This window comes from Lissotriton vulgaris, unplaced genomic scaffold (genome assembly GCF_964263255.1).
Source record: "Lissotriton vulgaris unplaced genomic scaffold, aLisVul1.2 SCAFFOLD_377, whole genome shotgun sequence".
In the NCBI taxonomy this organism is placed as follows: domain Eukaryota; kingdom Metazoa; phylum Chordata; class Amphibia; order Caudata; family Salamandridae; genus Lissotriton; species Lissotriton vulgaris.
The window spans coordinates 246,837-391,015 of NW_028254531.1; positions in this window are offsets into that span (position 1 = coordinate 246,837).

The window sequence follows — 144,179 nt, forward strand, 5'->3', positions numbered from 1 at the left end:
TTCAGTTTCCTTGGGTATATATCAAATAATCACAGGGAAAGGATCACTTGTCCAGGGTGTGCAGGAAAAAACGTGGGGTGTCTCAAGATAAAAGACCCTCATGCACGTGAAGGTATGATCGTATAAGCGGTATATGTTGATTCTCCGCTCTTTATTCACGTGTGTGCATAATCATTGGGTCAGTATGGTTATGCAGCCTCCACCCGGAGGATCTTACCCATGGTTAAAAACAGTAGTAATCAAGTGATGTGGATAGTGCTAAGGTAAGAAATTAAAATACCCGGACACCCAGATAACAATTTTATTAGGACATACCTCAAGTGTTCAAATTGGACACTTCATCAGATATTGGGGAAGTGGAGGGGGCTGTAACTAAAAGAGTAACAGACAAGTTGAGTCGGCATATACTTGCGGTTCCGTAAACTTGGATACGAGGTGTGTTTCTCTTGGCTACCTGCAGCTCCTGGCCTCTTGCGCTACTTGTGCTGTCGCTTCCACTCAATACCTGGAATCTGGCGCGGGATTAGCTATCCGCACCTCACATTACTTTTTTTGAATAGTGGAACTTATTTCCCTTTGAAAAACTGACTGAGTCTATCTTCAGTCCCTTTGACTGACAGCTCCTCAATAGACCCGGCAACTCTCCCGCGCCAGATTCCGGGTATTGAGTGGAAGCGACAGCACACGTAGCGCAAGAGGCCAGGAGCGCAGGTAGCCAAGAGAAACACACCCCGTATCCAAGTTTACGGAACCGCAAGTATATGCCGACTCAACTTGTCCGTTACTCATTTAGTTACAGGCCCCTCCACCTCCCCAATAGCTGATGAAGTGTCCAATTTGAACACGTGAGGTATGTTTCTATGAAGGCCGGCATTTAAGATAAGTTCCTCGATGAAAGCCGCATGCACCACGGGCATAATAAGCGGGGCATTACATGTTGATAGCAAGAGTGATTCGAATGGATGTTCTTGATCTTCCACTATTTCACTTAACTGTACGAGTGAGTGTTCAAATTTCACATTCTTTATAAAAACGAGATGGGTATTCTTAATGAAACGATCTAAATATCACTAAGACACATGGAAACACCCACATGAGTCACACGCATGCGAGGAGCTGCTGCTAAAAACACGATTATAGCGACTATATTCTCACAGCATGCTGAATAGAATCACTGGTGAGATGGATGATCGTATTACATCACCAGCATGTATCACAAATAGACGGATTATGAGAGAGTTGACACTGCCATGGACTGTGAGGTCCAAAAAGTATTGCCATTTTAAAGTTGCGTCAAAATCAAACAGAGATTTTGAAATACAATGAATGTACTGTATCGTTTTGTGTGTCTCCATTCCCTCTACCCCTACATTGTGTGCACATTGTTGTCTTTATTTTACAGGTTCAGTGTGACCTTCCATAACAAGAAACAGGTTGAATTTTTCCTTTTCTTATCTTGTTTATAACGGAAAAGTATTCTTTATAAACACTCACCATCACTTTTGCACCTTTTGGTTCTGAAGAAAACCCTGTAAGACCTAACCAGGCAGACTGGGCTGAAACATGTCGGCAATATTTTAGTTCACTATCTTGAGTGCGTTTAGAACCCCTTACACATTCACAGAAAGGCACAACTTTAATTCTTCCCTTACGGGCTACCCGAATCCAGACCTAATAAAATTGTTATCTGGGTGTCTGGGTATTTTAATTTCTTACCTTAGCACTATCCACATCACTTGATCACTACTGTTTTTAACCATGGGTAAGATCCTCCGGGTGGAGGCTGCATAACCATACTGACCCAATGATTATGCACACACGTGAATGAAGAGCGGAGAATCAACATATACCGCTATTACGATCATACCATCACGTGCATGAGGGTCTTTTATCTTGAGACACCCCACGTTTTTTCCTGCATGCCCTGGTTATGCAGGACAAGTGATCCTTTCCCTGTGATTATTTGATATAGATGAAAGACATCATAGCTTAAAACCTGTGGTTAAAATACCTGCAAACATTAGCGGGATCCAAGAAACGCTGGGCCTCATTTATGAGGGCGTGCGTCACTTTTACGCCGCCGGTGCGTCACTTTTTGTGACGCACCTGTGGCGTAAAAAATGCGCTTTGTTGCGCCATATTTACATGCGTCACTTTGTAAACCCCTGCGCCACACTATACCTGCGCCAGGTATAATGTATGCAAAGGGTGGCATATGGACGCAAGAAATGGTCATGGAAGTGACGCAGTGATATCTATGAGATTTCACTGCACCACTTCTAGGACTCAAATGCACCAAAATCTTACGCCTGCCTCACAGCAGGTGTAAGCCTGATGCAAACCCTTTCACATGGGGCTTGCCCTATGTGAAAGGACACATTGCTGGAGTTGCGTCTCTTTTGTGAATCACTTCAGCAATGCTGCGTCACTTTTGCGCCTACAGATACGTCAGAAGTACTGACATATCTGTAACTCTTTGCGCCGTGATGTGTCAAATTAAAAATATGACGCCTCAATCATGTAGCAAGGAGGTCGCACTGAGAAGTGAAGCATTGCTGCTTTCACGCAGCGATGCATCACTTCTCATAAATGTGGCCCAAAGTTCTCCAGCTGTTCCACTTTGATGTCCTTAATGTTTGCATTTGCATCTCTCAAAAGTTCAAGCAGGTCATCCTAGGCATACTCAGCACAACTGAGCATCAGGAACCAAGTATGTGGTACCTAGGTTTCTCAACATACATTTCAGCTCACAATGAAAACTATACCAGTACTCGTTGGTGCCACGTTGACACGCCATCAAATTACTCAAGCTGTATTCCAACTTTTCATCCTTTCTGTGAATTTTGTAGAAAAACTCTTTTGCAGAAAAGTTTTGAAGATTTACTCCTGTCTGTAGCATATGGTTTACAGCATATGAATGTCCAGACAAGTCACTTTCAAACAGAAAATGGAATATTTGTGGAATAAACTGGAAAAAATCTAGGATCCTCTGAATATAATCTGCGTAACTGGTATTCAGCTGCTGGTATCTGTACGGGGCAGTCATCCTAGCGTCCACCTTTTCCAGTGAAAACAGTTGTGTAAAACAGCGAGCCTCTAAACTTTTCTGCCACACACTCATAGGAACTTCTTTTGCTTGCTTCATTTGTAACATATCAATAGCCTCACCAATAAAGTTTTTTAAATGCAGAGGATGGATGTTATAATTTTCATAAATTCCTTCTGATCTCAATTGATCCACCTTTTCAATCTGGCCACTTGACGGTAATGTGTTATATCTTGAATAACATCAGCATTTCTATACAATCCACAAAATCTTTCAATTGTTTTTGCTCTTTGTGGTAGCACCATTTACTAGAATGATAGAATGATGAGTGAATCATCGAAGTCTCTCTGTATTCCTATAGTTTAAATATTCTTTTTGACATCTAATGGCAAAGACACAATTCTACCTTTGAGGTCTTTCTGTAGCTTTATTGGAGGTACTTTCACAGTTATTGGTTCCATACAAACTTGGAAACGATGTACACAATGTATAAGAATTGATTTGTAGACATTAAAATCTTAAAGTTATTCTGGAATTGAAACAAATTCTAACTTGTTATGTACTGCCCTAGCTTGCATTGTATTATCCTTTAACTTATCATAGCAGTACTTACATATCATTTGCTATCTGGCCAAATTAAACCATTCCTCTACAAATAAACAAGCAACCAATTATTGCCACTTATCTCAGTTCTCTTCCTCAGTTTCTGTATACACACCAAAATTAAGAGTTTAAATTTTGTAGGGAGTGCATCAACAATGTACACAAACACACTTCCATTTCTCTGAAACTGTGTTAAACTACCTAATCTCTTCTGTAAAGTTATCCACGCTAATACATGTGTCCTGTTCCTCTACACCTGCACATACCAACTCAGCATTTTGTCTACACTCCTCTTCAGGACTCAAGAAATTAAACTGAACTTCTTTGCAAACCTTTTCTACCTATGCTTTGGTTCCATGCAAAAGAGCTCTATTTATTTCTTATAAACATCGGGCAGGAGCTTTGACATAGTAAAGCCTCCTAACTAAATTTTGCATTTTAGAGTGGCAAACAGTAACATTCTAAAGTAACGAAAGGTGGTTTGGCACACTTTATTTGATAGACATGCTAGTTAATGTCCCTGTACATTTGTATACTTCCTTACTTTGCATGGTTGTAATCCTTGCAAAATCTAAATTTTCTGCTTCAGACTTTTGGAGGCAAATATAAGGAAAGCCATTATTATATCATTTGATTTCTGCTGAATAGTTCAAATACTGCTAGAGTTATATTTGTACACAGGGGGGCGGTCTAAGCCTTCCCTGTACCTCTTCAGCTGTGACTTCTTCAACATTCCTAGGTACGAGCTCCCCTTTTACAATTGGAGTGCCATTCTTCATTTCATAACATTGTCCTGTTACTTCAACAGCTTGCACTAATGTGTTCTCTTGGGAGTAGCTTTCTTCATTAAAGAGAGGCTCAGTACTGGAAGTATGCTTCCATTTGCCACTGAGAATTTTGCCAAAGATACTTCTATTTCTTTTCTTTTGGCTGCTTTTGCTCGTAGGCAACAATTTTCATTCTGTGTTTCCACTCTGCTCAGATTCAAAATAAATAGCTTACTCTTCACGGCAAATGCCCTCTCAACTAAAGCCCAAACATTTTCCTTTTGTTTCACTGCTCTTCTTCCCATTTTATGCTCCTTCATAGTTTGTTCAAGATTTCAAATTACTCTGCTACGAAACATTCTGACACTAATTTCTTTAAACTGCTCCGTCTTCTTGTTAAACTATGTGCTTTCTTATACGATTTCTCACACTCAGTGTTACTCACATTTTGTCCTTTCTTAGCAGATATGAAAATTTGCTCTCTGATTGCATGCTTTTGCTCACTTTACAGTCCTCTACATACTATTTTAAGAAGTATTTTACTTTTCTTACCAGCAGCTCCTTTGTCTTTCAACACTTTCTCTGCATTTTCCCCTTTTATTTCTTACTTGTAAGGAGATAGTATCCTTTTCTCAGTTTCTTTTTTTCTTTCAGTTTTTGATGACATTGTAATTAACTATTTTTAAGTGGTAGTTAATGTTTGCAAAGAGAAAATACAAATTAGTACATTGATGCTGTCTTTGCATAGTATTAAATGACATTTTAAAGCATTAGTATAGCCACTCTAACTCTATTGTTTTTCATGTTTACATCTGTGTGTCTCTGTCTGTGTTAGCGTATCCATCAGTGTGTGTGTGTGTGTGTGTGGGTATAATACTATATGTATCTCTGTAATCCTGGGTGTCTAAGCATATTTGTCAGAGTCTCACTGTATGCACAAATGACTGGGTGTTATACTGTACAGAGAAGTGTATGAGAAAGTCTCTCAGTGTATGTATAAGTGTTAGTGTCTGTATTTGTGACAAACTTCACTCCGCTGGTGGAGTTTGCAGAGTTTTATACACAAAAGGAGAGACAAGGGCGTTTAGTAGGTCCAGCATATATGACCAAAAACCTAGAAGTCAAAACAAGAGGTATGCAGGTCCTATGGAGGGGATCTGGAAGGTCAATGGGTGAGGAGATTTCAAGTGAAAGAAGGAAGGTAGAAGGGGAATCACTCCAATAAAGGGCAAGGGCCTTCACCCACCCGAGAGGTGTTATGCTTCATCATAGGGCAGCTCCTCGTTGGGCCAGCGCCACAATGTCCAACTGGCTCCGCATGGGGGCTCTTTGCCAGAGGTCCTCAATGTTGTTTGCCGACAGGCGCTAGAAGATGGGGTGTTGGAGTGGATGTATTGTTAGTAGAGCGGGAGTGAAAGTGAGTCTAAAAATAGCCTGAAGATACTTTATTCGCTGGATACTAATTCTATGATTGAAACTGACTTGGAGAGTCATAGCTGGTGAGGGAAATTAAACCCGCTGCAGCTCAAAGTGAAAGTGAAAGTGGTCAATTTTGCAGAGTTTTGCCATTCCGTGCTCTGCTACAACCTGCTATCATGCTTTCGGAGTTTACTGGTGTGCTCATCAAAATACGAAATGCATGAAATTTCCGTTGGTTCACAGGCTTTTCCACTAGCAATGTTTGTACTCTATGCACACCTCCACACACCCCTCAGTGACCCTCTCACGTGTATTCCCTCCCGAATCTCCACCCACCTTTCCCCACCAAATAATGTCAGAAGAACACTTCATTATCACCACCAGAGGCATGAATGCTGCCAATGCAAGCAGCCCAAATGTATTAAATAAATACAGATTATCCCTGTTCCTAGTTCTTCCCCAATCTACGAATCCCCTTCCATTAGCCCAAAGTATTTTCTTGTTTACTGCCATCTCCCTCCCACGCATGCCTCATTTGCTATTTCCATTCCCTCCTTTTCTCGATCCTCTGTTCTAACACTTTGCTCATCCACTGATGCTCCCCACCTATCTCTGTCTCTTCTTGTACCTGCCCTTCCTCCCCTCCACCTTCTTATTGAAGCTATCTGCTTACAGAAGCAAAAAGCAAGCAAGCATGCCCCAGCCAGCCATGGGGATTGGATGACCTGATCCCTGTCCCAGCCATGGAAGTACTCTGCCGACTGCGCCCTGGTCAAAGGAGCTGGTGCCAACAATGGCTTTCTCGTTATTGGGTTTAAGTCCCTGTGAGCCTGGGGTGGCATGAACTCTAGAGGGGCCCAACACACATAAGAGCCTGTGCTCCAAGCAGGCCAGTCAGGCCTGTCCCAGAGATACTCAGGTTATCAGTACCAGGAAGATCCAGGCCGTGGCATAGCCACAACAAAAGCTCAGTGCCCTGGGGCAGGTAAGCGCTATCTTTCTCTTCATGAATAAACTAATTTGTTAGCCTCTGCAAAGCACCCCAGTTACACAAACTTTGTAAATCACTTTTTAACTCGCCCCATTGATGTACATAAACTAGTGTTTGAAATCTGCCTCATAGAACTACATGTATGATTTAAACTGATTCGTTTTATGTGCCCCAATAAGCTGATATTATGAATCAGTGTTTTCTTACCAGTGGCCCTCATTAGACTGTAAATCCATGTGACTCAACTAAGCATAGGATTACATTCAGATTTTTTCTTGCGGTATATTCTCAATCTGGGGGTGTCATCAGGTGACTGTGTCTGTTGTTCGGTGAATGTGGCTTATTGTGAACATTGTGTTAAGGTGCCGCATAGCATTACATATCAAAAGTTAGGTTTTTCTTGAAATAATAGATAGAATGACACTGTACACAACTATTTTTCATTGGCCTCATCTTATTCATGAATCAGTGTTTTGTTTAATCTCCCTTAAATTTACTTTATAAATCTGCACTGTAATGTTTTATGTGAGACTGCAGTTTAAATGGCAGACTCTTTCATGTAACTCACTTTGCACATTATATTGTCCTCACGAATGTGGAGGGACTAGATGTCAACAATTGTACAACATGGATACATTGTTGGCTCAATCCACTTTAGAATAAGACCAACAGTATCATTTTGCTCCTGCGCCACCCAGCATTTTCCTCTTTCTCCTTTTCCGCTGGTTCTGCAGTAGAGCCTCAAGACCCCCACGGTCCCAGCCAGCTCCCGACTCCCGCAGGAGCCCGAATTGCTCCGGCAAGCAGGGAGTCGCTAGAAATAGCAGCTTTCTGCTTGCTGCAACAAAGTTTTCATCTGTTTCCCTGCATGAATATTTGTGTCTAAGTATATTCTGCTTCCTGCAAGCTGGAGCAGTTTGACTGCTCCGGCTTGCAAAAAGTAAAGTTATGTCTGCTTTTGCTTGGTAGGAGCTGCCAACTCCCACCAAGCAAAAGCAAACAGCTACCTCTTGAGGGTGGGCACCTCAGTAGGTAGCAGGAGCGGTGCCTAGGGCAATAAATGGCTCCACAAGGGGGGCCATGTAGACCCTTTCCATTGTGAAATGTTGCCCCGGAGAGGTGGTGGTCCCCAGGGTCAGGGTCTGCAACAGACCCCCTCCATTAATTTATTTAAACTCCAAGGAGGTGGCGGTTGCCAGGCCGGGGGGTCCACAACTGAACCCCTACATTAATTTATCACATGCAGCAGCTGCACAGGCCCCTCACATAAATTCAACTTCATTTGTTTCGAGGAGTTTGTGGTGCCTGGGGTGCAGGCGGTGCCCAAAGCACAGGCAGGCCCAGTGGGCTCACCGGCATACATATTTTGAGGAGCCCCGGGGATGTCACATTTCCAGGGGCTTTTATAAGCCAAAGGAAGGGGGCCTGCTGCATCTACCTCCTTTATATATTTGTTCATGCCCCAAGGGACCTGGCTAAAGATTACAGAAGCGATGGAGCCCATGCTGCTTTAATTTTTATTTTTTGCTGTTTAGAATTACTTTTTGCCCCAGGTGGGGTCCCTTTTGGACCCCCTAAGAGGTTTAAGGGTCAGGGTATTCCTATCCTGCCAACTTCTTTTTTTAAAAAAAAGTTTCTTTTGGGAACTTAGCTCAAGCCAAGTCCCAAGATTGCTGCCAACACTTCCTCATTGAAGTTTTGGCAGTCAATCAGATTTGAGCACAGGGACTGTTGGATCATTATACCTAGTTATACAAATTAGTTTTTTTATTTCTCCAAACCTACCAATCAAATTTACACCAATTAACCAAAAGCACTGTTTCTGGACCAAGAGTTAGCTTTCTGCCTGGTTTGGTGTAATTCCATCCAGCGGTTCCGGCTGTAGTCGTGTTTAAAATTCCCTACGGAAATTAACGTTGGATAAACACTTTTTATGACCCCACTTTTTCTAGGCCCCTGTTTGGCAGATCACCCTGAAACTTTCCAAGCACAACAAGAATTACTAGGACACTTTTGTTGGAAATTGTTGTGAAGATTCTTCACACGACACCAAAGATATAGGCAAGTCAAAAAATGTTTTTTCAATGAAAATATGGTCCTAACTATAACTACCTAATGGCGACTGCCAGTAGGTAATATATATTACCTACTGGCGGTTACCAGTAGGTAATATATATTACCTACTGGCGGACACCAGTAAGTAGGTATAGTTAGGACCTAGTTTTCATAGGACAAGTGGTATTTGTTTTGCTAATAACTATGGCACCATTTGACGGATCTTCATAACATTTTCAAAATTTATTTGCCACTCACGTCTGCTGCTGTCTGGAAAGTGTCAGGGTGATTTGTCAAGGGGGACATTTTTCCCATGCAATTTCCTATAGGAATTTTAGATACAACTACAATCCAAACCGCTGAATGGAGTTACACCAAATTTGGCAGAAAGATAGATCTTGATCAAGAAAGAGTGCTTTTTGTATTTTGGTGTATATCCATTCAGTATTTTCTGAGATAATAAAGAAAAAAAGATGTATGTATATCAAAAGATGCAGATCGGATCCATGTGCCAACAGCAATTCTGTGATTGGCTGCAACCTGAAATGAATGTTGAGGCCAACATTTTGTGAATTGGCACTGGGCTCCTGGGGGGGGAGGGGATAAAATGGAAAAAAGGATAGAAGGGATTAAGGTAGAGGTACCCTGACAACTCTGTCCCAAATTCTTTTTTGCACGTGCAAGGATCTATGGATCCACTGCAGTGCTCAGCACAATCAATCACACACCCACTCGCTCATCCATACACCCACTCACACACCCATACAGTCACATACCCACTCACATACCCATTCAGTGACTGATTCATCCACTCAGAGTGCCAGAGGAACTCTCACATACCCACTCACAGATCCTTACATGCACTCGCACAGCTATGTACAGAACCATGCAGCTACCTATACACCAACACGGCTAGTCACACACCCCCTCACAGACTCACAGAACCACTTACACATCCACACAACTACTCACGCACTAATCCATACCACCATACAGCCACTTACACACACACTCACTGATCTAGAAAACCACTCACACACTTTTTACATGCACTAGACAGCTACTGACAAACCCACACGGGTCAATCTCACACCCAGTTACACACCCACACAGCCACTTATATAAATACTCACACACCCATATAGCTCTTCACACACCCACACAATTACTTACACATATGTTTGATTTAAATCTGTTGTTGTTTTGTATTGAATGTATGCATTTGGTTGGGAAACGGCTCAACAGATTTGTCTTGGATCCACCTCCAACAAAGCAGGCAGACCCCTTATTTGGCTGTGGATCCACGGCAGATCCAAGTGAGGAATTAGAAAAAGGATTTAAAAACAAATAGAAACAGTGTTTGGAAAAAGGGTTGGCTCTGAAAAGAGCCTTTTTGTTTATGGTGTGTTGATTATAATTATGTATAGAACTGGATGCAGTCTTTTTAATTGCTGTTGCCTGTGAAATGGATTACGTATTTTTGATATAGTCGTTTCATGTTGAAGCGTAAGTTGTAATGGTATTTAGAGTCTGTGTTGTGGTTTAGGAGAAATGCAAAAACAGCTTTATTGACATGTTCCTGGTTTGCCCTATCTGCAGACAAAATTGGGTTTACCACTGCCACACTTTGTCTTTGGCAAATGTTGGACAACACTAAGGAAAAGTGACATTAATTTACCAAAGGTATCTTTCACTAGGATTTCAAGTCCTATCCTAGTAATTGTGCCTAGTTTATTGACATTCAAAGTGCAAAATCGTGAGGTCGGATGTTTTCAATCTGCAATGCTTTCATGAAAAGGCAGAAACTTATGTCATATTAACCCTCTCTTGCCAACCAAAATCTTCAGTAGGTAAATAGGTCCCCGTCAGTGCCACTCTTTGTTACACTCTTACTGGCCCAAAACACAAACTATGACCCAAAAGCCATAATCTGCCAATTTTGGAGACAGGTAGGAGTAGCACACAGGTAAAGGCTGCAGCAAAATGAGGCAATTTTGAAGATGAAAGGCAGTTACAATGGAGGACTGAAAGTAAAATATAAGAAGACCATGTTTGATTGGATGGTGAGAATGTGCAGGGAACTAACATTAGGCAATGACTTTAATTTAAAAAGTATCTAACTCTATGATTGGCATTAGGAAAAAATATGTTTTGCGATATTTTTGGAATTGCAAACAGTCAACCGCTCCCGCTAAAGTTAATATGCTGTCAAGAGAAAGTCTTGCGAACTTTTGAACTACTGGCAGGCAGAGACCATTGGTAACATGGTTCTATGGAAACAGAGCTAAACGATTGTGGGGGTGAAGAGAACAAAACAGACTGCAGTGTGAAACTGAAAAGCAGACTAGTGTATAACAATTGCTCAGTAGGGAGTGTTTGTCTTGTAAGTGACAACATTTTACTCAATAAAATATAAATGAAAAGCATCAACAGCAGTTTGTTTAATGCTTTTCAGAGCTTTCATGTTAATCCAGGATAAACCGCAGAGCACATGGTAAGTCGTGCTGAGCCCCGTGGTGGATCCGTGAAAAACCTACCAAATTGAGATTCTTTACATGAAACATGGAAAGGGTTAAAAATAGTGATCATTTAGAAGTGGTATATCAAAAAATAAAAGATGAAAGGAAGTCTGTGAATTGCTAAGTACAGGTGTTTGAGTGAGAGCATAGTGGGAAGGTTAGCTATTATTGTTACTTTTGTATTGTGGAGGATGGTGCCATATTTCTGACTTGAGATTTGCAGTGGAAAAGAAAAGATATTAAAATAAGTGTTGGGCAACAGCAAATAGATTTTATAGGTATGTTAATTAAGATGTACTATAGAAAAATATGTTTTTAAAAATACTATGAGTGTGTATAAGTTAAAAGAAAATATGCAGCTGCTAGACACTACAGTAACATGCAAGTTAGAAAGGAGGTTATATGAGAACATTAAAAAGTACATTGAGCAGGGAAGGAGAAAGATGAATTGCTACACTGAAAATATAGTTGTTTTATTAAGCCAGTGTGAAAGAATGTTTTTGAAATTAGATGTGGATAGTTGCTTATAGTATATAATTTAATAGTATGTAATTTGCACCCAAATAGTGAAAACTGGATCTGAGAAATCGGGTATCAGAGAGCTTTACTTCAGCACAAGTTTTGTTACAGATTGACAGATTAATTTTTTTTAGGCTCTGGAAGATTAAGTGTTGCTCAGAATCACAGGATGTTGAGCGTCGTTGCCGAGACTTGAACCTGGTTCTTTAGCTTTGAGGTTTTTTTTGTGTTTTTTAATTTCTTTTTTGATTTTCACAATAATACAAATACATAGCATAAAAAGGATACACAAAGAAAGTACCAAAAAAAGAAAAGGAAACAGTGCATTGACCATACAGAAAAAGGAAAAATACCAGGAGCACACGACAAAGCAGGAGCCAAGAGCATTTCCGTCCTCAGCATTCTAAACATCAATGAAGAGACAACACATGCACTGACAAGTAGATACAAGGCCATCGCCCAATGAACCTACAGTTTATAATTGCTATCACATAGTACTTACAAAAAATCAAACCATAACACAATAACATTAACATTGACCTCGGCTAACCTTTAACCCTCAAGCGACCCAGCATTGTTCACTGGATCAGTGTCACCGCTAGATGCACCTGACCTGTCCCGAGCCCAGTCAAAAAAGGGCCCCCATATGTCGTTAGGCCTAGAAGCAGGTGGCATAAGCTCCCAAAAAGTAGCCAACTGCGTTGGACCATAGGTGATCTCGCTGATCCAATTCACAGTGGTGGGTTTCCTCTTCCTGCCCCACATCTGGGCTAATTGGCGCTTGGCAAAGAGCAATAGTAGCACATGCAGTTTTCACTTTTTAACATGCGTGTCTTTCACATAGCTCAACAGGGCCAGTAGCGGAGATGGAGATAGTGGCAGCTCTAAAATTTGGTTTATGGCCTCAAATACCGCATACCAGTATTCAGTAATACATTGACAGGCCCATCCCATGTGTAAATAAGTGGCAGCATCTTCCCCACAGTGCCAGCAACAGTCATCCTCCCTCAATCCCATCCTGTGGAGGCTAATGGGTGTCCTGTAGTAGTGGTTCAAAAATTTGAAATGAATTAATCTGAGTTTATAATAGGGTGGCAGGTCAGTCATCTGGGCACAACAATATGACCACTGGTCTTCAGTCAAGGGGAAGGCAACTCAGCAGACCATTTATGATGGGCGCTGGGAGTAGTCACAGGGGCATCTTTTTGCATGGATGTATATAGTCTGGTAATAAGTTTACGTGTAGATGGTGATCGCAAGAGGTTTTCCAGAGCATTTATCGGGGCTGGCTGGGAGGGGAAGTCACCATGTAGGGCCATGCAGGTGGCCCGAAGTTTGTGATACAAAAAGGCTTCCCCAAAGGGCACTGACTGGCCCTCCTCTGCGACCGGGGGTCCCCTGAACAGACCCTCAGGTTATAAATCAGCAAATGTATGCAAAGTCAACGTTTGTGCGACCCTATCACTTAACTCATCTGTTACATTGGACAACATAGGATTTTGCGCAAGTGGAATAGAGGGGGCGTACAAAACCCTTGCGCCCTCCCTCCTCCGTAGGCCATCCCAAGCCATTCGCAGGGTGTCAGATGTGTCAATGCCATCTCTAGGCCGCTTATATAATTGATAGATGGCGACCCCAAGAGGGACAGGTGTCACCGCGTCCCCCTCCACCGCCACATGAGGCTGAAATGGCGTTGGATGCACCGAGTAATGCAGGAATTGCGCCTGCGCACATAATGCGTACAATTTCATATCTGGCGCGCCCATCTCCCCTGAGCCGCTGGCAGCAACAAAAGGGCCCAAGACACCTTAGCTTGACCATTCCCCCAAACCAAAGAGACAAATAGAGACTGCAGTGATTTAAAAAATGGGCTAGTGAGTATCAGTGGCAGGTTTACAAAAAGGTATAAAAATGTAGGCAAGAATATAATTTTGACTAGTGCAACTTTACCCGCCAGTGAGAGCAGAAGTTTAGACCATAGTGCTACCTTTTCCTCCAGCCAGATCATAACCCTCCCAAAATGTAAATTCAAGAGGTCTTGTAGGTTGCGACTAATCCAGAAGCCCAGATACTTCACTTGATCTTGCTCCCATTTTACCAGGAATTACGGGGTCATCGCTTTGGTGTTGTCAGTTAAGGGAAATATTACTGATTTTGCCCATTTTATGTTCACCCCAGATAGCCCACCAAATTTGATGAACTCATGCAACACAATGTCAAGGTTACGCTTGGGTTTATGAATATATAGTGTTATGTCATCCGCATAGAGCGAAATCAACAAGCTGTGTGCACCAAAACCTATCCCCCTATCAGTGTAGTGTTGCCAGATGTGTGTAGCCAGCGGCTCCATCGCTATGGCAAATAGCAAGGGTGAACGTGGGCAGCCCTGCCTTGTGCCCAGCGTAATCTGGAAGGGGTCAGACACAACATTGTTCACCCGTACCCTGGCCATCGGTTCAGTATATAATAACTTAATCCATTGGAGAAACAAAAGACCGAAACCCATCCGCTCCAGGACTTTGAATAAGAACGGCCACTCAAGCGAATCGAAAGCCTTCGTCGCATCAAGGAACACCATCGCCGCCTGTACATCGGGGTGTAAATAATTCAAAGCGGAAAACACTGCCCTAAGATTATGCGAAGTAGACCTCCCGGGAATAAATCCCGATTGATCCGGCAAGGCGATGATGGAAAGCAAAGGTTGAAGCCTGTTCGCTATCAACTTAGCCAGAATTTTAACATCAACAGTTTTGAGTGATAGGGGCCTATGGTAGTTCAGATCAGTGTCCATCTTATCTGGTTTTAGCAAGGTGACAATAATTGCCTCGTGCATGGAGCTTGGTAACATACCAGCCTCATGCGCTTCCCCATATACTGCCAAAAGTCTGGGAGCAAGCTCTTCCACGTACGTCTTATAGAAGGTGGTAGTCAGACCGTCAGATCCAGGGGCCTTGTCAAGGGGAAGGCTATTGATGACATTGGTGACATCCTCAACCATGAAAGGTAAGTGCATGTATTCTCTATGGTGATCATTGAACCATACAAGGGCCAGGGAGTCCAAGAACTCCTGCATGCCTTCTGGGCAGTCAGACTGCGTGGCTGTGTATAAATGAGCATAATAAGAAGAGAACTCCTGTAGAATATCTAGGGAACCCCTAAACGTGTTCCCACCCTCGCCCACTAATTCAGGCACATAGGCCATAGAGCGCGGGGCACGAAGTATAGTTGAGAGGGTGCGACCAGGTCTGTCGCCTTTCACACACCGGCGAGCCTCCGTATATTTCCCCAAGAATTTCACTTCCCTCTGGGCCTCTTCTTTGTATTCTAACAGCTTAACCTTAAGGTCCGCTAAGAGATTTGAATCGCAGTCAATATTGATACTCTCCTCGGGGAAACATGGCGGCCGCCGGCTAGGGCGGGTCGCGCCTCTCAAATGGAGCTCCCTGTAAATCCCAGCAAAAGCATACCAGAACCGGCAGGTTCACGATTCCCTTTATCGCTGTGACCTACCTGGCCGTGCTGGATGTGTTCGCAGCTTTCTCGGCCCTGCCGAGTGCCTTTGCTTGCTTTGCGTGAACCTGGTGAGGAGCTGGGTTTCGTGAGCGGTGGACGCCGGGCGCTGTTGTGCGGCGCAGGTCGGCTTTGTCAGCCCTGAAGTCCCGCTGTTTAGCCGCTGTTTTGCCGCTGGTGCACATTCAGACTTTGACATCTGCTGGTCTCCTCGCGGACGCGAGGTGGTGGTGCGGTGCGGTGGGTCAGCGGCTCCAGCTTTGGTTTCTGCGGGAGTGCTCGGGGTCGGTGTAGGGAAGGAACGCCTACCTCAGTGGATGTGTGGCTTCAGGGTCCCGCCTTCCACCTCTCTTCCCCGGTGGGCGGAGGCAGCCGTGGAGCTGCGACGGAGCCGCAGAGCGGCGGCTCGAGGGATATTGGGAGGCACTAGTAGCCTGCAATCATCCCAAAAGTGCCCAGCTACATTAAAGGTAACGCGACTGGGTGCTGAAATCCCCCCTCGCACTGACAAAATAAAACAGCGGATACGTCGCCTTCAAATCAAAACCAAGGCTAAGGCAGCAGCAGAGGAGGAAGGAGCAGAAAAAGCAGCGGATCAAGAATTAACCTCAAGTAAGGTGACCGGGCAGGGATGCGGGGGGCTAAGGATACCAAAAACCCAGCAGATGGGCTAGGTGAGACAAGGGCTCTAGCTATTGATGACACCCACATAGGCTCAACTATTGAGCAGGGGCCTGGTTCTACCGAAGTGAAGGAGGGAGCAAATGATGTAGAATGTGGTGCTAATGAGATTACCCTAGGGTCTTCTATTTTTGTCTTCACGGGGAAACATACTGCCACTACTGCTACAACTGCTACTACCCCCCGAGTACCTGACTTAAAAGATTTAAAGTTAGGCACCAAACTAAAAACCAGAAACATTAAAAGTAGCACTGTCAGGCTTACTCCCTCGCTTAGGTCATATTTCAAGGTACTGCCACAGGTCTTAGAAGTCTCTTGTAGAGCAGGGGAGAATAGACCGCAAGGAGAAATAATAAAGATGAGTGGTATAGACAATACCCATGGGGTTGCCTCTTTAAATTTGCCAGTCACAGACTCTGGTGTCCCTGTTGATAAGGTCTCGGAGGAGATTAGACCTTCAATTCCGCAGGCCGAAGGAAATAATAATGAATTTAGCCCCCCAGGGGGTGGAACCCGGGTAACGCAGGAAACACAGGAAAGGATATCAATGGAAGATCTTCTACATGAGATCAAAAGCGGATTCGCTGAATCTAAGCGTAACCAGCAAGAGATAAAAGCGGGGTTTGATGCCCTTGATAAAAGAGTAGACCTGCTTACTGAAAGGACAGAAACTCTCGAAAGCACAGTAGGCGAACTAAAAGCCAAATTGGAATATGCACAAGAAAATATAGTTTACTTAAGACGTGATGGAAATGCGACAAAAGAAAGAGTGGAATCTTTGGAGAATTATTCACGGAGGAATAATATCAGACTTCTGAAGGTTCCGGAAGGAAAAGAGGGGGGGGGGAATGAAAAAATGTATCGCCTCCTTGCTTAAAGAGTCCCTGAACTTAGAGGAATCTGTAGAAGACTTGGAAAGGGATATTCAACGAGCCCATAGAGACCCTTTCCGTTTGAAGCAGGGGAGATCAAAACCGAGGAAGATCCTAGTCAACTTTCTAACTTATTCCATCAAGGAGAAGATATTGAACTTAGCGCTTAAATCTACAGCTGTAAAAGCCTCAGATTTCTCCTATGTAATTAGATCTGACTTGTCGAAAACAACCCTTGATAGACAATGGGAATTAGGCCAGAGAATGGAGAAGTTCAGGGCTCTGGGAGCTACTGTCCAGATGAGGTTTCCTGCCGTCCCGAGGGTTATGTATAATAACAAGATGCACAACATCCATTCCCCTTTGGAGGCAGATGAACTCCTGGCCTCCATTAGTGACCATCAACAGGGTGCCGTTTAAATATCAGAATCTTATAGACAGGAAGATAAGAAGATACAGAGATAAAGAGATAAAAAAAATTAGGTTTCTATATTACCCTATATCTCCCTCCTCATGGGGACAACCTCATCCTTTAACTCTACTGATAGATTAGCATGCCAGAAACACATTTAAGGATATGGGAAAATATATATATATAAATAAAATAAAAAGGGGAAAGGGGAATGTACACAGAGGGTGTTTAAAAAAAAAAATAATAAGGGAAAAATAAGTAATAACACGGATAGGGGGTGGTGGTTGAAGTTCATAAAAAAAAAGGGAGAAACTGAGAAAACCTCTAAGAGTTTACCACCTCTAAGATTATTACTCTCTGTATCTTTTCACTCATGACGTCTTCCCCTTAAGGATATCAATCTTGATACTGCCGGATTACTTTTAATAATAACAACATGTAACAGGGCTGGGTGAGGGGGGACTCCTCAGAGAGACAAATCTGGCATTTATGGCCAGGCTAAGTAAGGGGGGGATTTCCAGGGAGGGGTGGGGGGGGTAAAACTGCAAAATATCCTCATTTGTCAGACACCGATTTAGACTTACAAACCTTATCAAACACATCCCAGTTTTGTTTATCCTGCCTTGGGAGTTGTTTTCCTTATATTGACTCAATGAGTAGGTGTAGGAATAAGGATATCAGAAGATGGGAATAAAATTCATGTCCTGGAATGTCAATGGCCTGCGTGTCAAGAGTAGGAGGTATAGAATACCACAATATTTGAGGGACTCTCCAGCGCAGGTCATTGTCATTCAGGAAACACATCTTCAACAAGAAGTGAGGGAAATGTTGAGGAAAATTAGATGGGTAGACTGTTTTATTTGTACTAATCATAATGCGAATATCCGGGGTATCCTTATCATCTTCAAAAGGCAAGTTAGAGCACAAATTCTAGCCTATGAAGAAGACTTCAGTGGTAGGTGGTTATATGTCAAAGTAAGTCTAGAGGGCAGACCATATAATTTGGTAGGCTATAATGGACCTAATCAGGACGATCCCACATATTTGAACAAAATTCAGAACCACCTCTTAATAACTCACGATCCAATAATTTGGATGGGAGATTTTAATTTAGTACTTAATCCAAAATTGGACAAATCCCCCAATTCTAGGGCATTAACCTATAATACATCCAGGCAGGCGCTTGGGGCTGTCATGTCAACGCTTGGATTGGCGGATCCATGGAGGGAGAGAGCTGGCGATGCACTCGGCGTATCATATCACAATCATAAATACAATCATAAGTCGAGAATTGATTACGCTCTTTTTAGTTATTCATTAAGAGACCCCCTGAAGGATTTAGTGTACTTGCCTTCACACTTATCAGATCATTCTGCCATATCTTTTTCCTTACAAATAGCTCAGCAATCCTCTCATACCTCCTGGTCATTTGACCGTACGATTCTTTTAGAGAAAGAGGAAACTGACCTTCTCATCCAAGAAACAAAATTCTTTATGGACACCAATATAAATACTACTCAGCTAGGTGTAGTATGGGAGGCTTATAAAGCAAATTTGTGAGGCCATATACCAACAGGGCCTCTTATCGAGGGAAACTATACAGGGCAAAGATCGCTAACATTGAAAAGGAAATCGCCCTCCTTGACCAACGTATTGGCTCCGGAAACGGGACTAATACAGAACAGGAACAACGTAATGAATTAAAGGAGAAGTTAGATAGTATTCTTCAAGAGAGGGTTGCATTGAGATGGGCAGCAAGTAAGCTCTCAAACTTTGAATATGGTGAATCCGCGGGTAAGGTCCTCGCATGGAAAATTAAATCTGACCAGGCCAAAAAATACATAAAGCACATTAGCGTAGAGGGGGAGACTCACAAAAGATCTTCTATGAGAGACATCGGAGAAGCATTTCTGGAGTTTTTTCAGCAAATTTATAAGGAGGAGATCTCGGATGACCCGATTTCTAAGCTTAGATGGTTAGAGAAGATTTCTCTTCCCGCTCTTACCTTGGAACAAAGTGACCGGCTTGATAGACCTATTTCAGAGGAAGAAGTGAGTGACACTATTAAAAAGGTGAAGCGGGGCAAGGCAGCAGGCCCTGACGGTCTTCCCGGGGAACTACTTCGGGTCTTGGCACCCGAAATAGTCTCAGTGCTTACAAGATTCTTTAATGACATCTTAGCCAATGGTGCTATCCCACCTAAATCATGGGGGGAGGCAACTATCATCTTGATCCCGAAACCCGGGAAAGATCCGGCCAAATGTGGCTCTTACAGGCCAATTTCGCTTTTAAAGAGCGATTATAAGCTCTTTGCGGCTGTGTTGGCGAATAGGTTGGGACGCGAGGTTGGCTCAATAATACACACTGACCAGAAGGGCTTTATATGGGATAGACAGCTCTCAGACCTTACGTATGATCTAATTGGGGCAGTGGATATCGCCTCAACGTTCTCCCTTCCTTTGGCCATCATGACCCTCGACGCTAAAAAAGCGTTTGATCGAGTAAATTGGGCATATTTAGCTGAGGTCATGAAGAAATTTGCAATTGGGCCAAACTTTCGGAGATCAATTGGTCTGCTGTATGCCAATCCCAGTGCAAGCATTTTGGTCAACGGTTCATGTACCCAGCCCTTTCAGATCAGCAGGGGAACAAGACAGGGGTGCCCCCTGTCCCCTATACTTTTCAACATGTATATTGAACCACTTGCACAATCCTTCAGGGATGATCCAAGAATGTCCTCATTCGAATTCGGTGGTTGGGAAAGAAGGGTAGGGCTTTGCGCCGACGATATAGTAATATACACCAGTGATCCAGCAAATGCCTTCCCCATTGTGGTTGAAAAGGCCAAAGAATTTGGAAATATATCGGGCTATGATATCAACGCCGAGAAAACTGAGCTCATGACGTGGAATATTGCTAATCCGGGCGTTGGGGTGGCACCCTCAATCCGCTACCTCGGAGTTAAAATTACGCAAGACATTGACACCCTAGAAAAAGTTAATTTAGATCTGGTCTTCCGAGAATGTAGGGCCTTATTGAAATCCTGGGCGGGTCTTCGATTATCAATTTTTGGGAAAGTCAACATAGTAAAAATGTCTATCCTTCCGAAACTGACTTTTATTTTCAACTCTATTCCCTTGGCTTTTGACTCCAAACAACTTCTTAAGTGCCAGCAAGAAATTAATTCTTTCATTTGGGGTAATAAAGCTACTGGGTTGGCCTGGAAAAAATTAAGGAGGAGGAGGGAAAAAGGTGGGCTGGCCCTCCCAGACTTGCAATATTACTCTTGGGCATTCCAGCTCTCCCACTCAAGAATGCTCCTGAAGTCACCAGATCTCTCTTCAAATGGGAGACTGTTTAAGGTAATGCTGGTAGGGGCAAACCTCCCGCTAGACGGGTTCCTATTTAAATTTGGAGACCGAAAGTTCTTCAAAAAGGTGAGGCTCAAGACTCTTTTAACACTATTGAAGACATGGGTGCAAATTAAACGCAGAGTGGGGCTGGCATACTTTTCTAATTATGCTCAAATATGGGACTCTCCTGGGCTCCCAGTGTGCCTGCAAGGCTCTCTGGCAACTCCCCTAATTACAGCTGGGCTCTCAAGATGGGGTGAATTGATATCTGGAAGCATCTTGATAGAGTGGGAGGAGCTTAGGGCAAAAGTAGGGCCGACTCTGTCAAGATTTAAGTATATGCAAATCAGTAGTTGGGCCAAAGAATTAATCAGGAAAGATCCTAATATTGGGAGACTTAGCCCCCTAGAACAACACCTAGTAGAAAAACAGACAGGAGGTAAGGAGGTGGCTTTTTGGTATTGGTCCATATTGAAAGAGATAGACGGGGATTTCAATCTCCCAATGGAGCTATGGGGAAAAGAAATTGTGCCATTAGATGAGGACTTGTGGATAAAATCATTTTCCCTTTTATATAAAGTAGTTAAACCCGCCTGGCTTAGACGAAATCATCTGTTTACCCTACATCGGGCGTATCTCTCCCCTTTACGTCTATCTAAATATCAGGACGGGAAATGCTGTAATAAATGCCAACTACCAGCAGCCTCAGATACACATATGTTCTGGTAATGCCCCCACATATCTGTTTTTTGAAAGGAGATTAAAGTCACCTTAGATTCAATTCTCAAGACCAACATTCCTTTAACCCTACCACTTGTCATTTTCGGGTTTGATCAGAATATCACTGGGGTAGTGCGGTCCTTTCTATTCTATACTATCCTGTTGGCAAGACGGCAGATATGCATGCACTGGGCGGATACCATCCCTCCCACACACTCCGCTTGGCTAACTTCACTCTATGAAACATCTAAGGTAGATTTGAAAAGAACTTGTAGAGTCCAGAGCCTCGCATTTTGGAAACTCTTGATAGATTGGAAGTGAAGCTTTCTTCGCCTTTTTTTTTTTTTTTTTCCCCAAAGATCCAATGATTATGCCCATTTACTCCATGGCTCAGTTTCGTGGTTTGCCCCAACTCCGTTGTCACATACTGACCTTACAGGTATGAAGTTGCCTAGAGGAGCGTTAAAAGGGTTCATTGTATATCCTACCAACTCGTAATAACTTCTGCCTAGCTTGTGTAGCGGCTCAATTTCCAGGGCCTTGCTCCCAATGGCAGTGAGCTGGTTGGGTTGATTTTTTTGCATCTAAGGAACGTGTGTCGGGCAGATGAGGATTAAAAAAATATATATTACCTACTGGCGGTCACCAGTAGGTATATATAGTTAGGATTTTTTCTCTATGGAACTTTTGAAAATTCTATGTCTAATAACTTTGGCGTTTGTGGACAGAATCGGCTGAAATTTTCAGGAAAATGGCACATTTTGTTTCCGAGCAGCCCCTGAAAATTTAGGGGGGTTTCGTCAAGGGGGGGCCGAGAAAAAAGGGGGGTCCCAAAACGCATTTTTCCCATTCATTTTTCCATAGGGCGTTTGGCCTCACTTTTAGCTCGAACGGCTGAATGGATTTACACGAAACTTGGCAAAATTGTAGGGACTGTTAGCCCGATGTGCCTTTGCTGGGTCTCAATATATGTGCTCCAGTGGATTTTGAGAAATTAACGTTTAAAAAAACAGATATATCTGTGACAGCGTCCCGGATAGCGCTCCAGATCGCGTACTTTTCGCGTAACGAAGCTTTGCGAAGCGAAGCTGATTGGCTCTCCGGTGTCTGTCAACATTCTAAACAGTCCGTAGCGGCCGCCATCTTGTCTCTCGGTAGGATCGAGAGACTAGAGGAGGCCAAAATGATGGGGGAAATGAAGGAAAGGGGGCAAGGTAGACCCCTTCTGACCCCCTAGGATTGATGAGGGGGATATTAAAGTGCCCCGCGGGGCCAAAAAAAACAAAAAAAAAATTGTGTTTCGTTTTAATTAAATTACAAGATGGAGGAAAAACAATGTGGGAAATGGGTATAAGGGGGTACGGGAGACGTATCCTGACCCCCTTATTTTGGCAGCCGCTCCCCACCGGAAGCCTGCGGGAGTCGGGGCCCCCAAGACTTTTGTAGAATCTTCAAGGCTCAGGGGACGCTTTCGAGAATGGGGCCCAAGCCCTAGCAGACAAGCGTCCGAGTTCCAAGGTGTCCCAGGGCCATTTTAGTGGACCACGCCCAAATCTGAAGAGCCAGCCGCCATTTTGAGAGTCCTGTGGCAGCCGCCTATCGCTGCACCGCAAGAGTGGGCGCAACTCAACTACATGGTGAGCGAGACGCTGTAGTTGCAAGAGCGGGCGGTAAACAGCTGAATGGCGGAAGAGGTACAGTGTAGCAAAAGCGGGCGGAATGGCAACTGAAACGGTAAAGGGGCGCCCCACTACAGCGTGTCTTCAGGTCATACGGATTGTGGGACAAGGTCCAGAATGGAAGAGTCATCAAAAGGCAAAAAGTTCCGCTGGACCCCGGGAGCCGGCCGCCTATGTCGGGGGCGATCTTAGGCCACACCAGGGCAACACGACTTGGGGAGGGGGCAGGAGCCAAGCGCCCCCTCCCAGTCCGCGCCACCACACCGTATGTTGAAAATCTGAAGCCATCGTTCTACAAACTCTCAACCAGCCTTGGATGGAAAAATCTTGAAGAATGTACAAACTGAAAACCAGTTTTTGTCTGCATAGCATCAGCAGCAACGCTTGCTATCAGAGTGCATGAGTTTCATGCTCGATCGATTGAGCTAGCCGGATCAGGCAACAAAAAGTATAAAATAGTTATGTAAATAGTTATTTAATAAAATGTTTTACCCTGTTACTTTGCTGGTGTGTTGTATATATTTATAATATTTGCATAGAGTTTATCGTTATTTTGGGCGGGGTGGGTGGCGGAGCCGAGCTGTCTTGCAGCCATCATGGTGTGGAGCACAGTTCATCTCACTAGTTTCGTATTTCTCATGAAGGGTTGTTCCTAATGTTTCTATTTTAGCGAGATCAAAAAGAGATCCCATTAGTGGCCTACTGTTTTTGCTCGATTACATGTGTTTTTTTACACGATTTTTCACTATCTGCAAAGACTAAACAGAGTATTGCGACTCTGTGCTTGTTTGTAAATAGGGAATGAACCAAAGAGAATCAATTCTAAAACAGTAAATGCTTGGATAACAATCAATCAAATGGAGAGACAAGCAGGCACGACGGATTACAACGGGGGCAAAGGCCTGCGTTAACTACCCTTCACTATCTGCAAAGAGAGAGTACTACTAAGAGAAAAGAGGGGGGGGGCAGCGTTCAAAGCACATCAGCGTGCATAAACATGAAAATGTTTTTACCTATCACGTACTTGACATTTGACAGCTTTTGATATTTGCTATTAAAAAACCATTGAAATTCACTGAAAAAAACCATAGGTTATAGACCATATATAGTTAGGAATTAGCATTTACAAAACCTTATTTTACTCGCACAAAACCATAGAAATTCGCATATATAGTTAGTTGCAATAACTATATATCGCGCACCCGCAATCCACTGCTGATGATGTCACATATTACATCATTCATGACATGGTCAGTGACATCACTGATGACATCACTGATGACATCTCAAATGACATCACTGATGACATCACTGATGACATCTCAAATGACATCACTGATGACATCACTGATGATATCTCAAATGACATTACTGATGACATCACTGATGACATCTCAATTGACAGCACTGATCACATCACTGATGACATCTCATTTGACATCAATAATCACGTCACTGATGATATAATTGATGTGATAATACAATGCACCTCCTCACACTCTAAAATAACCACCCAGTGTTAAATACAGAGTTTCATTTTTTGAACCATTGACACACCAATCCCAGTTACTACATACGCACTCACTGATTCCTACGTCTACACACACATTCACTCATTCACCCATACAATCACTCATACATACAGTCACTCATTATTACAACACTATCATATGCACTCATACACCTATGCAGACACTCAAACACTGCCACTCATCCATATTGTTACTCACACACCTAGTCAGTCCTGTAAATAATCAATCACACTTCGATTTCCTCATCTATACAGTTAAACACAGAACACCTTATTTATTCAAACATATACTAACACATACTTACTCTCTTATACAATTACTGATACAAGTACACATTGGTGTGCACAGAGTCACACACCTCCCAGCCAGCCACACACACACTCAGTCTTCCATACAAATACTTGGGCAACCAATCAATAACCCATATAGTCACTCATATAGCTTCTGGTCAAACCATGCAGCAGTTTGCACAACAACAGACATATTGATGCACACTTTCAGACAGTTTAGTCACTAATCCATGCATTCAGTAAGACACATTTATTCACTCACTCAGTCAGTCACGCACCTACTAAATCCTTCATCCAGACACTTATACATCCACTCATTCTTCAATATGTAAGACATATTTTAATATTACAGAAACATACAGTTACTGGATGTTGTCATCAGTGATGTCATCAGTGATGTCATTTGAGATGTCATCAGTGATGTCATCAGTGATGTCACTGACCATGTCATGAATGATGTAATATGTGACATCATCAGCAGTGGATTGCGGGTGCGCGATATAGAGTTATTGCAACTAACTATATATGCGAATTTCTATGGTTTTGTGCGAGTAAAATAAGGTTTTGTAAATGCTAATTCCTAACTATATATGGTCTATAACCTATGGTTTTTTCATTGAATTTTCAAGGTTTTGTAAATGCTAATTCCTAACTATATGTGGTCTATAACCTATGGTTTTTTCAGTGAATATATATATATATATATATATATATTGATCCTCTCCTCTAGTTCCTTAATCTGTGCCGCCAAGGTGGAAAGAGTGTTCCTAATAGCTTTAAGTACACCAGCTTGTCTGGATATACACTGCCCCTGATGACCACCTTACACGCCTCCCAGAGCGAGGCTTCAGTATCGACAGAGCTCGTGTTAAGGTCAAGGTAATCTACAATGTCAGAGCGTATCTCCTTCTTAAATACCTGATCGAGAAGCGCGTGCTGAGAGAGTCTCCAGGAGAATTGTCCACATCTGGTGCCAGGAAGAGACAATGTCAACAGACAGGGCGAATGGTCAGAGATAGTCCTCGACAAGTGTCTAATATGCACCACCCAGCTAGCCACATCCCGAGATATTAGCCAATAATCAAGACGGGATCAGGCACGATAATGTCCAGTGAAACACATGCCTTCTTTGACTAGGGGATTGCAGAGGCGCCAGATGTGGACCATGTCACCATCATTAAGAAAAGTGTTCAGCACCTTGCTAGATGCAGGGTGGTGCGTTCTCGCCGAGCCCTGTCTTTCCAAATTATCGTCAAGGATGGCATTAAAGTCACCCCGCCCCCCACAAATCCGTAGTGCAGCCTTTGGCTTGAACCTTGGCCCAAAGGTCATTAAAAAAATCGGGGGAGTCAGTGTTCGGTCCTTATACCACAAAAATGGTTAGCCAAATACCCCCCAATTGACCCAGCCTAATAATGTAGCAGCCATCTGGATCAGTGTGAATTTCCCTTTCCCTCCAATACAGACCCCTTTTTACCAGCACTGCCACCCATCGAGAGTAATTCAAGTATGCGGATGCATACGTTGCTCCCCATCGTCTATGGCGGAGTTTGGCAGAAGATTGGGACCAAAGGTGTGTTTCCTGTAATAAACAGAGATCAATATTGTGTCTAATGAGATAAGCTTGCACAAGCCTAGCCTTTCTACTGTCATTCAGACCGCATATGTTTCATGTCAGGCAATTCACTTGCGTCTCGTGAGTGACAGCAAATCCATATATAGAACAATGTTACAACTGGACCAGCGTGTGTGTGGCTCCGGCATAATGACAAATAATATTTCCTTACCTGGCAATGCCCAAAAAACATAAAAACCTTTTCCCCTTCCCCGCCCACATCAACTCCCCAATCAGGTTGAAGCATGACCCCCCTCTAATGGAACACAACACAACATCTGAAAGGGAAATTTCCCATGGGGACGAGAGAGAGCTGGCCAACTTCCCTACCACAGCAGGGTGGCCAAGAAACTGCAAGAGGCAAGGCCTGCATCATGGCAAATGTGGAGAATAGGGTAGCGTACAAACCAGGGACAAGAGCATCCTAACTTGGCCCGCCATTGCAATCAAATGTAGCACGGCCTCCTCCCCCCACCCGACCCCACACTATAGCAACAGAACCTGACAAATATACAACAACGAAACAGATTGCGACTGGAGACATATGTGGGCATTTCACAGCGCTGATTGCAGACCGGTAAGTGTGAGCCAAGTCAGCAGATGCCTGCAACATCATATCTAACCATTTAACAGAAGACTTGTATGAGCATAATATATCCAACTGTACACAAACTGCGAACAAGTAAAGACAACAGTGCTTGGTTGGAATAGAAGCATCAATAATTTCTCAATAGTACAAAGCAACAAGCACTAGATTATCAGTCATTATCACTTAGCTGTAGCGAAGAGACAGCATTAGGTCTGGGACTGGATTTGCTGCGTCTGCCACCGACATGCTTAGCAAACTTTAGGGCAGACTTGGCGTCTGTGAAGAAGTGAGCGAGCTCTAATAGGAGACCTTGAGTTTGCAGGGTAGAGGAGAGAATACGGGACCTGCGCCTTGAGAATGATCTTCTTCGCTGGTAAGAATTCACATCTGGCCGCCTGGACCGCAGGGGTGAAGTCCGGATAGAAGGCCACCTGGTTGCCTTGATGTGTTATCTGCCCGGTGGTACGAGCCTGGCATAAGATCACATCTCAATCTTGGTAATTCAATAATCTGGCCAATATCGGCCATGGAGCGGCGTGGACAGGCGGCTTGGCTCCCAGAGTATGATGGGCCCTCTCCACTGCGAACACTGGCAAAAGGTGAGCAGTAAACAGATTCTGCAACAAGTCCGTTACAAACACCTCCATCTTCGTGATCGCTGTCGTCTCCGGGATGCCAATGATGCGTAGATTGTTCCGACGCGATCTAGCTTCTAAATTCCTGTTCTTGGCTCTGATCAAGGGTAAGAGATGATCCATCTGTGACAATTGGCTTTTAGTTTCTGCCTGGAAGTCATGGAGGACGGACTGTTTATTTTCCAGGACATCCAGCCGATGTTCATGGACTCCCACCTGAGTCTTCACCGACTCCATGTGGGCAGTCAAGTTATCCAGCTTAGCGTCAATGGTACACAGGCTTAAACGCATTTCCAGCATTAACGAGCGTATGTCCTTACCTTGATCTTCTTGGTGCCCCCTAGTTGCCCCTCCTGTGGACGACTCTGAGTCCAATTCCATATGCCTAGTGGACCAGCGCTGCTCAAAGCTGATTTTGGGCTGCTTGGCGTCTGGCTTTTCCAAGACCAAAGGACACTGTTACTATGTCTGCAGGCACACAAGGAGGCATGTCAGGACCAGCACTCCAGAGGGCAAACAGTTCTAGGCATATTCAAGGGCAGAGTCCACCCTTCCACGCTGCAGACGCCAAGTTCTGCCTCCACGCGCCCAGTGGCAGCTGCGATGGGCCCCGGTCAAGCACAGTGACGGACTCCCGGCAATGCTCCACTCAAAATGAGGCTGTGGAAATGGTCTGAGGATGTAACACTGGAATGGTGGGGGAGTAGGGGGCTAACGCCGGACCCCTCCATGCAACAGTCAGGAAAGCACTTGCTTTGACTCCGTCCCAGCAGGATCCAGTACAGCATGGGTATGCAGCGTTATAGAGAACACGGTCACCCCAGATAAAGCCAGGCCTCCAGCTCACAGTGTACTCCTCCCCAGCAGCATGCCAGCTAAGAGGGCACAGCCAACCAGGAGCAAAGAACTGGACATGGGGTGCAAGCATATCTCTCGGAGACCCCCTTTCCCCTCTCACAGCCTCTATATTCGGGCCTCCAGCCCTCACGGATGACTGGTGGCAGCCCAGCAATGTTTAACAGGGTGGCTGGGGATTTCCACTGCAGGCACTGTATTCAACAAAATGGCGGCTGGCGGGACAATGAGCAACCCTCCCCACACCAGGCACCTTCAGAAGTTGCGCGGGGTCAGTCACGGAGGGAAGCTCCACTATTCCCACATACACCTCACACCTCCCATCAGCGCCAGCCGCACCGACCTCTGTGCAGGGTCCACCTTCTAGGATCGGGCCGGCCCGTCAGCGGCAGCACCGCCCGTCTAATCAATCCTGACCTCCGCAACACCGATGGCGCTACAAGAGCAGCGATGCAGCAGGCATGCGGCGGATACCTTCTGGGAGCGGGGGCGGCCGCAGTAACCAGGCCTGCCGATCAGTACAGCGCAGCGTCACAAGTAATGTCCTACTGTGCAAAATTAATTGCACGATCTATTGCACACCGGATGGTGTTCCTTTCCAAACCCCTGATGAAGACGTGGTATATAAGATGATGTTAGCTAAGCTAGGAACTTAAATAAACGAGATGTATTCCTTGATGAATGAAAATGAATTACCAGAAGAGTTGAAAACAACAGTGAATCCAGAAGTGTGGGATTTTACAGGAAAAGCTACTAGATTAGTGTCAAATGTTGATCCAGTTAAAGTGACACTGATAGAAGGTGCAGTTTATTCAAACATTCAACAGTATAAAATTAGTCCAGAAGTGAAAGCAGGAGTTGCTCCAGAAATTGACCGAATAATTAAACAGGGCATTTTAAAGGAAATAATGAGTAATCCTTGTAATTCACCAATAATGGGACTTAAAAAGCCTAGTTGAAAATACAGGATAGTGCAGGACTTGAGAAAGATCAACAACATTGTAGTGCCTTGCTGCCCAGTAGTGCCAAATCCAGCAGTGATCCATTATCAAATACCCTGGAATGCAGGCTGGTTTACAGTAATTGATCTATGCCAAGCCTTTTCTCTATTCCTTTGCACCCAGATAGTCAGTATTTGTTCGCATTTAAGTTCGAAGATTGTGTCTTGGCATGGTGCCGAGTTCCTCAAGGGTATACGGAATGCCCTTCAATCGTTAATAAAATCCTGAAAAAGTGTTTAGAAACATTGGGCATGCCCAGAGATTTACTCCCAGTTCAGTACATTTATGACCTGCTAGTGGCATTGAAATCACGAGAAGATTGTGTAACTGATATAATTGCACTACTGAAACATTTAGCCAAAGGAAGACACAAGGTGTCTCCAGAGAAATTGCAGTTCTGCTGACAAAAAGTTAGATTCTTAGGGCATAAAATAGAAAGAGGAATTAGAAAAGTGACCCCAGAAAGAATAAAAATAATAAAGCAAAGGCAACTTCCTCAGAATCAAAAGGAGATGAGAATGAGTAGTGGGGTACTGTAGGCAGTGGATAGTTGGGTTTCCCTTCTGGCAAAACCATTAATTTAGTTAACCCAGAAAAGAGCAAAGGATCTGACTGTTTGGAATAATGAGTGCGTCTATGTGAGGCCCCTGCCTTGATCATGCCTGATTACATGAAAGAATTTGCACTGTTCTGTTATGAGAGAGAAGGTTGTGCACTTTCGGTTTTGACCCAAAGGCATGGATTAAGCCGACGTCCAGCCGAATATCTTTCTGCTACTTTGGATCTGTGGCTTCAGCATTACCTGGCTGCTTAAAAGCAGCAGCTGCTACATGTATGAGTCTGGAGCAAAGTGAATCGATTGTGATGGGACATTTAGTCAAGGTATGTGTTCCTCATTCAGTAGAGATTCTTTTAACAAGAACAAGAACTCGAACACAGCACCTTACCCCTAGTAGGATGACTAAGACTAAGAGTGATTCTGGGAGCAGAAAATGTGACTGTAATCAGGTATACAATAATGAACCCTGCCACATTCTTTGCAAATCCATGTTGAGAAGAAGTGAAAGATGAAGTGGATCATGATTGTCTGGATGTAACTGAGATGTGTACCAAGCCCCACCCCGATATAAAAGAAACTCCCTTAAAAGAATCAGATCATGAACTTTTTTTAAGATAGTTCCTGCATGCGAGCCGAGAAAGGAGGACTCAGTGCAGCTTATGCTATTTGTTAAATTTCAGGGGTCATTGAAGCATACTGTTTACCAGGTGTCAAATCTGCACAAGTAGCCTTAACAAAGGCATGCAAATTTGGGAAAAATTGGAGGATAACCATTTTCATGGACAGTCAATATGATTTTGGGATTGTGCACGGTTTTGGCCAGCTCTGAATGCAGAGGGGATTTCTAACTTCTTCAGGATCTCCTATACGTAATAGCAAAAATGTAAAAGAATTGTTGGAAGCAATACAATTGCCAAAGGAAGTAGCAGTGGTCAAGTGTGCTGCTCACCAGTCAGGGAATAACTATATGGCGGCAGGTAACAGATATGCTGACCAAATTGCTCAATATTGTGCAAGAAACAACATGGCACTGAGCCAAAAGGTGGAAACAAGTGAAATCAGCTGCAAACTTAGGTTATTGGCAGCTTTAGAAACATGGGATTAAGTGAGACAGTTGCAGGATAAAGTTGAGGCAAGTGAAAAGGAAATCTGGATTAAAACAGGTTGATAAAGAAGGACAGATGATGATGTATGGGTACACAACAATGGCAGACCAGTCATGCCAGGATGTTTATTTTCTCAAATGGCAAGATTGTACCATGGAGACACACATGTAGGTATGGACGCCATGATTAGACTATTCAGACAGAATTGGTACAATCCAAAGTTCAGGTTAGTCACAGAGAGCCTCTGCCAAAGATGCTTGATCTGTCAGCAGTTGAATCCAGACAGGAACAAAGTAGTCAGTTGGGGAAAATTGGAAAGGCAGAAGGACCATTCATGAGACTGCACCTTGACTTCATAGAGTTGCCTCCAAGCAATGGAATGAAAAAAATCCTTGTCATAGTGTGGTTGTTTTCATGATGGGTGGAGGCATATCCCACTAGAAGAAAAGACAGCCTCACAGTTGCTAAATTACTTTTGAGGGAATTGATCCCTCTTTTCAGTTTCCTAGTCACTTTGGAATCAGATAGAGGACCTTATTTTATTAATGAAATAAATCAATTAATCTGTCAAGCATTCAAAATTGAACAGAAATTACACTGTGCTTATCGTCCAGAGGCTCTGAAATAGTTGAGCAATTAAATGGCACAATCGAATCAAGGTTAGGGAAGGTTAAGGCATCCGCATCACTGCAATGGCCAGATGCGTTGCCCCTTGTGTTGATTGGACTCTGAAGTATTCCTGACAGAAAAACAGAGTGAGTACCGATGAGATACTCATGGGAAGGGCAATGAGACAATCATTCATTCCTGGACATAAATTGATGAATATAACTGATGATTTGGTATTGGACTATTGCATAGGATTGGCTGACCTAGTGTGTTCAGTCTCTCACCAAGTTGCAGAAGATGCAGTTGCCAGGCAGCCAACACAGGCACATGATTCCAGTCCTGGAGACTGGGTGGTAGTGAAGAAACTCTCCAGAAAGTAGTGCCTAGCACCCAGGTGGGATAAACCACGTCAAGTCATACTGGTCACTACCACAGCAGTGAAGTGTGAAGGTTTACCCAATTAGATGTATGCGAGTCATACCAAATGAGTTCCAGGCCCTACTGAAGAACAACAACTGAGTGAACCAGTTAAATCAGCTGAACATAGTGAATTCGAAGAATCTAGAGTGATAGATTTCGAAGTGATAGACAAGGAAAAACTGAGCACAAGTCGGGAGGGTTGGATACCAGTGGATGACATACCTGAGGTTGTTATTCAGACAAGAAGAAGAACCAGATTAGAAAAACAGGAAAGTAATGAGGCTCAGATAGGTGTAGAAGAACCTGCTCAGGAAGAAATTACTAGACTACTTGAGACCCTGGGCAGGACCAGACAGGGAAAGAAGGAGATACTCAGGCAGATCAAGGACCTGAGCAGGGACAGACAGGAAAAGAAGAACGCTTTCAGGCAGCAGACAAGCAAATAGTAGTAAGAGCTGAACAGGACCAGTTAGGAGAAGAAGAACAAGTTTGAGAAGAAGAAGATCAACTTGAAATAAGACCCGAACAGGACCAGGTAGAGGAAAAAGAACAAGTTCGGGCGGATGAAGTGACAATAATAAGACCTGAACAGGAACAGGTAGAGAGTGGTTCAGAACAAGAAAAGGCTGGGCCTAGACATACCGAAAATAAAAGAACTCTAGAACAAGACAAATAAGGTGAAAGTACAGTTCAAGTCAAAAGGGTCAGAAAATGTAATAACTGGCCAGGTAGAGTGAAAACATTAAGATACTGTCTAAGAAAAACAAACAAAATACCAGAGAAAGTTAATGAGGTTACTATTCAAACTCAGTCTAAACAGGCAAATGTGAGAAATCCATGAAGAAGCCCAAGTCTGAGAAATCTGAATAATAAATACAAGGACCCTGAGGGGACCTATGTAATTCTCGAAGAATTTGAGAATTTAGATTTGAATGAGGAATCAGAAGAAGTAGATGCTATACAGATTAATGACACATAATTGAAACCACCTTAAAGCAAGAGTCTGAATTTCCAAGTGAAGGAAGAAAGAGGAAAAATTATCCTCTCAGGTTAAGATGGTGAAAAATAGAGTCTCTGAGCGACAGAAAAAAAATTGCACCCAAAGATGTTGTAGAGCTTGTATATGTAGCAGTTTGTTAGTGATTACAGTATGGATATTACTAACAGTGGCAGTGCATTACTTGATGATAAAAAATAGAAAGAATGATACAGTTAATAGTGGAACGATAGCTACAATAAAAGGAGATAGGGTAGAATTATAAGTAGCAGATGAGATAGACTTTCATCACACAGTGTCAGATAATGATACGTCTTTAAATGTCTTCACAAAAGTGTTATTTCAATATGTAGATACAATGGAGATTAGTGATTGCTATGTTTCTATGAAATTAACAGCTTCAGCATCAGAAGGAGTTACATATCACCACTTACCTTTAACATATGGTATATCATGTAGTGTTTTAGAAAACTTTTTTTATTCAAACTTAGATGTAGTATTTTCAGAAATTCCCGTTCGAAGGAAAATGTAAGTAAGTAAGTAAGTAAATTTCTTTATTGTTCGGTTAATTAAAACCATTACAATTTGTGACATGCTACAGCATTTAAAACAGAATTCTTAAAATATTAGCAAGGAAATAAATAAGAAAAGGAAAAGGAAGAAGGTAAAAGGAGGGTTTACATTGTAAAAGGTTTGCGATACAAAAGAGTCCGACCAGTCGTAGCAGGATTTGCTATAAGACAGATTTATCTATCAACAGTGATCTTAAGCCTCGATGGGGGTCCGGCAAGCGGCAGCGTGCCTTGTTTTCTCCGCGAAGCTGTCCAGGAATTTTACCAGTCTGCAGATCAATTGAGCGTACGCTGAGCCTAAAGCCTTGACTATCGCGGACCGGCAGGTACGGACTCCTAACTCGTTGAATTTGTCCTTGAGCCAGTGCCGCCGTCCGTAGTGCATAGCTGGGCAGATGCAGACTATATGTGTAAAGTCTTGGTTAACTGCACCGCAGAGATCGCATTCAGTTGTTGCTTGTGGTCTCCATCTAGGTTGGTCTAGTCGTGTAGGTAAAATGCCCAGCCTTAAATGGAGGTATTTGCGTTTAAGGTTCAACGAGAATGCCGTGTCTAGATAAGGGGCTGGCGCTGGCTTTGTATACGATTTAATAGTCATCCAGGCGTGGGACCGGGAACTGAAAATTATTTTGTCGTTGAGGAAAGAATGCTTCTTGGCAGTCCTTTTGACTACCTGGTTAAATGAAGGGGCTGGGAGTTTTGTTTCCCACAATGCGCCGAGCTCAGTTTCCTCTAGTGAGAGCTTTAAATATTTTGAGTACTCAGAGTTCGGGCTTGTCTGGATCGCTCCCCAAAGTGCATCATTCATTTTATTCTCCTTGTTCCTCCAGACGTGGTACCAGAATTTGATGACCTCATACTTTTTCAGTAAGACTTGAGATTGTAGACCAAATTCAAGTCTGACTTGTGCTGGGGAAGAGTTGTTCGGTAAGAAGAAGACCCGCTTATAAACTTTAGTTTGTATTTTCTCCAAGAGGGTGGCACTTTTCCCATGGTGCAAAATGCTCCCGTACGCTATTGTAGGCAGTAGTTTGGCTTTCATTACAATTAGCAGGGGGGAGACAAGAGGGCCCTTTAGCTCAGCTGCCAAGATGGTGAAGGCGTGCAATAATGCTGCCCCCTTTCTTTCCATGGCTTTGAAGTGCACCATGAAATTTAAATGCTTGTCTAGGTGTACCCCCAGGTATCTATAGTCGTTGACGGATTCCAGCTGGTCGTTGTTTATTTGAAAGATTGGCGGGTTTTTGCGTTGGCGTGATATGAGCATTGTCTTTGTTTTCTTAATGTTTATGGTTAGCAGGTTCCTTTTTGTATAGGCAGACAAGTCGTCTAACAGACGTTGGAGGCCGATTCTTGTCTGACTCAGGAGTACCACATCGTCCGCATACGATAAGTGCGTTAGGCGAAGAGTGCCTAACTTGGGAGGATGTGCGTTAACCTTATCTAGACTTTCTGTCAAATCGCTCATAAATAAATTAAATAGGTGTGGGGCCAAGACGCATCCTTGCTTTAGTCCGTCATTGGTGTAGATCTTCCTAGTCAGACGTTGTCCATTGTCGACTTTTACCTGCATCCAGGTTTCAGTGTAAAGGTTAACAATAGGCAAAAGAATTGAGTCCGGTAGGCCCTGGTGCTTTAATTTCGCCCAAAGCATTTGCCTGTTGACACGGTCAAATGTCGCTTTAAAGTCTACAAAACAGGTATGGAGATCGTGGGAGTTCTGTAGGCTTTTCTCAGCAATAAGGCATAGGGCCATAGCATTCGTCGTTGTACCCATGCCGCGCCGGAAGCCGGTTTGGTTCAATGGTATTTTGCTGTTCGTTTCTGACCATTCGGTCAGGTCCTCAAGTATCCGTGACGCGTAATATTTTGATTCTGCGTCGAGGAGAGCAATCAGGCGATAGTTATTTGGGTCCTTGCGCTCACCGCCTTTATAGATTGGGGATATAATAGCTCCCCTCCAGCTCTCAGGAATACTGCCTGTATTGATTACTGTTTGAAACAGTGAGCTGAATTTGCTAGCCCAATACTGCGGGTCAGTTTTGTAGATGGCTTGCGGAACTCCATTTGGGCCTGGGGCGCTGTCTTGCCTGCTTTTCCCAATTATTTTTAAGATACTTTGTTCGCCATCATGCCTAGGCCGTGAAGCTATTGGACCATTTGCCTTTATACTGGTCCCTTGATGGACTGAAGAGGTGACTTCCCGCACTGTGTTGTCTGTTGCTTCGGGGGGCAAGAAGGTAACTGCGCTCTTGTTGTTAATTGAGAATGTGTCCGTTAGATGTTGGGACCATTGGGATTCGGTTATGCAGGCCATGCCTATTAGTTGGGCTGTCCGGTTTACAGAGTTAACTTGCAGCCAGAAGGCCCGCGAGTCAGCTTTCTTGATGTTATGCAATAACTTAGACCAGAACTCATTTTGGAGGGTTTGTTTTTCGGTCCATATTAGTTTCTTGTATTGGGTCCTGACCTTGCATACGGCTGTCCAAACGCTAGCGTTTTTTGTGTGTTCGCGTGCCTGACGTATGAGTTTTTTCAGGTGTCTCTTTAAAGGTAGTGCTGATCTGTTAAATTGGTTCCTAAACTTAGCAGTGGATCTTGTTACGCTGCTTAAGTTGGCCCTGGGGAGCTGCATCAAGTAGTTATTCCAGATGATCGGGCTCAGGACATTCTCAGTCAGAAGATCTTCTAATAGTTTTTTAGCGTCATTAGCTACTTGTGGGAGGGATTCACTTGTCCACTTGAGTCGCTTCAAGTTAGTCGTCATAAGGTTGCCTTTTAGCGCAGGAGCTAGTTCGAGCTCGGGTATTTCCGTTGCGATCTCAAGATGTTGTTTGGAGTGATCGCTATCCAGAGAACAGATGATGTGGAAGCTTTGCATTTGGCTGAGCAGGGGTAAGGTAACGAATGTATAATCCAGTACCGAACAGGATTTGTGGCCGATGTAGGTCATTGAAGGGGGGTTATCTTGATTGGTTCTTCCATTTAGTGCTCGGAGACCGAGGTTTTCGAGGTCCCACATGAGTTGTTTACCCTCCTTGTCCTTTTTCACTACTTGAGGAATTGCTTGCGGCAGGACATTCCAGACTTCATTTGCGGCATTGATGTTGACTTCGTCCTCCGGTGCTTGTAGGAGGTTTGCATTGAAGTCGCCCGTGAGGATTATCTCCCAGTCTGGGTGTTCTGAACGCATGTTGGTGATTACCAGGGTAATACGTTGGAATAGTAATTTTTTGGAAGATTTTTTTGGGTTTGCATATATGTTCATTAGAATTAGGGTTCTGGTTATGGCCGTTGTTATACTCTCTATTTTTACGATTTGCATGTCCGCAGTTGAGTCTGGGGATTGGGTTGCTCTGACATTTAAAGATGTTGATATGTAGACAGAGAGGCCCCCGCGGGTGCGCCCAAAGCGCTGGAGGCGTGTCGCGCTTACATGATAGCCCAGGCGGCCAGGTATGTCAATTGGGTCGGTTTGCCACGTTTCCTGTAAGGCTATAATTGCGTAGGAATCCCAGTTGGCAGCTTTGCCATTTTTGTTCATGATGTCTTTAGCACCCGCAATATTCCAAGACAAAATGTTTATGACGTGGCTTGCAGTATTAGTTGTCTTGCTGGGCTTTCAATTTGGAAGTAGCAATTGCGACTGAGGGTGCTCGTGATCTGCTGCTCCAGCTCCCCTTCCTCCTTGTAGGACCGAGTGCGTTGGTGCACTCCTTGATGGTAAGTTTACGCTCTTGGTCTGCCTTTTCCAGAGAGGGGATGGGTACGCTGCCTTGACTATTTCCTTCAAGAGGATTCCCCATTCGTTAAATTTAGTCAGTTCAGAGAGGATGTGGGTTACCATTCCAGCCTCCCTCCATGTCGTAACTGTACAATCTTTTTTTGGATAATCCTCCGATGTTGTGAACTCAACCGACAGGAGGTCTGCTGAGGTGAGGTAACCAAGACTAGGGATGGCTGAGGTTAGACGGAGTATGTTCCCACGGTTTAGGTGATCTTGCGGACCTTGTTGCTCAAATTCGGGGACAAAAAGAAGTTTCCCTGTGTTGGGGGCACCCTCCTTTGCCATTGGAAAATTGTCACCAAATTTGACGATTTGGCGAAGGTGCGTTTGGTTCCAAGACCCTAAAACTTTCATGTTGCTAGAGTTGTGATTTCCAGGGGGAGATTGCACGCTATGCAAGGGACCCTTGTGTGGTACGATTGGTAGATTCTCTTTTCGTAATTTACTTGTTTGCCTCATTACTGGCGGGGACTCTTTTGCATCGTGCGAGTTCTCCAGGCGGCGACTACCCCCTGCTTTCCTACTGGTTTCCGGGTTGGGGCCCTTATAGTCAGTTTGGAAGGTTATTCTAATGAGGTCAAGGTTTTCCCTAGTCGCGACTGTTGCCGAGCGTCTATCGGGGTCAGTGGCCAGACTGGGGATGGTGATTGAGGATGGGGGTGCTGTGTCGTTAATGATTGTAATTTCCACGACCTGGCTGTTGAATCCTTTTTTTCCATGGTTTTCGTTTATTAGTTCTTTCCCAGTTGTTGTGGGATGCTTGCTCCGATTCTGTATGCTTAATATCTGTTTAGGGGAAAGATCGAATTTTCTCAATGTAGGTTGACTGATTACTAACGGCTTGTTTGAATAGCCGTCAATAAAGTCATCTTGATCAATGGAAATGTTTGGTTCCGTTTGGTTACGGAGTTCTGCACCCACCGGGAGCCCTTTGCACAGGGCTTTTGCAGGAGTGACCTCCTGTAGGTGGAGTGATTTATTTGGCGAGATTTTAAGCTGTTGCTTATTGGATGGATCTGTTCTCACTGTTCGAGCCTTTGTTTTTGCGAGTGTCGTCGGGCCCTTGGTTTTTCTGTCTTTGGGTGTCGCCATCTGGGTTGAGTCGGTCGTTGTGACACTCTTGTTTTTAGCTTTGACTTGTGTGAAAATAGGGAAGAGTGATGACGTCTGCTTGTGCTCAAGTTCACTACTTGGGCGTTGATTTCTGTTTTTTCTGGCCCTTTTTTTCTGGCGTTTGGTTAATTTTGTTCCATTCTCTGCTTCTGGTGGTTGGAGCGTGGTAACAGGTTTAGCACTGTTCTGTTGAGTGGTCAAGGCGATATCAGATTTTAAAATAATGCTCAGGTTGGTGTGTATATCGTTACCTTCTGCCGGCTGTTGGTGGGGAACGGTTATGTTTACTGCCTCTAGAATCATAGATTTGCAGGTGTTGCTTATCTGAATTGCGTTGTCGTCAAAGGAAATCAAATCGTCGTTCAGTTGAATTCTAGTAGCAGTTGAATTGGTCTGCTTACATTCCTGCAGAATGTCTTTCAAGATGAGTGGCAAATCCTGGAGTTTTTCCAGTATTGGATGGCAGGTGCAGGAGTGTACCGGCAGACTTAAGCCAATTTGTTCCGTTAAGATGTTAAAGAAGCCAGCCTTTGTGTCAAGTTTTTTATTTATGCCGGCTATATGTTCGGCCATTGATCCCATTAAGTATATTTGTACGTCAAGCTTGTCCGACTGCATGTTTAAAGTTTTTATCGATGTTTCCAGTATGCCTCCCAGTGCTTTGTGTAATCTGATTATTGATTCTAAGTTGATTTTGATGTCCGGCTCGACGTCTAGTTGCGTACTTTGTTCAATGTTGTTGTTAGGAGCGGTTGCCGGCTCCAGTGTGATCTGATCGCTGGATAATATGCTGTCAATCTGTTCTTGAAATGATTTTTGTTTGATGTTGGAATTTCTTTCGGTGGTTACTTTATCAGGTGTCAGGGTGCTTGCGATCTCTAATATGGACATTTCCTTTGCATTCCCCTTATCCTTGCCACAGTTACTTGAATGAGTGAGGGGTTCGTTCCCTTGTCCAGGTTTTGTTGTGCCAAGGATCTTCGCCAAACTGTTGGTCAATGGGCCTATGATTGGCGAAATGGGAAGGATATCAGGCTGTGAGTCATGGATTGTTATGACTAGGTCCTCCAGCGCTGCAAGCAATAATTTGTCACTTGTATTAGGTTGATCCGTAGTACTTTGAGTTGTGTTAATGGATAGGCGATCCCTATATCTTATGGACTTGTCGTTGGTAATTGTTGTGACAGTTTCCATTTTCCGAACCAGGTGTGAGTCTTTTGATTTGGCGGTTTTCAAATCTAGGCTTTTATTTGAACGTGAAACCGGTCTAGGAGTTGAGTGATTATTTAGGTGAGCTTTGTCCAATGGGTCACGTTGGTTGTTATTAATGGGACTGTCACTTTTACAGCCTGATCGCTGGTTTGTAGGCGTAATTGAGTTCGGTTCGCTAGCGTTTGGTAGTACGTTGTTTGTTAGGCCTTCAGGCGTAATGTCTGGGACTGGGCTTAGAGCTCGTGTTGCTGGTGGATGTTCCTCTACATCAGCTCGTACTGGGAGTTTATGCGTATTGCTGTCCCTGTGAACTTGGGCTTGACATTGCATGGTGTGTTTTGTTGGATTGTGAGCTTCTTCTGTATAGTTGTAATTCATCTCAATTCCGTTTGACGTTGTAGATGTGAGTGATTGGGTTAATCGATCTCCTGATAATACCTTTGTCTCCGTCGTTGTGCTACAGTTATTCGGAGTCATCGGCTTCTGTAGGCCGGTTAGGCTCGCCGGCGTTGAGTAAATTACTGACATCGGATCTTTCATAAAAGTGAACTTCCCCAAGGGTTTCGCTGCTCCAAAGATCGAATAGATGGGAGGTATTAGACTAGGAGGTTGGTCGGATGGCTGGATCTGCCCAGGCAAATTTGTCTTGGCCTTGGTCTTCTTCCTAATTTTCCTGGGAGAATTTACTCTCAGCCTCCCTGATCTCATTTTACCCCACGGGTGGACCCGGGTGGATAACTTTGTTGTTCTTATGGGTTAGGGCTGTTGTTCGTGTTTTCGTACTCTCTCCCCGCTGAGAGTGGTGGTGACTTTGGTAGCAGGGGCGGCGTTCAGATCGCATGCAGGAGTGTTGTTATCACAGCGCTTCCTGTTGGAACCAGCGCTCACACTACCTGCAGCCTGGAGCCACAGCGACTGATGAAACAGTAGTTAGAATGTATGTAAGGGAGTAGGTGGAAGTGTTGTCACAGCGCTATCCTTTCGCATCCGTGGGCGTTCAGCGCTCACACTTCTTACACTTCTTGCGGTCGCTTGCCGCTGGCCCACTGGCCCACTCACTCTTTGGGGCACACTCCGGGTCAAGGATAGATAAGATGGATAGGTTGCCTATGATTGTTCGGTGGTTAACTAGGTGCGTAGGTAGATGATTGCAGGAATCACAGTTGAGCTTGTTGTTGATGTTAAGTGTCCTGCGATTATGGGCCGCTGTTGATGCTCTGCTGGACAGTTGATGGGCCACTTATCTGCTTGTCCTCTTGGCAGCAATTGGGGCGCAATTGGGGCGCGCACAGCCCCTGGGGCCTCACCCCCAAGTTACTGGCCCCTGCCTGACCACTGCACGGGGTGTCGCTGAATTATGCCACTGGTTTGTGCAGCCGCACCCCCCAACTGAGCAGACTGGGCAGACTGGGCAGGCTTAGGGGCAGACTTAGAGGCTGGGAAGCCAGGTCCTCACTCGCACCACGCCGCACCCAGCTGCACCCGCTCTCTCCCCAGCCTGGACCCTAAGTCCTGAGCCCGAGGCTGAGTCCGAGTTCAAACAGGCGGCCGAAGAGCGGCAGCCAGCAGCCGAAAGTAGGGGTGGTGCGGTCGTTTCCCGTAGGTTCCCCTCCGCCGATCTCCTACCTGTCGGCGGCCCTGGATGGCCGTAGTGCCGTGGTGCCGTGAGCGGGCAGATTGATCCTTGCCGGCGCGGCACCGTTAAAGTTGCGGCAAAGTTTTGCAATTGCAATTGCCGGTTGGCGTCCTCTTACCGTTGGGGCTCCGCACGGACCTCTCGCTCTCGCTCTCCGCTGCAGCTCCCTGCTCACTACTGGCCTCTGCTGGAGACAGATTTCGGATCAGCTCGAACGCACAATCATGAATCTGATTTACAGAATATGAATTCAGCACTTAGTAGTCAAGATGCACAGTGTATGGGTGATTTTTTCTTAACAATGAAATCAATAGATTTAGTCAGGGCACACAAGAATAATTTAACATATATATTACGTGAAGAAGAGAAAGTGTTTTTGAATTTAGTTGAGGAGAGCAGACAGGATTTCCAAAAGAAAGCTGCTGAACAGAAAACCCATGTACCTCTATTAGCTGGGAAAGAGGGAATTTATGCAACTGGCAAGGCGCATGTTGTGATGTCCCTGGACTTTGAGATGAAAGGGAAAACCTGCCTCCACAGGTTAAAGACAGATTACAATAATGTATTTATTGGTTCATGTGAATGTGAACAAAACGTCCTAATTTTGGGAGGTTGGGGACTAAAAGGGGGAACAGATCCAGTATTTCCTGGGGTTTACTACGTGTGTGGGAATAACACTTATTATAAGTTGCCTGCATGGTGGTATGGAAGCTGCTATTTTGGGATCGTTTTTCTGAATATCTATAATGTAAAAAGAATCACTGGAAGCATTGAAAACACTAATGAACTAACACGAAGAAAGAGAGTTCGTTTTTCAGAGATAGTAGTTGACATATTTGGTGCATTGATACCTTCAGTGGGATTCATTTTGAATTCAGATAGAATCTGTAAATTGTCAACAGTAGTTGATCGTCTCTCGACTGATACTGCTGGGGGTTTCTTGATGATAAATACAGACATGGTTGCAATTAGGTCTATGGTCCACAAAACCAACTTGCTCTTGGTATTTTATTGGCAAAAGCGGGTGGAGTCTTTAGAATGTTGAAAGTTCAACATTGTTGCACATACATTCCTGACAAAAGTAAGGAATTTAGAGGGTATATAAAGAATATTACAAAACTTCAAGAAGACATGAAACCACTGGAGGTTGACAGCGTATGGGAAAGACTAACAAAAAGTATTTCTTCAATAGGGATATGGTTTTCTGATTTAGGGAAAAGTATTTTAGGTCAAATAGTTCTTCCATTAGTTGGTATACCAATAATAGTTTTAACAATAATGATTTGGTGCAAATGTTGCAGGAACAAAGGAAATGGAAGGTATGAAGTGAATGGAAAAGGGAAGAAAAGAAAGTATGAGGAAATTCAGCTAGAGGAAATGAAAGAAAAATCATAGAAAAAAAGATGAAAGATTTAGAAAACAAAGATGGGCTTAAGAACTAAAAAGAAGGAAAAGAAACTGAGATGTGCTAAAGTTGGCATCTGATTAGGATGGGTAATTTTGTGATGGCTCAAAATTCCATTAGAGAGGGGATTGATGGAGCAAGTACTCGCAGAAAAGAGACTTGCTCGAAAGCATTCCGCTCTGTTAACTCACTAACTAGTATTAAAAACTGTTTTGTGTAAAACTAATGTGCACCACACCAACACACGGGTTAGTGAAGCTTGCATATGTGTTTGCTAATGTTAACAACTTGAACAAATTATTACTAAAATGGCTTTAAACAGGAAATCTTTATTGCGTATTCGTCTACTGCATCTACGTAGTATGACGAGCTGTCGCATGGAGGGGAATACTTACGTATGAGCAGAAGGTACTAATATGGAGTCTTGAAGACTCGCATGTTTGGCATCCGCTTGATTGAAACTAAATTGAGTGATTTTTACTAATACTAACGCAGGGATAAGCCTAATAAATAAACTGGGATAGAGTAGATATGGGTGGTATACAGTGAAACCATTTATTTTTTCAAGTAACATCTGTTTTTCTGACTTTATCAATAGTGCGTATTTGGGCCTCTCTTGTATAACTGAAGTGAGCTGAATCACATGATAATAGCGCATGAAAACTGAAAATCAACTCGGAAGAATGACATAAGAGTCGGGAAGAGGACAAGGTAGCAGAGTGCCCAAGCCTGAGAACCGGCAGTGAAAAGCCTAAATAAAGGAGCCTACATGCTAGATTTTTAACAATTGTTGCAGATGAAATGTGAATGCGGGTGGAAAAATAAAGCATGAATAAAAATTAAGGGGATGGGTTTATGAACAATGGTCTGACAGAACAAAGTGATATATAAGCATAGTGTGATGCTTACATGTCACTTGCCTGACCAATCAGATTTAGTATTTTTACGATATTGAAACATTAATGGGTGGTACATGAAGAAAGAAAGGTATAATTGAGATAGATTTAGTTAGTTGGCTAGGGTGCACAATTCGGGATGCTGTTGCTGCGACAGATGCTATGAAATGCTGAAGAAGAATTGAATAGAGAGCCTAATATCCTAAATGAATTAGGTTAGAAAGAAGATTGCAGAAGAATCTCAAGGAGAAAGAGAGTGTCAGAGAGGGGTGTGATGCAGTAGTCGGTATTCTAGAGAGGTCATCTATCCTGTCCTGATTCCTGTCCTGAAGTCTTTGTTGCCTGATCTCCCAGGGGACCCTTATCAGCCCTTTGGCCAGGAGGTTGGTCTTCACACCATTCTTGGAAAATATAACTTTGTGCATTTGCAGATGTTGTTTTCTCTCTGTCTGCTACTTTCTGAGTATTGATAATGGCATGAATCCAAAGTATGTCTCTAATTGAATTTTCTCCCCTAAGTTTGATGGTGACTGCACTGTGTTTTTGAGATGGTTCACATGCGTTTTGAAATTTAGATAAAGATGTAAAACTTTCCCGAGTCTGTGGTTACTTACCTTAAAAAAATAATAAGTTACCTTATGTAATTTCACCATCAACTAGTTCAACTAATAGTCCATCGACCAGAGGAAATAACTTTTTGATCAGTGAAAGATTAGTCAGGAGTATTGAATAACTAATCTTGAAAACTGTAAAAAAAATCATAAAACTTTGACTCCAGCGGTTTACTCAACTAAGTGTGTGTGTTTATGGACCCAGGTGAGTATATGGTATTGAAGTATCTGTTGTTGGTGCGCCGCTGGATCAGAGGCACAATGAGAAGAAATATCCTTATTTCTCCTTGCTTTTCCTCTTTCTATGTGTGCTGCATTGTGCAGCACACATAGAAGGAAATCGCCTCCATTGACTGATATTGTGCAGAAACGTGTCCCTTTCTGCACAAAATCAATCATCTCCACAAAGCATTCTTGCAAATACGGGGCATTCCTGCACTTTTAGAATGACGCAGCGCGGCGCTACAAAATTGCTTTTTTCCAATGCTGGAGGAGAGTCATGTCATTCTGTGTTATATTGAATGCAGATAATAATATATTATTCAATTGTTTTATGTAAAAAGTGATTTTTTAATATGTATTAATGATAAGATAATTACGTTTGCAATATTACTATAGGCAACATTGTGTGAATCAATATTTTTGACATATATGTTTATTTAAAGATGACAGTATTATTGTTTCCGATATAAATAAAAATCTATAGTTTTAAAAACAATTTGTGTTTTCGATGTTTGTTGTTTTACTAGTTAAGTATAGGAAGTCAATATTTTTGTGATCAATATTTGTTTAAGAGATGTTTCTGTTTCAATATTGTATGCATCAATGTTATGTCATTAATCTTCTGCATCTACATAATAACTATGCCTCTCTGCTTGCTTCTGTCCCCATTCACATGACCTTCAACTATGTATTTATTCTGCTGTCACTCAGAGTCTTCCGCGGGTAGGGACATGGTCCAAATCCTTTGGCCTTTCAAACGTGCATAGTGGAGGTGAGCAATGCTGGGTAGCAGCAAGTTGGAAACAAACTCAAATAAAATGATATTTTGGCTGAGGAATGGATCTTTGCCTAACCTCATCACAAATGTTAAGATTTTAGGGATTAAAACAGAAAATCCGCTGCACCATGACACAAGTCAATGCTGCGGTGCTATCCTGCACCTTCTGTCTGAAAAAGCATCACCAAATAATGCATTATTTAATGCATTTTTGGCTCATGAATGTCATAATACGGCAGCCTCATTCTTTTGAGGTTCAAACCTGGATGAATGTATTGCCTTTTACCTGATTTTGTTTTCATTGTATCCTCAAAATCCCAGATTTAGAATTATCTCATACATATTGATACAGCAAGCACAGTTTAGGATCTGAGAATCTATGGCAGATATTTGCAAAATGTCAAAAAATGTTTTACTCACTTTCCTGCTATCCCTATATATGGTATTATGTGCGATAAACTGCAAATGCAAAATACAATGGATGGGTAGCTCTAATATAGTGCAGAACAGGTCCATGATTCCACACCCTGGCTACTTCACTGCATGCTCTCTGAATCGCTTTGGATTGTACTGATAATTTATCCTGAATGAAATGAGCTCAGCTAGAAAAGTATGCTCTCTTAACAATGAGGCTCTTATTTATATTATTGGTTACAATTTGGCAATCTGATCATGCAGCGGTGGCCCTGCCTTTGTGAGCTCATCCACGGTCTGCTCAATATATATATATATATATATATATATATATATATATATATATATATATATATATATATATATATATATATATATATATATATATATATATATATATATATATATATATATATATATATATATATATATACATATATATATATTCACTGAAAAAACCATAGGTTATAGACCATATATAGTTAGGAATTCGCATTTACAAAACCTTATTTTACTCACACAAAACCATTGAAATTCCATATATAGTTAGTTGCACTAACTATATATCGCGCACCCGCAATCCACTGCTGATGATGTCACATATTACATCATTCATGACATGGTCAGTGACATCACTGATGACATCACTGATGACATCTCAAATGACATCACTGATGACATCTCAAATGACATCACTGATGACATCACTGATGACATCTCATTTGACATTACTGATCACATCACTGATGATATCATTCATGTGATAATAGGATGAACCTCTTCAGACTCTAATATAACCTTAGATACAATCAGTGTAAACAGACACTCACAGACTGTCACTCATCCATGGAGTTACTAACACACCTAGTCAGTCATGCAAAGAATCAATCACACCTCCATTTCCTCAACTATACAGTTATACAAACTTTACTTATTCAAACATATACTAACACATATTTACTCTCTTATACAATCCCTGATACAAGTTCACAATGATCCATACAGCCACTCACACATTCACTGGCTCTTATGCACAGTTATTTATATATGTCAACTCTCACATGTACTGTGTTTTACATATGTACTTACTTTGACATGTAGCACTGAGATATCCATTCACTCACCAATACACTCATGCACACAGTCAACCTCCCATACAGCTGTTTCCACATGCACTTTTGAAACCATACATCTAGTGAATCAACTGCTCACACATCTATGCACAGAGTCATACACCTCCCAGCCACCCACACACACACTCAGTCTCCCATACAAATACTTGGGCAACCAATCAATAACCCATATAGTTACTCATATAGCTACTTATCAACACATGCAACAGTTTACAGAACAACAGACATAATGATGCACAAATTAAGACAGTTTAGTCACTAACCCATGCACTCAGTGAGACACATTTAATCACTCACTCATACAGTCAGTCATGCACCTACTAAATCCTTCATCCAGACACTTATACATCCACTCATTCTTCAATATTTAAGACATATTTTAACTTTACAGAAACATACAGTCACTGGATGTTGTCATCAGTGATGTCATCAGTGATGTCATTTGAGATGTCATCAGTGATGTCATCAGTGATGTCACTGACCATGTCATGAATGATGTAATATGTGACATCATCAGCAGTGGATTGCGGGTGCGCGATATATAGTTAGTGCAACTAACTATATATGGAATTTCAATGGTTTTGTGTGAGTAAAATAAGGTTTTGTAAATGCGAATTCCTAACTATATATGGTCTATAACCTATGGTTTTTTCAGTGAATTTTCAAGGTTTTGTAAATGCTAATTCCTAACTATATATGGTCTATAACCTATGGTTTTTTCAGTGAATATATATATATACATACATATATAAACATATATCATCTGTATATCTATATAAATACAAACATAAATGCATGCATACATATACTTATATGCATTTTAGGGTTGTTAGGGCGTTTTCGTGTGTATTATGTTGCTTTTTTAGGGCTTTTGGGTCAATTAAGTAGGGTTCCCAGAGCCTAGGGCTGAGGGGCCGGTTCAGTTTCGTGCGTATTGGTGTTGGCAAGGTTTTGAGGGATTTTGGCGGTTTTTGGTCGAGATTTGGCCGTTTTATGGCTTTTTTTTGTGTTTGCGAGGGGCGCGTATTCGGGTTGAAATTCGTCCCCGTTCCAGTGGATGGATTGGGCTGAATTTTGGTGAGATGTTAGGAAATCGCTGGAACTAGTGTCCAGCCAAGTTTGAAGCGGATCGGAGCAGTGGAAGTGCTTTAAAGAGCAATTTTTGTGCGGAGTAGCGAATTGCCATGTTATTCAATGGGAGTTTTTGGTGCGCATGGAGAAGGTGAATTTGGGGTGTTCCAGTTGCGCTAGAGGGACGGGGCTTGGGTGAGCTGTAGGGAGTGTGGATCGGCAGGTGTGCCGAATTTTTGGGATTTGTTGGCTGAAGGGAAGGGTGTGCTTGGGCAAAGTCGATTTGGTGAAAACGGTGCGTTATTTACATGAAAGTTGAAAAAACACTAATAAAAGCAAAGCTAAAAAGCCACCTCATTACAAACAGAATGGCTTTAACTTAAACGAGGGCGAGATCTATTGCATTTTCAATGCTTGTTTACTTTGGTTCCATCAAGAAGGCATTCAGATGTGTCACACATTTGCCATAAATTCTGAATGTTAGCACTCTAGTTGCACATTAGATCACTGTAGTAAAGCTACTGCTCACCAGGGACGTCTGCTGCTGGTATTCAAAGTGCATGTTTCAGTCTGCATGTCAGAATTTTTTTAATGAAATAGAAGAGGATTTGAGAAGTCACTCAAAATGATCCCTAATTTTTCTTTCTGAAGCACTAATCATACTTTCTATGGCAAAATTAACCCCCTCATGTTGTTCCTTTTTAAATTGAGTGTTTTCAGACTTTCCACTTCATTCCAATCAAGATGGCTTCTGGTGTGCCATACTTTTGTCATAAGTAAGACTGTTAGCGCTCTAGTTGTTCTTTAGAACACTCTGGGACATTCTGTCATTGGGCTATACTTGGGGTACATCTGGGTGATATTTGGGCTACATTTAGGCTCTTTTGTCTCTGGTGGCCATCTTGGGAGACTATGTCAGAATTTTTTAATGAAATTGAAGAGGGTTTGAGAAGTCACTCAAAATGTGCCCTAATTTTTCTTTCTGCAGCACTATGGCAAAATATACCCCCTCATTTTGTTCCTTTTTAAATTAAATGTTTTAAGAGTTACCACTTTATTCCAATCAAGATGGCTTCAGGTGTGCCATACCTTTGTAATAAGTAGGACTGTTAGCGCTCTAGTTGTTCTTTAGAACACTCTGGGACATTCTGTCATTGGGCTATACTTGGGCTACATCTGGGTGATATTTGGGCTACATTTGGGCTCTTTTGTCTCTGGTGGCCATTTTGGGAGACTGCATGTCAGAATTTTTTAATGAAATAGAAGAGGATTTGAAAAGTCACTCAAAATGTGCCCTAATTTTTCTTTCTGCAGCACTAATAATACCTTCTATTGCATAATATACCCCCTCATTTTGTTCCTTTTTAAATTAAATGTCTTAAGAGTTACCACTTTATTCCCATCACGATGGCTCCAGGTGTGCTATACCTTTGTAATAAGTAGGACTGTTAGCGCTCTAGTTGTTCTTTAGAACACGCTGGGACATTCTGTCATTGGGCTATACTTGGGCTACATCTGGGTGATATTTGGGCTACATTTGGGCTCTTTTGTGTCTGGTGGCCATTTTGGGAGACTGCATGTCAGAATGTTTTAATGAAATAGAAAAGGATTTGAGAAGTCACTCAAAATGTGCCCTAATTTTTCATTCTGCAGCACTAATCATACTTTCTATGGCAAAATATACCCCCTCATGTTGTTTCTTTTTAAATTAAATGTTTTAAGAGTTACCACTGTATTCCAATCAAGATGGCTTCAGGTGTGCCATACCTTTGTAATAAGTAGGACTGTTAGCGCTCTAGTTGTTCTTTAGAACACTCTGGGACATTCTGTCATTGGGCTATACTTGGGCTACATCTGGGTGATATTTGGGCTACATTTGGGCTCTTTTGTCTCTGGTGGCCATTTTGGGAGACTGCATGTCAGAATGTTTTAATGAAATAGAAAAGGATTTGAGAAGTCACTCAAAATGTGCCCTAATTTTTCATTCTGCAGCACTAATCATACTTTCTATGGCAAAATATACCCCCTCATGTTGTTTCTTTTTAAATTAAATGTTTTAAGAGTTACCACTTTATTCCAATCAAGATGGCTTCAGGTGTGCCATACCTTTGTAATAAGTAGGACTGTTAGCGCTCTAGTTGTTCTTTAGAACACTCTAGGAGGCTGCAGTAGAACACAAAGGAATCAACTGACAGTCTCTGTCCTTGTTGGATGTACATGTTTTACTGAGAATGTCAGACTTCATTTTCACATGACTGAGAAAGATAATGTGAATTTACAGAAAATATGCTTTCAGTTTAGCTTATAGATCCCCTTCCAAACCACTGTGGGAAAATCATGAGATATTAGTTTTCTTTCAAACAATATTCATGATATCACAGCAGAAGGTTTTTTCACATGGTAAAATCACCTTAGAACCCACCACAATTCCTAAAACGAGTATGGTACCATCAACAAATGATTTATAATGTAACTAAAGTCCTAAAACCCTCTATTAACTACAATGCTTTTTAATGAGGTGCTATCATGTATATTGGTCCCAAGATGGCTGCCAACACTTCTTGGATGAAGCGCTGACAGCCAATCAGATCAGATGTGTGGTTAGGCTCCGCCCAGATATATATCTTGTTTTGAACCTAAATTACTCAAAATCCACTGGAGCACATATATTGAGACCTAGCAAAGGCACATCGGGCTAACAGTCCCTACAATTTTGCCAAGTTTCGTGCAAATCCATTCAGCCGTTCGAGCTAAAAGTGAGGCCAACCGCCCTATGGAAATTAACATGGGAAAAACACGTTTTGGGACCCCCCTTTTTTCTCGGCCCCCCCTTGATGAAACCCCCCCAAATTGTCAGGGGCTGCTCAGAAACAAAATGTTCCATTTTCCTGAAAATTTCAGCCAATTCCGTCCACAAACGCCAAAGTTATTAGACATAGAATTTTCAAAAATCCCATAGAGAAAAAATCCTAACTATATATACCTACTGGCGACCGCCAGTAGGTAATATATATATATATATATATATATATATATAGAGACACTTGCCTCAATAGCACAGAAAGAGCACTATGGGTTATAATGGAAGCAAGTAAATTGGGCCCACTATCAATTTATTTAACAGCAACAAATAATTGCATATTTGGGAGAAGTGGGCATTTCTCAACCCTCGCCCCTAGAGCCCTTGCACCTTTAGCACCACTTACAGCCGACGCCCTGTTACCGCACCATTCTCTCTTTTAAGTTGCAATTTACAACATCATAATATAGTTAGACATCACAATGATCATGTAACACTCAGTGAAACCAATAGTCTTCATTCAGTTTTTTAAAATTATTTGGATATCTGAACAACACTAATGCAATTGAACTCTCAATGGCTCTTCAATTAAACACAGTTCTGTGTGCCTCCTTACAATAACGAGAAAACAATAATTCCCTGCTTTTGTTTATGTTGTTATTGGCCCACTGATTACAATTGTGCCATTTGTACCTCTGCTTATGTTCATTCCACAAAGGTCAAGGAAATAACCAGCAGACAGAAACATGAAACATTGTCTTGTTATGTGATTTGTTTGCTTTTTTATTTTTTTTCATCTACTGTTGACAAAAAACAATCTACCTACTTTAATGGGCTGCAAGCAAGGCATTTTTCAGCAATTCAACACGACAGGCTACAGTACTATGGCATGTTCACAAGTTCCACCACTGTTCTTCATGTGTAGTGACACAGCTATCGTATACCTGCACTGATTTCCCTGTACTTAGGCGTGTTCTTGAGATTAAAAAAACAGAGGACCTCATTTACAAGGAACTGACGCATCTGCATAGATCCGTTAGTTTCCTTGCGCCAGTGCCAAATGCCCTAGCACCGTCATGGATGCACTGTATTTACAATACAGTGCTCCATGGCACAGGAATTAACGGATGTGCCAAGAACTGTGCTACTATTGCATACAAGTCACAATCTGTATTGAATTGTGATTTAGACTGGAACACGATCTGTATTGAATTGTGAATTAGATTGGAACACTGATTATTTGAATCAAGAATTGTTATTTTCATTACTAAACTATTTTTGATTAGATGAGGAGTGAGGTGCGAGTTCCAGTCACTCAGGGTGAGAAAGTTCCACTTGAAGGCATGCCATGTCATTATAAAGTAACACTTGTATCAGATCACAGAAAAGAAGGACCCTTAAGATTTCCATAATATGGCACATCCAATTTAAGAATTATTGAGAACTTGGTAGTATGGTAAAACCATGTATGAACCAAACTGCTTGGTGATGGTGTCCTGGCTACTGTGAAAGGCCATGTCTCTAAATGCTAAGGGCCTCACTTACAATGCCCTGGGGTCACTTTTGCACTGTAGAACTGTCATTTTTTGATGCTACCGTGGCACAATGTCCCACCCCATATTTAGAATATTATATGACATGAAACCCACCCATTGATCAGCACAGTAGGAGGTTTGAATGCTTGGGAGCATGCTGGACATGCACAGGAGGAATACATGCCAGAATAGAGTTAGGAAAATTGTGTGTAACGAGACAGATGCTTAGTGGGATGAAGAACAGCATAGGTGAAGGAGATACATAGTTCGAGGAAATAGGATGTACCTCGCATTATCGGCCGAAAAGTTTCAAAAGAAAAGGAAACGGAAACCAGGAGACAAATACGTGGATGCTGCAGAGAGGTCTAGCACTTATAGTGACTTTAGTGATGATTTTTTAGATGCTTTGTTGTCCTCACATCCACCGCCCTATGCTACTCAGTCCACAAATGAAACCAGTGCTACTGCTAATAGTAGTACTGTTGCATCTGCCCCTTTCGACCAAAATGTAACTCAGACTGGAGAACCCCATAACTCTTTCAGTCACCTACTGGACAGCTACAACTGTAGTTGCCCCAATTGTTTCTACCCCTATTGTGCTCATTCCTGCCCTAATACCTCAAGTCATACCAGCTCAAGCCTAGCTGTTCCCGTTGTATATGCCCCAGTAACCAATGCCCAGATTCCTGCAGTCCCAGGATCTGTAGGATAGCCATGATAGGGTTTAACCCAACATCACAGAGTATTGCTTGGAACCCACCACAAAACGCACAAACCTGAGAGAAGGAGCGAAAATTGTTTTCATGACACTAATTACCCAAAGTGGAATGGGACATTTTGGTAACGAAAGTCTGCCCCCATGGTTTGTAGAGTCCCTGAAGAGTAGAGGGACAGGGGAGACAGAGTCAACATCTTCAATTCCAGTTCAAACTATAACCTTAGTTGTATCAAAGTTGAAGGTAGTTTTGGAAGAATTATCAGGGGATGTTTAGACCTTTCAAATCTGAATCACTACCAAGAACACAAGCTGATATGTTTGTGTAAAGAGATCACTAGGCTTGTAGCTGTGACACATTAAAGCTATCAGACTTTGCAGGAAAATAACTAGAAAATGATGCAATTGTCACTATGCGATTCTCAGGGATTTGGTTACATATTACTGAAATGGTTTAATGCATTCAGAAATGGCGCAATTTTGATAGATTCGAGAACAAGTTGACAAAACAACAAGAAAAGAGAAAGAAGCAAACAGGCAGCGTAGGGCTAAATTTGAATCCACCTCCAGTCCCCCCAGATGGGAATAAGGCTAAGACGTTCCCTATAAGAGACATACCGGGGAAATGGCATAACTGACGAAGATGGCAGATGGACATTGAGGGGGCTTTGGGCCGAAAGGCGACATAACCCTACAGTATCCCACTGCCCAGCACTGCATCTGCCATCCCCAACCCTCTAGGGAGGCCTATGCTGATGCTGTGGCAGTGATGGATGTTTGTGTGGACGAATTATGTGATGGAGGTCGCAACGTGCCATGGTCTGATTGACTTAGCCCATGTGGCCTGCTGGCCTCTCCTCGTTTCTCTACTCTGAATCCTCCACTGCTTGATCCTGCACTCTGGAGGAACCAGACAGCTCTGCTGCACCCCTGCAGTAGGCGCTGAGAGGGCTGCTTGACATGACACATTTCATTAGGTGGGCAGTTTTCAATAACAGGCTTACGTCGGCGGGTCCATGACTGGAGGAACACCCACGCTCCTACCAGTGGAGAGACTGCATTGAGCCCATTCGGATGTGTGGTTGCCACACATTACAGAAAAACAGTCTCACTCACTTGGGAACTGTGTAGTGCAGCACTCTCCCTAATGTATCCAATGCCCCCTGGCCCTACTACATCACTCTATGTGCCTCTCTTAAGCAGAGCCTGACTGCCTTGGCCTCTTTGGACCCACAGGGGGGCCATATCAAATTGCAATCAGCACAATGGTTGGTCAGCCCGTCCCCCCACCCCCAGTTGAGACAAGGTAAGGATGTTCTCGTAGTGTGCCCCCTGAACATTCGACCAACATGTTACCAGCTGCTGGCAGCACGAGTGGCCCACTGCAACCACACCTGACTTGGTGGCCCTCACGGTCAAGAAATCACGTCTTAGAGGGTCTCAGACTCTCAGACTCCAGCTGTTGCCCTGGGCCCTACTATACCTCTACTGCATATAGCTTGTCAAGGAGATTCACAGTGACCAGAGGGGTGTGTGTGAGTCCTCCCACCCCTTCCCCATTCTTGTGGTATTCCGGCAGGACGTAACACAGGCTGGGTACCCTAACTATTGTGGCATGTTCACCGCGCCTGTTGATGGGGAACTGAAGAAGGACACCCAAGTAGTCATTTATGTCCCCGTTAAATCAGCGGTCAACTTTGCCCCCCTCAGTGGCATTGGGGCCATGGAGGGCCTATCCTGGTAACTCACCTAGGCCTTTAGATACGTGGCCAGGCCAGACTTTGATTGGGGCTGAGGGTCCCGGGCTAAACACAGGGCTAAGTGGACTGAGCCTTTACCAGCAGACATGCCCATGTCTAATTTTACACCACCTGGAGACGACCGCTCTCATTGCCCTGCTGCACAACTCAACAGTGCCCCACTGCTTCTTGTCAGTGATCAGACGAGAGCCTGCTCCTTGTCCGGTGACCCTCCAACAGTAGTCTCCTCTGGAACCGCTCACACATACCCATTCTGATCCCCTCTTGGGCTGCCTGCCCAGAGAGGAAGCAACATTTATTTATTGACTTTGAGGTGAGTGATATCCTCCCGCCTCTAACTATGGGCAGACATAAGCAGACCAAAGGACTGTCCCAGAAACCCTCATCAATGCCCCACTACCCAGGCAACAAGATACAAGAAAACCCTAACCCCCCCCAGCCACAGGATTCCACAGCCAAACTAAATGCTTTTTTAAACGCAATAAAGACATCACTGTGAAATCGAGAATCAAGATGATTCAGGTGGAATTCACGCTACTCCATGTTGAGCAAAGAGTCTGACATCTAGAGATACTGAAAGCAGCATCATGGATGTTCAGCCATGTCTATGGGGTCACGAAAAGTGCACACTATATCTCCTCAACATGGTGCAGCGACTGGAGCATTGAGCGGAGGACACTGAAGAGAGGGCCTGGAGAAATAACATTTGAATGGTGGGCCTGCCGGAGGGTGCTGAGAGTACCCGACTGATGATTGAGTTCATAGAGGAATGGGTGAATTCCTTTACACCAACCCACTCCTTCTCCTCTCACTTCTCCATTGAAAGATCACACCAGGTTCCAGCCAACCACCGTCCACCAGGGGCACTACCTACCGTGTGGTTACCAAACTACTTTATTACAAGGATAGAGATGCTATCCTGCAGATGGCTAGACAGGTAGCCCCACTCAAATATGGAATAAGTTGCATTTTGGTGAACACCGACTACACTTTGCAGACCCAATGCCAACGCTCCTCCATTCTAATGGTTAAACATCACCTTTGTGACCTCCACAACCATTACTCCCTGCTATACTCTGCAAAGATGAAAGTCATTCATGACCAAACAACCCATTTCTTTATGTAGCCCAACACTGCATAGGCCTGGCTGGAAACTCACTTTGAGGGAAACCATCGTCCCCCAACATCAGGGTGCTACATCCCGCTTCAGCAGACAATGGGGTCACTGAGGCCGGTTCCACAATAAATCTGGAGGAACCCTCACAGCACCCTCTAAAGAAGAACTGACACTAAGCCAGCAATCGGCCAATGCAGCAGCCTTTACCCTTCACCAATCCTCACTTCTTCTGAACATTGACTCCAGTTTGACAGTGAGTGAAGATCACATGATGTCAGGTGCATCAGGGGCCACTGAGCTGCCTCCTAGCCCCATCATCACACCACGGACAGTAGACAATCTTATTGAATGCCCCAACAGCCTAGTCGAGCAGAACTCTGAAGGGGAAGCAAACTCAGAAGATCGACCGCAAGATTCACTCCGGCCTTTGACCAACATAACTCCTGCTAACTTTCACCTCCTGCTGCCTCCCTTATTGGACATTGCACCTCCAACACAACACAGTGCCATGGGCTGTGGGTGCACTGTCTGCCATACCGAGCTATGGCATGGTTTGTCTACCTATCACCCATCATCCCTCTCCCATCTCCATATGATTGTCATATACTACCACCCTCACACTACTTATTCGTTTATGAGAGATGGTTTGGGTGTGCAGCCTATTTTTGTTTGAGTTCTATCTTTTACAACCCATGGTTTTTCACCCCACAGCATGAGCAACAGACTATTTTGCAAGCAATGAGCTGCTATGGGCACCGGGACCTGGTTGTTCCTTCGCTTCTCTCCACCCAACACGCACAACTGTCATTCTTCCATGGCTTCCTCATCGACCACCAGATTTCTTACACTAAACGTGGTGGAGATGCATTCGTCGCATCCCAGTTATATGGTGTTTTCTTACATCAAACGGCAACAGGGACATATTAGCTTTCTACAGAAGACACACCTCACTAGTGGTGATCTCCAGCGGCTTAGTAAATGTTGGAGAGGCATGATCTATGGTGCAACATATTCTCCCTATGCCAGGGGTGCTTTGCTTAGGATCTCTCCGGGCACACAGTACCAAACTCTCAAAACAGTCATTGATAAAGAGGGCAGATCTGTTTTTGCAGATCACAGAACAGGCTTCATTCTGTTCCCTCTTATCCAGAGTGCTAGCCCAGCGGATGGGTATCCCCTGGGTTCTAGTAAGAGGCTACAACAGTGTCCTGGATCTCTCTTTCAATCAATCCCACCAGCTTTCTCAGGTATGAACATTCTCAACACTTATCCTGATGGGCCCAACGTTGGTCCCTCATTGGTGCCTGGAGGGCAAACCACCCACATCTCTGCTTGTATTCCCATTACTCAGCTCCACATGACCTCCAAATTTGACGTGACTGCTACTTGTGTTCCCCTACTCTGCCCCCACGACTCACACACTGGGCTTCCTGGGCGTGTGTTCTCTGACCACTCTACTTACATAGTCGACATGGCATGGGGAGCACCTCACCCCACCTGGGAATTATCCAAGGACACACTGGATGATTTGGTATTCCGTAAGGCACAACTGACCCACATTAGCAAGTATTTTGCCAATAACCATGGCACAGCTACCACTCGTGTCATCAAGTGGGACTGTTTTGAAGTGATCACCAGGGCTATTTGTATCAAAAATGTAGCAGGGGACAACCACAGACTAACTAAGGCTCCTTAAAATGCTGAGGAGATGGGATCTGACCACCACAATTGAGCCCCCCGGACGATGACATGCTACCCCTGACGGCCACTGAGATGAATCATGCCGCCCAAATGGATCCCCTCCACTGCTATACCTTTGTGGAATGCACAACCCAACTTCACACTATGGGAGACAAAACAGGCACCTACCTGAAGGGCTAACCTGCCAGGAGTCACATTACCCTCTGAAAACATTGATATTGGTTTCACTGTGCATTCCCAATCACCTATATTACAAGTGTTCAGCTGGTATTATTCCAAACTAAATTTAGTGCCTCCGGCCATGTCTCACAGTGTCATAGCACGTTTCCTGCCCCTCTCCCGCTGCCCTATGTTAATGCCGTTAAAGTTGAAGAAATTGATGAGCTGATCACAGCGGCTCAGGTGAAGAAAGGATTGGACGATCTTGCCCGTAACAAGCTCCCTGATTTCGATGGCCTCCCAATAAAGTACTATAACTGCTTCTCAGTTCACCTTGCCCCCAAGCTGGTTGACTTCTCTAATGAGGCACTCACCCCTGGAACATTGCCTGATTCCCTAGAAAAATCCTCACACATCTCCCTCTTGAAACCTGACGGACCCTACTCTTCTCTTTACTAATATGCCCATAACCATCTTGGGCGCTGATTACTCGGTAAGGTGCTGGCCGAGCAGTATCTTCAGGTATTGCCTAACATTCTCCAGCAAGACCAACATGGATTAGTCACAGGCCACAACACATCCAATATTGTCAGGCGCTTCTTTCATGTCATATTCCAGGTATCCCTACATTACTACAGGCGGCAAGTCTCATGCTGGACCTTGAGAAAGCCTGTCATTTTTTGTCCTGGGATTACTTCATCAAGATTTTGCAGGTAGCAGGTATTGGCCAGCACCTCCTGACATACACAAAATTGCTATATACCAGCCCAACCTCCTGCGCACAGGGAGGCTGCATAATCTTGGCCCTGTTTCCTATCAGCCGAGCAATTCTTAAGGGCTGACTCTTATCCCCTATCCTTTTTTCCATAGCTATTGTGCCACGGGATCACCATTTTCAGCTGAAGGGCAACCATTTTGGAATCCCTCAGGTTGATCTCACTCATGCGGTGTTACTGTAAGCAGAGGACCTGTTACTATACTTTTGGGGTGGGCTGCCACCTGCAATCAATTGCTTTGATTTTCCTGTGCTTCAAAGAGGTAGCTGGTCTCAGGGTAAATTGGGGGAAGTCATGAGCCTTTCAGTTCGGGTGGGATGAGCCCACTCAGGCCATACTCCTGGGTGGGGAACCGATAACATGGACGAGGTCGGTGATCAGGTACCTCGGCATTAGACTATATCATTTGCAGCAGGATCTATTTACCGGCAATTTACGGAAAGCTTTTACAGGCCTCATGTCACAAGCACAATTCTGACAGTTATTGCCAGTGCCCATGTAGGCAAAATTGCACTTTTTAAGATGATTGTCCTCCCCAGCCTCCTCTATCATTTCATTAATGTGCTGGTGTTCCCTTTTCTGGGACCTTGATCAAACGATGGGGATTTACTGTGGGATGGAAAGCAATGTTGGTGGTCCTTAACAAAACTGTCAGTCATGGTGGGGTTGGGGGCTCTTTTGAGTCTTACTACTTTGTGGCACAGCCTCAGTGGGTATCCCGGTGGCTCGAGGGAGTGAACTTATACAAGACCAGTGTTGGGGTCGGGCCTCTATTCCTGCATGTTCTCTGATGGCTACCCTTCCCTACCATTAAGCTTCACCACACCTTGTCCCTTCATATTTGGATGGTCAAGAAGTGCCTCGCCAGAGTCACCCACCTAACCAGGGGGTGCTCCCCTACTCCCTCAATATTCCCTTCCAGGGTCTCCCAGGCCCCCTGGGATACATTACAGCTGACCAACTGACAGCATGGCACAATTACTCTCTTGATACAGTGTGTGATCTTTTCCAAGATGCACATCTCCTCACGTTGGATCAGTTACGACTGGCCCATGATGTCCCCTTGGGCTAATTTCTGTTAACAGGAGCAGCTGTTGGTGGTGATTCAGATTCTGTGGAATGCGGTAGACAAAGAAGCCCTCACCCATGCCATCATACAAACCATATACACAATGGGAGGAGGATGTCATCTAGCAGCATGGCTCTATAAAGCATTTCAGGAACACACAGAGACCCCCTTGACCCATCTTTATCAAGACTGGGAACAGGACTTAAAGAGACCTGTATATGAGGCCAAATGGACCAGAGTCCGTAAGTCACCCCAGGTTATTTCAAGAAATACACACTTGAAAAATATCCAATGCATGGTGTTACACAGGGCTTATCTTACACCCTCTTGGCTAAACCAAATGTTCCCAGAGGCCAGTCACACCCACCCTAGATGCCAGGCTCCACCAGCCGACCTCCAGCAAATGCTTTGGTACTGCCTCAGTATAAATAGCTACTAGCGTGCAATACAAACCACACTTGTCAGTGTTACAGACCTTGTGATGTTGAATTCCTGGGATGCCACTGGCTAAGGTGTCTTCGCTAGCAGGACGAATAATAAAGTGCGGGCACCCTTTGCCAGTCTTGCTCTCCTGCCAACTAAGTGACTTGTCATCCTACACTGGAGAGCCCACCTGCCTCTGACAACCCCCCTCCCCCAGTGGCAGAGGGTGCTTATCCATTGGGGAAAGCAGAAAGCACTGCACTGCATTGGGATTGGGAGAAATCCTGGTGACTCCAATGATGCCCCATTGAAGAAGCCTGGTACACCAAGCTAATCTAGTTCAAAGAGCTGACTGCAGATGACCCCCCCTTTCCCTCTAGTCCACTGTGATATTCGCAAGCCGCTATACTAGCTCTTATTTGTTCTCTCCCCTACCCTGCATTTGGGTAATGTGGGCCTGAGATCTCATGCGGGCGACAACTCTATCACCTCCTTCTCCCTGTGTCCCCAGCCCATGCTCTCCTTCTTTCTCCTGGATGAGCACTTCTTGCTCCTGCCCCTTCCCCTCGGTGCCTTTCACATTACACATTTTTTTATTACTTCTAAGTTTCCCCTGTTTGCAAAAGAGTGTTATTTATGTTTCCCTTTTATGTCGCATCTGTCCCTACAGAGCACTCAAGATGCTTAAGTTTCGATTTTACATTAATTGACTCCACATGGTTGCATTTCATGGGGCTTGATCCCAGAAGCTCAACACTCGTTAAACATGTGTATGCCTAAATCCATCATTTATATTTCCATTGTTATAACTTGACGGCTGGCTACTTTCTCCTTTTTCTGTATTGTATGAGACATGATGCAACCAAACCTTCATATCTAAGAAATAAAACCTTAATATATATTTTGTTTTTAAATGAGAAAGATGTTTATCTGCTGTTGATTCAAGATGATTTTTTTGTCAATGTCCCTGAACTGAGAGAGAATCTTTCTCAATGGTACACTCAGGTTGAAAGGTTTCTTAAGATTTCAAAGGTTTTGTGAACAAATCTGAATACTTTTTTTGAAATTGTGTTACTAAGTGATTCATGGGCTGAGTGAAAAATTGCTATAGAGTGGCCTCACACTGAACGTCGAAGTGATCAACAAATTAATGTACCATTTCCTATTTTGATAAGAAAGTGTGAATAGGTAATTACATTTCTGAAGGGAAGGTCCTAGCAAGGGATTTGATTGGCTTAAGATCAAAAGAATCAGTGCATGCCTATTATGAATGGTTATTGCAAGTGCTTAAACAACACAGTGGTCAGGAGAACTCTGAAAGAGGAAATATGAGAAGTGTTGTGTCCTAATTTGTTCTTGGATTAGATTTGCATGCATATCAAGCAGAATGTGATTGTTGTCAGATTGAGCCATTGGACGAGATCTTGAAACATTCTAAATACTACAGTGATGAGCAAGAGATGAAGTAGAAGAGACCTAAGAAAAAGTTCATGCTGGCACAAACAAAGTTAGCACAGAAAGGATTTCAAAATCACCTGTACGAGGGAAAAGATGGTGGAATGTAAGTTATTGGTTATCAGAGCAGACCCCAAATGGTGAAAAGTGAGAAGGGTGTTCCACAAGATAGAGGTTGTGGAGTTCCAGTTGATCTGAATTCAGGAGAAGATTTTACAACATTGACGTGGTCAACTCCATGTCATTATTGTAATACATTAGGCCATTGGAACCTGGAATGTTGTCAAAACCCAAATTGTGTAGTCAGTGGTGGTCAAATGTAAATTGTTAATCCACCCAATTGCTGAATGTCCTGTTCCAGAAAATGCAATGTCTAAATCAGTCACAAGCTCCAATAATGCAATTCCCACAAGCTCTGATGCCCTCGCAAAACATGGGCAACCCCAGGTTGAATCCGAGAAAAAAAACAATTGCTAACCCAAATCCCTTCCAGAACCAGGAACCATTTGAACAGTATCCAATGTTTGAGAATGAGAGTTTTGACTCTGATCAGCCACAAAGACTGTGCCTGCAAGGGGAGGAGGTTTGCATGCTTGGCACAGTCTTGGAGGTGGATCAGAGAATCCCATTTGTGGAAGCTGAGGTGAATGGTCTCCAAGTGTAATTTTTAATTAATTCTGATGCTACCTGCTCCACTGTTAGAACAGCGGAGGTCGTCCCAGACCCACCCCTCTTGGAAAAAAAAATATATGAGTTGAAAAGTGTTACAAATAACCAAATATCTAACCCTGTGTCAAAGAAAGTCCATAAGAAAATAGGCTTATTTGAAGAAGAGCACCAATTCATTAGATGTTATTCAAGTCCTGTAACCCTGTTAGGGAGAGATTTTTTTGTGTAAGCTATTCTGTACTATTTATTGTACACAGGATGGTGTTGAGTTCCAAATGCATGATTAGGATGGGGAATCCAAAGTGGTCTTTGCCTCCTTTGTGTCCTCTGTCCAGAGTCATGCAGATATCTACCATGGTGGATGAAGGTAATTTCCATGCTGTGGTTGGTTTTCAAACCAGACTTAGTGGGGCTGAGTAGTTGGTGGCCATTAATGTAGGGGAAAATGCAAACAAGCATCGGCATAGCCAATAGGTCTCACCTTTAAGAAATCATAAGTGTTTAGCCATGCAACACTTGATGTTGTTGCACCAAGGATATTATGCTGGGTAATTAAACACTTATAAGGTCCCAAAGGTGAGACCTATTGGCTATGCCAAAGTTTGTTTCTTAGCGTGCCCCGGACTATTTTTAATCTCAATTCAACCCTGGCTCTAAATAGTTTTATCAGTGAAGCTGCATGCCATTGTGAATTTTGTGATCACTTCAGTGGAAAATCTGCTATCTGTAAATGGCTGTGAGCTGCTACACTATGCGTTAGTAATATATTTGCAACAATGTGCTAAAAAATGCACCACGGGCTACATATTTCACTTTTCCACTCTCCTGCTGAAGGGGCGTAGCTGCATAGCTCATTTGTGACAGTTCTTCCTGTGATGCTTGGGATTTTCAAAATCCCTGCGTTTAGTGATGTAACATTGCTAACAGCACCACTAGTCTGGGCTTTGTTCTAGTGCCCCTGTCAGCGCACCTCTATGTCTTTCACGGAAGCGAGAGCATTGAGCCAGGAGTACAGGTGCAAAGAGCGCAAACCAGTCTGTATGAAGTGCTTGGACGTGTGCCAGTGGTGAAAAAAACTACAGGTGGTGACGAGTCCATGCTCGGAGGGCAAACACCTATATACATCACTTTCATTCCTCCTTTGGATTACTTTGCAATATTTGCATGTTTGTAATGGCACTGTGTTTAGATACGGTAAAAGTGTCGCACAACCCCGCACATCACAATGGTATGAACCGAGCTGGTAGATCGGAGCTACGGGATTGGTAAAAAAACAAATTGGACATTCTGGGGAAACACCAAGAAGTGCTGAAGTGGGATATATTTATCATCTGATGCAACCGAGCCCTGGCCCTGCCGCTTACTATGGCCCATTATAGGATGGGTCATCAGGGTGCCCCACAACCAGCTTGAGGAGCAAAGCATATGTGTGAGGGGGAGAGGGCAATAGGGGCAAGAGGAGGAGAGAAGGGGATGAAAGGGGGTAAATGTGAGGGAGGAGGCGCTCGTGAGGGGGTGGTTTCTGAGAGGGAAGGGGTTTGCACAGGGGGTGCAGGAAGGAAGGATGGAGATGTCATAGGGAGAACAAAGTTATAGATGGGGTAAATCAGGGATGGAAATATAGGAATAAGGACTGTGGGCAAAGGAGCGGGCAATTTAAGCTGATAAAGGGAGAAAATAAGAGGCTTCAGACAGCAGAGAAAGACATGGTAGACGAAGGAGTAAAAGAGCACAAGAGAGTCAGGAGGAAATACAATGGAGACCAGGAGACAGGACAAGGGTAGGGTAACAATGTGTGGTGAGGGGACACAGTAGAGGGGCAGCGGAATGGAGAAGGGACAGGTAAGAAGAAAGGGTCACAAAGGGAGACTAGGGCTCGCCTTCCCCTTTCTGTGTGGCCGCAGTCCTTACTGGGAGTCCAACAGTGCCTTAAAAACTGAGTGGCATTTCCTCTGCTGCAGGACGCGGAGTACCGAGGTGGGGCAGGAACCTCAATGGACAATACCAGTGGTAAGAGGAGCACAGATTCACACGCTCACTGTTTACTGCGCCCTTCTTTGCGTGCGTGTTACAGCAAACAAATGATGGACGGAATGCTGACAATGGAAACATTATCCCCCAATCAAAAGATCTGGGTTAAATCCATTGATCTTTTTCCCACTACGCCACCCCAGTTTAGACCCAGCCATATGCAAATTAGTCTTGATCCTGTGCCCCATGGGAACAGTAGAGACCAAACTGCCAGGCCAGGTTTGCTGTAACACTTCTTCACGTGTGTGCGCGCGCAGTCTTCATTTTTTGAAAAGAAGATGCTTCCGACGGCAGAAAAAGACATGGTAGATGAGGGAGTAAAAGAGCACAAGAGAGGCCGGAGGAAACACAGAAGGCCAGGAGACAGGACAAGGGCGGGGTAACAATGTGTGGTGAAGGGACACAGTAGAGGGGCAGCGTAATGGAGGAGGGACAGGTAAGAAGAAAGGGGAAAGGGTCACAAAGGGAGACTAGGGCTCGCCTTCCGCTTTCTGTGCGGCCGCAATCCTTGCTGGGAGTTTAACAGTGCCTTGAGGACCTGAGTGACATTTCCTTTGCTGCAGGACACGAAGGACCGAGGCGGGGCAGGAGCTTCAACTGATGATACCTGTGGCAAGAGGAGCACAGATGCGCTTGCTCACTGTTTACTGAGCCCTTCTTTGCATGCGTGTGTGCTCGTGTAGTCTTCACTTTTCAAGCACTGCACCCGTGCTAGTGGCTCGCCCCTGCTCGCTCCCGCAAGGTGAATGCCGCCACAAGCACGAGTGCAGTGCTGGATAAGGAGCAGACCGATGGCTAAATGCCCTCCTAGGGTAGCACATGCGCGCTGCCTAGGCGAGACCTAAAAAGCTATCAGAAGGTGCACTGACAGGGCGCCACAAAAATGTGCTGCACTGTCAGTGCAACCTTGATGGCAGCCTTCCGAAGGGAGTCAAGGGGGTCTATAGACATCCCCTTGCAGCTGGATGCAGTCACTCACTGCACCAGCCTGCAAGGGGATCTCTCTCTCCTTATTAAAGTGCAGGCTGGTTGCCCCCTGCACACTAAAACACAGAGCGGCTTTAAAGCAGCCTTTCTGCATTTGAGTTGACTGGTATGACGCCAGCAAAGGCATGAGCTTGCTGCTGCTCTGACGTCAGAGCATTTAACCTAATGGGGTGTACTTTCCCTGCTTGCACCCAACGCACCTTTTGCACACTGCACACCTTTTTAAAGGTGAGCCATGGAGCAAACAGGGAAGGTGCACCCATATATCTAATAGGGCTCCCCATTACAAGTCAGTAGAGCCCACTGAGATGTGGTGGGTATCATTAAGCATCTCAAATGTTCAGATGGAGGAATTAACAGCATTTAGGGGAAGAGGAGTGTTTAACTGTGCACAGACTTAAAAAGTGTTGCTTGTAACTATTAACTTCTTTGTGTTAAAACCATAAAAAGAGTCATGCTTCCTCAAGAATACAACAATTTTATGCAATAGGACTATGCCTTTAACTTAAGGATTAGCTCTTCCACTCAAAAATACTACGACAACTACGCTGGTGCTCGAGACTCTTTTTCCTCGAAGAGTACTATTAATTGCATCATCTCGTGCATGCCCCCAATTTTAACTTTTTTCTTTGAATGCAAAGAAAAAATGCACACAATATTTAAAACACATACATGCAGTTTCTATTAGTAGCCCGAAACTTCAAAAATTGCCAAATTGCATTTTATCTCATGTTGCATTTTTAACAATAAATAACAGGGCTGAATGCTGTTGCTTAACAATTTCTGGAACATTCTGCAAATTGATCCGGATATGAAGGTGCAACAAAGTCAGAATTATTATGCTATAACACTACTGTCATACGACAATAGCAAAATAAACTGAGGAGAACTTTACAAGCGTAACATTTAATCTGTACAGCCTTCACAACGGTAACATGAGCATTGTATTGATTGTAGCACAGCCCCCCACAAAGGTCACAATTGCACGTGTATCGATTTATTTCTTGTCCTCTCAAGTGGGCCATTTCTTAAGGCTCCGTATTTCTGGCCTCTGTAAAATTGAGTTTTAGGGGGAATATTTACAAAACAAATGTCGGAGTACGGTTCTATGCCAAATTTGGCAATGCCACCTTCCGTCATGTTTAAAACGCAGGGATGTACCATATTTAGAACAATATGGCTCATCCTGTGTTTTCCCTATCGCTGGCAGAAAAAAAGCTGCCTAGCGCCAGCCCAGGCACCCCGCTCTCATGCTGCAAGGATGCTTGTGCTGCAGGGGAAATCGTTTACGTGCAGGAACGGACAGCTTCCTGCACATAAACAACTATTCATGGTGATTTGCTCTTCCTATGTGTGCTGCAGAATGCAGCATAAATAGAAAGAGCAAAAAATGAGGAGCAATTATTAATTTCTCCTCGTATTGCCATTGACCAGGTATTACCTGGCCTTCATTTTTGACGCTGCCCCAGCATTGTAAATCTAGGGCAGCATCAAAAAGCAATGGGAGTTGAGGTAGAACGCACACAGCAACACACATTACATGCCCCTTCGCCGCAGCAGACTGCTGCGAAAAGAGGCATATTTGCAAGGTGCCAATAAGCCACGTTAAGTGGCTGAGCATCATCTTGTAAAAATGGGGAATGGTGCAATGCCACCGGAGAGTAAATAAAAAGTGGCTCTCCGGTGGTGAAAGGGGCTTGTAAATATGCCCTTTAGTTTTGTGTCTGCAGAACTTTATTCACACAACAAATGTGCTCAAAGTCCCTGACTGCGCCACCTATTCATTTATGGCCATTATTGCTATCAGTATTCCAGCCCATACAAATGCTCTCTTCTAATATTAATCACAGCTTTTGTTTATGAAGTGCCCTATGAAGCAGTGTGTGAAAATCTGAAGTTCTAAAAGCGAATTCCGGAAGATTCAATGATGGATATGTTGCAGCGCAAGCGTGACAAAATGGTATTTATGTGCTTACCACTCCTTTCTACTCTAATCACACTGGGCCCTTTATGATTAGACAATCTGCAGCATTTCCATTTACCACAGAGGCAATGACCTCTGAGAAATCTTACTCCACTGATAGGAGGGATGGAAATTAGGGTGACCAAAACACCACGTTAGCTATTCAATGAAGACCATTAATTGACAGCTGTCAATGTTATTGTCGGCTTTGTGGCGTGTTCTCCCCTCCTCCCGGGACTGCTTCCCGTTCTGCGAACAGCTGTTTTGGCGCCTGTGGTCTTTTTTCCCTGACTCCTGGTATCCGGATCAAACTCCTCTGCCCCAGCTCCTCATGGACGATGAGGCTGTGACTTTGCCGCGGACTGCCTTTCTCCCCCCAGACTTGCTGGCTATGGCAGCTCTCTTCCTGGACTTTCAGACCTGGACCTCTGAGTTACCCACCATTTTCTTTTTATGACTCGCTTCTTCTTCTACCTTTCTCCTCTGCCACTTTAGCAATCTCTGACCTCCCCCTCTGTCCTAACGACCTTTCTATTGTCTCTCCTGCTTCCTCTGACACACTCCTCCCTATCTTACTCGTTACTATCTGCTTTCCTCTTTGGTTTGTCTCACTTTCCTGACCTTCTCTGTCCCTCCCTTGGTGCTGTGACTGCATCCCCCCTCCAACCCCACCTAATGGAACTCTGCTTTTCTGTATATAGAGATAACTCTAATCACTAGCATATGCAGTAGACCTTTGTACTCTCTACCATTCCCATGTGACTCTCATGGACTTCTTTAGTTTTTCTTTTGTCCTGGCCGCCATTTTACTGCTGCTCTCGGCCGATTTTCTCTGGACCCCGACCCGCCATCTTGTCCATTCCCTCGTCTTGTACCCTTCTCCCTCGTTTCCCCCTTGACGATCCTCAAATGTTTCTTCCCTTTTCTGTTTTGCCTTTTCTCCATACCCTTGTATCCCTCCCACCCTCCCTTGGGGCTGTGACTGCATCCCTACTCTGACCCTACTTAATGGAACACTGCCTAAGAAAATCTACTATGTGTGTATATATATGTATATAGAGATAGCTCTAATCACTAGTATATGCAGTAGACCTTTGTACTCTCTACCATTCCTATGTGACCCTTAGAGTATATTTATTTGTATCCCTTCCTTATGTATATAGATATAACTCCAATCACTAGTACATGCAGTAGACCTGTATACTGTCTACCATTCCTATGTGACTCTTAGAGTATATCCATTTGTATCCCTTCCTTATGTATATAGAGATAACGCTAATCACTAGTATATGCTGTAGACCTATATACTCTCTACCATTCCTATGTGACTCTTAAAGTATATCCATTTGTATCCATAGCTACTCATAGCAAAGGTCACATTCTCGACCAAGTGTCAACGAACAACCTTGACATCTCTCCTCCCTCAGTGTATCCTTGCTCTTGGTCCGATTATTCCTTTATTTCATTTTTTATTAACCTCACTTTGCCTGTTCTCCCCATCCCCATTACTAATTTTACTGCCCGTAATTGGAAGCGTGCCAAACTTGCAGAATTCCACGCTATCTTGGCCTCTACAGCCCCCAGGCCTCATTGACCGACCAGGCCTGTTTTCTTGAGCAATGGCTGGTATCTGCCAGTGATAAAGTAGCCCCGCTAAAAATCATAAAAACTAAACGTCCCCATGACGCTCAGCGTTGGTTCACAGATCAACTGAAATCGGATAAATTGTCCCTTCGCCAAGCTGAGCGCTGATGGAGGCGGAACTACGATCCCATATCCAAAATTGAGTATGTGGATTTACTGAAACAGTACAAAAAATCTATCTTATTTGCCAAAACTTCCTATTTTTCCCAGAAAATTATGGACTCTGCCTCCAAAGCTAAGGACATTTTTTCTATAGTTGAGGAGCTCACTCTGCCGGACCGTGTTACTGTTCAACCCCTACCTACTCAAGCTCTCTGCGATTTCCTGAATTCGTATTTTACTGAAAAAATTGTCATCATCAAAAACAACATCCCCCCTTTCCTCCCCCATTCCCCCTCCTTTGCCCCCTATGAACCCCCGTCGATTTGATGTTTTCCCTCCCATTTCCCTGACCGAGTTCACTTCATTGCTACATTTAGTGAGCTCTGGTTCCCCTAATGATTGCTGTCCCCTGCAAATTCTTAAAGACATCTTCTTGGCCTGTCCTAACCCCCCTTTGTCACTGCTCAACAAATCGCTTGCTACTGGCATGGTCCCAGATTCTTTAAAACAGGCAGTTTAATTGCCCATACTAAAAAAGCCGGGCGCCGACCCTTCGGTCATGAGAAACTTTCGACCGATTTCCCTTCTTCCTTACTTGGGGAAAATCTTAGAGACCTAGGTCACTCGCTGCCTCAGTGCATCCATCGAGGGCTCTTCCTTTTTGGATAATCAGCAAGCTGGCTGCCGGCCAGCTCACTCCACCGAAGCTGTTATTGTGGCCGTGATGGATGTGCTGAGGCAAGGCGCCGACAAGAATATCGCCCAGGCTCTTGTATTATTGGACCTGTCGGCTGCGTTTGACACGGTCAATCATGCCATCTTGATCGACCGTGTCAACAACGCGGGTATCCAAGGCGTGGCCCTCTCATGGATTACATCTTTCCTGCACCAGCGCTCCCAGGCAGCCCACCTGTCCACTTATTCCGCTTCTTATTCCCCCTTATCTTGTGGAGTCCCTCAGAGCTCTGCTCTGTCGCCACTTTTGTTTAATCTCTACATGCTACCCCTCATGGCATCCCTCTGTCACACCCCATTACTATTTTTAATTATGTGGACAATTTACAACTGATTTTTCCTGTTGATCCCTCCCCCTCCTCCTGCACCAACTTTCAATCCACTATGCTTGTGATCTCTGAGTGGATGCACTATAGTCAGCTTAAGCTTAATCCTAAAAAGACGGAGTTGGTGTTGATGGGTGGGCCAGTTAACCTCTGGAATCCAGCTTCTGGCCCCCCTCCCTTGGGCCTTTGCCCTGCCCTGTCAATTCGGTAAAGAGCCTAGGCGTAATTATATCTAGTGACTTGTCCATGAGGCCTCAAATTAATGCAGTAACATCATCCTGTTTCTTCCATCTATGCAGGATATGCAAAATTCGTAGATTCTTTACCACTGAGGCACTCATTCTTGTCATCATGGCTCTCGTTACCTCGCGTATTGACTACGCCAACTCCCTCTATGTTGGAATTCCTGCTTATCATCTTCATCGGCTGCAGCTGGTGCAAAACCAGGCGGCAAGCCTGGTCTTTCATCAGCCCAAACACCAACATGTCTCGCCCCTGTTGAGGAGACTGCACTGGCTTCCTGTGGCCTATGGCTGCTCGTTCAAACTTGGCTGTACTGTTTTTAAAGCCCTTATAGACCAAGCCCAGGCCTTCATCACATCCAGCCTTCAGCGCTACACCCCTTCCAGAGATCTCCGGTCTATTTCTCACAACTTGCTGATGATCCCAAGGTATAACGCAAAAAGCATGGAGGATTGTGTTTTTCTTTCTTGGCCCCCACTATGTGGAACTCCCTCCCTATTTCCCTTAGGCTCTGCCCTTGTTATGTTTGCTTCCACAAATTACTTAAGACTCATCTTTTTCAGCTAGCTTATTGAGCTTTCCCGCTGCTCTGTTCCCCCCGCAATTGTTTTGAGCGCCATTAAACCGTCTGGTGACCGAGCGCGGTACAAATAGTTTTAACATAACATAACATAACATAACATCCCTTCCTTATGTATATAGAGATAACTCTAATCACTAGTATATGCAGTAGACCTTTGTACTCTCTACCATTCCTATGTGACTCTTAGAGTATTTCCAGTCATATCTCTTCCCTATGTATATAGAGATAACCCTAATCACTAGTATATGCAGTAGACCGCTGTGCTCTCTACCATTCCTATGTGACCCTTAGAGTATATCCAGTCATATCCCTTCCCTATGTGTATAGAGATAACTCTAATCACTAGTATATGCAGTAGACCGTTGCGCTCTCTACCATTCCTATGTGACTCTTAGAGTATATCCACTTGTATCCCTTCCCTATGTATATAGAGATAACTCTAATCACTAGTATATGCAGTTGACTTTTTGTACTACCTACCATTCCTATGTGACTCTTAGAGTATATCCAGTCATATCTCTTCCCTATGTATATAGAGATAACTCTAATCACTAGTATATGCAGTAGACCGTTGCGCTCTCTACCATTCCTATGTGACTCTTAGAGTATATCCACTTGTATCCCTTCCCTATGTATATAGAGATAACTCTAATCACTAGTATATGCAGTTGACCTTTTGTACTACCTACCATTCCTATGTGACTCTTAGAGTATATCCAGTCATATCTCTTCCCTATGTATATAGAGATAACTCTAATCACTAGTATATGCATTAGACCTTTGTACTATCTACCATTCCTATGTGACTCTTAGAGTATATCAATTTGTATGTCCTCCTTGTGTGACTTTACATCTTGTACATTTGCAATTTTTTCAGTTTGTATCCTTTATGTAACGCATGTAATCCTAAGTCCTTATGTTTCTCAACTGGTTCTTATGTAAAGCGCTCTGACACCTTCGGGTAAAGTTCGCGCCATAGAAAATGGCATAAATAAATAAATAAACTTACACATTTGAGATCAGATTTAGGTACACCACTCTCAAGACCATAGCAACTAGAAGACCCAACCTCCTGAAGAAGTTAAGTCGGGCTAAAATTATGCAGACGAAAAGCTCTGCAACAGCAACACAGAACAAAAGAAGTAATACTTGATGTTCTGACAGAGCACACTGATTCTCCATACAATAACTTTAAATAATTTGTAATATAGCACAGTTTAAATGGGAAAACCAACAAGACTCAATAATGGACTCATACAGGTATTAGATTAATTTGGTTATTGTATTAAAGATTCTAAATTCATGGCAATAAGCAATCTTTCAGTTAAGGATATCACAGCTTGCATTAAAGCGCCAAAAGTTTAGGCAGGGCTTTATCAGATGATTATTTTAAAAATCAGTTTACCGATTTACAGAGTCCCAATAGGATTAAGGCAGAAGAATAGTTTGTTTGTCTAACAGCTCAAAGTAAAAAATAAGAAAAATTTAATGGTTAAGCAAAGAAGATTTCAGTCCATCAGCTATGGACTGTAGCATCAGTAAAGCAGTCCAAAAGTTCAAAGATAGTTCTAAGTATTCATCAAAAGTCTGGGCCTTAGAGAAGGAAATACAGAATAGTGGTGCCTCTCTTCTGGGGCTTCTTCTTTTATAAAGTCCAGGTGCCTCTCATGCAGGTAAGCAAAGTGGGGAGGGGGGCTGGGTAGGAGGGGACTTAACAGACGATGGTGAGCTAAATTTAAATTGAAAAAAAAATAAAATCACTTACTTGTGCTCGCCCCATCGCCATTTAAATTTACTGTGTTGTTGTCTGTCGACTCCCCCATCCAGCCCACTGCCGCACCGCTCTTACCTGCACAAGCCATGCCTGATGAAGTCTCAAACTTTCTAGTGATGTAGCATCACACCAGCATTGGAAGACTGTCATATGCTCAGATTCACATAATGTCACCTAGGACACTCGCAACAGTAATATGCTTTCTCATAAACAAGAGATTCAGAAGTCCCTATAGGCCTAACATCGGTGAAAATGAAATGCAGAGCATCAGTCTATAGTAACAGCTGAAATCCTGTTACCACAGAATAATTCACTTTGAACATTGAAAAAACATTTAGGAACGCCAAAATTTACACATGTACTGAACGAATAATCCAACATTTCACTAGTTGTAAATGGACTTTTGTATAAGGTTCAGGAGATAGGTCAGCATTAGAGAAAAAGCATTTTCAAAAGAGCCTTTAAATTTATATTGCACCTTTCAAATGAAATAAACTGTAAATCAATATCAAATATAATGTAATAAAATCAATTTGATTCGGTTCACAAACTTTAGTCGATAAGGATAAAACTGTCATAAAAGTACATAAAATAATAAAAAATACAAAAACAACAAAATCAATATACACCATGGGGAGTCCATCATTATCTCCCAGTGATTAGAAGGATCCTTATAATTAAAATATCTACTACATAATACTTTTCCTAACGTCATTGGCCTTCGTAATAAAAAGAGCAACATTAAAATGCACACATAATAGTAATTTAGTGCGTGCAAATATTTAATTGTATTTTTATGAGTTGTAATATTTTGCACAGCAATGTCAGGTTTTAAATATTAACATCGAAGATTTACATAAAATGTGCAGAACAACATGAAGTGCAAAGTACTTTGTTTGCTCAAACCATCACATGGACAGGGGATCATGTCAGATTTGTGAGATCTAATAGTAGGGAAGGCATCCAAATGGTGCTCACTGCCTAGTCTAAACAGGGTAAAGAAAAAACTATGCTCAATGTTATTAACCGAAGATATATAACTTTGACAGCCCTCTACGAGAGACAGAGTCAAATAAGATGAAACCATCACATTTTTCATCACACTGCCCATTCGACATTCAGCTCTATATTCAAGAAAAGTATCCTTAATAATGTTTTTAGTAAGTTATAGCACCTGGAGTGGCTCCAACCACTTACACAGATCAAACAATGTGCTAAAGGATGAATCCATATAAGCTAGTCAGGAAATAGGAAAACACTGCCTAATGCTAGACAGTCTAAAATAATTGATTTGGTAAAACCAGTTTCTACTTTGGATCATATAGAAATCCAAAATATTAAAGGTCCTACCAAATTTCGGCCCTCAAAATACTGATGAGCAATCAACGAAGGAGCGGATGTAGGTTAAAAAGCAGACTTTTAAAAAAACAGTTATACTTGACTCTATTCATGATATTTATTCAGTTGAAGAGAGAAACAACCATAAAAGTACGTTAGTAAAAAATGAACACACACCAATATAAAATAGAAACAATAAAAACCAGTTCCATCATAAATTCCAAATCGTTGTTGTACTACTAAAATACACAATAAAAGATAGTCAGTCATCAGCTGGTAAACATATAGTGTAGTTAAAATGGGACACAGGTTCCTGATCCATTACAGTAAGCTTTTCTTATTTTCATTGCATTTAGTATAAATAGTGCAATACCTTAACACAGGAATGGATCGCTCAATGATGCCAGATACTTCATCACTACTTTAAAAGATCTAATATTCCTAGTTAATAACAAAGGTTTTAGATACAATGCCCTAAGATTCTGGTACAATTTACAGAATAATAGAAAGTGCAGGGTGTTCTGTTTACTCTGTCCATCACAGGGACAGAGATATGTTTTGGGGAGACAAGATCTCATGAAGGGGAAAGCAACAAGGTAATGCGTTTTAGGCCCATTTGCCACTGCAAAAAACATGTGGCACATGTACCAACCCAATTTTGAAAGTCACTAATCAATTAGCGACTCACAAAATAGGGTTAGCAACTCGCATTTAGAATAGGCTCCCTTGAACCATCGAGCTGACTAGCTTTTGGAGATGCACCTGTGCGCCTGTGAGAGGTACTGAGACCTAAAAGGATTGTGGCAGCCTACTCAGCAACCCCAGATTGAATTTGTTTTATCTCTACTGATGACAAATGATATCCAGAAAGACGTGTCTAGAGATCTACAGCACTAACCTGCACCAATTTTGGTGAAATACTCCAGTAAATATTGAAGTAAGCATGTACCATGAACTGCATTTATCATAATGCTAAGGGGGGAACTGTGCTGGGAGCTGAAGCAGTGTGCTCCCACCCCTTCCCGCTATTAGAAAGGCACATTCCAAGGGCATCCCTTCCTAATAGCGACTCCAACACCTATATAAGAATGTTTTGCCACCGCAATTGCGGTTGTAAAACACTCACAGTTTACCACCCTTCTCAGAAGGGTGGTAAGGCACTTTCAAATGAGAAGGGGTCCTCAGGGGACCCATTCCCCTTTGTGAATGCATGCACAGTTATTTTTTAAAGACAGGCATTGGTCCCAGGGACCACTGCCTGCACTTGAAAAATAAAACTGAAAAGTTTCATTTTTATTTTTTTAAAGACAGCCCATTTTCCATTGAGAAAAACTGGCTGCATTTAAAAAAACTTCTTTTTTAAAAGCAGTTCAAGACATGGTTGTCTGCTGACCCCAGCAGGCCACCATCCCTGGGAGTGATAGCCATTCCAATGGGGTCTCAAATTGCGACTCCCTCATTAATATGCATGAGGCATACAATTTGCGACCGCATTGGGAATTGCAAACACTGTCTCAGACACTGTTCTACATAGCACTTTTCGACTCGCAATTGCAATTCATCTCAATTTGCGAGTCGCAAAATGCTGCGGTAGTACATCATGCCCTTATCTTGTAATAAGTGGGCATTTACATTGCCCCAGAGGCCGGCACCATACAATGCAGTTGTCACGCCTTTTGCATTATAAATGGCTACCATTTCTCGGATGGGTCTACTACCAAGTTTGGAGGCAAATTCAAAGATCCCCTGGGAGACCCTGCTGATTTTGGCTCTGGTATTTAACATTTGTTGTTGCCAAGAACCATTTCTCGCGAATGAGATGCCCAAATAGTAAAAGGAATTAACTGAAACAATTCAGGTATTATCAATAGAAAAAGGAGGGGTTCTACTCTCTTTGGCTACATATCATGGTAATGTTTTGGTTTTGTAATCATTGATCTTATACCTATTTGTATGTCTGTCACTATGCTGAGAAAAACCATTTTAATTATTCACATCACTGTTATTATACATGCACTTATGCCAAACTTTAGCGATAATACTCACTAAGGGTAATGCGCACCAGGCCCTCCAATGGATGACCCGGACAGCCTATCATGACAAGATATTAACCCCTTCGCTGCTGGCCCGTTTCCGCCGCTGTGCGGTAAACAAATGAACAGGGCGGGGCCGTGACGAACCCCAGCCGTCATCAGCACACGAGCACCACGGAGCGTGACGGCTGGGGTTCGTCACCAGCATGCAAGGGGTTAACCATACTATACTTTTGACCTACATTTTCTCTCTTTTCAGAAACGCTACTCCCTTCTACAAACTTGGCGGCACTGGTTAGTTCAGGGTGCCACTGATACTAAAATTGACCTTCCTTTGGTCCTGAAGAAGCAATTTGGATCTACTTTTGAGGCCACAGTCAGCGCGAAACATGTTGACCATTATATATGTTCATTAGGGACATATGTGCAGCTACAGAGGAACACAATATCCCCCAGAGCAGCATAACACACTTTGTTTTAACAATGACAGAGGGATCTCCCTAAAAATACCCACTCTCCCTCCAGTCATTTTTAACACACCACTTTAGACTTCACTGCCACCTATACCCACGCACCCCAACATCTTCTCATCATAAGATCTCCAATAGAGAGACCCCTCGGGGGACTAGTAGGGCTTTGCAGGACCGGCCTGGTGAGGAGCAAAGCCCAAATGATGAAGCATGACAACCTTCGGGGTGTGTGTGAGCATTATGATGAGGACACACTGTCCCCCACAGATAGAGTAGCACACAAAAAAAGTTTCTTCCTCTGTCATCCTCTACAAGGAACACTGACTCCCTTTGTGTACTAGTTACTTTTCAGGACCAAAGGTCACTGGACCTAATATTCAGCTCCTAGTGTCCCCCCTTTCTATAAATTGTACTGTAAATTAAAATCTCCTACCCATAGTAGTATTACATTAGAGTTTAAATTATTTAAAAAGGACTAAAGGCATAGATCAAGCACTTATACTACACTACTACGTGTACAGTCAAAAATATTGTTATAAAAATGTATTGAGACCAAATCCCTCTTACCCTCTTTCTTCAACAATAATATAAGGAAAAGTGGATCCAGATAGGAGGTATTTTTAACAGTTACTGACATTTTGTTGAGATAACGGTCAAGAGTCCCCCTTTTGCCTGCCCAGCATGTTTTGGTAATGCTTCAGAAGAATATGAGGAGTACACTTCGACATACACCGGTTTGGTACACCAGGTATCCTGACACCGAATGTCATATTCTGATATGAAATTTATCCAGTCTGGGTTCCCTATTTTCTTGGGAAGCCCGTTCACATTCCTTGTAGGAAACATACAATTTCTCCACATACTGCCTTCAGGGGAATTCTTGTTGGTTACCTCCCCTTCTGCTAGACTGGGCTTGGGGCAGGTTTGCCAATTTATGGTAGTATTGGCTGATATTGGTGCCTCTCTCCTAATCTCAAAATCTAATGCCGGGCAATATTGGCAGCCATTAATAAACATATTACGCTTAAAAACCTCCATACTACTAGATAACATGTGATCATCTTTACAGTGAACTGCCTAGCTAAGTCAACCATTGTCTTCTATAGTATTCAAAATATGGTATTTATTTGATGAAAAAAAGTCATGAGGGGGAGGATGTTGTGGGTAATGAGGCCTTGGTATCTATACATTTTGGGTATTTACCCGAGGAGAGTAAATGTTCCCTAGATGGCAAAAGAAAAAGCCTAACTAGAGGGGGAACAACCACATTACAGCCATCCTGTGGTAATAATGCAGCCTTTCCATGGATTTGTCCTTCTAAAATGGGTTTTCTTTAATTTACAACAACACAGTTCCCCCCTAAAAACTTCTGCTTGCAGGCCAACCCATGTCACTCTACATGTGAAAAGGATCTGAATAGCGTTGGCTTATGAGTAAATGTTGGGAATCGACCCAATGAACCACTTTATTTTTAAGGCCTTCTGTAGACTCTTTATCACGACGTTTCGAGGGGAGGGAGGATTAACCAGGACTGAAACATAAGGGCAACATGCTGGGGGAAGATTAATGGTTACTCGCTCTTGTGAATATTCTTGGCTATTGGATAGGTGTTTATTTATATGAGCCACAACATTTATAGTTACATTTGGTGTCTGAATGTGGGTTATGCTAGTCGGTCCAATGAGTTGATTAGTCCTCAGGTTCAAAAAGCTTCTACCAAGTAAGTCATTTGTCCCCTCATGCCCCCCAGTCTTCACAGATGGGGTAGCATTAGGTTGTGTCTTTCTAACCTCTGCAGCCTGGGTGCTAGTTTTTTCAACTTGCAGTGGATTACTGGGCATATAACCACACAAGCCTACTCCTTATATAGCAGTAGACATAACTCTAGCTTTATATATCTCGGTAATTTCCTTGATAGGCCAGCAACCCAATTCCGATGAGAACCTAAATATACCATGGGAGATCCTACTCATTTTAACTTCAGCATTTAAAATCTGTTGTGCCCAGGAACCTTTACTTATAAATAGAATACCTAAATAGATAAAAGAATTAACTCTGGTGATTGCAGTATCGCCAATAAAAAAGAACCCACATTTGCTGGGCTTGTTCCCACATATCATGGTGTAGGTTTTAGACTTAAATCACTATTTTTTTTAGATGCAATGAACTCCCTGAAAGCATTCACTCATTTCTGTAACCTAAACCGGGATTCTGATTAGTAATACAGCGTCGTCAGCATATAATAACGCCAGTATATAATGCCCAGCAATGCATGGGACATCAGCTTGTAAATCCTGCAGGGTGCTATCCACCCCTATAATGAAGAGTGAGAACATTAAAGACAGGGGTTAAAACACAACCCTGTCTTATACCTTATACCTCGCCCCACCTTAAAAGTGGATTTGCATTCACCTTGGGAACTATACCGGATTTGGCTAGATACCAATAATTGCCTTAGGGGCACTAAGAGAAAGCACAGTTGACCAAAGGATAGAATGGTCAACTAAACTGAATGCACTGCTTAGATCAGCAAAACGAAGATACAGAGGTACCGGCTCAGCCCTAGATTATTTCCCAATCAATAGACCAAGATCGACACATTGCTCTATGGTCCCTAGACCCTTTCTGAATTCATACTGGGCTGTTGAAAAGATGAAAAATTCCTGGGCCCTCTCCTCCTGCCTGCTCAATAAAATCCTACTCATCATTTTAACTGAATAATCCAAGAGTGAAAGAAGTTGATAATTATTGGCTCTGACTTGTTACCCTTCTTATAGATAGGTACGATTATTAATATGGTCCAGGAGGATGGTATTTTACTAACTATTGCTACATTGAAAACTCTGGTACCAGTTCTCCATCTGGGCCAGGGGCCCTCCCCCTGTGCTGTCAGGTAGGGCATGTATAAACTGTTCCATGGAAATTTCTAGTGAGAGAGAGCTCCCCCTGCGAATATCCTTACACAGTTCTAGGCCACTATCCTCACAGTTCTGTTTAAAAATGTCAGAGAAGTGTGTCACAATGCATCGCAGGAGGCAAGGTCAGTTTTTGTCCATGCATGATCTGCAGTACTTTCTTCCTTGCTGTAAGGGCCTTTATATATTCAGAACAGAGTACCATAACTAACAAATTATCGCTAGGAGAACTATGTAAAGCTGCGTTCAGGTGCTGTGAAGCATGGGTGCATGTGTGGTCAAGCAATACTTTACTTCTACCCCAGGCAGGGTTCAAGTGCCAAGTCAAATAGGAATTAAAAGAACTGATAATAAGATTAAAACTGAAAAACACCTTGATAATGGCCACCTCATCATTTACACAATAATCAATTTCACTTTAATTGTTAATTAATATTTTTAGTAAAATCTGATCAGGGTCAACTCTGGCCCATTTAATTTGTGCACTAATAGCCCCAGTATCAATATTATTAAAAACTAAGGGAAATACTTCACTTGTGTTGCCCCGAAAAGTGAAAGATAACATAATGGTATCAAAGTCACTTAAAATAGTCTGTATGATACTAGGAGTGTCAATCATGCGGCTAGCGGAGGCAGACACCAGAATATAATCAACAACAGAAAAGGCATTCCTCCCAGTGAAAGATGGAATAGGTTCCCCGTTAGTCCCACATTTACACTTCAACATATGGAGGTCATACTCAGTGATAATAGTATTCAGTGTACCCCCATACTCATTATGACAGAGGTGTACTAACTTCACTCCGTCCTGGTTAGTGTAGCCACATACTTGCTTAGATGATAGAGGGCAAACCTGCATATTAAATTTGCCTTCCCAAATTAATACAAAATTAGCATGAATAGGGAGTAAAAACGCTGCTCAATTGAATTAAAAACTTTATTTAGCAGCATTGTGGCAGTTTTAAAAGGTATTCACAAACAGAAAATGATAAACCATTTCTACATCATACCAATTTAAATTAATATTTAACCAACACATAAAGTTCCTCAGCTAGAAGGATAAAATATCTCATACAGTACCAAATAGCACCAGCATATCTCATCAGTGCATCAAAGTTCGTACCTACGTGGCAGACTTAAAAATTGCACCCACATTAAAAGACACTTTATCATTATATTAAAGTAATAATAATCTAAGAGTGGGTCTGCGTTGATGTAGGCCATAACAGTACGTCTTTGAAATAGGAGTTAAAAACTACTTGGAATATTGAGAGTAAAATTTGCTGAAAAATGTCAAATGAAGCATAGTCTGTTTAGAAACATCGTCACACAGGCAAGATATGCAGACATGATGCTGTGTATAGCCCAGGGGAAAGCATAACAGGTACTTAACAGTGCCTGATCTAAAACGAAATAGGAGGGAAAATGCCCATCCGCTGCGAACAGTCCATAGATAATTAGTGATGTTATCATTGTTGTATAAGTCCAAATGTCTTCTGACCATTAGAAACGTTTGAAAACTCCAGAGCCCCTAGGATTCCTCGAGATGGAAACAAGCCTCTGTCACGCACCTTTCAGTGGCGTAACGAAACTTCAGGGGGCCCCCCTGCAAGGTAAGTGGAGGGGGCCCCTCCGGACTCTATCAGGTGCTCTCCGGCTGAAGTGCCATGCTGAGAGGGCCTCCTGGAGCTTGGGGGCTGCGGGGCCTGTGTTAGGCCCCTGGTTGTAACTGCGAAAGGGTTGCACTGTACATAAATCCCTGACTCTCCTTTTTCAGTCCTAATGGAGTGTAACTATCAATGAACCCAACTTCTGTTATGGATGGCCATACAAGTGAAGGCAAAAACCTGCTTTGAAGAAGACATATGGTCAAGTCTTAGACCCTGGCCAGGGTTCCTTTGAATAAACAATTAATTTGGTCTAAATAAAATGATCGAATCACATCTGTATCTCTCATTAGTTCTCACCTACTAGACAGCACATACGCTGTCTGTTGTACAATGTATCGCTTGCTTCCAATGGGTTTAGAACCCACCTATTGCTTACCATTGGTTGATTTTATTGTCACTCACATTTGCTGTCTTCTTACTTGTAAACTTGAGCGGGCTGTCCTTCTTCTCATATTTGTCACTCCCTTGCACCATGGACGCATTACTTGGCACATTCCACTGCTCACTTTTCAGGCACTACGTTTTTCTTTTTTTAACCATTCCTAAAGAGTGCATATGTTTTCCAGCTGTCTCTTCACCGTCTGCGCTCTCCCTTGTGCCCGTGTGTTTCTCCCTGACCCGCTCCATTACTCGCTCACCTGTTTACATTTCCTCCACCAGCGCTCCCTGCTGCTCAATCTCCCCATTAGTTTGCTTTCCACCCTGCGCTCCTCCGTACAGCTTCCAACATACTAGGGCCCATCGTGCTGCATCTGCCCTGCTCTCTGTCGCTTCCGCATGCCGCCTTGCCGCTTCCTAAACCCCTTCTCTTCCATGAATAGGATTCCCGCTCATCGTATTCTGCCCAGCACCCCCGACGCTCTACGTTGCAATCTCTCACCTGTGTTTCTCCCTTTGCACTTGAACCCCAAAGAAGCTGAGGATAACTGGATCAGCTTTGTCAGAGAGTATATAAACTGCACGACTTTTGGATCAACAACGCTGGGGAACAAATACATCAGCACCATCTCTAAAGGGGCACAGTGGCCCTCAGGGAGGCCCCTAAGACCTACAATCACGGCCAGGGGTGTCACAGTGGAGGAGGTCAGGCCCCTTCCTTTCTATTACTGAAGTGAACTACTCACCCCAGCTGTGCTTCTGCCCTCTCATAGACACTGCAAAATAGTCGCTCCATTCTGCTCCACAAGTTTTAGATGTGACTTCAAGGATTCAACAGTTTTACATTACAATTGTTTGGTCTCACCTTAGAGAGGAAAGAATGTTAGCAGTCTCTAGGCTACAGCCTAGTAAGGCCCACATTCCTTTAAGTAATGAGAAAAGGGTGGGATGGGGGAGAGGTCTCTAAAAGGGGTGTGGTCCAAGTATTTAAAAGTGCGGCTTAACAAACGTGTACAATAATCCTGTGCTTTCTTTACACGTCATGCTGCATTACCAGTATTAAGGCGCCTCTTGATGATTTTTGCTCTTGATTCCAGACATATCACATAACAATAAACATACACCTAAAACAAGGCCGATGTATTGGCACTGTGATTGCTTGTTAACTGTTAGATATAAAGGTGCTACAACCATGATTTCTTGTAAATAATTTGAAATGGTAATTATAAATGGGATATATGTGACCATTACTATGTGCACAATATAGAGAGGCTAAGGATTGGGGGATCATGTAATATGAACAATGTGGCGGCCCACTGACTCACACTGCCTTCAGCCTCAGCTCCTGAGCTCCAGTCATGCCCAAACACGAACACCCTCTCACAACCAGAACTCACCTGGAAACCTAAATGCGACTCCTCTCACATGTACCACACAAGCATTGGAAAACACAATTGCTCAGCATATTTTAGACCAGACATCTTTGTTTTGCTCATATTTAGTAAATTATAATTACAATTCAAAATTACACTAAAGAGACTTTACAAATGTTATCAATATCAAAGTCTTTACTTATGTAAAATATACAGTGAATATACAGTATCATATTGGTAAAACTATCGGCAAAAACAGAATGTCCCAAAGAGGATACCTATCAGCTTTGTCAATGCTTTCTTTTTTCTACTTGTGTTATGTGTGACCCATCCAGATCCTTGTATGCATTCTATTTTCAAAAGCCTTTGTTGAGTCCAAAGCAATCACCAGCTCATGTTTTGTCTCTTGGCACCAATCCAAATTTGATTTGACTATATCTCTGAGCTGTCTAGTGTGCACAATTATTTTCATCTGTAGCTGTAACAGATTGTTGCTATAAAGCCGGTTTTAGACCATTGACCTTTCATGATATTTCCAGTGGGCCCAAGTCCCAATAGGCCACTAGGATAACTGCTTATTTACATTAACCAAAGAACTAAGGGCCAGATGTAATAAGACAGGATTCACAAAAAGAGGACGCAATTTGTGCAATGACTATTGGCAAATCCTGTAGTATTTTGTAACAGGAAGGGGTATGTTGAGGACCTGTAGGAAATTCACCTTTTCTACATGGTGACCTGGTATTTAACATCTTTTGCTGGACCCTATATTTTTGCTGGCTCTAGAACTCTGTACACCTTACCCCACTTAACCAGTAGAAAGAGTCAGTACTCCTCCTCTAAACATGGTTGAATTGTCACATACCAAATTGATATATTTAACTTACCTAAAAGTCCATAGTATATGGTACGAAGTGTACCAAGGGCCTGTAAGTTCAATGTGATTAGTGGACAGAAGCACCTATTGTGCCATCTACTACAGTGACAGTGTAAAACCTGGCATCAGGCATACCAGCGCAGCCTGATTGTAGCAGTATAAAACCTTAAATTTGACATGTCAAAATAAAAGCTTTTTACAGTTTAAAACCTCCCTTTTAAATATTAATAAGACACGCATATGCAGGCCTGGTCACCCAAAAGGTTGGGTGCATGCTGTTTAAAAGTAGGACGTGTAGATATTCAATGATAACATGTCTTTACATGTATTATCATACAAAAGCTACTATCACTGTGGTAGTCATAGCTGTCCAACGTAGAAACAGATGAAAATCATAACAAAGAGTACAGAATAAAATCCTAAAACTGTATCTCGAATAATGGGACTAACTATAATTAAAGGACTATTTTTCAGTCTGATTTTTAATAAATATTAAGGAAAAGTAACCTTTAGAAAGTTACCTTTCCCCAGCCAGAAGTCTCTGAACGCTCATCTCCATTTGCTCTCCCACTTCTGCCAGTCACTAGTTAGCATTTGAATAGGTGTAAATGCCTGTGAAATGTCTCCCATGAGAAATTGAAAGGCGGACCTGAATGGGAAGAGATGACCGATCGGAACTTGACAGAATATGCAGGGTGGAGCTGTGAGCATCCTTTTTGACATTCCAGCATCAAAGTGTGTTTGAATGTCAAATCCTGCTTGAAAGGTATGCTGGGGTTTTACTTATAACACTTAGGAAACAATTCAAAGAGGCTACCCCTGTCACAGGCAAATGTTAGCCGACCCCTGGGCTGGGCTGTCCATTGTCCCCCTCAACCAAGTAGGCCTTTTTTATATTACAGTGTCAAATCCTGCTAGAGTGTAACACCCTGCATGACAGGTCTGCTGGGGTTTACAAATAACACAGGGGGTGCGCTAAAAAGGTCGAGAACAGGATGTCAAAGAAATTCTTGTGGATCTACTATATGGTTGCTGGAAATCCACACTTCGCTCTACCAGACATCTGTGTCCAGGTTTATTAAGGATACAGTGGCTGCCTCAAACTGGATTTTAGTGTTAAATGTGAAAGGTATTACCATAGTACGCTTTCCATGCACACCCTCAGCCGTCAAAGCCCAAGTTTAGTGTAACCGAAGACTTCCACCATCTTGGAAATGCCCAGATTGAGTATGGTTGGCCATGAGATCTTTTACTGGGTTAGTTAGGGTATGCCCAGGGGTAATTCCTACCCACTATCTTTAGTCAGACATGAATGTGGCACCTCCAGGCACCCACTTCAGAACACTTCTTGACATGTGCAAAATCAGAAGAGGACTGAACTTGATATCTGTTGCTCTCTGAGAAATGAGAAAAGTCAAGAAGACTGGAATTGAACACCCCTCTTTTACTCAGGACAAAGAAGTGGACTCTAATGGCATACGGCTGACCTCCTGTTAAATTTAAAGGTATACAACAAGCTATGAGAGGCCTTTTCCTGCAACTGCTCAGCTGTCCAGTAGCAACAAGAGCTGTACTTGACTTTGTCTGTTTGGCCTCTGTCTGACACCCTGTGAGTCTTTAAGTGTCTCCCTAAGGCCCCGGGGGGCTTTAGAAGCATCACCTTGTGGTGGATTGTGACTTAGAGGACTAAAGTCAGAAGGTAATTTCTTCGACCACGACAAACCTGGTTGGAGTTTCTGACCATACTCCATCGTGTTCAGCCTCATTTTGCAACTAGGTCCCAGAATATTTCAGCCATTGACTTTTATTGGCACGTTATGCTCATTTGAGCTATTCCTTATTAAAACATTTAAATTCATATGTCCACTTCCCCTTACTGTATTTTTGTCATCTATATGTTGTTTTATTAAATTTTACTCTGTTCCTCTAATTTGGTTTGGTCTTATTATTGTGTTGCAGTTCGACATTATTACTGTTTTGATACTGCATAAATACCATACACATTGCCCTAGTGTAAGCCTGTCTGCTCTGTGCCAATGCTACCAGGCGGTTGAACTTAGGTTAAGTAGCTGACTTTGAAGGTTTACCCTTATAAGAGTTGTGAATATTCCTTGAAGTCTGTAGTCACCTTTACCAATTAATAATCCAATTTCTTGAAGGACCTCGTCCAATTTGAGATCGGGTTATCACTATCTTTCAGTAGTCAGTAAAATGTTAATGTTTTGTTTATGGATTACTGTCCCAAACATTAATACATACCATTATAAATTGCTGTTTGGAAAGGAAGCCCTATATACGCCTGTTCCAAATAGTGATTCTAAACAGTTTCCTAAACCCATTTAGCGATTTGATAACATCTTACCGAATTGCTAAATGTGTTTAGTGCAGTAAAAAGAAAACATTTTCGAATCACAGAGTTTGTGACCAGAAAAAGCATTCGTACACCTGGCACCAAGTTTTAAGCTGAACGTCTGGAATTTCATTGAGAAGTAAAGATTTCCTTCCTACACTCCACATACATATCTGAAATATGCCCTGTGATACCAATTTCATACCCTGCACCAATGAGCTCCACCAACCCTCCAAAAAGCACTCGAAAGCTAAAAGTCTAACGTCACATCGGCCTACAGACCAGACTTGAGCATGGAGCATGACTTGAGTTTGCAATGGAGAATAACAAGTGGATGCGGTTTTACCGAAGCGTGCACGCTTTTCCAAATTTCGACCTATTTACCCAGTGCAAATACATCCAGGTTATACTTTGCCATACCACAGGGCATAGTTAGTCTGAACAGATGCCTACAGGACCTGTGCTGAAGCTCACAGGTGAACTGCACAATGAAGTCAAAGAGGTGTAAATGCATTTGTCATAAAGGAGCAGTGCCACAGGAGTTAGTGAGCCACCAAAGTTACACATGGGGAAATTGCGATATTTTAATAGTCAAAAAGAGCTGTAGCTGAGCTGCACCACATGGGGAAATTGATTTGCACAGCAACTGAACAGAGAGCTTCATTACAGCCCATAATTGAATGAAACCACAGGGCTATCTGAGCAGCAGCAGCTTCCGGTGGCATAACTGAGCAGCACCACAGCTGCCAGGAACTTCTGAGCAGCATCAGAAAGACACTGCCTGGCATACGATACTAGTATCTTCACATCTAACGCCAGCACAGTGGCAAATGTTTGCAGCAATTGGGAAAGTATGTTATTTTCAGGCACAAAAAGTATCAGGTTCTCGACAGACATACACTGGCAAATATATATATAATGTGCATTACATCTTGAAAAAAATATTACAAAACAATCGGATGTGTTGTTTACCTGGTACAATGATTAGTTATCATGGTCATTTCCCTACAGGAAGTCAACTGCTAGGTAAGCTAAACTCTCACTGCTTACTTCTGCTGTGAGTTCGAACAGTGACATGGCTATCCTACACAGACCATTAAACGAAGTACCACCGAAATGGAAGTCAGTAACACGTTATTTATAACGCTTTTGCTATCCATCAGCCCTATTACAAGACACATACTTTCCTGACGGATACAAATGTATTTCCGGCTGCTTAAGATTCATGCTTTTGAGAAATGTGTCTGGTCTTGAAAGATTGAATCATCTGATGCACTACCTGTCCGAAATGTGTGTAAAACAGGTGGCTTATTTTTTTTTGCCAGAAATGCATTATTTGACAATTATTAAAAATATCTTTATATGGCGCACCAGATGCATCTTGAGAGTTGCACTCCCACCAACAAGCCTGCTGCTGCTGCGAGTAGAGCTAGTTAACACTTACTTGCAATAGTTAAACTAAAGAACAGCGAGTACTCTGTAGCAAACCGAAACCATTTTTGTAACACACACTCACTGTATATATGCTGCCTTTGCCATTTCATCCTTCATCGGAGCTTCTCTTCCTACTGCATAGTGCATCTGTCAAGAGTTATGAGTCCTCCCTTCACGTGAGAGAAACTCTTTCAAACAGGTTTCTTTCTGTTATATGACGCAGCTGGCAAACCAGCTAGCGCGGAGCCGCGCCAGTCCTTCCTCGAAGCTTCCCTCTTTCTGGTGGCAGCCGGATGTGAGTGAGAACCCCCACCCCCCCTCCCAAGTCGACACCTGACTGGCTTGCGTTAACTACTTGGGGTCATGACATCAGACTATCAATCATCGGCGCTTGCAGCAGGAATCTGATGAAGTGACGTTTATCCATTATCCCACCCACACTGAGACACAGCCAGTAACGCATAGACTGCTGAAGGCAGGCCTGCTCAGGTCGAAATGGCTCTTAGAGGTTGCAGGCTGCGCGGCCGGCAGCAGAAGGGGCCGGGGGCCCCTGGGGGCCCCTGGAGCGCAGAGGCCCCCCCGCACTGCGGGGGCTGCAGGGGCCTGTGTTACGCCCCTGGCACCTTTTACTTAATGAAACACAGGTCGAGGGATCCCGGAAAAAAAGATTCCATCCCGATACAACTATCAATGTGATCTGCAACAAAGAGTAATCGGAAATTCTCCTTTATGGACAGTTCCCTGCAAACTTCTGAGAGTCTCTGTGGCCCTCTGATGTACCACGCCATAATTCTGTGTGCAAACCAGCAAAAAATCTGGGGATGTGGTTCGGGGAAAACTTAAAACTTGACGCACATATTAAAAAATTAACCAGCAGCTGCTTTGGTACCCTCAAAGCTCTCTGAAGATTTTTCCCTCTGCTCCCGAGGGAGGTCAAAGAAACGGTGGCACGGGCCCTCATTCATTCCCACCTTGACTATGCCAATGCCTTGTTCATTGGCATTCCGGCCTACCTGACCAACCGACTTCAGATTATAAAGAATGCTGTGGCTAGACTTCTCTTTAACATCTCGCAGAGGTCTAGTGTCCGGTAGCATCTGCGCAGTTTGCATTGGTTCCCAGTTGCTCAACGGGTTCTGTTTAAGACCCTCATTTTTGCTTATAGAGCCATCCATGGTCAAGGGCCCTTTTACTTGAGGAGACGCTTCACCCTGTATGCTCCTAACTGTCCCCTCCAGTCGGTCACTCAATGCCGGTTGGCTGTGCCATGTTTTAGACAGGTGCGTCTAGGCGGTCATTCTGTTGCTGTGAAAGCAGCCGCTGCTTGGAACGCCCTTCCCGCGAAGTTACGTGCCTCTCAGGATTTCAATCTTTTTAAAAAAGCACTGAAAACCCATCTTTTTAAAATAACGGTTTAATCTGCCAATTTTATCTGCCTACTGTCTATCTGAATGTGTTCGCGCCAGGATACTCTTGAGTAATTGAGTGCACTATAAAACTACCTATAACATAACATAACATAACATAACATAACATAACATAACCTTTATACAGGGAGAGGCAGTCCAGGATTATGTCTCTTGTTAGGGCAATCTCAGGGATTTTCCATATTGAAAAGCAGGGGCGGCCGGACATGGATCAAGTCTTTTAGGTATAGCAGCCCGAGTTCTTTATGATTGATGTAATTGGCAGCAGATATGGGAATTGTCAGCAGTCTCCTTAAAAATCTATCTTCTTCTGGCTGGATTGCCTTACGGCTGGAAATACCCCATATCTCTGCACCATACATAGCAAATGCATGCCACTGGGATTTATACATTTTTAACAATATGTCTAGAAATCCACCCAGGGGTTGGGGAAGAGGGCAGAGGGAAGTTGGTGACGGCGTTTACTAGGAGATACAGTGTCTTAGGTGTACGTGCTATGAGCACCGTGTCATCCGCGTACATGAGAGCTGGGTGTGGGTTGCCCTTTATTACTGGAACATTCTGAGTTGCATTTAAGAGTCAGGGATGGAGATCATTCACATAAAAAATGAGTGAAAGCGGGGCTAACAAACATCCCTGCCTGACACCACGCTGAATTTTTATTTTTCCTGTGACTTCTCCCTGTTGACTAATGCAGACTCTTGCCTTTGCTTCCTCATGAAAATGGGCCAGAGTGTAAGTTTAGTGTGTAAGCCACCTTACTATGAGAGCAATCAAAAACATTGGTATAGAAATTAACTGATACCAAGTCAAGGAACCCCCTAATTGTTATGCATGTGGTGCAACAGATGAAAGCTTTTTGACTGTTACTGGCAGCTTATTAGATATTATTATCTGCAGCCCTCCTTTAGCCCTTTAGCTCACCCAGCATGGGGGGGTATAGAGACTAAAATATAAGAGAAAAAACCTTCCACATGAGTCGGATTAACACACCATGCAACATGTTTACAATAAAAGTGACGGAGCGCGGCGTTGGCCTTCTTGACTTTACACCCTGCTCCACCACTTCTGAAATGCAGGGCTGCACCATATTTACAACAGTATGGTGCAGCCCTGCATTTCTCCCTGTGCTGGTGCTACATTTATCTACCTATCGCCAACATAGGCACCCTTGCATCATAGTGTATGGGTATCTGCTTTGCAGGGGAAAATTGTTTATGTGCAGTAAGGTGCTCCTTCCTGCACATAAACAATCTTTAAATGGAGTTTTGTAACTTTTATGTGTTCTGCTTAATGCAGCACACATGGAAGTTGCAAAACGTAATGTTTTTAATGATTGTTTATGTACAGGAACACCTTCCTGCACATAATCAATGAATGGAGTTTTGCTGTTTCCATGTGTGATGCACAACGCAGCACACATGGAAACAGCAAAAACGAGGAGAAATTAAATATTTCTCCTAATTGTGCCAAAGTAAGACCAGGTTTTTCCTGGTCTTAATTTTGGCGCTGCCCCATATTTACACAACCCTCGTAAATATGGGGCAGCATCAAAATCAATGGGTGTTGTCGTGGAACGCCCACCGCAATCCACATTGCCCTCCCCTTTCACACTAAGTATAGTGTGAAAGGGTGTCTTATTTACAAGGCAAAAAGAACAATTGATGGACAGAATGAAGAACAATGTGATACATTCACCCCACTGCAGAGATCTAGACCTAAATCCATCGTTTTGTTGCTCCTGATGTCATTCCAGATTGAACCAAGCCATATGCAAATCAGTTTTGACCCTGCACCCAATGGGAACAGGCCAGGTCCTTCATGGACTGGACGGACCTAAATAGGAGCTTAGAGGGAAAAAATGGACCGGGTCGCCCTCCACTCAAACATTATCCAACAACAAAAGACCCTGTCCAGAGGACGCTGCTTGTGTCAGTTACTTATATTATAGGAAAGTCTAAACGTACTGATAACTATTATCCTCCCCTACATACTTTTGTTCTAATAAGGGGACGTTTCACTGCATTCCGTCCAAAGTTTTCTTGCAATTTAGAATCCAAACCAAAGGCCAGACCTCCTTGACAGTTACACAGAACACCATATAAAAATGTCTGACACCTCTAGTCAATACCAGACATCCACAACATCAGTGTTAGACCAAGTTCTACTTAGAAAAAATGTGTGAGAAACGAATGACACCTCACGGAAACACCACCAACGAGGTAACTGGTATGTAATCTCCAGACAGGCCCGTGTCTCATCCGATTCTCAAAGAAAAAGAAGAAGTGTCCAAAGCAACAAACCAAACAGTGCAACAAACAGTGGAAGCAGAAAAAATCTGCTAGTGACAAAAGACTTGCGAAGGAAAGGGCATAAAACACAGCATCCACTTCTCTTTGGTAACTTTATTCATAGAGAAATGAATGTCTGCTGTTGAAATAAAAAGGCTGGTAGCTATTCATTCATTCCATTACCTATTGCCGACATGTTTCACTGCCACAGCAATTTTGGCAGATTCATCAAGGCTGCACAATATGCTACCACTCCACTATTGGTACAAAAGGGGGTGCCTCGCCACTATTGGACACTTGTACTGTGTTAACTGTCAAAGAAATAGGTACATATAGGTAGTTAAAAACATGCAGTCTCACCCTTGTACGCTGTATGTGTGTGTAAAAACGGTGTCAACGTTATTTACCCATAAGCAGCCTGAATGCTCATACCAGCTGCCTGGGGATCCAATGGGATACAGAAGTGCTCCTAAAGTGAGTCTCCACCTTCACATAGATTGTACATATCAATCTGGGGGCATAAAAACACATGATAATGCTATCAGCGATATTTCAGTGCCGTTAGCATCTTCTTACAACATACGGGGCCATCCCTTCTTCAATAAGAAACACACTGTGAAGCGCCATCATTTCTCCACTGCACTTCTCTTACTCGTGCTGAGAGCCTCACACACACACTCACACTGTTGAATGGGCCCCCAATCATACTGGTGACACAAATTGCCTCGAATGTTTCTCTGACGATATACGATACCGTCCCAAGTCACCACTCTCACGCGATTTCGAGAGTCTCACACCCTCCAAAAATTCAGTTTTCTCTACAAATGCCCTATGTTCAAGGTACCTATTAAAACGCGTATTGTTTCGCCCATTAGCCGGTGCATCATGCACACACACTCAGCAACTCAACTTCTCACTGTGAAGCCGTCCGACGAGCGCCTTGTCTCGATCGTTATTGTCTGTGTCCAACTCCCAAGCTAATATGCCTCCGTGGTGCGTGCAAACGCCGCCGCGTTCCGATCACATGTGCAACTATCCCCACCATAGTGGCCATCTTAGAGCAGTCACTAATGGCTAAGAAGTATTATGTATGCCCTTAAATTCATTATAGTGCACACCCGGCAACATACATTATTGTTCATATAACTGATTATGTTTATAATCCTCTTATATGCATTTAAGTGTTCACTTACAAGGGATAAATGGATATAATGAAACCCCTCAAGGTACATAGATCACGTGATACGATGCAGGATGTGGCGGCCATCTTAGACTAATCAGAGATAGAACTGTTAGGGATAGGATTTTGCTAGGTTCTATACACATAACGTAAAAACACCATAAGGTGATAGAACTACTCCGCATGTAGAAGTTTTGTTGATCCATCTTTCAGAAAGAATGGTCCAAAATGGTGTGGACACCTAGAAAAAAAATATATTTTAACAATCTCTTAGATCACTGGAGAATGCCTGTTGTAGCTCTGAATGGGACATATGTGCAGCCTTTTAGGACCCTGAATATCATGCTCCATTATCGGTTTCCTCAAAAAAACATACATTCCCCTGAAATGGTTAAAGTCAAGGGGGATTACTCTGCATTCATTGATACCAAAGATCAAAGGAAAAGGACATAGAGCCTACATAGTTACAGTGTAGGCATGTCCCACTATGTGTGTTGTAGTACCCTGTCAAGATGAAACTACTTAGGTACACTCTTGATATGGTAGGGAATTTAAAAGGTGGGCAGAGAAAAACGGACGACCACGGGGCCAAACTCATAACAGTTTAATCCTGTTCCACTCTATAATCTCATTAAGCCCACATTGATCTGTCTTCTCACTGTAAATCCAACGCGCTTCTTTTGAGAGCAAAAGACTCTCCATGTTCTGCGGTGTCCCTCTCACCTTTTCCAAAACCATCCAGATGAAGGTATGCTTCTCATTAAAACAGTGTGGCACCAATTTTGTCGTTAATTTACCTGCCCTTATAGCGCTTAAGTGCTCTTGCACTCTGACCTTGATTTTGAGTGAAGTAAGTACTATGTAGTGTAGACCACATTGGCACGTAAGTCTATACACCACATGGGTAGTATTGCAATTACTGAATTGATTGAGGAACCATTCTTTGCCTGATGTTAGCAACACACTGGTGTTCTTCTTGGTGAGAGGACAGACAGAACAGGTACCACAGGGGTAATGACCATTAGGAATAGTAGACACCGGGGCAGTTCTTTCTACAGGCTCACGAGTATGTACAAGTTTGTCCTTGAGATTACACGCTCTTTTGAACGTGAATCTTGGTGGTGGCATTTGAAAATCATTACTTGATAACAAGGACCAATGTTTTCGAATAGATTGTCTTATTTTGGTCGCCATGGGGTCATATGTCATTACCACTGGGACACAGTCTTTTCTTTGCGTAGCAACTTTCTCCAAAAGGGCACTGCATGGTGTGTTAACGGCTCTTTTTTTGGCTTGTTTCACAACTTTTTTGGGGTAGTTCCGATTCACCAGTTTGTTAGTCAGTTCTTGTGATTGATCCAAAAAAGTGTTTGTCGAGGAACAATTCCGCCTGTTTCTCAAAAACTGCCCCACTGGCAGGTTATCTCTCAATGCCCTAGGGTGGAAGGAATTGTAGGAAAGTAGAGAGTACCTGTCCGTGGGCTTCTGGTGTACGCAGGTGTTGATATTATCATCTCTGTATTCAATATCAAGGTCCAGGTATACTGCTTTGTGTTTGTCATAGGTCCAGGTGAATTTTAAATTCGCATCTTGATCATTGAGCCAGTTCAAAAAGCTCCGTAGGTCCTCCTCCATGCCTGACCAGATGCAGAGCACGTCATCTATATATCTCTTCCAGAGACGTAAATTGCTTTGGAAGGGGTTGTTATTGGGATAGATTACGTGCTCCTCAAACAGCCCGACATAGATACATGCCAGACTGGGAGCTATAGCAGCCCCCATTGAAGTCCCCGAGATCTGGAGATAGAGCTGGTCTTTGTAACAGAAGTAATTTCTTGTGAGGGCCAATTCAATGCATTGAAGTACAAATGCCTGGGTCGTATCATAAAACCATTCCTGGTCACCCAGGGCGCGGGCTGCTGCCACCAGCGCCGCGTCCTGGGGTATGCATGTGTACAAGGATTCAATGTCAATCTTGAGAAGGGTCATATTGCGTATCCTCCAAGATATTGAGAATATGGGTGGTGTCCTTTACAAAAGATTTCTGACTGACCACTGATTCTCTCCGAAAAACGTCTGCGTACTGTGAAAGGGGTTCTAAGACAGATTGGATCCCTGAAACAATAGGGCGTCCCGGTGGTGGACGTGTGGGTTTGTGGATTTTGGGAAGTATGTAAAAGGACGAAGTCCTGGAGTTGGTATTTACCAGGAATTCCGCCTCTTTCACCGAAATCCATTTATTTTCCTTCGCTATCCCTACCATCTCACGTACAGTTTTAAGTAGATCTTCCAAGGGATCCCGGCTTAGTGGCTGGTAATTAGTCCTTACGCTCAATAGGCGCATCACTTCAGCATCATAGTCTACAGAATTTAGGAGGACAATCGCCCCGCCCTTATCTGCTGACTTAATCGTCAGATTATGATTATTTTGTAGGCTGTTAACAGCCTCCCAGTCATCCTTCCTGGACTGGAAACAAGCATCCTAGGACTGGTTTCGGGGTTTCACCACTCATCGGCCAGGATAGCTTGACTCCAGTGGCATGGAGAGCACAGGACCATGTCTAAGCATACCTGTCCCACTTGGGGTGAGAATTGCAAAAAGAACAATTGACGGTCACTTTGCTACTGGATTCAATCAAGCCTGGCTGATGAGGGGTGTTACCCCGAAATAGGTCCCAGGATGCTTGTTCACGGTCCAGGGAAGACCTGGCTTGGCAGTTCGGTCTGAACTGTTCCTTTGAGGCACAGGTTCAAGACTGATTTGCATAAAGCTGGGTCTTAACTGGGGTGACAAAGTGAGCTAAAAAACAATGAAAAAACAATGATGGTTTCAACCCAGATTTGTGACTGGGGTGAGGGTCTGAAAAGTTTCAGCGCTCCGTCCATATCTCCTTGTGTTTATTTACAAGGCACGGTCAAGCCACGTTAAGTGGCTTAAAGTTGCCTTGTAAATAAGGCAAAGCCCTTTTGCTACAACAATGTCATGAAAAAAGACGCTGTTCTGGCGATAGGGGATTGTAAATATACCCCCATGTTTCTTGGCTGCAGAAACAACATTTATCCAATCGATAGAACTCAGCGTGTTCTGTAAGCCACCCACAATCCATATTGCTAAATTATAGTGCCCATCAGATTCATAAATTGGGATATTAATACATGGCTCATTAATAGTCTGATAGTCAAGGCTAGGAATGTCTGCATTGTTACTAACAAAGGGCATAAACTAAATAAGTAAATTTGTAGTACAATTCTTCAATCTAATAGTATCTGATACTTCAGAGAAGGGCGTGTCTTGAAGCAGAATCACTCATATTACTTCCTGTGCTTTCTTCACTGCATTGCAAAGTATGATACCCCCTATGGATAAGTAATTTATTATCTTGTAAGGAAGTCAGCACCTGAAATCTATTGGTTAAAACTACAGGAGAATGAAAGGAAGAGTCGCCCCCATTTGCGCCTTGCAAATTGGGCTTAACATTAGAGCCACAATCAAGTCTACGTAAATGAAGATGAAAATAAACCAGTGGGAAAAGACACATATTCCTAATAAACGGGGAGGAAGTCTCCCCTGCAAGGATAAGTTGTCAAAAATGAATAACAATACAGTCGCCCTAAATGTTTTCTTTAACGGACCAATCCATCCTACTCTCCTAGTTAACAAAATATGGTGCGCCCTACTTGATGGAAATATATTATTTGTGTAGAGCCAGTGCACCACTTTATTCTTTAATGTCTCTGGGGTTTAGATTGATCCAGGGCTTAGCGGGAGAGCATTAACCAAAACAGCCACATATAGGCAGCAGGCTGGAGGCAAACTGATCATCACAGGATCACATAACATCTCTATAGCTTTGAAAGCTTTATGACTCACTATTGAGATCTGTATCCATGTAGCTAAAAATGTTGACTCAAAATTATTAATTGTTAGGGATATAATAGTGGATGGCTCATGTGTAGAACATCCTGGATCACTTCCAAGCCCATCTCTTGTCAAAGTGCCCCTTGAAGCACACTCTGGGCCTGCACAGGGCCCAGAAGAAGCCCTAACCTGGGGTTCAGGAGGAGCCCTAGCAGATGGACTTGCAGCTTCTGGCTGGGCAATGGAATTATTTATCTTCCCGGGCTGGATGGGAAGCTCCACGTATGCAGCATTCATCATGCTCTGACAGATGGAAGTCAGTTTCTCAATTTTCCCTTCCAGCATATCTAGTTTCCCCCTAAGTGTTGATATTACCAGATCTATCCCGCAAAGCTGACCAGCGGAAATCATCTAATGAAGTAGAACAATTACCGGCCATTTGTCTGCCCCAAGAAGAGACATAAGGGGGAGTTTAGGCTAGCAGCTGCATCTTTTCAGTTCTTTCTTTAGTGCTTTGCCACTGGGGAGTGAGTTAGGGGAGCAGGAGCCTTGGTTGGAGGAGCTGCTATTTACAGAGGGGCACTAGTGCTAAGGTAATCCTTTGTCTCCATAATACTATGATTTGCTGACCCTTCCTGCTCCCTCACCAAGTTAGATGTTGCCTCAATTGTCACCTCAGTTGTAGCCTCTGTAGTCTCATTTGGCCCTATTGGCCCAGACATGCACAGGGACAGTTGGTGTTCGGCCAAATATATCTTGTTCGAAATTACACCAACCGCTTGTGCAAGAAATGAGTCAATGGTAGTGCGATTTAATTCTGCTGCTGGCCTTGATCTACCAACCTTTCTTTTACCTATATTCAGTACAATTTTTAAAATGCACTGTGATGGGATACACTATCAAACCATTAGTCATCTGGGTATTTAAAGCTCCCGGTTTAAATGGCAAAAGGGCCTCTTTCCAGTGACATATATCATCGGGCTGTTCCACTTTCTTTCTACTATTGGTGGGCTCCAAGTTAATGCTGGAATACTGTTGAAATATAGGGTGACCCATACAGGGCAGATAGCCTCTAAGTCGCCTCTAGATCAAGTAGGAAAAGCCAAGGCCAAAAGACCAGGCCCAGCCCAGCCTCGGCCAGCAGCTGACGGGTGCAGTTGGGCCAGCTCTTGGCCAGTTCTTCACACGGGTACGCACCCTGGCACATCCTGCATGTGTACCTTGGGGAGAATTCTGGGATTCTTAGCTTGGTTGCAGGCAATTTACCCTTCTGCATGGCCTCCGGAGGTTGTAGTCTGGCCCCAGACAGTCTCACCGCAAGAGCAGAACCAAACAGAAAACCAGCTTTGGCAAGGCGTGTCAAAATCAATTCAAATAGGAAATATGTAGAAATTTTCACCAGGCATGATTACATGAACATAGCTAACGTCAGAAATACACTACTACCACAATTTTTCTATAATATAATTTTCTAAATTCACTATACAAAATAATTTTTTTCACGTTTTATAACCGATAGAATTTCTAGTATTATTAGTAAAAATTTCAAGATCGTACCAAGCTTCTACACATTTTTGCACTAACTTTTCTAAATGGTGCATTCTAACAGAAGGCATTAGAAACACTAGGCCACCTTATTAATAGCAAAATTTACGTTAATAAACAACATGTTCATAAGAAATTCATCGTGCAACTCATGTATATGTATTAGTATTACTTTGTATGTATGTTTTCTTCTTCTTACATTTAAAAGAATGCTTTTTCTGTGCTTCTACTACACTTGCCTCAGTTTCATGTGTTATTGGGCCATATGTATCAAGTCAAAATGGGTTCGCAAACGCCGAAATTCGCAGAATTCGGGCGTTTGCGAACCCATTTTCGTATGTATGAAACATTTTTGTTGCAAAATAAGGAATCCCTAAATTTGCCATTCCTTATTTTGCGATTGCATTTAAGGAATTGCAAATTTTGCGATTCTTCAATGCAATGTATCAAGGAAAAAAACATTCCAAAATGCCATTAAGGAATCGCAACTTACCACCAACTACTAGTTGGTGGTAAGTTGCGAATTCTTTCAAAAAAGCATTATTTTAAAAATCAAAAGTTGCCATGTGACGCTCATACATGCCCTTAGGGCATGTATGTGCGCCATATGCGCACACATGTCATTTTCAGCGGTGCAGCAGGGTGTTCTTGAGACACCCCTGCACCCTTGAAAATATTCACAATTTGCGATTAGCAAATTGCGATTCGCAATTTCCCCTTCATTCCTATGGGCCTCCTGGCCCATAGAAATGAATGGGAAATTATTCCTTAATTGCGATTAGCAATTTGCTAATCGCAATTATGGAATTTTAAGGAATCGCTAATAAGAAGCGATTTTCTACATACATACCATTTTACGATTTCTAAATAGCGATTCCTTAAAAATCGCTATTTAGGAATCGCAAAACGGAATGTTGACACATATGGCCCTAAGTGTCTAACGTTTCAGCTTTTCATGTCTTTAATCAGTGAATGTGTTGTGTATTATGATTTTTAAAATCATGCATCATCAGGTACATGCATTCACAGCTGTATAAATGACCTTTTATATGAATGCATTTTCTGCAATAAATTACTATATTATAAAGGAAGTTATAGATCGTTTATATATTAATATATTTCTAAAAAAACGGCAGTTTTGCTAGTTGCAATGTCCCTGTCGGAAATGACATATTAAAGCCATATTCCCTTTCTGTTTATTTGTAGATTGTTCAGCGGAAATTATGCCAGCATCACCAGTGATATTTTCATTTTGTAGATAAAGTTCCAACAGACTGTTCAAAGGGAACATATTCCAGGTGAGAAGCCGATTCCTGGAGACGATTTTTAAAGGTTGCATTAAGCCTGGGATAACATATCTTAGATTTTTCGAGGGTACATGTACATCAAGTGCAAGATTATGTGCTGAAAGCCTGGTAAATCATGTTTAGCAATTTAAAATATCTGTCCAGAGGCAAGAATCAAGATGAGCACTAGATTCATCCTTGAGATAAAGTTTGAAGGGCATTTCGATAGAGCAGAAGATGGATGGTATTTCTATAACTCATAAAAGCATTTCTCAGAATGTTCTCCATAATTTAAATATATTAAACCATTGCACAGTTCCTGTGGTACAAAAGAAAAATACTCACAATAACAGGTGCCAGGGAGACTTGTTAAAAAAACTGTTGCAATTTTAACTTCAAAGCTTTTTCTTGGGTTTTAAAGGAAGGTTAAGAGCTCATAATGAAGGTAACAATTAAAAGCAACAGTGAACTGTAGTGGACATACAACAAGAAAAAAAACATCAAAAACAATCAATAATATGCAGCTATAGCATTGGAAAATGAGATTTCTTTCCAAATAGGCAACACAGTAATACAAATTGCAACTTCCTAGTTGTGCACTAAAGCTAATGGCTAGTCAGACATTCCCTGCATGCCTTGATTGACTGAAGATGATGACAAATCCCCCTGTATTCCAAGCGCAAGTTGTTCAGTGACCAGCAGCTCACAAGGAATTTAGACTATCATGTGAGAAGAATACAATTGAGCAGAACTATTGTTAAAGTTTTGTTATGTGCAAATTTGGGACACAAACTAGATGTGCAAATTAGTGATTTTAATGATTTATATGGTTGCAACAGATGTAATAATGCAAAAGCGCTTGAAACTAATGTTGAATTAGTTTGTCCACATTTTCCTACACGACTCCAATAGAGTGAATGAGTTTCCTGATGTTCAGCGCATCTGGCTCTTTTAATTTCCTCCCTACCAATTCGAGACACGCTGCAAGTCTTCTCTCTTCACAGTTTCTACAGAGCACAGAGCACAATTTAGTTGGAGTGATTGTATTAGAAAGCATGTATTGTGAATGTAACTTTCCACTGTGTATCTGATGTATAATTTTAAAAGATTTCAACTGGAAGTACTGATGCAGGTGTGCAAAAGAACATAGTTCTATGGGCTATGGTTTGAGAAATGTTTCATATTATGTAACATCTCTGGAGTGCAGTTGCTGAGGAAGAAAGAAAATGTTTCTTACTTTAAGAAATGAGTTAGTGTTAAGAAGCTTTAATAATTACAAGGTTGCTTTTGATTTGCCAGTGCGACCTAACAATAGCCATACCATGCTGAATCTGCAGTTTCTGCTAATTATTTTGCATAATTTGTTGTTATAGGATAAGGGGCAACTTTTCATTTTCCTACCGAAACTGTCCGATTATTTTGAGCCTTACTTTTTCTCCCTTAGGATATACAAGAACTCTTTATGAATTTGAAACTTAGATTCCAGAGAAATATACTTGCCTAAATAGGGATTTCATTACGATTTGTGATTCTCTGTTCTGTATCTGAGCATTCATGGAGAAATTATACATTTTCTCTGTGTGGTTTTTATTAACAATTCTGTAATACATCTTTTAAGCTCTATTGATCTAGGGCTCAGTTATTTAATAATCTCAGTTTCTATTCTGATTTACTCTGCTAATTATTGTTTGATTGATAGAGAGGGAACTTCCTTGCTGCAAGATCAGGAGATCCTTGAGCTGAACTGCCTAAGGTAAAATTCGAGATTCAAAAGATATTGGGGCTCAGAAAATTATTGGTGTTCGGGCCCTAACATGTGGTAGCAGAGGATGGTTAGCATAAGAGCACTTCCTCTTTAATGGGTCCCCAAAAGCTTTTTTTGTAAATTTTTAGCTCTTGATTTCCAGATTGAAGGAGATTTGCCAACTTTCTGGTATCTGTTCTTCCTGGTAGACGACTAGCTGTTTTGGCTGTACGCTCCTGAATGAAATTAAAGTGTCACTATGAATAGGTAGAACATTGAGTATGTGAATGTGTCTTGAAGTATGAGTTTGTCATGATGTATTTCTGTTTCTGTGCTGTATTGCATGGTTACGTGATGATGATTGTGGGTTGAATTGGTGGATTGGTTACTGTTGTGCTGATGTATTATCCATATTTGTAATCCCATTTGAAGATTATTTTGTTATCTAATTACATTGAGTTTGTTCTCAGATTCATCAAAAATGCTAGATCTTGAGAAACATAGTTATTTGCCTGTATTGTGGAGTGATGAGCGAGGCCCCACATATGCATTTATAGGGACTCTGACTTGACAATTTTCTTTTTTTAGGCTTGAAAGTTTAACTTGAACTATAATTGTGCTTATCCTGAGTGCACAGGTTGGGTGGGGTACATTAGCTCAGAGGTAAATGTCTGCTGGTCAGAGTTTGCCTAGCGGGAATTTTTGCAGGTTGTTGCGGTCTGTTCGGTAGTTCATTCTCGTTTCTGATTCTGAATTTCTCATATTGCTCATATTTGAGTTTCTACGGTCTGGAATTGGGCTATTTTACTTAACATCCTTTCTAGGGTGAAAAAAGGATTTATTGATTTGATGTGGTTTAATGTGGTTCTGTAATTGTTTTCCTGTTCATGAAGAAGTTTGCCTGGGATTGGTTGCTCAGCCAGGGAGCTGTGCTAGGATTGGCGAGATGTCACCACAAAGCTGTGCTCTGGTTGGTTAGGTTGACATTTGACAGAGCCATGAAATTGACTACTGTTCGTTTTTTGGCCTTAGTGCTCTGTTGTGATTTTGAATTTGTTTTGAGCTTTTTTAGGTCCAAAATATGGGTGATGTATTTGCAAAATCCAAAACTAAGGAAGATATATCCAAAGAGGGTCCATAATTGCAGAGTGAAGGAATACCAGCATATGAAATAATGATAGAGGTCCGTATTATGCATGCACCTGAATCTCTGACTGAAAGAAATACACAGTTAGTTATAGGAAACAAGATAACGTTATCTTGTTTTTCGGCGTCGAAACGTCGTCGACACAATAGGATCATATGTACTGAATATGATTGTGAATGCTATGTACAATATTCACTCAAACTACAATCAAGTCTGTTCAATGATTATAAGTATACAGACCGATTTGCTCGCTCTTGCCTATACTTGTTGTTTTGTCTTGTTCACTGTGGGTCATGGGCTGTGCCCCCTTGACATTACTTTCTGATTGTGTGCATCGCCAAATAAATTCCTGTCTGGCTGGACAAAGGACATAAATACTATTCCAGTTTGTGTCTATTCTTACCGTGACCCCCCAAACAACTAGGGTCTACTGTTTTTTGTAATATATTATTTGAAAGAAATACACAGCATATGATGAGGCTTTACAAACCCCAATGGAAGACACCTTCGATATTAAAAAGTTTGATTTTCTGAGATAAGCTATTTATGATGTGAGGCCAGTCCCCAGACCTACACAGTTTGAGGTGCTTAATAAATAGGATTGCATGGTGACCAAAATAGAGAGGGAAAAGAAAGATAGAACTATAAAGAAGTTATTCAGGAGTTGGCTAGAATGTAAATTAGATTGTAAAGCGAAAAATTGAGGAGAAGGAATGATTGAATGTGTGAATACCTTCCCTGCTATAGTTACTTGCAAAGAGCAGGATAAACAGAAAAAAATGAATGAAGATTCGGATGACAATGTTAATACATTCACAAGTGAGCTGTTGAGATCCAGACCTAGTCCATATCCTGATTGATCAATGGAGGCAACCCAGAGTGCTGTAGGGGTTGAAAAGAGTGCTTTTGGAGATACAGGGATGCTCCAAGTCCCTACCTGAGTTGTACCAAGTGCCCCAACTGAGGTTATAGAGACAATGGCAATTCCTAGTATAAGTGGAGGTGGGGTGCTAGAGGATTAGATGCAGGTTACTTCTGTGGGAACAGTGATAGTAGAGCTACCACCAAAATAAATTTGTAATGGAATTTTGAAAACAGAATTTGGTAAACTTTTTCAAGGGACTGTGTACTTGAACCGACTATTGACTTACAATGCTGATGAAACAAAATATTTGGTAAAAGAGGCAGCTAGATGTGCTTTTGAAGTGGATGACAAATTGGAAGAGTTAACTGATGGGATAAAAGTTGAAATTGCCAAAATGAAAATTGTAAAACAAGATTATCAAATGGATTTCACACATGATGAAATCAAAGAAAAGTACCTGATTACTTTAAGGGCTCATAATAAAGATTACATTGCAAAAACATGAGATTAGAGAAACTTGAAGAAATGTTGAGAGAGATGAAAGAAAGAAAATGAAAGTGATTAAGGGAAAGGCAAGAAATATTGAAAGCAATTCAAAAGTAGGGACAATTTTAATGACAGTATTTCCTTTAAGAGAAGTACATGGAAGGAATTTGGTACAATTTCTTTGGTCAAGGGCTGGTCTGTATGCCTTTACTCATAATTTTCCAAAATTGTGAGATGACCCAGCAAAGTGGTAGAATGAAATATATAAGTTGGTACTCAGTTTCCTGCTGTTATTGACTGATTGAATATGTTGGTTGAGACTGTAGTCCCTGGAGATCTGTGGTTAGAAAGTAAGGTTGTTGCAGGATGGCCAACAGAAGAACCAGCTAGACGTGGTCCTAATAATGGACCAGCCACTGAAATTGCAGACAAATACAAGGCTGTTATTGAGCATTAGAAAAAGTGAATTCCTGAAAGGGTTATAACTTGGGATTAGACTTTGCGAATGCCACAGGAATCAAAAGAATCAGTGCATTCCTATTATGAACGGTTGATACATGTTAATAAGAAGCACAATGAATTGAAAATTCAGTGAAAGATGAAATTTGTGGTTTTGTTTCCGTCTGTAAATGGACTGAAATCAGTGAATAGTAATCACATTGAACAGACTGAATTGTATTGGCAGATGAAAGCATTGATGAGATTTTGACGTTGGTGAAAAATAGTAATTATTATTTCAAGACAAGTCAAAAGAAGTTAAAGGAGTAGATGATGATTGCTCATACGTAACAGTTTTGTGCAAAATGGAATGATCGGACACTGGAGAAGAGAGTGTAGACAATATTCTAACGGGATTCAGGTGAATTTAGAACAAATTCAGTAGACACAGAGAGGTTATGTGATGTCAAACATGGAGAATTTAAAGCATTTTATGCAGAATCAAAAATCATTTCAAATGCCCATGCCACAAGCTCCATTAATGCAACAAAACATGAGAAATAAAATGTTATATAATGCAAGGTCACCACAAAATATTATCAATATGAATGATGAAATGGCAGGAAGTAGTTCACAATGATAGTGTCTGGTGGGGGAATTGCTTGCTTGGAGCAGTGTTGGAGGTAGAACACAGTGGCCCATATATTGACAGGGAAATCAATGGTCATCGGATTTCAGTTTTTATTAATCCAGGGGCTACTCACTCCACAGTCTGTTCAGTAAAAAGCTCAAACTTACCCCTCTTGGGAAGTGTAGTTCAAGCTGTTAGGATTATTAAGAAACTAGTTATTAATTAGGTAATAGCAGATGTTCCTTTTAAAATAAGACAGATTAAAAGTAAACATCAATTTATATTATGTGATTTGAGTCTTGTGAATTTACTTGTAAGGGACTTCTTTTTATGATGAACTGTATGATATATTGTACACCGGATGGTGTTATAATCAAAACACACAATCGGGGATTTCATTTTTAAACTTAGTTCAGAAGATTTGAGAGTTGAGTTGTACTCACTCATAACAAAAGAAGATCTAACTCTGGGTTTAAGACATACTGTCAAAGGAGACCTATGGTATAATACTGGTAAATAGATTTTAGTGATTAAAAAGGTGGAAGCAATTAAAATAAAGATTAAGCCAAATGCAACATTCCCGGAACAGGCAGTATATTATAGACTAACAAAAGAGGCAGAGGAAGGAATGAAACCAGTGATTGAGAAAATAATCGAACAAGGAATTTCCTAAGAAGGTCTAAGTAGTCCTTGCAATTCTTCGGTGATGGGAATGTAAAAGCTGCATGGCGAATGGAGAATCGTACAAGTTATCTGAAAGACAAATACAATTGCTGTTCCTTGTTGTCTAGTGATACTGTATCCAGCAGCGATTGTGTACCAAATTCCATCAGCAGCAGAATGTTACACAATCATTGACTCATGCCTTGCAGTCTTCTCGATTCCTTTACATTGTGGTAAATTTAAATTACCTATACTTAATTTATGCGGTAAAGTTCAATAAGAATAACTCAGTCAAAAATAAGAGGCAGAATCCGTGGCATTTGAGGTTTTAAAAGGGGTTTTATTCCTTGAAAAAAGGAATTGGTTCGAACCAGGTATCATGTTCCATCACCACAAGGGTTCAGGAAGGGAATTACAATGCTTTATTAACAATACATCATATATATAGTCAATGCATTACAGTAGAGATAGATGCAGGAGGCGTAACAGCTGAGAGAAACGAGATAAGGACATATGTACGTAACAGAAGGCGTGCATGAGGGCGTACACGGAGGTGTGTGCTAGACAACGTCACTTGAAACGTATCACAGGTGGGTGGATCCATAGGAGAATCCTGCAGTGTCAGCAGAAATACATGGCGGAGATGCGCGCGCAGCAGCATGACGTGTGATTGACGTAGAACTGGAGGGTGAAGGGGACTTGACATTTAGCCCTACATGAGGAGACAGAAGTCTGGGGTGTCAGAACAACCTAATCCCAAATTATATCTAATATCTTGTGTTTGAGGAACTGTATTATCTAGAAGGAAAGGTCTCTCGGGCAGAGGCTATTCTATACTGACTGCTAGTGCGTGCATATGCGACTACGTGTCTACATGAGATGCGAGGGGCCGCGGGCCTACCATGGTAACGGGAGCTATGAATTACTTGCATGGAGACAGTGAGGCCGGGCCCTTTGCTCTGCAGCTGGGAAGGATGTTTTCCTAAACTACTAGACAGGAATGTATTTTCGAGGAGCGGAGCAGATAACTTGAAGGCTGAATACAGTCTTGGCAGACAAGCAGGTCGAGCCAGGCACCGCTCGCCGCACAGGGAGTAAGGCAGAGGTCAGGAAGCAGCAGACTGCAGCTTTCAGGAACAGAAGGCAGAAAGGGCTCGATGGCAGAAATCAGGGCCTAACTCACCAGGGCTAGAAAACATGAAAAGTGCACCATGTAAAGACGTTGGCAAGGCACACTTAGGAACCGAATATCTGACCCATTCATGGTGGATCTGAAAGAGGACATGTTAACGTTGGACGCAAATGTATTTGCGTCTTCATAGCTGGAAGTGGAGGGAACATACATGTACTTGAAGCACGTACATGGAGCCGTTGGGGTCTACGATAGGGGACACAATTGACTAGGAAAATTCATATTACCTCATTCCCTCCTTGTCCCCTACGGACCCTTCATGATATATCAATCCTCATTAATCTATCAATCTGTTCATGTAACATCATTTGCTCTTCTTTCTTCTTACGGCGTTTTGAATGAGGATTTGAATGAGGAATACATGATGTGGCGCACAAGCCGCAAATTGCTGGCCCACATTGCAGACATAGGCAACAACTGAATACTATGAGAAGGGCAATACCTAGGAAGGATAGGACCTTCCATCCCCAGGCTGACAACACGCTCCAGAACCAACCGGACCAAGTCCAGGTGCCTGGATTCTGGTGTATCTGACTTGCAATCTTGTGAAGACGGGTTATGGCTCTATATACTGATGGCGCGTTTTCTGGAATGAAAACACAGCAGCTCGATCCGATGACTCTACAGGCTCCGCCCCTATCGGCCAGGATGACGTCAAGGACGAGACGATTTTGAAGAACAACAATCCGCATAGCAGACTGCTCCTCTGTTAAGTTACCTAGGGCAGAAGTAGTTTCATTCACTACTGCTTCGAGGGTTCTGGTTAATTTTCGTATCAGTTTACTATTAAAGACAGCACCTAAGTAGGGAAAGAAACCTTTATTGAAGTCTGTGTATTGCTCCCATGCCGTTTCAGTGTAGTCGACAATCGGGAGATCTCTCTGTGGTCTATTGTGTACTAGATGGGTGTCCCTATGGTAATCAGGAGGGGCTAGGAAAACAGGTGGCAGAAGGAATGCAATGTAACAAGTGCCATCCCAATCTAGAGGTAAGCGTATGTATGCGGTATGACCACAAACGAAGTAGGAATGACGGGAAGCTTTAAACGTAGACTTGCCCTTATCACTGAATTCGATCACAGTAGTACATTTACTATGACCCAGGTGTACTGAACCATTCTTTCTGACACATAATTCACCTTTGACTGGTAGTACGGACATAGCGGGCAAGACTGGTTCTGTTTCGGATTCAACATTCAGAATCATGAGGTTAAGTGTAAAGTTACCTAATCCATATACTTCATTTTCTAGATCAGTCCCTGTCCTTTTTGGTAGACCCTCCTTGTCAGGGAAACATACTTTATGCAGAACTGTGTTCAGATTTTCCCATACCCAGTTGCCCTGGTAAACTACGTAATTTGAATCTAAAGAATTAATTAAACTAAACCATGCCCCACAGGAACCATTGTGTGTGAACGGGTACAGGAAGAGGGGCAGAACTCCCTTGTATTTCTGATAGGGAGGGAGTCGGCCACATATCCAACAATTTGTAGCATTGCTGGTCTGATGGGAATGATGTAACATACTAATGAATGTGTTGTTGCGCAGCGCAAGTCGGTAAGACAATTCATGCGGGGGTAGTTCACTGAAAGAGTGCTCGGCAGTGACATTGAAGGGAGAATGTGCACGTTTGAAAATAGGGTAATATACAGGTAACAGTATACTTGCAGCAATAATCAAAAGACTTAGAAAAAACATAATCAATAGTGTCACAATGCAGTGGCTGCGAAGAGATTTACAATATTCATGTTTCTTGAGCTGTTTCTGTCTATCTCTCTCTCTGTTGGGGTCTAGGGGATACATGTCAGAAACTCGTCTAACCGATTCACCTAGGGGAGGACTTAAACAATTAAACTGTCTGACTTGCTAGACCTCAATTTTAATTTATAGTTTTGAGAAGAAGTTTTCTCGATCAAGGGGAGTTTTGAGTCAGTCTGTGTAGGAGGGCAGGGCTGGGAGTCTAGAGCTGGCGGCAGTCCATGGTATTTCTTGATATGGCTCGAGTGAAGCCAACCCTTGCGGCCCTCAACTTTTATTGCTGTCCTTGTTGTCAAAAGTACTAGCTTCGGCGCTTGCCAGCGGGGCTCCAGCGGACTTCTCCTGTCAAAGTTCCTCACGAAGACGAGGTCTCCCGGAACCACTTCATGCGGCTTCACCTCGGTGTTGTCGGGAAAGGCGGCAGCAACCTGTGAACGACATGATTGTAGTGCAGACATCAAGGAAGCAAGGTAATCTGTCAGCATATTACAGTCAACATCGGTAATTTTGCGAGGCAGAGGCGTCCCCCACATATTCGGTGGCCTACCAAAGACCACCTCATACGGGGATAGCCCTGTTCTGGAATGTGCGACCATTCTCATGTAAAAGAGTGCGACTGGCAAAGCTACTATCCAGTCGACTCCTTTCTCTCTACAAATCTTGGCAAGGCGAATTTTCAGAGTCTGATTATGGCGTTCCACGAGGCCTGCTGCCTCGGGATGTCGGACACAATGGAACTTCCACTGGTAGCCGAGCAGGAGAGATACCTGCTTCATAAGCTCGGACGAGAATGGCTGACCGTTATCGGAGTATATGATGCGGGGCAAACCATATCTGGGGAAGAATTCACGAACCAGCTGCTTGGCAGTGGTCGGAGCAGTGTAATCTGGGACTGGATATGCTTCTGTCCAACGGGAGAGTGCACATACAACTACGAGGACATATTTGAATCCTCGACAACGTTCCATCTGGATATAATCCATCTGGAGGACTTCAAAAGGGTGTTCGGGAGGATGAAATCCACCTTGCTCTACGGGGATGCTTTTACCTGGGTTGAACTGACAACATATCATGCAAGTACGCACTTTCTGTTTGGCTGCTGCTCGTAAATGTTTATTAAACCAGAGGTTTTGAATACTGTCTAACATGGCTTTTTCTCCTAAATGTGCAGGACTGTGTACTGTATTAATGATTACTTGGACCATAGAGTCAGGGAGAAACCATGTAGATTTTCCCTTTGTCATCCATCCCTGATCTGTCTGGACCCCTCCTAGTTCAATCCATTTCTTTATTTCGTCTGGTGTAGCATGTGTCTGTATGTCAATTACATCTAGGGCGGGATCCTTAACTGTCATGCAATGTGTCGGTGTCTGAACTATTGTCTTTGTCAGATCAGTTGCGTGAGTCTGAGTCTGAGCTGTAAACTTGGCTGTTCGGTCTGCCAGGTCGTTACCCTGGGAAATTGTATCAGTAACTTTTGTATGTGCCTTGCACTTCATGATGGATATTGCTGTAGGCAGATGTATTGCATCTAACAGAGTTTGAATGAGGGGACCGTGTTGAATTTTGGCTCCATGAGAGGTCAAAAAACCTCTCTCTCGCCACAAGACACCGAAGTCGTGTACGACTCCGAATGCATAGCGTGAATCTGTGTATATGTTAACTCTCTTGTTCTTTGCTTGAATACAGGCTTGAGTCAGAGCGATGAGCTCTGCTGCTTGAGCTGACAGGGTGTCAATACAATTTGTTTCTATGACTTCAGTTTCTGTCGTGACTGCGTAGGCGGCCACTAATTCTCCTGTACTTGTTCTCATGCATGAACCATCCACATAAAGTGTCAGGTCTGGATCTGGTAATGCAGTGTCTGTCAAGTCTTGTCTGGGTTTCGTCGTAATGGTAATGACTTCAATACAATCATGTGCCAATGGGTCTGTCTCACTTAATGGCAAAAGTGTAGCAGGGTTCAATGTATTGCAACGTCTGATTTCTATGTGTGGCTGAAATAATGTCAATTCATAACCTGTCAGTCGTGCTATAGTCAAGTGCTGGGTCTGTGTTCGGTTTAAAAGAACTTCCACAGAGTGTGGAACTTGTACTGTCAATTGGTGTCCTAACACTATGGAATCACTTTGTCTGATTGCTAGAGCTGTTGCTGCTACTGATTTCAAGCACGCAGGCAGAGCCTGGGCCACTGGATCCAATGTGCTAGAAAAATAAGCACACGGTTTGTGTGAACCTGCTTGATCCTGAGTGAGTACTGACAATGCAGTACCTTCACGTTCTGTGACAAAAAGTGTAAAAGGCTTGCTGTAACATGGTGTTGCTAAAACTGGTGCTTGACATAAGGCTTTCTTTAAGTCGTCAAAAGCTTGTGTGTGTTCCTGAGTCCAAGGGAGGGCAGTCGATGTCGCTGCCTCCTGGGTTGTCAACTGTATGAGTGGTTTTGCTAGAAATGCATACTGAGGGATCCATTGTCTACAGTAAGAAGTGAGGCCTATAAAAGCTCGTACCTCCTTTTGTGTCTTGGGTTGTGACATGTTTACAATTAACTGAATGCGGTCAGGTGTTAGCTGTCTCCCCCCTTTGGACAGCAAGTGCCCAAGGTAAACCACTTGCTGAACACAGAATTGCAGCTTCGAAGGGGACACCTTGTGTCCCTTGTCAGCCAGGAAATGCAAAACCGTCAGTGACGCTTGCTCACATTCAGGTTCGCTGCGGGCGGTGATCAGTAGATCATCGACGTACTGTAACAGGGCAGTGTTGTCAGGCATGTGTATACTATCTAGTTGTCTTTTCAGTGCTTGGCTGTAGATGCTGGGGCTTTCTGTGAATCCTTGAGGTGCGCGTGCAAATTTGAAGCTTCGACCATTTAAACAGAATCCGAAAAGGTATTGGCTTTCCGAATCAATGGGGACGCTAAAAAGGGCGTTCTTCAGATCAATTACAGTAAAGAACGTTGCTTCGGAATCAATGGCAGTCAATAGAGATGAGATATCTGGGACCACGGGATACTGTGGTACGATGCATTTATTCAATTCGCGCAAATCGATAACTAATCGATAAACTGGGGGTGCATTTGGATCAGTACGTTTAAGAATTGGAATGATAGGGGAGTTACATAGATTCGAGTCGGTTTCTACAACCACTCCTTGTGCAATGAGCTCGTCAATGATTTTCAGTAAAGCCGCTATAGCATCTGGAGGTAACTTGTATTGTCGGATTCGTGGTAAGACTACTCCTGGTCTGAGTGTGACTCGATATGGTGTAATGTGCATACAACCTACATCGGTGGGGCCTTGTGCCCATAAATGTGCAGGAACATTCTGTAATCTGGGATCAATATCTCTCAACACATAGTGACCCTTAAAGTCACGTAAAAACAATCTTACTCCTTCCGGAGAACAGCAAATAACAGCTCCTAGAGCTTTCAATGTCTTGATACCTAACAAGTTTTCTGGACATGATTTCGTTAATAACAAATCTGTAGTGCGAGACAATGGACCAACTAAAAGAGGTACTGGTTTCGATACTTCATTTACAATAGGTTTGCCTGAAAATCCAAGGGAAACATTCTGGGAGCCTGAGAGGGGTGCCCCTGGAACCTCGTCATGACTTATAGTTGTTCTGCTTGCCCCTGTATCAATCAAAAACTTTCTATCTTTTCCTAATACTTGGCTAGGTACGTAAGGACCCTCTTGATCTACAGGAACCTCAATAAGAGGCAAGCCAACTTCCCTCTCTAGGCTATTTCATGTGTATCGCTGATAATCGGGGTAATCTGTTTGTGCATACTGGTACATCTGTTGCGTTGCATGTTGTGTTGCGGCAATGGGCTGTGGCTGTGGTACCGCTACGGTCTGTACTGTCTGTTGTGAAGCTTGCATAGGCTGGATATTCTGTGGTACTTGTTGTTGGACCTGGTCCTGTCTAGGAGGACGCGGTCTTTCTTTAGTTTTACCTGTAGCTATATTGTGTTTCAAAACTGCACAATCGTTTATATAGTGACCTGGCTGTTTACAATAGTTGCATATCCCTTTAACAGGAGCTGCTGAATTGTTGGACTGTGTCATGCCCTTTTTCTGACCGTCAGCTGGAACTGACTGAGCAACTAACATTTTCATTTTCGTGTCTTTCATACGTCTTTGTTCGTGATCATGTTCTTCTCTAATTCTGTTCTGGTGGTACTGTAACATCTGTAACATTTGTGAAGGCGGTTTAGCTTGCCATGTGCTCTCGACTTTCAGAACACGATTCTTAACCTGGGGCAAGGAATTTTCGACCAATTTGGATACAAAAAGGTGTGGGTATGACTCACTACTTGGTTTCAGGCCACTATTAATAACAAAACATTTCTCAAATCGGGAATAAAAATCACTAGTGTCTTCATCGGGTTTCTGTTTACAGGCTGAGATTGCATCCCAGTCCTCCTTTTTCGTTGCTAACAAACGTGGCAATACTTGTACTAACAATCCTGGTAATGCCTTAGTTTTGTCCCCAAGCCCTAGGCCTGGGGTTCTAGTATTCTCTTCGTTCTCTAATGCAGCCCACTCAATCTTTTGCTCTCCCACCTCCCATTCTTTTTCTTTCAGTTTCCCGTAAATACCGGCAGGCAATAATACTTTCAGGATTTTCATAATGTCGGGATAGGTATAATCACCCATGAGTAACATGTCTTTTATTTCACGGTGGAAACCTGCAGGGTCTTTATCGTGACTGGGCACTAATTTCTTCATTTCTAACAGTTCCATTTTAGTTATGGGCGTGTATACAAACACACGTCTAAAGGTATTATCATCATTCCTAACTGGATGTACTTCTCGCAAAGGATTCTGTCTGTCTATGTAATACATTTTTCTTTCTACGGGTGGAGCTGGAACAAACTGTGTATTCAGAAAAACACTATACCTGTGTCGATGTTCTAGAATTACTTTAATTAAGTCGGTGCCTAGACCTCTCCATCTATTCGAGAGTAGCTCTATTAATATATCGGGTAGGGGGCCTGGATCAGAATGTTGGCCCTTGAACAACGTAATGAGATGCTGAATCATGTATATTCCAGCTAATTTCTGTTCATCAGGGGAAAGGTTCAAAAAGGTCTGCGCTAAACCGTCATCACTATATTTATCAGAACTGTCAGCCCATTGTACTGCTGACCTGGCTAATTCTTGTTCATCCATGGAATCGAGTACATGGTACCCCATTCGTTCTTGAAGTATTTTATCGGTGGCCTGAAATAGATGTTCAGGGGTCTTCGGGTTTGACATGGCAGCTTGAAAGAGTCTCTTACTTTCTGGACGTACCGGACGTATTGAATTATTAAAAGGTCTTCCCTTACCTACATAGGCTATCGTTTCTCTAGCTGGTAATTGCAATGTTCCCGTAGTCGTTTCTGGTTGTTCCTCCTCCTCCGAGTATTCGTTCTTGTCTGCATCTATTTCTCTTTCAGGCTGTCCTCTTTCATGTATTTGTTCTACTGCTTTTCGGATCCTTCGATACATATTTTCTATACAACTCTGTTTATCATGTTTTCCGTCTGCTATATTCTGACCCCATTTGTTAAGTGCTTTCATTTCTTCCTGGTCTACACCAGGCCTATCTTGGTCTCTTATCAAGCAGTTTATGAAGAAACGTAATATCATTCTTTGAGTGTCAACCTTCTGATGTGCCATGGCCTCACCAATACTTCGGGCGCCAATTATGTGGTAAATTTAAATTACCTATACTTAATTTATGCGGTAAAGTTCAATAAGAATAACTCAGTCAAAAATAAGAGGCAGAATCCGTGGCATTTGAGGTTTTAAAAGGGGTTTTATTCCTTAAAAAGGAATTGGTTCGAACCAGGTATCATGTTCCATCACCACAAGGGTTCAGGAAGGGAATTACAATGCTTTATTAACAATACATCATATATATAGTCAATGCATTACAGTAGAGATAGATGCAGGAGGCGTAACAGCTGAGAGAAACGAGATAAGGACATATGTACGTAACAGAAGGCGTGCATGAGGGCGTACACGGAGGTGTGTGCTAGACAACGTCACTTGAAACGTATCACAGGTGGGTGGATCCATAGGAGAATCCTGCAGTGTCAGCAGAAATACATGGCGGAGATGCGCGCGCAGCAGCATGACGTGTGATTGACGTAGAACTGGAGGGTGAAGGGGACTTGACATTTAGCCCTACATGAGGAGACAGAAGTCTGGGGTGTCAGAACAACCTAATCCCAAATTATATCTAATATCTTGTGTTTGAGGAACTGTATTATCTAGAAGGAAAGGTCTCTCGGGCAGAGGCTATTCTATACTGACTGCTAGTGCGTGCATATGCGACTACGTGTCTACATGAGATGCGAGGGGCCGCGGGCCTACCATGGTAACGGGAGCTATGAATTACTTGCATGGAGACAGTGAGGCCGGGCCCTTTGCTCTGCAGCTGGGAAGGATGTTTTCCTAAACTACTAGACAGGAATGTATTTTCGAGGAGCGGAGCAGATAACTTGAAGGCTGAATACAGTCTTGGCAGACAAGCAGGTCGAGCCAGGCACCGCTCGCCGCACAGGGAGTAAGGCAGAGGTCAGGAAGCAGCAGACTGCAGCTTTCAGGAACAGAAGGCAGAAAGGGCTCGATGGCAGAAATCAGGGCCTTACTCACCAGGGCTAGAAAACATGAAAAGTGCACCATGTAAAGACGTTGGCAAGGCACACTTAGGAACCGAATATCCGACCCATTCATGGTGGATCTGAAAGAGGACATGTTAACGTTGGACGCAAATGTATTTGCGTCTTCATAGCTGGAAGTGGAGGGAACATACATGTACTTGAAGCACGTACATGGAGCCGTTGGGGTCTACGATAGGGGACACAATTGACTATGAAAATTCATATTACCTCAACATGAGGACGTCCAGTTCCTCTTTTCAATTCAATTTCTTTTCATAAAGCTTTTGTGAGGTGCAGAATCCAACAAGGGTTCATTGAGAGTCCATCAATGTCCTACCAAATACTGAAGAAAGAGATAGAGAGTCTAAATTTGCCATGTAGCTCCATCCAAGTCCAGTTTATTGATTATTTGCTATTAGCATTCAAGGCAAAAGAGGGCGGTACACTGGATACAATTGCCTTGTTAAACAATTTGGCTGAAAATGGGTAGAACATTTTCTGACTAAATGTGTCAAGATTACGTTCCACAGGATCCGGTCGTTGCTGATGGGGGTCCACCTCCTAACTTTACCAGCTCCCTGATCTTATAACACAGGGAATTGGAACCATTAGGCGAGGGATAACAGGAACAGGGAGGGGACTGCTGGGACAAAGGCTCTGAAACGATATAAGAACAAAATACACAGTTAAACATTGCATAGCAACCACATGACTACTCTCATCAATTCTCGCTAAGAGTGAAGCGCCTGCTGGCACATAAACACACCTAAACCACAGAGTCTATAAATACCCAGCAGAGTAAGCAGAGAAATAAGGACGGTGTCTTAGAATTCCAAATGAGAGAGCCACTGACTCTCAGCAAAATTCCTGAATCTCAGTAAAAGCAAAGTACACCAATTGTTCCTTAGGACTGAAACAAGGTTCCGAAACACCTGGAATATTCTAAAGCCATATCCAGATAGTGGGTAAAGAAATGAGTATAAGGTTGAATCCCAACAGAAAACAATACAAACGGCAGAATGTAGCAGCCACTACTATAATCTGCTGTATTGGTGAATAAAGTACCAACCAAGGGATCACAGCAGTAAGTGGTTAGCCAATACACCTTACTCCGCTACAAACGACGAATGATTAATCACTACGGTAGCACGTGGCAAGGAACACACTGCCCTCCGCTCCTACGAAGGAAGAAATTAGGAGTCCACGGTAACATGTGGCAGCCACCACTATGTTCCCCAATAAGACAGAGGTAAGCAGGAACTCCACAGAGACCCGTGGCAGCGACTCACGGCGTTCTGTAATAGAAAAGCGCAGCCGCGCTAGAAAAACCTTGGGGCACCGAGAACCGGAGAAAGCCGATGAAATGCAACGGTAATGTGTGGTCGGCCGACACACTACGTTCCGTTGTTAGGAAGAGAGGCAGCAGCCAGTCGTCGCTTACCCGCTGCTGCAACACGGAATTCGTAAGCCTCCGAACCCCGGAGGCGGAAAGCATCCAAGAAGAGTCTCGAGACCCGCTCCTACGGATCTCTAGAAAGGCAACAGGAAACCAAACAGAATTACGCGCATCTGCACCTGCGCGTGATGTCGCTAAGTACCTTCCTGGTATGAAGGTTCATGGGAGTTGTAGTTCCTATGCCCAGTAGGCGCGAAGGGGACCCGAACCCTGACAAAATGCAGCATTGTAAAAAAAGGATTTTTTTATCTGGGACATTATATTGAATACTGCGTGAGTAAAGTCTCTAAACAATAGTTTTCAACAACTTTGAAATTAAGTCCATCAACCACCAAGAATGAGGTTTGCATGTTTCTTGGAATAGTTGAGTACTGTCTTCAGTGGATTCCACACTTTTCCTTGATTGCAAAGCATTTAGTAAAGTTAACAATCAATGATGTATAGGACCCTACAACATTTGATGATGTGTGTCTGGATGCATTTAATAAATTGAAGGAGCGGTTTTGTCATGTGCTCGGACTCAGGATGCCTGATTACAATATGATGTTTTTACTACTTTTCCCTGAAAAATATGGATTGGCACTTTCAATTCTCATTAGGAAACATGGAGAACTTTTGTGCATAGAGGCATATATTTCAGGTTTTTCGGATCCAGAAGCTGTATGTTTTCTAGGATGTTTGTTTGGTTATGGAACAAAGTGAAGGAATTGTGATAGATCATACTTAAATGATTAGATCCCTCATTCCCTTGAGATCCTTTTAACAAGTACAATAAAGCAGCACATCACGAGCAGTATGTTGGCACGTTATGAACAAACCATTCTTAAATCAGAGAATATTTCCATTCAAAGATGCAATGTCCTAAATCTAGCAACACTGCTTCCAATTTCAGACAAGAATTGAGAAGACAGGGAAAATGATAAACTGCTGTCCTTGAGGGAAATGTGTCCACCCAGTTGAAGGACAGTCTGCCTGTTCTCCAAATGGGTGGAAGCTTTTCCCATAAGGAGAGCATATAGCCTTGCAGTTGCCAAAGTGTTGTTGAGGGAGTTTATTCCTAGATTTGGGATCCCTACTCCTGGCTTCTATTGAGACTGATTTTGGTGAACACTTCAAGAATGAAGAGTTACAGATAATATGTACTCTGATCTTAATCACACTAAATCTCAACTTTAAGGGAGCAAACAAATGGCACTCTCAAGATTAAACTGTTGAAAGTCTGTGCCCATCTGGTCTGAAGTGGCCTGCTGCACTGCACATTAGTTTGATGAATATGAGAAGTACTCCTGACAGGAAAACAGGTTTAACTTTGCATGAAGTAGTGCTGGGCAGAGCAATGAGACGTGCATATGTACCTTAAGCTGCACTAGTTTCAAAAACTGATAATATCATTTTGGATTATTGCAAAAGAATGGCTAATATGATGAATTATGTCTCCCATCTGAAGATTACAAAGATACAACCTGCAATAGATTGAATGCCGGAGATGTGGTGATAACTTGCACACGTGTTTGGAAGGCTGTCTTGATGCAACCTTTCCAGGTAATCTTGCCAACTAATAGCGCTGTCAAGTGTGCAGGTGTTCCCCAGCTGATCCACTCTGCTCACATGACAAGAATAAGAATAGCTGAAGCAGTGGATGAGGTGAATGATCAAACTATACTGCAATCAAGCTCAGAGCAACGTCTAGGTTCTCAGAGTGGATACATAGGAGGGGGTGAAGATTTTTCTGGAACTTGTGAAGATAAAGTGCAAAAACAAGAGCAAATGTTTCAAGTGAGAGAAAGTTTGGATGAAGAACCTGAAACTCCTGAAACGCTATTATAAAGAGCTCAGAGCTGTTACAATGCAAAAGAGTGAAGCGTGAGTGGCAGCAAGAAGTAGTAGCCTCTGATCAAAGCAGTTACAAGTTGCAGTTGAAAATTAGAGTGAAAAAAAAACTTTCACCGGAAACAGATTCACTGTGGAAAAGACAGATAGAAGTGAATGTCAGCAAACTGCAAGTTTGAGGTTAAGTCAGAGATCAGGACTTGGCTCAATTCAAAGACTTAAAGAAGAGAAAGAGCGAAAGACTGCTGTTGAAAAAGTAAAGATTGAAAACATTCTAAGAAAGAGAACTTGCAATTGAAAGCATTGTGAACCAGAAAGAGACTTTGAGAGACAGCGGAACTCAGAAACAATTGGAGGAGCACCGATCGCTAAAAGAACAACCAGAAGTGACAGTTCTAAATTGAAAACATGCATTGCCTGAGTGGGTGTATTCCATCACAATTTCGGAAAAAGAAAAAGCAGACAAATTTGAGGACGATTTTTTCTGAATGAACAAGTGACAAAACAGTTTTGACAGTGGTTCAGAACCAGAGATTGAAACTGAAGGGCTACCCTGAAAGTGAAATAGAGACTTTGAATATATATTCATCTTTAATGAGAAACATGAACAGAATCAGAAATATTTTGCTTAAGGACTGAAATAACATCTAAGTTAGTCAATCTGTGAGCAAATTGTTTTGAACTTTAATATATGAACTTTTATGAAGACTTAAATCCAGATACTGATTTTGCCTATACAGATTTTTTTATTATTATTTTATTGAAATATAAAGAAAAGAAGAGGATAATATTATGTTAAAGCAAATATTGGTTTATCGCAACTAAATAATTTTTGGGGTTTTAAAGGAGGGGATGGAAACAGCAGATGCTGTAGAATTGTATTGATGATTCTGTTATTTGTGACATTATTAGTAATAGTGGGCCTCTCATTGTGCTTACTCCTGTGGGAAATGTTTTAGATGGTATAAATAGTAGGGATGGTCAATTAACTGTGCTTCTCTGGTGGAGTTTGTGGGGTTTGGCCTACTCTATACTCCGCTTGGAACATAAAGTTCTGGAAAACCTCTGCCAACCTCCACATGCTTGACTTGCCAATATTAAGTTGGCGAGAGCAAGCAAGAAAATCATGTGCTAGACCACCAACGGATGAGATTTCTCAATGCGGGTGGTCATGGCAGGTCGCTACTGCTCAAGTTGAGAAAGCTGCCGCCCACATTGAGAAAGCTGCGGCTCTAGTAGAGAATCTACTTGAGCAGTAGAAAGAAGCAAAGTCCTCTGGCACACTCTGTGGGGCAGTTTGTGCTGATTTTACATTGCAGGGCAAGCACTAGCAATGTGAAGTACTAAATTCCACGGCTTGCAGAACTCCATGGAATCTTGTGGAGTTTTTGAGTAACTCCATAGAATTCCACGGAATGAAACTCCACGAGTTCCACCCACCCCTAAAAAATGGCAATGTTGAAGTTAGAACTAATCATGAAGAATTTAAACAAATTATACCAGACATAAAGACTATTTAGTTAGTGGATTTGAGGATAATGTGTGTACTAAACTAGTTAAAGAGTGTATAGACATAATGAAAATTAGCAGAAGCTATGAATCTACTTACCTTACTATATCCGATGGAGAGGGCTCGACATATGTACAATTAGAGATTTTACATTCATTATCTTATAATGTTTTCATTTTTTAATATCATGATGGATTTTCTTTCCTTATCTGACTGATTTGAATGTGTCTCTAGAAAATGTGTTTAATAATGAGAATAGTAGAGAAAGTGTATATGGTGACTACTTGAGATTGGTTACATAAAACAGATATGATACTAATTTGAGCAGAGATGTCTATTAAGTAATGAAGATCATGATTTTATTAGAGTATATAAAGAAAGAGGTGTGACACTAGTGATAAATTTAGAGGACTACAAGATTACATTAATGGAAAGAAGAAACATTTAGGTTTTTAGGTTTACTTCCTAGATTGAAAATAGATCTGGAAAGGAAAGGTGAAATGTGTATGGCATAGTGCCATGGAATAAAAGCAAATAAAGTCTGTAGGTAAGTGTGTGTGTGACAAATCTTATGAGATCAGAGGAAATCTTTTGTCCGGAGAAGAACCCATTTTGAGGGGAATTTATTATATTTGTGGAAAGGCTTCTTATTTTAACTAGCCAAGCAAGTGGTTGGGTTCATGTTACTTGACTTTAGTTATTCCTTAAAGTGATCGTACAGTTGAGTTGGACGAAGAGCATAGGAGAGTGAAATGAAGCCATGGACAAGTAGTTTCACATATTTTAGGAGCAATTGTTCCTCAAATGGGTTTAGCAATGAATTATATGAAGATTAGATGTTTGCCACCAGCAGTGGGTATACTTGCTGTATATACAGAAGGATCCTTTAAGTTAGAGAATGTAGAGATGGTAGTAATTAGAACAATGGTCATGCCGAATCATGTTGCCTTAAAAATTATTTTGGGAAAGGTCATAGTGAACAATTGATTCTTTTATTACTAACATAACGAGTTTAACGCTTGAGAGTAGATTCCTGGTGGAACTAGGACTACGGGAAACTATAGGATCTTGGATAAGTGAGTTAAGAAGGAGCTTTGGTAGGGTAAGTGAATGAATAGGTAACATTGGCGGTGGTGTTCTTCAATCAGTTCTAACTCAATAGTAATTGTGATGATCTATGCAATGATTCAGGCAGTCAAACTCTTTATTTCAGTAAAATACCATAAAAGAAACAAAGATTGAAATGGGCTTCATACATATCAGTATTGAGACAGACAATGCATATAATTAATTTGAACAGTACAGTTAAAATATGGCAATCCATACAGAAGTTATAATAGCAAACAGTGAGAAGTTTAAAAACAACGGATATCTTACAGGTTGTGGTTTTCATCGCAGGTTCTAACCAACAAAGAAAAATTAATGTGCAAATTTAGCAAAGTCCCATATCTAATGTGCAAATGCATTAGATACTACAAGTTACGTTCACAAGCAACACACAGTTGGGTTATGAATCAATTTTTAAAGCACTGGTCATCACAGTAAAAGCACTTAAGAAGGCAATTTGAGTTTGCTTGTAAACAGAAGTTAAGAAGAGCTGTTTGCATTTTAGAGTTGATAACCATCATGGCAGATGTGCTTAATAAGGCAGGTGATCAAATCAGCAACTCTTCGAAGTATGCCGGGAGGCTGTCAGTGCCCTTTTTCTGATCGCCCATGAGTGGCCCAAGAATTTCGCAGTTGTGCACACCAGTAGAGGTCTTGCATCGGATTTCAGTATGCGCAAGGCCACTCTATAGTCTCGGGTACCAAGTTGCCTCAAACAGGGAACAGCCATTTATTCCTGGGTTTTGCATATGCAGTGCAGGAAATGGATTCATGCGAACAGAGGCAACAGGGGCAACCCTTTGGCTGTTCTCAATTGGCCTTCTGTGAGTTTGTGAATGCATTGATTGGCAGGCTAACATACCTAAATTGGATGTATAGCTTCCTGTCAGCCTGCACTCCAATTATATTGAGGTAGCTTTCTAAGGTGTGGCTGATCTTGAAATCTCTAAATTCTTCAGTTAATCTGCCCTGGCTGCCAACTCTCTTTGCATTTAGCTCAACCCATTTCCAGTAAAGTGAGTTAATCTGTCTTCTAGTGTAGGATGGCGAGCAGACAATATTGTGGCCTACAAGGCCTATGCTAGACATGAGCCTTATGATATCTTTGATCCAGTCTATTTTGTTTGTGATATCTGAGGCACAGACCTCCTCAAAGGCAGCAGCATAAGAGGACCATTCCAGGGTGGAAACCACCCGCTGCCAAAACAGCAAGGGGCAGAGCTTTGCTAGGTCACTAATGGGTGTAATACCCATGTTGAGCATTAGTGGGCAAAGAGGAGAGCTCTGCGGAAGGGAGGCCCGGTTTTTTAGGAACTTGTTCACCAGGGTTGTCAGGTCACTTCCTCTTGCCGTGCCCCACAACTCAGCCCATAGTGTACACTGCTCACGGTCTTACAACTGTATAGTTTCAGTGCTGGTGCAATTGGCTTTGTGTGGGAGGGCCAGTGTTCCTTGCGTAGAACCCCGGTTACCTGGGAGAATTTGAGGAAGGCCCTACCGAGATGGTGCCTCCAGGCTATATACTCTAACAATTTGATTCCCAGGTAATCAAAGGAGTTTACTCTCTCCAAGGGATGTTGTCCCTTGAAGGGCTTGCGGGGATTCAATAGCATAAGCTTGGTTTTATATGTATTGATATCAAGCCCCCTCCCATTGCAAAAGAGCTAAAATTGATGTAATAATTTTTGCAAGCCCATTGGAGTCTTCGAGTCAAGAAGAGTATCATCTGCGAATAGGAGGGTGGCGATTCTTTGCTTTGCTAAAGAGGGGGCATCCACTGGAATGGCAGATAAGAGCTCAGCAACTCAATTGATGTAAAGTGAGAATAATGTTTATGTGAGGACGCAGCCTTGACTGACACCCGCTCTACTGTAATGGGATTGGTGACCTGACCCAGGCTACCCCATCTAACCCTGGCAAAGTTCTCTTCATGGAGCCTGGTTGAAAGTGCAAGAATTCATTGTGACATAACCATCTCCCTCAGCACCCACCGTAAATTGTCCTTGGGAATGAAATCAAATGCAGATTTTAGATCTATGATGCAATATATAAGCTCCCTTTGCCCAGCAGGACCACCTTCCAGTACAACATGAAGAGACGAAAGACCTGGTCGATTGTGCCGGTTTTCCGTCAAAAGCCCGCTTGGAGGGGAGAGAGAATATCATTCTCTTCCATCCAATCTGTGTTTTTCGCTAGAAGTAAGCAGCAGAAGACTTTCTGGACACAATAGATCAGGCTAACTGTTTGATAGTTGAAAGGAATAGACCTATTGCCCTTTTTGAAGATGGGAATCACTTCAGGCCCCTTCCATTATTCTGGGAACCTCCCACATCCAGCAATGTTGTTAGAGAGTGTCAATATATATGTTGCCCACTTTTATTTGTCAGATTGATAGGGATTCCATGGGATACCATCCGGCCCGGGAGCTTTGGTGGGTACAATTGCACCCAGAGAGGCCAATATTTCCTCTCTGGTAAATGAGAGATCGTATGGTGGTTGGAGTAGGTCAGAGACTGCAGGTTCCATATCATAACTGGAAAGAGTTAAATACAGGGATCCAAAGTGATTTTGCCATGCAAAGGCTGAGATGTTATTAGCCAAAGGTGGAGACCTTTCGTGTCTACCCTTGCCCACAAGTATCCAAAACATCCTGGTGTCTGGATTCGAGATGGACTCCCCAAGTTCTTCCCATCCTCCTTTCATCCCATTCCCTTTTGGCCTTTAATTGGGCCAGTTTGTGTTGCCTCCTCAATTCCTGGATTGACAGGATGTCCCTTTGCCTTAAGGCTAGGGACAGTTGTCTTTTTTAGGATCTACACTCTTTTGAGCACCATCTAGTCATTTCATTTCCGTTTGCCTGGTTGGGCCTAGATTTGTATAAGTGAGCAATAAAGTTTATTGCCAGATGGTTAAAAAACTTGGACTGTAAATCACTACAGCTTATTTGTGTTATTGGGTCATTTACCTGGGATAGCAACACCCCTAGGTGGTTCTCAAGATCATGTTTTAGTGTGCTAAGCTTGAATTCATCTGCCAAGATTGTGGGCCATTTGGGCCGGCGATTGTCATTTGAGGGAGTCACCTCGCTTGTGGTGAGGAGAACGGGAGCTGTCCTAATTTTTATCCCACGGATGCACGATTGTAAGGCTAAGAATGGTGTGGTTGCTTTCGCAGGACTGAAATATGGACATATCTACTACAAGTGGCCATAGAATAAGGTCCACAAGTATATAGTCAATCCGGCTGGACCCATTGGGCCCAACAAAAGTAATTCCTCAGTTTTTATCAGAAATGGTCCTTCCTTTGGCAGCCCGTAGATTCTATTTCTCTTACCAAAATAGTTTGAGTGTACAATTAGTAGACATAATAGTAGGTTTAAGAGCAATAACAACACATTGAGAAAAAGAAAAAAAGATTGATGGATATGTAGTCGAGTGTATCAACAATTAAAGCAAATGGAGGAGAATGTTTGATTATCTAAAAATATGAAAGTTTCAATGAAATAATGGCTGAGTAATAAGGTTTATTAAAGGTTATAATGATTATGTAAAAAAATGCTGAGGTGGGAGGCTGTTAAAGATTTGTTCATGGGCACCTTTGGGTGACAAATTACTTGTGTTAATGAGTGATTTTAATGATGCATATGGTTGTTACAGATGAGTTAATGTAAATGCACTTTCAGCAATTTCATATGGTTGATTAGAAGTGTAATTAATAATGTAGTATAGTTAGGTGACATTTTTGTGTAAAACTCCCTATTACTAAAATGAATGAGGTTCACGATGTTAACCTCATCTTGATCCTGTTATTTCCCCCTTTCCAATAAGAGACTTGCTGTGAGAAATCTGTCTTCACTGTTTCTGCTTGTATTAGAAAGCATGTATTGTGAATTATGTGGACCTGATATGTAATTTTGAAGGATTTCTGCTGGAAGTACTGATGCAGGTGCGCAGAAGAACATATTTCTATGAGCTGTTGTTCAAGAAATGTTTCTTATTGTGTTGTACATCTCCGGAGTGCAGTTGCTAAGGAAGCAAGCAGAATATTTCTCCTACCTTAAGAAATCGGTTAGTATTAAGAAGTTTTAACAATAACAAGGTTTTTTTTTTATTTGCTAATGTGACCTAACCATGACCATACCCTGCTGAATCTGTGTTTTTCTTTATTGGTATGCATACATTGTGTATAAAAACTCTTGGTTTCATAGGATCAGGGGATACTGCCCCTTTTCCTACCAAGACTGTCCGATTATTCTGAAACTTTTTTTTCTTCCCTCACAATATTCTCAGTGCTCTTTATGAGTTTTAAACTTAGATTCTGGAGAGATATAATTACCTAAATAGTGATTTCAGTATGTTTTGTGATTCTGTGTTCTGTATGAGAGCCTTCATGGTGAAAGTATGAATTTTCTCTGTATTGTTTTAATTAAACAATTCTGTAATAAATCTTTACAACTCTATATTGATCTAAAGATCAGTTATTAAATAATCCAAGTTTCTATTCTGATTTTTTATGCTAAATTATTGTTTTTTTCATGCAGAGGTTAGGCTCATGCCTCTAGATCAATCAGTGATCCTGTAGTGGAATTGCCTAAAGTAAAAATTGGGGTGCAAAAGATATTGGAGTTCACTAAATTATTGAGGTTCAGGCCAACACTATTAGGACAATATCTGGGAGTGAACATGACGGAACCAGACGCAGCTCCAGGAGGGACACAGTCAGAGCTAGCTCCATTATTAGCAATTTGGAGAGACATTGCCATTGGGCTGCCTGACATGATGTCTCTCTATCACACAGTTTATGGGGGAGTAAACATAAAAAATAAATAAATATGGCCCAGCCCTCTGTGCAGCCACTTTCCTGAAGACATCAGTGAACCAAACCCTTTGTCAGATTTTTACAGTGCATTACATATCCTTTCTGGCAATTGGTGTGACATACCAGAGACAAGTGCTCAGCTCAATGCAACCGCACACCACTGGCAAACCACTCTTCATATCAAGGTAAATAACTTGTATCCAGAGTGCACCCTTGAATCTATTGAAGGTGTAGGTGATTATTCCAGAGAGTGCAACAGTAGGGAAAGCATTGGATAGCGTAGGGGTAAAAATTGCTATTCCCACTCCAGAGAGTGCAACAGTAGGGAAAGCATTGGATAGCGTAGGGGTAAAAATTACTATTCCCACTCCAGAGAGTGCAACAGTAGGGAAAGCGTTGGATAGCGTAGGAGTTAAAATTACTATTCACACTCCGGAGAGTGCAACAGTAGGGAAAGTGTTGGATAGCGTAGAAGTAAAAATTACTATTCCCACTCCAGAGAGTGCAACAGTAGGGAAAGCGTTGGATAGCGTAGGAGTAAAAATTACTATTCCCACTCAGGAGAGTGCAACAGTAGGGAAAGCGTTGGATAGCGTGGGGGTAAAAATTACTATTCCCACTCCAGAGAGTGCAACAGTAGGGAAAGCATTGGATAGCGTAGGGGTATAAATTACTATTCCCACTCCAGAGAGTGCAACAGTAGGGAAAGCGTTGGATAGCGTACGGGTAAAAATTACTATTCCCACTCCAGAAAGTGCAACAGTAGGGAAAGCGTTGGATAGCGTAGGGATAAAAATTACTATTCCCACTCAGGAGAGTGCAACAGTAGGGAAAGCGTTGGATAGCGTAGGGGTAAAAATTACTATTCCCAGTCCAGAGAGTGCAACAGTAGGGAAACCCCCTGCAGGACCCCCACCTCCCTTGAACACCCTCAACGACTGGAACCCAATCTCCACTGAGGACACCATCCGCTTGATGAACTCCATCCAGTCAGGATCCCCAACTGACCCATGCCCTCACCACATCTTCAACAAAGCAGACTCCATCATAGCACCACACCTTCGAGATGTCATCAACTGCTCACTCAACTCCGCCACCTTCCCGGAAAGCTGGAAACATGCCGAACTCAGCGCCCTCCTGAAGAAACCCACAGCTGACCCCACCGAACTCAAAAACTACCGCCCCATCTCGCTCCTTCCATTCCCGGCCAAAGTCATCGAGAAAGCGGTCAACAACCAGCTCGCCGCCTTCCTTGAAACAAACAAATCCCTCGACTCCTCACAATCCGGCTTCCGAGCCAAACACAGCACTGAAACCGCCCTCATCGCAGCAACAGACGACATTCGAACTCTCCTGGACAATGGAGACACAGTCGCCCTCATCCTCCGTGACCTCTCCGCAGCCTTCGACACAGTCTGCCATAGCACCCTTCTACAGCAACTCAAAAACATCGGAATACAAGGAAAAGCATTGGAATGGATCACCTCGTTCCTCACCGGAAGAACCCAGAGAGTCCGCCTCCCACCATTTATCTCAGAGGCCACTGAAGTCATCTGCGGCGTACCCCAAGGATCCTCACTCAGTCCCACCCTCTTCAACGTATACATGAGCCCCCTCGCGGCCATCGCACGCCAACACAACCTCAACATCATCTCCTACGCGGATGACACTCAACTGATCCTTTCACTCACCAACGACCCTAGCACCGCAAAAACTAACCTACACGAAGGAATGAAAGAAGTAGCCGAATGGATGAAACACAGCCGTCTGAAACTGAACTCAGATAAAACAGAAGTCCTTATCTTAGGCACCTCCCCCTCTGCCTGGGACGACTCTTGGTGGCCAGAAGCCCTTGGAAAAGCACCCATCCCGACGGACCACGCACGGAACCTGGGCGTCATCCTGGATTCCTCACTTTCAATGAATAGACAAGTCAACGCCGTCTCTTCATCCTGCTTCAACATTCTTCGCATGCTCAAAAAAACATTTCGTTGGATCCCCACCGAAACTAGGAAAACGGTCACCCACGCTCTGGTCACGAGCCGACTGGACTACGGAAACACCCTATACGCCGGTACTACCGCTAAACTCCAGAAAAAACTCCAACGAATCCAGAACGCTTCAGCCAGGCTCATATTAGACATCCCACGCAAAGAACACATCTCTGGTCACCTGAAAAACCTCCACTGGCTCCCCGTCAATAAGAGGATCACTTTCCGGCTCCTAACCCACGCACACAAAGCACTCTACGAAATCGGACCAGAATGCCTCAACACTCGACTGTCCTTCTACACCCCCTCTCGCCAGCTACGATCATCCAACCAAGCCCGGGCCACTGTACCTCGCATCAACAAAACCACCATGGGAGGTAGATCCTTTTCCTACCTGGCAGCTAAAACCTGGAACTCACTTCCCACTCACCTTCGCCTTACTCAGAACCACCTAGCATTCAGAAAGCAACTTAAAACGTGGATATTTGACCGGTAATTCCCCACCCCTCTTTAAGCGCCTTGAGACCCTCTGGGTATGTAGCGCGCTATATAAATTTTCTGACTTGACTTAAAAATTACTATTCCCACTCCAGAGAGTGCAACAGTAGGGAAAGCGTTGGTTAGCGTAGGGGTAAAAATGACTATTCCCACTCCAGAGAGTGCAACAATAGGGAAAACGTTGGATAGCGTAGGGGTAAAAAATACTATTCCAACTCCAGAGAGTGTTACAGTAGGGAAAGTGTTGGATAGTATAAGGATTAAAATAACATACTTATAAATAAACGATTTTTCTAATTATAAAAAAATAAACAAATAAATAAATATAAACCATATACAATACCTATACATAAATATAAAATACATGCTTAGCTAAATATATTTAACCTAAAAAAAATTAAAATTAATACCATTTAATAATATTTAATTGCCAATTAATAATTAATTAACAATTATATTATTAACAATACAATTAGTTTTAATACATTATTAATTATTTAAATTTACATTACTTCCCACCATATTTCCCTATAAAACCACTACCCACAACATAACACATTTATCCATTTATGAATTAAAGAAAAATAATTAGCAAATAATTAAAATTCATTAACTATTAATGAAAATTAATTACCAACTAATTAAATTTATTTTATAATTCCGACTAATTATTAAATAATTAAATTACTTCCCACCCTATTCCCCTATAAACCCACATCCCACTACAGAACATATATATCAATTAATCAATTAATTTATTTTTTTTCCAATTAATTAATAATAATTAGCAATTAATTATAATTAATAAATAAATTCTACTAATGATTAATCAACTTACCATAATTAAATTACTTCCCACCCTATTCCCCTATAAACCCACAACCCGCTACAGAACATATATATCAATTAATAAATTAATTAAATTTATTTTCCAATTATTTTCAATTAATTACCAATTACTTATAATTTATTAATAAATCCTACTAATTAATAATCAATTTACCATAATTAAATTACTTCCCACCCTATTCCCCTATAAACCCACAACCCGCTCCGGTACTAAAATATACAATTTTCTTATAAATTAATTTATTATTATATAAAATTAATACACATATAATAGTAATTATTTTAAATACTTAAGTTAAACATATAACACAAACATAATAAAAAACTATAAAATAATACAAATATCGATATTAGTGTCATCGAAATTAGTAACATCGATATATATGCTATCGATATTACTAACTTCGATATTACTAACCTCGATATTAAGATTTTCGATAATACTTACCTTAGGTTCTATATTCTGTCCAACGATATTCTTGACTTCGATATTATGCTCCTTCGATATTTCAGACTCGATATTATGGTAGGTCGATATTTCCAACTCGATATTTTGTCTGTGTACCTATATCATTTGGTAATGCTATCAACAATCTATCACAGGCTTGCACACAGTGCTGTTGTCTGTCCATAGTTGTGGGTTAGCATTAATGGGGAAGGACCAGTTCTGTGAACCACCATGCAGTGTTGTGGGAATGGTGTCAAGAGGGCAATGAAAAGCAGAGTCAAGTTCTCAGTTGCCATACGTAAACCAAATTCAGAGCAAGGTGGTTTTGGAGAGTTACCCCCAAACATTTTGTCTTCCTCCTCTCCTTTTTACTGATTTTGTTTTGTTGGCTTAGGACTCAGGGCACTTTAACACTGATAACCAGTGCTAAAGTGTCTCTGTCTAAAACATGTTTGCATTAGCTTATCCACAATTAGCATACTTAATTACTTATAAGTTCCAATTAAAGTGCACTACATGTGCGTAGGGCCTGTACATTAAATCTACTAGTGGACTTGCAGTACTGATTGTGCCACTCACCTACGTAGCCCTTAATACATATCTCAGGCCTGCCACTTCAGAGCCTGTATGTGTAGTTTTTAAACTGCCATGTCAACCTGGCAAGTTAACCCTGTAATTTCCAGTCGGGAAAACATAGATATTTTGAGTTTGGTGCCTCTGGACTCACTATTTAAAATCACAACTTATGGTAACATTTTAATTTAAGTTCCAAGTCTGAAAATGCCACTTTAGAAAGTTGATGTATCCTGCTTGACTTACACAAAATTGGTGAACAATAATAGAATAAGGCCCTCATTCAATATGGCATATCAATATTTAAGCAGTTTTTACGTTACAACTAAGTATGAGCTAAATTTGCAAATTCGTGTTTCGCGAATTCGGGTGAAAGCGAACTCGCAATTCGCAAAATACGCAAATTCGTGCGAATTTGTGAATTTGTTTTTTTTGTGTGTTCGCAAGGGTTTTTGCCAGTTCGCTAGGGTTTTTTACAAGTTCGGGAATGCGAACTTACTTGTGTGGTCGCAACGGTCGTGACCATGTTGTTTCTACATGTCCAGCCTGTTTGCGACCCTGTGGTTCATCGCGGCCACCCTCCGGTTCATCACTGCCACCTTCTGGTTCACCACTGCCACCCTCTGGTTCATCACTATAACCCTCTGGTTTACCACTGCCACTCTTTGGTTCACCACTGTCACTCTCTGGTTCACCACTGTCACCCTCTGGTTCACAACTACCACCCTCAGGTTCACCACTGCTATCCTCTGGTTCATCACAGCACCATCTGGTTCACCACTGCCACCCTCTGGTTCAAGACTGCCACCCTCTGGTTCATCACTGCTATCCTCTGGTTCATGACCCTCTGGTTCACCACTGCCACCCTCTGGTTCATCACTGCCACCCTCTGGTTCATTACTGCCACCCTCTGGTTCACCACTTCCACCCTCTGGATCATCACTGCCACCCTCTGGTTCATCACTGCCACCCTCTGGGTTGCCACTGCCACCCTCTGAATCATCACTGTCCCCCTCTGATTCATCACAGCACCCTCTGGTTCACCAGTGCCACCCTCTGGTTCATCACTGCCACCCTCTGGTTCACCACTGCCACCCTCTGGTTAATCACTGCCACCCTCCGGTTCATCACTGCCACCCTCTGGCTCACCACTGCCACCCTCTGGTTCATCACAGCACCCTCTGGTTCACCAGTGCCACCCTATGGTTAAAGACTGCCACCCTCTGGTTCATCACTGCTATCCTCTGGTTCATCACCCTCTGGTTCATAAGTACCACCCTCCTGTTCATCACTGCCACCGTTTGGTTCATTACTGCCACCCTCTGGTTCGCCACTGCCACCCTCTGGATCATCACTGCCACCCTCTGGTACATCACTGCCACCCTCTGGTTTGCCACTGCCACCCTCTGGATTATCACTGTCCCCCTCTGGTTCATCACAGCACCCTCTGGTTCATTAGTGCCACCCTCCGGTTCATCACTACGACCCGCTGGTTTACCACTGCCACCCTCTGGCTCATCACTGCCACCCTCTGGTTCATCACTGCCACCCTCTAGTTCATTACTGCCACCCTCTGGTTCACTATCTGGCACCCTCGGGATCATCACTGCCACCCTCTGGGTCATCACTGCCACCCTCTGGTTCATCACTACCACCCTCTGGTTTGCCACTGCAACCCTCTGGATCATCACTGTCTCCCTCTGGTTCATCACTGCCACTCTCTGGTTCATCACAGCACCCTCTGGTTCACTAGTACCACCCTTGGTTGATCACTGCCAGCCTCTGGTTGATCACTGCCACCCTCTAGTTCAAGACTGCAACCCTCTGGTTGATCACTGCCAACCTCTGGTTCATCCCTGCCACCCTCTGGTTAATCACTGCCACCCTCTGGTTCAGCACTGCCACCCTCTGGTTCATAACAGCACCCTCTGGTTCACCACTGTAGATTATGGGGGAAAGCACACCTGCCCAGCCGCAACTGAGATGAATTAATTTGGGGCTGGTTAATGTGTCACTGAATTTGAGCTTCAAGTCTGGCACCTGTTTCCTTAGCTGTAAGTGCTTCCTGTTGCAGTTTAATTTTTTTTACAGGAGCATTGTGTCAAACTTGTAACTATTCCCTGACCCTGCTTTGAGGGTCAGAGCAGGGTCAGAGAATAGTTACAAGTAGGCAACTGAACTCTGGAGGGGCCCCTCAGGAGGCTCTACAGGGAATGGTTACAAATTAGCTTGAACGTTTGCACCTGCTAAGTGCTTTCAGTTTTGCAAAATTCGTTTTTCTGCAATTTCGCAAGATTCGCGGGGCGCGAATTCGCGAGAAATCGAACTCGCAATCTGCAAATTCATGCAAATTTGGGGATTGAATTTTTTTTACGTGTTTGCGGTTTTTTTGCGTCTTCGCTGGCCGCTTGCAGCGCAACAACCGCGAAATTACCCATGCGGTCATACATTGGCGCGGCCATCTTGTGCGCGTTGCATATTTCCGTTTCCGTATTGGCAATCTCGCGTTGTGTGCGGCATGGTATTACGAGTTCGCATATGTTTTTGCGTATTCGCGGGGAAAATATCGCGCAAATTTACCCACGTGGTCCTCAATGGTCGCGGCCATCTTGTTTTTCATTCATTGCTATAGTTCTGGGCATGCTTTTCCTATCCAGCTTCAATCTTTGCCATCCTTTGTTTGTTTGAAGTTTTTTTAATCTTTTTTACTTGTTATCTATCCCTCTATTTTTCTAGATCTATATTTTGTGTTTTCTTCTACTTTTGGTTACTTTAAAACTACTTTTTTTGCCTCTTCTTTTATTTACTTTTTCCATATTCTCTTTCCTATTTATTATTTCCATTCCTGTCCAGGACCATCGCACTGGTTTACTATGTGCAGCGCCGCCTCCCCAAGACCATTGCGGCAGGCTGCAGGATCGCTAGCGGGTACGGGCTCCGGGAGCGACGGAAGCTGTGGGAGAAGGTGTGCCGGGCCATGTATGAACACTCTCGGGTCCGGCGCACCTACTACCAGGCCACGCACCGGTGGTCCGACCTCCTAGACCGTGAACACGACCTGCTTGACCTGCTAGGCGTTGAGATCCCCGGGCTTGGTGGTTAGTAGTAGCTATTTAACCACTACTCTGTTTTCTCCTGCTCTATGTGTTATCATATTGCAAATTTTTGTTTTTTTCAGAAGAGCAATAATGCTGCTGATTAGATTGTAGGTAAATTATGTTTCAAAATGTTCTGTGATTGCATATCAGGTGCACTGCTCTCCTGCTCAGTGGCGGTGCTACTATGCTTATTTGTTTTTGATTTTTTTTGCTCATTTCCTTGGCCTGAGTAATTGTGTATGAGTGTACTTTACAGCACTGCGTAATGCTAGACACTAAGGGGCAGATTTACAATTACTGGCGCATTTTAGCAGGGATGCACCAGTAATTGTGCGCCACGCCTCCACCACCCATGGTGCGCCGCATTTACAATGCGGCGCACCATGGGGCAAAAACGACACAGAAGCGTCACGCATCTGTGCCCTAAAGGCAGCGCATTGCTGGAGTTGCGTTGCAACCACGACGCAGCTCCAGCAATTCTCTTGGGTGCCCTATCTCCCGAAGGCTGCGTCAAGCCGTACGTCTGCTTGAAGCAGGCGCAGGGTTTTGAGTGACGCAGCATTGGCCTGAAAGTGACTGAGTGAAATCTTGTAGATTTCACTCAGCCACTTTTAGGATGCGTTCCTGCGCAAGAACGCTCTCCCTGACGCGGGAACGCCCCCTGATGGCGCAGGGCTTTACAACGTGATGCATCTCCCAGATGCGTCATGTTGTTAATATACCCCGCATCATGGCGCCTCTTTTGCGCTGCCGCTGCGTCACAAAAGTCACGCAACGACGGAGCAAAAGAGCCGCAAGGGACTTGTAAATCTGCCCCTAGAGACTCAAGTCCAGTCCTTCCATTGTACCCCTGCCACTAAGAAGAGATAGTGGTGGTGGATTGATAGTTGGATTATTTTAATGACTGGTTATGTAGTAGGAAACTTACTTTTTAGTGATCTCACTGGTCTGCAATCACAATGGACTTTGTCTGTGAACATACTCCTTATTTTTTTTTATAAATTTAGTACTGCAGATGATTAATCAGGTCAAGGGAAGGAGCAAGATTTTAGTAGACCACACCTATCACAAGCTAACCAGCAGTGCTGTTTAAGGATGCAGCAAGGTCAGGCATGAAATACAAAGACAAGTTGTGCCAATAATCTTTCAGATTAAGACATGGCAGAGCCAACTACTAATGTTAGAAGCTGTGTTTTTCATTTCAGCACCAAGCCAAGAGAATTTCACATAATCTTCTAAACAATATATGTTCCCTGTTCACTCTCCCTGCAGCAGTGAGCTTTGTGTAGAGTAGGCTTATCTAGTCCTGCACTGTCAGACCAAACCTGAATTGTCTGGAACATGATCAGGTATTGTCACATAATGGAGTCAAATTCCATTTTGATTGAGGTGATAAGATAACTAACAGTTCCTAAATGAGAAAAGGATTTGCTGGAGTGGGCAGAGGCAGAAGAGGCACATCTAAGGAGGACCAGGAGGGCTGACAAAGAGTAAGATCACTTGCTCGCCTGGATTGCAATGATGTAGGCACTGCTGAAGCACCCTAGTCAGGATAATCCTAACTCTGACCACATGGGATGGGGGGTGCCTGCTGCCTTGATCCTAATAGATAAATAGCCTTGGGAGATTGATGATACCTAGACTCAGAACAGTAGTCAGAACTTCACTCGAGAAGTGCTAACTTAATACATGGAAGCTAAAGAGGGTGGGTATGGGTGGGAGGGATTTTGTTTACACCAGAACTGTTGCCTGGGGACTGTTATTGTTTGCTGGATAATGTTTTATTTGGCTGTCTACATGCTCCAACTAGGATATTGCATTCTACTGTAGCACTGTTGATTGGAATAAAGTACTGATAGGCATTGCCAGTATTGGCAAAAGTATTTTATGCTGAACACAGTTCCTCTTTTTTGTTCCGACACAATTTGACATGGCTACTTGCCTTATCCTATTAATACATGACGTATTCCGATGTGTGCTCTAACATATCCTGGAAGTAATTGGAAGATGTCAATCAGGAAACAAATATATATATATAAAAACTGACAGATCCTCACTACTTCTTGTTTTTTTTCCAGCCAATTGTATAGTCATATTAAGTTCATCCTGGAGGACCTTTGCTGCATAAAGCCTGATTGATTTAGGTGGACCACAACTGTAGTAATTTACAGTTTTCTATTCACTAGTACTTTGACTAGTACCTTCTTCACTTCCACATTGAGAAGTGAGATCAGCCGATATGAGGAAGAGCACATCCTGGGATTTCCTTTCTTATATATGGGATGATTATGACAAGTCAGAGGCCCCTCCACTGTTACCTCCTTTGTATCAATACTATTTGATTGTTTCGGTCATATTGGTTGTAGGTAAGCAGGATCTGCTTCTTATGGTTACCCCACTGTTTGCTTCAAGTTACACTGTTAGTGACTGGTCTGACCGGGATCCAGCTAATCAGGATCCCATTCTATCTGCTTTCTCCCTAAAATGTTATTTCATGTACTTAGGTACACTCCAGATTGAATAATAGGATACCCTTGTCAGTCCCTAGTATATGGTACCCATGTACCCAGGGCTTAGGTCCCCCAGAGGCCTCCCATGGGCTGAAGCAGGTATTGTGCCACCTGTGACTGCAGAAGGTGTGGGTGTTGGAGCCTGTGTCCCCAGCATCTATCCAAGGTAAATGGAGTGGACCGCATATCATTCTTGAGCAAAAGGGAGAGGTCACCTACCTAGTGGACCTTGGTACTACCAGGAGCCCCACAGGGTGATCCATGCGACTCAGAAAAAATGAAAAACACAAACATGAAAAAGTTGAGATGCCCCAAATTGCGATACAAAAATCAGCGACAACCAGCAACAGGCCTGCAATACCCACACGTCATGTTGGAAAATGCACTATAAAAGCAACAAAAAAAACACACCAAAACCAAAATAAACTGTGTAGCACCACCTGCAGAGGACAACTCAAACCCCACAAGACCCACGGAAGACCAGCCAGGAACCCCGTGGTCGGGGAAGGGCAAGGAGAAGAAGAAGATGGGTTTCAGTCTGCAGGAAAACTGGATCATTGTCACAGAGGTGATAGAACACTACCAATAACTGTTTTCACCTCCATTGTGTCATTGGCAACACAAACAGAACTATGGCAGTCCATCTTGAACAGCGTGAATGCAGTCATAATGTTGAGGAGGTCAATGGAGGAGGTCAGGAGGTGCTGGCATGATGTGAAAACCCAAACCAAGGAGAAACTCACTGCCAACAGGAAGACAGCAACGGCGACTGGAGATGGGAGTCCGGCGCCACAGGAGGAGCTGGATGAGCTGGAGGAAATGGTGGCCACAGTCATCAGTGTAGAGATGGTACAAGGAGTTGGGAGTCCGGACACAGCTTGAAATCATCAACAAGGTCACATGTAGTACTACATTGCCATGCCTCCCTTCCACTCCCTCTCTCTCTTCCTTCCTCTTTCCCTCCCTCTCTCTCTTCATCTCTCTTTCTCTCCCTCTCTCTCCCTTGCTCTCTTCCTTTCTCTTTCTCTCTCTTTCTCTCCCTCCCTCTCTCTCTCTCCCTCTCTTGCTCTCTCTCCCTTCTACTCTTTCTCTCTCTCCCTCTCTCTCTCTCTCTTTCTCTCTCTCCCTGTCCTTTGATGAGTACATGACACGCCTTCTTATCTTGAATTTTGTCTTGCAGGCTGTGACCTACAGATTGTCCAGGGAAGACCCACCATGACTCTTCTAAATAGTTGTTTTGAGTTAAATCTGAATGTGATATTTTGTTTGGAATTGCAATGATGAATGCATGATTCTCCTTTTTCTGACCACACATATATGTTGATTGTTGTATTTGTGTGATATCAGGCAAATTGTTATGTTCATGATTTTGTTAAGTTGTTGTGGAATGTCTTTGTCTGGGGTGGGGGCAGAGGTGGAGCCCGGGGTGGGGGGGGGCCTGGGAGTAGTGGCGGTGGGTGTTGTGGTCCTCTTGGGTGTGCAAGCAGTATGATCAGTAACTCCATTGCATCTGTTGTTCTTCAGGTATGGCTCTGAGCTGGGCTCTATTTGATGATGCAGGTTGTCATCCGACTTTACACCAGGTAAAAGCAGGTGTTAAATACCTGCTGCTAATGCGCCTTATCACCAGTTTACCAGCGATAGCAGCCACAAAAAACATTGCCACAGACGACCCCAGCAACTATCGCTAATGAGATGTAGAGTATGCGTTCCTGTGCCAAAAGCTGCGACAACACCACCACACAACATTCTCAACGGCCAGCCAGGTCGGCAAAAAAAACATGAAACATGCGATAAGGCGCATTTGCAGCACAAAACTGTCAGACGACAGCCTGCACCACAAAAGGGAGGCCAGCCCAGAGCCACACCTGAAGAACAACAGATGCCATGGAGCAACTGAACATGTGGGCTGGACATCCAAGAGGGTCACAACACCTACTGCCACCACCCCCAGGACCCCCCCAAGTCCCGGACCCCCACCTCCCCCGGACCAACACTGAGGCAGCACAGACAAAGACAGTGACCTTCAGAAAATGCACCAAACTCACAGACCCAACACCAGAGAATGTCATTGCTCACTACATGCTCAAAGAACAACCCTCCTCCGCATTCTGACCACCATTGTCCACAGGCTGACGGTACCAACACAGTGGACAACCAACATCCCTCCGCAGACAAAGCTGTCGGCTGTGCGGCATCTGTTGGCCTCTGGTACCTTCCAACTAACAACCGCCTCAGACGTAGGAGTGACACAGCCAGGCCAATCCAAGTCCCTCACAACGGTCATGGATGACATCATCAGCTTGGTACCCCTCTATCTATACTTCCCACACACTGCGCAGGAACATGTCATGCAGCGCAACATGTTGCATTGCTGTAGTGCATTGCATTTCATGACTAGTTAGTGAACATACCCCTTATTTATTTTATAAATTTAGTACTGCAGATGATTAATCAGGTCAAGGGAAGGAGCAAGATTTTAGTAGACCACACCAATCACAAGCTAACCAGCAGTGCTGGTTAAGGATGCAGCAAGGTCAGGCATGAAATACAAAGACAAGTTGTGCCAATAGTCTTTTAGATTAAGACATGGCAGAGCCAACTACTAATGTTAGAAGCTGTGTTTTTCATTTCAGCACAAAGCCAAGAGAATTTCACATAATCTTCTAAACAATAGATGTTCCCTGTTCACTCTCCCTGCAGAAGTGAGCTATGTGTAGAGTAGGCTTATCCAGTCCTGCACTGTAAGACCAAACCTGAATCCTCTGGAACATGATCAGGTATTGTCACTTAATGGAGTCAAATTCCATTTTGGATTGAGGTGATAAGATAACTAACAGTTCCTAAATGGGAAAAAGATTTGCTGGAATGGGCAGAGGCAGAAGAGGCACATATAAGGAGGACCAGGAGGGCTGACAAAGAGTAAGATCCCTTGCTCGCCTGGAATGCAATGATGCAGGCACTGCTGAAGCACCCTAGTCAGGATAATCCTAACTCTGACCAACTGAGTGGGATGGAGGGGCGACACCAGATGGGATGGGGGTGCCTGCTGGCTTGAACCTAATAGATAAATAGACTTGGGAGATTGATGATACCTAGACTCAGAACAGTAGTCAGAACTTCCCTCGAGAAGTGCTAACTTAATACATGGAAGCTAAAGAGGGTGGGTATGGGTGGGAGGGATTTTGTTTACACCAGAACTGTTGCCTGGTGACTTTTATTGTTGGCTGGATAAGATCATGTGTTATTTTGCTCTCTATATTTTCCAACTAGGATATTGCATTCTACTGTAGCACTGTTGATTGGAATAAAGGACTGATAGGCTTTGCCAGTATTGGCAAAAGGATTTTATGCTGAACACAGTTCCTCTTTTTTGTTCCGACACAATTTGACATGGCTACTTGCCTTATCCGATGTGTGCTCTAAGGTACCCTGGAAGTAATTGGAAGATGTCAATCAGGAAACAAAAATATATATATAAAAACTGATAGTTCCTCACTACTTCTTGTTTTTTTACCAGCCAATTGTATAGTCATCTTAAGTTCTTCCTGGTGGACCTTTGCTGCATAAAGCCTGATTGGTTTAGGTGGACCACCACTGTAGTAATTTACAGTTTTCTATTCACTAGTACGTTGACTAGTACCTTCTTTACTTCCACATTGATAAGTGAGATCAGCCGATATGAGGAAGAGCACATCCTGGAATTTCCTTTCTTATATATGGGAGTGATTATGACAAGTCAGAGGCCCCTCCACTGTTACCTCCTTTGTATCAATAATATTTGATTGTTTCGGTCATATTGGTTGTAGGTAAGCAGGATCTGCTTCTTATGGTTACCCCCACGTTTTGCTTCAAGTTACACTGTTAGTGACTGGTGTGACTGGGATCCAGCTAATCAGGACCCCATTCTATCTGCTTTATCCCTAAAATGTTATGTCATGTACTTAGGTACACTCCAGATTGAATACTGGGATACCCTTGTCAGTCCCTAGTATATGGTACCCATGTACCCAGGGCTTAGGTCTCCCAGAGGCCTCCCATGGGCTGAAGCATGTATTGTGCCACCTGTGACTGCAGAAGTGTGGGTGTTGGAGCCTGTTGCCCCAGCATCTCTCCAAGGTAAATGGAGTGAACCGCATATCATTCTTGAGCAAAAGGGAGAGGTCACCTACCTGGTGGACCTTGGTACTACCAGGAGCCCCCACAGGGTGATCCATGTGAATAGACTCAAACCATACATTGACAGGGTTGACATGGGCTTGCTCATGGCAATTGATGAGGGACAGGAGGAAGAGAGTGACCCTCTCCCCGACCTCCTCTCACAGAACCCTGATAATGGGTCAGGTGTAGCTTTGGCAGGCAGCCTCACTGACCAGCAACACATTGATTGTAGGTAGGTCCTCATTCAATACAGACACATGTTCTCTCTGACTTCTAGTCAGTCAGACCACCTGATGTACCCATCAAGTGGACACAGGTAAAGTCTGACCTTGTCAGAGATCGCATCAGGACTGAGGTCCAAAAGATGCTATCGTTGGGAGTAATTGAGCCCTCAGATAGCCCTTGGGCTAGTCCAGTGGTCTTGCTACCCAAACCTCACACCCAGAGTGGTAAGAGAGAGATGAGTTTTTTTGTTGACTACAGGGGACTCAAGGCAGTCACTAGGACTGGTGCTCATCCAATTCTAAGGGCAGAAGACCTTATTGATACTTTGGCCTCAACCAAGTTTTTGAGCACGTTTGACCTCACTGCTGGTTATTGGCAAATCAGACTAGCTGAGGATGCCGAGACAAAAACAGGATTTTCAACCCCTAGCGGGCATTATCAATTTATTGTAATACCCTTTGGTTTGAAGGATGCACCTGCCATATTCCAAAGGTTAACGAATAAAGTCCTTACAGGCCTGGATGCCTATAGTGCAGAATATCTTGATGATATATCTGTCTTTAGCTCCACCTGGGAGGATCACCTGGTCCACCTAAATAATATTTTGGAGGTTCTGCAAAGAGCAGGTCTCACTATCAATGCCGCTTAGTGCCAGACAGGGCATAGCAAGGTTTTGTACTTGGGCCACCTTGTGGGTGGAGGCCAAGTTCATCCACTACAGAACAAATTCCATACCATAATAGACTGGGTTGCTCCACTACCCAGACTCAGGTCAGAGCTTTCTTTGGCCTGACTGGGTCTTACGGGAGATTTGTTAAAGGATATTGGTCTATAGTGACTCCCTTGAATGTTCTCACATCAAGGAAAATGCCAGAGAAGCTTCAGTGAACAGTTAGCTGTCAGAAGGCATTTGATGAGCTCAAGCAGGCCATGTGTTCTGTTCCCATTCTGCGGAGTCCAGACTACTCCCAGCAATTTATTGTCCAAACAGATGCAGCTGAGTTGGGGTAGAGGCTGTGTTGTCACAACTTAATGTAGAGGGTCATGATCAACCAGTAGCTTTTATCAGCAGAAGGTTAACCCCCTGAGAGAAACGTTGGTCAGCTAAAGAGAGGGAAGCATTTGCTGTGGTCTGGGACCTAAAGAAGCTGAGGCAATACCTGGTTGGCACTCACTTCATTGTTCAGACGGACCATAAGCCCCTCCTATGGCAAAAACAGATGAAGGGTGAAAACCCCAAACTTTTGAGGATTGTCCATTTCCCTACAGGGATTGGACTATACAGTGGAACATAGACCTTGGAGTAACGAGGCCAATGCAGATAGACTCTCTGGATTTTTCCACTTAGAAAAATAAGACTCAAGTGGGCAAGGTAAGTCTCATCTCCTTACGTGGGGGGGGTTGTGTAGGAAATTAAGATCTGCTTTTTATGGTTACCCTACTTTTTGCTTAATGTTACACTGTTTTGACTAGTCTGACTGGGATCCTGCTAATCAGGACCCCAGTCTATCTGCTTTCTCCCTAAAATGTTATATCATGTAATTAGGTACACTCCAGATTGGATACTGGGGTACCCTTACCAGTTCTGGAAGGGGTGTGTGCCTACAGCAGTTACTGTGTGGTACTGGTGGTGAATGCGTGAAACAGGGGCTGTTAGAAATGTAAACTGTTAGTAGCGGAAGGCTGGAGCAATTCCCATCAGACCACCCATGTGGTGGAGTTTGCATCATGTGGGAAATGCTGATCATGCCATCCCAGGTCCGACCCAACAGTGCCGGTGCGGGAATAGATGTCAAAAGTATGATCATGATCTACATCCTAAGGTGATGTGACTAAACAAGTGCAGTGCTCAAATAATATTGAAAATTAAAATTAACTATACGGACTCCAAAGAACATCTAAACAGAAGTCCGAATGTCAAAGATTAAAAACACGCTTGGTAGTAAGGCACCCTCTAGCGCTGTGCAGTATGGTCGACATGTTTCAGCCTTGGGGGCATCTCACCCGGCTTTCTTCAGGACCGTTTAACAAAAATAGCTACTGCAACTAAATACTAAGTGTATTTGTGTTGGATAACAAACATGTACTAAAAGAGTTACTTTTATACCAGAAATGTGAATACTTATATGTCCACTGGAGGGAAAGGAAAGAATCTTCTTCCCAGCTTTGTGTGGGTGATGACCTCACCTCACCCGGCAACCGCTCGGGAGAATGAGGCCCCGCTCTCTCCGTCGGTACCTCACATCTGACGACGAGCGGAAGTGGAGGCTTTTGTGTTTTGTATCTTGATGTTGGGGAGCGAGCAGACAGGTCATTAAACTTTCCCCTTGACCCTCCACACACCCTTTTTTGTTCTGAGTACCCTTACCAGTCCCTAGTATATGGTACTATGTACCCAAGGCATAGGTACCCCAGAGGCCTTCCATGGGCTGAAGCATTTATTATGCCACCCACGAGAGACCATGCAAAATGGAACTACAGGCCTGCCATTGCAGCCTGTGTAAGTTGGTGCATGCATTATATCTAAGGGTCACTGCACTAAAAACCTACAAGTCACCCCTATAGCAGACCTTTACAATCCTGAGGGCAGGCTGCTTGGTTCTCAGTGAGAGTATGCCCCTGCATGAGCAGGACACCCATGCAGCCTTCAGATTCCATTCTCTCGGGTTGTCAGTGAACCAGCCATATACTAATATAGAGGGGAATTACGTGACCATGTGATGAACATCTAGAAAACAGCTGCAACAAACCCCATCATGTTTGGTGTCACACATGTTGGAATCATAACCCCAGACCGATAACCAGTGTGAGAGGTATGATTCCACACAATGGAAGCACCCTCCGTGGGGCTTTACGGCATTCCTGGTACCAGCCTTTTAGTCCCAGACAAGACAAAATAGTTGCTACTGACCAGAGACAAATATCTGCCCTCCTGCTGCTGAGCCAGGCTCGAGCAGGGGAAAGCACGACAATATGCATCCTGTGACAGGGAGGTATGACAACCTCCCAGACAGAATTTAGGGTATTAGGGCTGATTGGGTGTGCTTGCAAGCACCTGAAAGTCTGCATGAGGGGCACATTTGGTGTCCCTGTGCATAGTCCAGTTCAAACCAGTCCTGGGTGCCATTGGCTCACGTTCTGGCACAAAACTGGACAAAGGACATGGGGGAGTAACCTCCCCCCGTCCAGACCCTCCCCTGGGAGGGTCCCCTAAATCTTCCCAACCCTCTCCTTAGGGTATTTAAGGGATTACCTGGGTGTAGGTCCCTCGATTTATTGTGGACAAGATTCTAAACTGAAACTACTGCACTTTGACTTCTGGGCACTGTGGACGTCGCTAGACTTCGTTTGGGTCTGACTCTGCCTCTCTTTCACTCTGCTGCATCGTCTGTGTCTGCACACCAAACAGGATCCGAGCAGGCCCTGTGGAGCATCCAAGACACCTGAAGATAATCTCCCTTGGAGTGAAGGAGTCACTCCCCTGAATTCGCAGGCACCTCTACACTGCTAACTAGTCTGCTGATCCAGAGCTCCTGCAGACTCCGACGGGTTCAACAACACAGGTGGTGGTTATCTACATCTCCAGAGGCCCGAGCTGCCCTCTCACAAAGTCTAAGGTCAGAATCCCTTGTGGGGGCTTTTTTATTCGAATATCTGTGCATACCGTACTTTTGCAAGTGCATACACTTGCTGGCAACTCTGAAACATGTGCATTAGGTTCCAAGTAGCCCCAACCTCTGGCACCTTCTTCCACCAAGATCTTCAGCCACATCTCCTTGTGGGCGCCATGGCCTTTCCCTATAGGTGAGCTGCTCAAGGTCCTCTCGTGACTCCTGTGCCTCCAGCCTGTGAGTCCATTTGAGGGTCATCTTTGTTTCTACAGGGCTCCTCTGATTGCTCGAGGCCTTCCCAGACCCCCTGCTTGTGATGAGTCTCCTGGACATTGCTGGTCCCACAGTTGCACCTTCTTGACTTCCTGCAAGGGTTGCATTTGCCAAGGTTTGTTGGTGCTCCTACTGGACACTGACCCCTCAGCACTCGACATCCTTAGCGCCTGTTAGCACCCGTTTTCCCGACACCTCGCTTGGCATCTCTAATGAGATGCAAAGCGGGCATCACTGGGCGTACCCCTGACCTTGTAAAATATCGCCATATGCAATATTTACAAGGAGTCACGCGCATTTTAACAGACGTTAGTTTTTGGTGAAAAACGCATTTTTCATCAAAAACTAATGTCTGCTAAAATTGCTGGCTTACCCAAACCTAACATTGGGGGTGGATTATGCTGATACAGCCACAGGGTAGTATAAGCAAGTTTATCGCCGTT